Source organism: Heptranchias perlo, chromosome 10 (genome assembly GCF_035084215.1).
Source record: "Heptranchias perlo isolate sHepPer1 chromosome 10, sHepPer1.hap1, whole genome shotgun sequence".
In the NCBI taxonomy this organism is placed as follows: domain Eukaryota; kingdom Metazoa; phylum Chordata; class Chondrichthyes; order Hexanchiformes; family Hexanchidae; genus Heptranchias; species Heptranchias perlo.
This window is the reverse complement of record NC_090334.1, coordinates 61,900,241-62,044,419: the sequence shown is the minus strand read 5'-3', so window position 1 is coordinate 62,044,419 and position 144,179 is coordinate 61,900,241. Positions and strand designations below refer to the sequence as shown.

Here is a 144,179-nt window from a genome sequence, read left to right as displayed (position 1 = left end):
AACTAAAACTACTTGGTAAACAGTATTATACAGAAGATAAAATCGCTATGGATGCAATACAGTCTTACACTTAATGGGGTGGAAGAAACGGACACAGAGGGAAAATTCTAAAATCACAATTTTAGCAATACCCCTTTAACTCCCACCCTTACACCTAGCTAGGTTGTCTTGTGACAGCCAGAAAAAAAATAATGCTCACCGATGAAACAGATGAAAAGGCCTGGCCCCTGTGTCCTGCTGCTGCCGTCGTCATGTGGTTGCGATGTTTACTGGACGGCCTTCCTTCTTGGTTGCTAGCAGGACACTGGACCGAGGCAAAGAGAAAGAGGGAGAGAGGTTCTGGGACGCCCCAGTTATACCCTCCCGGTAATAGGTTATTTTCGCGCCTCATTAGTTTGCTCCATTGTCCGATTTGGGCTCGAAAACGCAAGACAACAGGGCCCCGATCTTGGCCCATTTACATTAATGGCCGGTACCTGTGCTGATCTGTTCCATAACTGCTTTCCATTGTTCCGAATGTTCCTTAATGGTTTACCTTAGTCCTGGGATTATTCCTGCTCGAATTCTGATTGTGTAGGCTGGCAACGTTGATGGCTTGCCTCAGGGCGTGAATGCAACTGCATTGTTCAAAGAGCACTGTCTGAAACACGGAGCCTGCCAAGCTGTCAGAGAATCCAATTTCAAATGCTGCAGGCCCTTAGTCATGTGTCTGACCGCAGCCATTTTGAAAGACCCTGGATTTTTTAAAACACAGTCACACCAGGGTTTCTTTAATAACTCCAATAAATCTTCGGGGGGTGGGGGGGGGCGGGGACATGTGAAATTTTGTGAATCCCTTCAGCCTACATATTTGTTCTTCTATCTCCCTTTCACTATTCGGGGGTCTATAGTACACTCCTAGACTGCCCCTTTTTTATTTCTTAGCTCAACCCATATGGCCTCGATTGATGATCCATTTAGCATATCATCCCTTCTCACAACTGTAATTGATTCTTTAACCAATAATGCTACCACCCTCCTTTTTTTAATCACCCACTCTATCCTGCCTGAAAACTCTATATCCAGGGATATTGAGCTGCCAATTATCCCCCTCTTTAAGCCAGGTTTCCATTATAGCAATGATATCATGCTGCCATGTGTTTATCTGTGCCCTTAGCTCATCTGCTTTGTTTGTAATACTTCTTGCATTGAAGTATATACCCTTTAACCCCATCAAATTCCTGTGCTGAGCAATATTTAACCGTTGCTTCTTTTGCCTTTCTGAGTCGCTAACTACGTCACTAACTGCTTTTCTGCTTCCCGTTTCCTGGTCTGAATTTGTCCTATCTGTACCTGCCCTTTGATTCCCATCCCCCTGCAATACTAGTTTGAACCCTCCCCAACAGAACTAGCAAATTCCCCGGCGAGGATATTGGTCACGGTTCTGCTTGGGTGCAACCCGTCCCGCTTGTACAGGTCCCGCCTTTCCCAGAATCGGTCCCAATGCCTCAGGAATTTAAACCCCTCCCTCCTACTCCATTTCTCAAGCCACGCATTCATCTGGTCCATTCTCCGATTTCTGCTCTCGCTAGCACGTGGCACTCGGAGTAATCCTGAGATTACTACCTTACACATCCTGCTTTTTAATTTATTTCCTAACTCCCTATATTCTGCTTGCAGGACCTCATCCCTCTTTTTTACCGATGTCGTTGGTACCGATATGGACCACGATCTCTGGCTGTTCACCCTCCCCCTTCAGAATTTCCTGCAGCCGCTCTGTGACATCCTTGACCCTAGCACCAGGGAGGCAACATACCATCCTGGAGTCACGTCTGCGGCCGCAGAAATGCCTATCTGTACCCCTTACGATGGTATCCCCTATCACTATTGCTCTCCCATTCTTTTTTCTCCACTCCTGTGCAACTGAGTCACTCGTGGTGCCACGGTCTTGGCTCGTGCTGCATTCCCCTGATAAGCCATCTCCCCCAACAATATCCAAAGCGGAATATCTGTTTGAGAGGGAGATGGCCCCAGGGGACCCCTGCTCTTTTTTTTATTCGTTCATGGCATGTGGGCGTCGCTGTCAAGGCCAGCATTTATTGCCCATCCCTAATTGCCCTTGAGAAGGTGGCGATGAGCCGCCTTCTTGAACCACTGCAGTCTCCGTGTGGTGAAGGTTCTGCCTAGTCCTTTTACTCTGCCTAGCAGTCACCCATTTCCTTTCTGCCTGCGTAATCCTTACCTGCGGTGTGACCACCTCACTGAACGTGCTATCCACGATAATCTCAGCATCGCGGATGCTCCACAGTGAATCCACCCGCAGCTCCAGTTCCGAAATGCGGTTAGTCAGTAGCTGCATCTGGACACACTTCCTGCACACCGGTAGTATCCATGACTTCCTACATAGCGCAGGAGGAGCATATTACAGGTACGAGCTCTGCTGCCATAACTTGCCTTAGATTAAGCTGATTAGTTACTCTCTTTAGGAGTTTAGTCCTTTACATTACTCTTAATTTAGAGAATGTGAACTACACTAGGGACTTGGATTCACTAAAAAACGCTACTTACTATAAGACCTGCAGACCTTCCCTTTCTTTTTACTTTAGTTACTGCACTGTAGAATGGTAGAAATACTCACCTGAAACTACTCACCAATCAACTGCCTCCTCTGCGCCGCAGTACTTTTTCACTGGCGACGTCACCTCTGGAACTCCGCCGCTGGTCTCAGCTTATCCGCCTCCGATCTCGCTTAGCTCAGCTCTCCCGCTCTCGGGCCCTCCTTTATCCCCCCTCCGATCTCGCTTAGCTCAGCTCTCCCGCTCTCGGGCCCTCCTTTATCCGCCTCCGATCTCACTTAGCTCAGCTCTCCCGCTCTCGGGCCCTCCTTTATCCGCCTCCGATCTCGCTTGGCTCAGCTCTCCCGCTCTCGGGCCCTCCTTTATCCACTTTCCGATCTTGCTCAGCTCAGCTCTCCCGCTCTCGGGCCCTCCTTTATCCGCCTCCGATCTCGCTTGGCTCAGCTCTCCCGCTCTCGGGCCCTCCTTTATCCACTTTCCGATCTCACTTAGCTCAGCTCTCCCGCTCTCGGGCCCTCCTTTATCCGCCTCCGATCTCACTTAGCTCAGCTCTCCCGCTCTCGGGCCCTCCTTTATCCGCCTCCGATCTCGCTCAGCTCAGCTCTCCCGCTCTCGGGCCCTCCTTTATCCGCCTCCGATCTCGCTTGGCTCAGCTCTCCCGCTCTCGGGCCCTCCTTTATCCGCCTCCGATCTCACTTAGCTCAGCTCTCCCGCTCTCGGGCCCTCCTTTATCCGCCTCCGATCTCGCTCAGCTCAGCTCTCCCACTCTCGGGCCCTCCTTTATCCGCCTCCGATCTCGCTTGGCTCAGCTCTCCCGCTCTCGGGCCCTCCTTTATCCGCCTCCGATCTCCCTTACCTCAGCTCTCCCGCTCTTGGGCCCTCCTTTATCCACCTCCGATCTCGCTTGGCTCAGCTCTCCCGCTCTCGGGCCCTCCTTTATCCGCCTCCGATCTCGCTTGGCTCAGCTCTCCCGCTCTCGGGCCCTCCTTTATCCGCCTCCGATCTCCCTTACCTCAGCTCTCCCGCTCTTGGGCCCTCCTTTATCCACCTCCGATCTCGCTTGGCTCAGCTCTCCCGCTCTCGGGCCCTCCTTTATCCGCCTCCCCCGGGCCCTGCAAGAATACCTTGGGCCTCCCCTCCCAACTGTGATCATTTCCGATCCACCTCCTTCCTCACTTTACTTGCTGGGAACCGTTTCCATAGGTCCCCAGTGGCATCCTGATCCTCTGTGACTTTCCACTCTTGCTCGCTGGCGTTGATGTCATTCCCGACATCTTCAGGTGGCAATTTGTTTCGGGTTATCCAAATGAGACCTATGAGTTAAAATCTTCTCGGCCTCACACCCAGGGCGGCCAGGCAAATCGCCGCCCACTTTACCACCCCCCCCCCCGATTCATACCCCAAGTTAAAATTGACCCCCATAAATCCATGGCTAACACATAATCTGACCTTAGAATTTAAATACTCATTAGTGCAATCGAATTTATGAAACAACGTAAATTTTCTATGATTCTATTGGCTACGGACCAGTGCTAGAAAGTGGGATTAGACTGGATGGCTCATTATCGAACACGCGGACACAATGGGCTGAATGACCTCCTTCTGTGCTGTAAATTTTCGATGATTCTATAATCAGGGAGGAATCATCTAAACTTCTGATATCATAGGTACAAGAATGGATCTTTGGATAGATCTGAAAATCCATAACTCCATCATATTCTCCAGTGTTTCACTGCAGTAGTAATTATTTATGATGGGATATTTATGATGGTATATTGTGTATTTTGTTTTAGGTTTAGATATTTTCATTGTACTAAAAGTGCAACCTCACTCCAATTATTAAAATGTCTACCAACATTTTGGATATTTTACAGTTACAGTATTTTGAGGCATAATGTTGTAATATTACACATGTAAAGTTTCTAACAGAATCAAAAATGCATTTGGAATATTAAAGTTCATCTTTGACCTTGAAAAAGTCTGACATTTGAATTGTAGTAATCCTACTTTTAAATTTACATTGATGGAAGGTGTCGTCGACAGTGCTATCAAGCGGCACTTACTCACCAATAACCTGCTCACCGATGCTCAGTTTGGGTTCTGCCAAGACCACTCAGCTCCAGACCTCATTACAGCCTTGGTCCAAACATGGACAAAAGAGCTGAATTTCAAAGGTGAGGTGAGAGTGACTATCCTTGACATCAAGGCAGCATTTGACCAAGTGTGGCACCAAGGAGCCCAAGTAAAATTGAAGTCAATGGGAATCAGGGGGAAAACTCTCCAGTGGCTGGAGTCATACCTAGCACAAAGGAAGATGGTAGTGGTTGTTGGAGGCCAATCATCTCAGCCCCAGGTCATAGTTGCAGGAGTTCCTCAGGGCAGTGTCCTAGGCCTAACCATCTTCAGCTGCTTCATCAATGACATTCCCTCCATCATAAGGTCAGAAATGGGGATGTTCGCTGATGATTGCACAGTGTTCAGTTGCAACCCCTCAGATAACGAAGCAGTCCGTGCCCGCATGCAGCAAGACCTGGACAACTTCCAGGCTTGGGCTGATAAGTGACAAGTAACATTCGCGCCAGACAAATGCCAGGCAATGACCATCTCCAACAAGAGAGAGTCTAACCACCTCCCCTTGACATTCAATGGCATTACCATTGCTGAATCCCCCACCATCAACATCCTGGGGGTCACCATTGACCAGAAACTTAACTGGACCAGCCACATAAATACTGTGGCTACAAGAGCAGGTCAGAGGCTGGGTATTCTGTGGCGAATGACTCACCTTCTGACTCCCCAAAGCCTTTCCACCATCGACACGGCACAAGTCAGGAGTGTGATGGAATACTCTCCACTTGCCTGGATGAATGCAGTTCCAACAACACTCAAGAAACTCGACACCATCCAGGACAAAGCAGCCCGCTTGATTGGCACCCCATCCACCACCCTAAACATTCACTCCCTTCACCACAGGCGCACAGTGGCTGCAATGTGTACCATCCACAGGATGTACTGCAGCAAGGCTTCTTCAACAGCACCTCCCAAACCAGCGACCTCTACCACCTAAAAGGACAAGGGCAGCAGGCACATGGGAACACCACCTGCACGTTCCCCTCCAAATCATACACCAGCCCGTCCTGGGTGTTACCTATATTGAATTTCAGAGCAACAAACAGCACACATTATATTGACACCACCACTGCCATGTCTCCGCGAATCCTGTCCGTTGTGTCCAATAATGCCCGCTCCTGGGTATCACTATGAGGACCCACCACTGATGCCACCCATCGTGTTACTGCAGAGTAGGTGCAGGTGTATTTGCAGGGCTCTTCCGCGCAGACGACTGAGAGACATCGGCGGTGTAGCCGGCTGCACCCTGGAAGGATGCAGAGGAGAAGTTGTGGAGGGCAGTGGTGACTTTGACAGCGACAGGTAAGCAGTTGGTGCTGGGGCCAGCCAGGAGCAGCTCGGCATGAAAGAGCCTGCAGATCTCCACGACTACATGTCGAGCGAATCTGCGCCTCCCTGTGCACTGCTGCTCGGAGAGGTCCGGGGAGCTGCGCCTCGGTCTGTGGACCCTGCGGCGAGGGTAGTGCCCTCTGCGATGCGTCTCTCCCTGCGGTAGCCCTCCCTCCTGCTGTGCAGGTGGGCGTGCAACAACACCGTGTTGGGGGGCTCCACGTCTCTGCGGCGGACGGCGTGGACTGCGAGGCTGCTGGGGCTGGTCATGCTGTTCGTCCTCCGAGGGTGTCCACGCACCACCCATCTGGCAGGTGTTGGTCTGAGGGGTTGTGCAGGGTAGGTGGGTGGTTCCTCGCACTAGGGCTGCGGTTTCGTGTCGGTCTGTCCTCTGGCTTGGCGGGGGGTGGTGGAGGGCAGGGGTTGCCCTATGTGACGCGGTGGCCTCCTGCGTGGGTGAGGGCTCTCCCCCGTGGAGTGCACCTTGGCACCTGCCACAGGCTGCTGGCTGCAACACACCTGGTTGGAGAGAGACTGTTTCCCCCAGTGTGGGAAACTCACTGCCTTGAACCCAAAATCCCACACTTCCTCTTTTGACAGCTGCTTCAGCTCATTAACTGACCTCAACAAGCAAGGTAAGTACTCTCAAGTGGAACCCCGCTGGCTTTAATTGCCTGCGGGATTCCCACCAGCGGGGCTTGCGCACGCAGCCCCGCATGTCAGCGCGGTACCCGGAAGTGGGCGGGATTTCGGCGCGATCCGGTCACGTGACCGGATATCGGGATTTTCGGGGCCCCCCCGCTGGAAACCCACAGGTAACCCGACGCGAAAATCGAGCCCAAGGGCTCAGCATCCACAGCCCTCTGGGGTGGAGAATTCCAAAGATTCACAACCCTCTGAGTGAAGAAATTCCTCCTCAATAATAAAGGCAGGAAGTCTGCCATATACATTTAGATAAATTTGACAATCTTCAGCCAACATTCCCTGAATCAGAGTAAAGAAGCATTTTGAATGAACTAATTTTGATTTCAGCATCAATACGGTCAAAAGGATCTGCACAATATTAAGCACATAAACAGATGGAATTTAATACGTTAAAAGGTAAGTTAATCCACAATGCCAAAGGAAACATAGGTATAGTGATGGGCCCCATTTTGTAGCCCACTGTCAAAAATGGAATGAGAAAATGGTATAGACATGATTCAATCACTGAAACTGCTCAAAGCTATTGTCATAAGAGCAATTAACATCAGTTAATTACTAGTGAAAACAAGTTTTAACCCTTTATAACTTATTTTAAGACATTTTAGTACTGGGTTTCATTTTTAAAAAACTGTACTGGAAATTATACGGTAAGTCTTCGACATCTGTAAACAGAAAACAAGTGAATGTTTCAGATGCAACCTTTTGTCAGAAATCCTGCATTTTAATTTTCGATACTCTACCTTTACTAGGATATCGGCTCATTAGGGTGTTAAGCAAAAAATAGGCTGATTCTGCCGCCTATTTAGTTATGAGAATAGGTTGGCATTCGCATTGGAGGGGAGGTCCCCACAGACAGCCTTAGGCCAGTGAACTTTACACCTGAACAGTAGGGGGCGCTCTTCTTAGCCTTTAACTGAGTTTAGGGAATCATGAGTGAATGATGTAGCTCATCATCTGTGTCAAGAAATAGACAGAAGCAATGTAAGAAGATGGGAGATGGAAAACCTGGGAGTCGAGAATGAAATTGAAATAGGTTTGAAAATTAGGATAACTATATCCCTCCTCCCCCTTTTTTGATTTACTATGTCTGCCCCTTATGTCTTGTTCTGAAGGGTCTACAATTGAAATGTAAACTTGTCTGTTCGCTCCACAAATGCTGATTTACCTGCTGTGTGTTTCCAGCGTTTTCTGTTTTGAAGAGCTCTAATCTCCATTTAAAATCACAGCATAAATAACAAAATATTAATTGCTTTAATAAACTGTAATTCATTCTTCATGCACATTTTCATTTTTGTATCAATGCTACAAGTTCTATTTTAATAACTTTTCCAATTCTCTAAAAGTTCCACATTAGTTAATGAAAATTTGAAAGAATGCACAAAGCAAGTCCAGTAGGTATTACGGAATGGACACATCAATGGGAATTCTCCCTGATGCCTGGAACATTCCATTACTTAAAAGTTGTATTATATTTGGGCCAGTTACTTAATAATAATTAATTTGAACCAAGAAGTATAGATATTTAATAAAAAGCTGCTTTAAGACTTTATTCAATGAGCTTGACAGTAGTTTCACTGTTCACAGGACTGATATTTTCAATATGTGACCATCAAAAATGATGAAACTAAATACAAGTAAAGTTCTTCCATGCACAGCTGATAATTCATACATGCAGTGGACTGCAATATTTGGATGTGTTTAAAGATATGCTTCATCACTCCCCTAATGGCTTAAGTGGCTAAATACACATGATGGGGAACTAAGCCATGTAGACCAAGACAGACCTAATTTCAATCCCTTGTCTGCACTGAGCTGGGTGATCTCAGCCAGGGCAATTGTTGAGGTGCCACAATTGGCCTTAATGTTCACGAGCTAAGGAGAGGGAAAAGATGTCAATGTTCTTTCCCTAATCACTTTACAGTGACTCCTGTGGGGAAATTGAGTGAGGACAGGATCTGGCTAGCTGTGATTTCTCCCCTCCTATCCAATAGCCTGCTAACATCCATGAAGATTACCAATTTAAAAAGGTACAAAAGGACTTCCGTACTCCACCATGAGTCACTATCTACAGAAGAGAATTGGGGAGAAAAATATGTTTAATCTATCAGGCAGAGAAGCCAGCTTTGACAGTCTTTCAGTTTCCCGGTCCTCAGTGGGGGAAATTTGCTGGTCATCTTGGCTTCTAGATTAAGCACAGGATGGTAATGGAAGAGCCAGGCAAGGTATGAGGGGGGAGTGGGGGGAGCTAACCCATCTCACCATACAGCCTGTCAGATACCAAGAATCAGCAGTATAAACCATTTTGAGGATCTGAAAAAAAAGACACCCATAGAACATTTTGCAGTGACAGGTATTTTTCTTTCTTGATCAAAAAGGTCATCAAATCTCACATAGCAGGTGTGGGCTTTCATCTGAGAGATATCATCTGGAACAATAGATACTTTTACTAAAGCTAGAAATAAAGAACTTTAAATAGTTAATGCTTGGTAACTTTCATTATAGAAATGGTGTTGGTCAGCAGTCTTAAAGCATCTATCAATTATTTATAATTCTGATTTGGGCATTATTCTAAAGCTTGAGTTGTTTTCCCTATATCAGGGAATCTTTGTGAAAATAAAAACTGAATAAAAAGCTAAATTCAAATATTATGGTACAATAAATATTCTACTAATCTACATGTACCTTAAATCAAATCTGAGAGGCTGGAGCAGTGCGAAAGACTCCCTCTCCAGTGAGTTGCACCAGAGTCAGGGTATGAATTTTATATTGGTAACTGTTCAACTGGTATTTTCCCAGTTTCGGCCATATTATCACAAAGCAACCCAATACTGCAAAGAGAAAGGAAAATAAAACAAGTTCCTTGGGGTACAAACATCAAAGTGTTTCTTTTCCAACCAGAAAATTTGACATGGCAGGTTTTCTACAGAGTGTTTTTATACTCTCTTCTCAGATTGCAGACCTTCCCAACTTTTTTTTTTAAAAACGGGGAAGGGGAATGTTTTAAATTGATAGCAGTTCTCACCAGAGTACTGCTCTCTTTTCAACATTTTACATGATATAGATTTGTTACAAGAAAACTAGATTACCAACTCACAGAATAGAAGAATGCTTTTGCTCCTTATGTTTATTCCAATAGGATTTCATCCCAATAATATGTTAATATGGCTGCAATACATTTACATGCAAATTGAAAATTAGACTCGTCAGTGCATCTTAAATGATCACAGCCATGGTGGGTGGTAGGGATACCACAATTAGTCTCAGCATCACTGAATTCCAAGGGGAAATTTTGCCAGGGTTCTCATTACTGAATGTTATCCAATGATACCTACTGATAGTACATATGTTTAGACATAGGGTGAGAGTAGGGTGGGATACCTCTCACAGTCAAATAATCTCCCAACACTCACTGTCAAGGATTGCTTGAATGAGCTACCGGAGGGCTCCCAGCACCAGTAAAACCTGATCCCAAAGGAGACAACACCTGCAGGATGAGGAGGGGAGAAAATAGGCAAGAAAAATAAATACTGTAAAACTGTAAGGATGTTCAGTTTGAAGAATAACAGGGGGACGGGTGAATTTACAACAAGGAAATTTAAAAGAAGAATTTGATAAACCATTTAATTATTTTTGCTTAGGTTTCAAAACTAAGTTACAACTTATTTGTAAACACAACTCAAAGTAACAATTTTAGCCTTTATAAACATGACGTTAGCTATTTACTAAACCTGTTCACAACACTATGTTGATGAGTTCTGCATCTATAACTTTACTAAAAACTGAATTTTATAATACTGTATAAAGCGAGTGAATAACCCAATATCTCACACCAAAATACATCCTTTACTATCAAAAAAAATCAAAAATTTAAAACTGTTTCTAGCTCGTATCTGTTGAAAAACTATTCATTCTGCTTTGTCATTTTTTTTTTCCCTATACGAGACTAAGCTAGCTTTTCACAGTCTAATGACTTGAGCTTTGAGATGCTTTTATTTGTCTTGCAAACCCATTTTGTTGTAACTTGGCTTTGCAAACCAACGAAGTGCATTGTAGGTACCAAAAAAATTTCGCAGAGTGCAAACTGGTGAACAGAGAACGTATTCTTATGTTTAACAAAACAGTTGAACAGAAGTAAAATACACAGCAGCCATTTGGCTAACATTTTCAAATTTCTTCCAGTAGAGTTGAAAAAGGAAACCAAATAAGATATGAACAAATGCTACTCTAGAAAAAGTTGTCCAGACTTTTTACATGTCACAAATGATTTCCAGCAGTCACTGGCGATCTAGGAAACTCCTGTAGAGTAGAATCCATTGTTTCTCAAGAGTATTCCAAGTACTATTACACAATTGCATACTGTTCATATAAAAGGTCCCGTATTTTATAATAATCTTCACACAAACATCCTTCCAGTCCGATGCGCCCTGTCTCAGTCTGAAAATAAAATAGAAAGAGCCACAAGAATTTAATGGTAGATCCACCCCCTTCTCAGAAGTGATGTTATCAATAGGTGGTAGTGGGATTTGGAAGTTAAACACAGGTCTATATTTACTGCAATCACTATTTAGAAAGAAAGTTAGGTGAAACAATTCATAATGCTCACCAATTGAAGATTACTTACTAAATCTCCTGAACGAATAAAATATTGGGTATGTAATATAGCTGTTCTGGTTTTGTTGTAAATTAGCAAACCAAATTGAACAAATGTACTTTCTAAAAATTATTCTACAAGTTGGTAATATGTTTTTTTTATTTTATGGTGTTTGCAGACATAAAATTCATACAGAAAAAGCATTTATCATTCATGTCAGTCTGTGACTGAAAGGCAACCCAAAAGCACAAAGCTCAAAATTAAATATTTACACCTGGATTTTGTACTTTGTAAATGATGCCATAAAACAGAACTGCATAGAAATGGGAAAGGGGCACGAGGAACCTTTGTTTTGTTTATCATTTAAAAGCAGCATGCCTTCTAAACAGATGATCTGGTCGTTACCTCATTGCTATTTGTGGGACCTTGCTGTGCGCAAATTGGCTGCCACGTTTCCTACATTACGACAGTGGCTACACTTCAAAAATACTAAATTGGCTGTAAAGCACTTTGGGACATCCTGAGGTCGTGAAAGGCGCAATATAAATGCAAGTTCTTTCTTAAATATTTTTTTACCTGAGACGCAAGAAACTGCAGGAACAGATAGTAACATCACCTTAATAGACAAAAATGCTAATCTTGCTGCACAACTGACTGCGACAATGGGCTTTTACATTCTCCAACAAAGGAAATATATGACCAAAAAAAAGTGCTTAAATGATTTTTTTTGCTTGTAACTCATTTTGTTCAACAATGGTACCACAAAGATAAACCCGGGAGTTGTCTTCCTGACTTTGCTCAGATTTTGATAAGCAAAGGGAAATAATTTTCAACTCAAATATAGGAACGTGTATTATTAATTAAATCTTGCTTCTGTTGTATGTCCAGACGCAGTAACGCACCACCTCTAACTAAAATACTTACTCTTCGAACAGCCACCAAATTGTTGCAGACCAGCACACCTCCAACAAACTCTGCCTGAATACCTTCCCGCAAAAGAACTTGTTTAAAATCGGATAACCGTGGTTCATTAATGAAGACTGCTTGATGGCCAGGAACCTAAAAAATGAAAGCATTAAAAATTCAATTATTAAACACTAAGTGCAGTTTTGCATTTTTATGATTATCCTACTCGATAAATGAGAACTTCATCCACCACCCTAAACATTGACTCCCTTCACCACTGGCGTGCAGCGGCTGCAGTGTGTACCATCCACAGGATGCACTGCAGCAACTCGCCAAGGCTTCTTCGACAGCACATCCCAAACCCGCGACCTCTACCACCTAGAAGGACAAGTGCAGCAGGCACATGGAAACAACACCACCTGCACGTTCCCCTCCAAGTCACACACCATCCCGACTTGGAAATATATCGCTGTTCCTTCATCGTCGCTGGGTCAAAATCCTGGAACTCCCTTCCTAACAGCACTGTGGGAGAACCTTCACCACACGGACTGCAGCGGTTCAAGAAGGCGGCTCACCACCACCTTCTCAAGGGCAATTAGGGATGGGCAATAAATGCTGGCCTCGCCAGCGATGCCCACATCCCATGAACAAATAAAAAAAAAATTAGCACAGCAAACGTGATTGATGGTTTAAAGGGCAACGACAGAAATAATTTGGAAAGCACACATATCTCCAGGACAGATGCCGGGAAACAATAGTTTGTTCAAATTAAATCTGTAGTTGAATGATATGGAGCACACATAGTGTTCCTATAGATAGAAATCCTACTTCTTGACAGTTATATTACTGACCACTGTGGCATTGTGTGTTTTACTGGCATTACCGGAGCAGATTTTGCCAATTTATAATATTTCTTACATATTAAATGCAGCATATTGCTGTGTAACAGTAACCAGCAGACATGGAGCTAGAGCAGCTTGGAATGTTAACAAAGAAACAATGGGAAATCATTCGCTAACTGGTCACATCATGGCGATAGAATGCTTCCCGAGTGAAACACCAGGCAGGCCGGTCAGGAGTTCTGACAAAAGATCATCGACCTGAAATGTTAACCCTATGTTTCTCTCTCTCCGCAGATGCTGTCTGATCGCTGAGTGTTTCCAACATTTTATTTTTATTTCAGAGGATCAGTTACTTTAACTTTGGGACAATGGGGTGAATTCTAAGCAATTCTAGTCACTTCTTTATTTTTTATATTTATTCTCGGGATGTGGGCATAGCAGGCAGGACCGCATTTATTGTCCATCCTTAGCTGCCCTGAGGTAATAGTAATGGACAGTCCTTATTGTGACGCTGCACCCACTATGACATTAAGTAGGGAAATCAAAGATTTTGACCCAGTGACAATGAATGGCAGTGGCATGTGTCCAAGTTAGGATAGTGTGTGACTTGGAAGGGAATTTGCAGGTGATGGTGTTCTCATGGCATTGATGCTTTTTTCCTTCTACGTGGTAGAGGTGACGAGGCTGGGAGTTGCTGTTGAAGTAAGCTTTGCAAATTGCTGCAATACATTCTGTAGATAGTACATACTAGCCACAGTGCTCTGACGGTGGACATGGTTGATAATGAGTTCGGTGATACGGGGCTGATCAAACAGACTGCTTTGTCCTAGATGATGTTGAGCTTGAGTGTTGTTGAGGCTGCACCCATCTAGGTAAGTAGTCAGTATTCCATCACATCTTTGACTTGAGCTCTATAGCCACTGCGTTGATTTGGTTGATCCAGTTAAACTTCTGGTCCCTGGTAAGCTCCAGGATGGTGCGTGGCATCGAAGGCCAGGGAGGTGGTTGGGCCTTTTCTTGTTGAAGACGGTCATTGCATGCCATTTATGTGGCGCGAATATTACCAGGACTTGTCAGATCCTGCTGTAGCTAGCATGGCTGTTCCATTATCAGAGTAGTTGTGGATGGAGTTGAACACAGTAGATTCATCAGAAAACAGCCCCACTTGACGTTGTGGCACAGAGAAGTTCATTGATGATGCAGCTGAATATGGTTATGCCAAAGATGCTGCCGAGGAACTATCACAGCGATGCCCTGAGGCCGCAATGATTAGCTTTTAACAACCACAACGATCTTCCTGTGTGTCAGGTATGACTCCAGCCACTGCAGAGTTTCCCAGTGGCCTCAGTTTTGCTGGGGTTCCTTGGTACCATAGGCAGTCGAGAGTTGCCTCAATGTTGAGTGTAGTTACTCTCAGTTCTCCCCCAGCATTCAGCTTTTCCGTCCATGTCTGGATCAAGGCTGTGACAATGTCAGGAGCCAGAATGTTCCAGCAGAATCAGAACTGAGCATCGGCAAGAAGATACTGGTGACAAGTGTTGCTTGATTATTGTTGCATTATTATTACTTCTTCCATCACTTTGCTGATGTTTGGGAGAAGGCTGATTGGCTGGGTTAAAATAGTCTTTACAGCCTATAAATACAGCCATTAACAGAGGAAAACACACCCAGTTAACTTAGAAATAGCTCGCTTGAAAGTGAGTTTCCACCTAGAACAGTAGTTGAGTTGCACTTTTATCATTTTTAAATGGTGCGAGCAGCAATAGGAAATAGACAAATCTCACTGCGAAAACTGATTTCGGTTCATTCATGTATTTTATGTAGAATAAATCAGTTTGTTGGTTTACAACAGTGCCTCATTTTACTGGAGTACTATTCAGTTCACCTTCCATAAAGGTAGGAAATGTACATGGCTGCACCTGCTAAATCATAGTATCCAGTACACTCGACAATGGCTCTATGTTACAGCCCCAAAGTTAAGCTATCGTTTAACTAAATATTCAACAGTAAATGTGCACATTGGATCATATAGGACATGGGGTCCATTTACATGGGCGAACGGCAACACTGACCTGGGAGAATATCGAATAAAAAAAACTATAAAATTTATAAAACCATTCTAGTAATTCTCCCCTTTTTTTTTGGAAGAAGTATGAATGATTACAACTCTACTAGCCCCAGCTATATTGTTGGTCCCGATGGCAAGACAGGCAGTTATTAATAACCCTGAATTATTTAAAAAATGCATCCTTATATAGTCACTAACCATCTTTGGATATTTACTTTTAAAAATGATTAAGAAATTTAGAAATCATTCTTTGATTCTCAGGGAATATGAAAATAAAACACTGAATCCAACAATTTAGAAACAAAGTATATTTCACAACAGCGGTTGGAACCAACACCAAAGCACTTTCATAGAATCAGGTCCTATCATTTACTGACTCCAACACAAGGAACATGATGTTTTATTTTTGAGAACGGGTCATACTAAGTTGCATACTTTTTATTATTAAAAGGAGTCTTTCCGTATATCAATAAATTAGTTTGTTGGAGTTTTACAGTTAAAGTAAACTGGTACCAAAATATATTAAGTACTTAATTGAAACACAAATTAAATACAAGTAAGGAATAATTGCTGTACACGACATGGTTTGAAGAGAAGGATGATAAAAACCAGACTAATACTTTGACTTCATCAGGAGTTTTTTTTCCATAGTTTCAGGCAAGGGCAAAGGCTGAATAATAATTAGACTTGTAAATTTTAATTAAATTTAGGTTTCAGTCACACCATCAACTATCAAATTTCACAGACTCTGTTTACAAGCTTTAATTTATTGTGCCTAGTGACTCAACTCAATTACACGCTAAAGAGGGGAAAAAACACAGATAAGCCATTAACAAAATGTTCTTGACATCAAAGTCTTTCTAAAAGTAACACATGTCTTGACATTTAATTTTAAATACACAAGTCATTCTCTGTCAAGTCAGGCAACTGAAGTGCATTGCCAAATCATATTTTTTTCCACTTCAGGTATTTTTATCTATATATGAAATCCCCGAATATTTCAATTCCTAGCTTATTGGTATCAATTGGTACTTGTAACGGTCAAGTGTGAAAAACCTAAATTTGGCCTATAATGAAATCTGTGATTTCCAAAGTTTAAAAACCTATAGATGTGTATACTGAGGAGATAAATTTGGCTAATTTAAAATAAGTTATACTTCTTCAGCCCTATTATTCTTTCTGTCATGTACTTGTTCCCAGACTTGTGTTGACTGGTAGGTACTATTACAGTCTGCACAAGAGGAAGCAAGAACATAGCTTGCAATCCAGAATAACAATAATGCAACATTTATCTTAAAATAGAAGCTGGATGAATAAAGGAACGACTGTGTCACTTAAATGTCCGTATACAATGCTTATATAAAAAAACATTAATACTTGTTTTTAACCACAAAGACTCATTAACATTATAAGACTTCAATAATTCCCATTATTTGCAAAGACAAATTAACCTTTGAAATTACAGAGAGGTGCAAGAACTATAGAGCAGTGATAATGGGGGACTTCAACTATCCTAATATAGACTAGGATAGCAATAGGGTAAAGGGCAAAGAGGGGGAGGAATTTCTGAAGTGTGTTCAGGAGAACTTTCTCGATCAGTATGTTTCCAACCCAACGAGGAAGGAGACATTGCTGGATCTGGTTCTGGGGAATGAGGTGGGTCAAGTGGAGCAAGTGTCAATGAGCGAATATTTAAGGAACAGTGATCATAGTATCATAAGGTTTAGATTAGTTATGGAAGAGGACAAGGAGCGATCTAGAGTAAAAATACTTAAATGGAGGAGGGCCAATTTCAGTGGGTTGAGAACGGATCTGGCCAGGGTGAATTGGAATCAAAGACCGGCAGGCAAACTGTAATCGAACAATAGGCAGCCTTTAAAGTGGAGATGGTTCGAGTACGGTTTAGTATATTCCCACAAGGGGAAAAGGTAGGGCAACCAAATCCAAATCTCCCTGGATGATGAAAGAGATAGAGAGTAAAATGAAGCAAAAAAGGGGGCATATGACAGATTTCAAGTTGATAATACAAGTGGGAACCAGGCTGAATATAGAAAGTACAGAGAAGTGAAAAAGGAAATAAAAGGGGCAAAGAGAGTATGAGACTAGACTGGCGGCTAACATAAAAGGGAATCCAAAAGTCTTCTATAGGCATATAAATAGTAAACGGGTAGTAAGAGGAGGGGTGGGGACGATTCGGGACCAGAAAGGTCTACACATGGAGGCAGAGGGCATGGCTAAGGTACTAAATGAGTACTTTGCATTTGTCTTTACCAAGGAAGAAGATGCTGCCAAAGTCACAGTAAAAGAGGAGGTAGTTGAGATACTGAATGGGCTAAAAATTGATAAAGAGGAGGCACTAGAAAGGCTGGCTCCACTTAAAGTAGATAAGTCACCCGGTCCGGATTGGATGCATCCTAGGTTGCTGAGGGAAGGAGGGAAATTGCAGAGGTGCTGGCCATAATCTTCCTTCTTAGATATGGGGATGGTACCAGAGGACTGGAGAAATGCAAATGTTACACCCTTATTCAAAAAAGGGTGTAAGGATAAACCTAGCAATTACAGGCCAGTCAGTTTAATCTCGGTGATGGGGAAGCTTTTAAAAACGATAATTGGGGACAAAATTAATAGTCACTTGGACAAGTGTGAATTAATAAAGGAAAGCCAGCACGGATTTGTTAAAGGCAAATTGTGGTTAACTAACTTGATTGAATATTTTGATGAAGTAACAGAAAGGATTGATGAGGGTAATGTGGTTGATGTTGTGTTTATGGACTTTGAAAAGACATTTGATAAAGAGCGACATAATAGGCTTGTCAACAAAATTGAAGCCCATGAAATAAAAAGGGCAGTGGCAGCATGGATACGAAATTGGCTAAGTGACAGGAAACAGAGAGTAGTGGTAAACGTTTGTTTTTTGGACTGGAGGAAGGTATACAGTGATGTTCCCTAGGGATCGATACTAGGGACACTACTTTTTTTGATATATATTAATGACTTGGACTTGGATGTACTGGGCAATTTCAAAATTTGCAGATGACACAAAACTTGGAATTGTAGTAAACAGTGAGGAGGATAGTGATAGACTTCAAGAGGACATAGACAGGCTGGAGGAATGGGCAGACACATGGCAGATGAAATTTAACACAAAGAAGTGCAAAGTGATACATTTTGACAGGAAGAATGAGGAGAGGCAATATAAATTAAATGGTACAATTTTAAAGGGGGTGCAGGAAAAGAGAGACCTGGGGTATATGTGCACAAATCTTTGAAGGTGGCAGGACAGGTTGAGAAAGCGGTTACAAAAGCATACGGGATCCTGGGCTTTATAAATAGAGGTATAGAGTACAAAAGCAAGGAAGTTCTGTTGAACCTTTATAAAACACTGCTTCGGCCACAACTGGAGCATTGTGTCCAATTCTGGGCATCGCACTTTAGGAAGGATGTGAAGGCCTTAGAGAGGGTGCAGAAAAGATTTACTAGAATGATTCCAGGGATGAGGGACTTCAGTTATGTGGATAGACTGAGGAAGCTGGGGCTGTCCTCCTTAGAGCAGAGAAAGTTGAGAGGGGATTTGATACAATTGTTCAAAATCATGAAGGGTCGAGATAAGGTAAATAAAGAGAAACTGTTTCCATTGGCAGAAGGGTCGAGAACCAGAGGTCACAGATTTAAGGTGATTGGCAAAAGAACCAAAGGCGACATGAGGAAAAACTTTTTTTTACACAGCGAGTGGTTTTGATCTGGAATGCGCTGCCTGAAGGGGTGGTGTAAGCAGATTCAATTGTGGCTTTCAAAAAGGAATTGGATAAATACTTGAAGGGAAAAAATTTGCAGGGCTATGGGGAAAGAGCAGGGGAATGGGACTAACTGGATTGCTCTTGCAAAGAGCCGGCACAGGCTCTGTGGGCCGAATGGCCTCCTTCTGTGCTGTAACCATTCTATGAAAACCTTGGTTATGGCCTGATCTGCAGGGAAATAAATCTTTTTCAATATTATTTCCATACCTCATTCGGTGACAATGGTTCCAGCGTAGGAATTACATCAAGGTCTTCATTGGTCTCTTTTTCATCATCATCGAAGAGACTCTTGATGGTTTTTTGCTGAGCTGCAACTTGGTCAGAGCTATGTGTGGACGAGGGAGCATCAACCTGCATTTCCCCTTCTTCATCTTCTCTTAACTCCCCCTCTTCCAGAATGACCCCAGTATCTACCTTTGACACCCTCATGTCCAAGACACCATCTATCCAGGCTAACTCTGCATCCTTTGCTTTACAGAACTGAAGAGAACTGACTAAAGAATCCTTTAGTCTAACCTGTGAGAATGAAATATGCAACCGTTAGGGAATTCAAAGATAAATAGAGCTGTTTAGCAATAAGCAACTAGGTACAGGAAACTATAATATTTTGATACACAATATAAAATCTACAAACTAAATATGTATTCAACATTTTTTAAAACACGATCGAAATATATTACTGGAATTTAAATTAATCAGAAACATGTAAGTTTTCAAAATTGTTTTACTGAAGTTCTTTTAGAATTTATTTCCAATGTATTTTGGAATGCTTTTCTCATTGATCAGAATTTAAAACAAAGATTTTATAATATAACAAAGTACTGAGCAATAATTCAGTGGTTTCTCTGTTTATTTTATACTTTCGGCTATGGTTATTGTTTCCTTCACTTTAGCACAACTTTAATCTTTGAATAAATCTGATTGCAGTGCCATCTCCCTGAAGGATTTAATTTCCTCAGCCGCTAAGCACCTTATTATTTGTGTTGCTATAACTGCATTAATTTGCTTTGGAAAATATCAAACTTTGGCTTCACAGAAAATCAATCTGTAGAAATATGTAGGGCTTCCGGCAGACTTCCAAAGAATTGGGGCTGCTGCGATAACAGGATGTTAAATTCATAAACCCTGTTCACTCAGGGCAGATGTGTTGCTGTTTGAAACTGCAAATTAGTAGTGACTCCTCATAGAGTCATAGAGTTATACAGCACGGATAGAGGCCCTTCGGCCCATCGTGTCCGCGCCGGCCGTCAAGCCCTGTCTACTCTAATCCCATATTCCAGCATTTGGTCCATAGCCTTGTATGCAATGGCATTTCAAGTGCTCATCCAAATGCTTCTTGAATGTTGTGAGGGTTCCTGCCTCCACAACCCTTTCAGGCAGTGAGTTCCAGACTCCAACCACCCTCTGGGTGAAAAAGTTCTTTCTCAAATCCCCTCTAAACCTCCCGCCTTTTACCTTGAATCTATGCCCCCTTGTTATAGAACCCTCAACGAAGGGAAAAAGCTCCTTAGTATCCATCCTATCTGTGCCCCTCATAATTTTGTATACCTCAATCATGTCCCCCCTCAGCCTCCTCTGCTCCAAGGAAAACAAACCCAATCTTCCCAGTCTCTCTTCATAGCTCCTATCTCTTCTAACTCCTATCTCATTACAGAATCTTATATACAAGTTATCTTTCGAAAAGAATGAAGATACAATCAACCACTCAGGATTACTTACTTTGGATCCAATGTTTTAAGCAGCTGTATGCTGAAAAAGTTGTGGCGCATTATAGTTCTGGCTTTTGGGAAACTACAGCAGAACTCAAGAAATTGTATTGTTACTCCTAATTTTTAAAAAATATTTATGAAAAAACAAACTTGTGTTTATTTAGCCCCTTTGACATTCTCGGAATGTTCCAAGGCACTTCATAGCCAAAGAACTTACTTTTTAAAGTGTAGCCACTGTTGTTATGTAGGCAAGTGTGGCAGCCAATTCACACACAAGGTCCCACAAACAGTAAATAAATGAATGACTAATTAAGCTATTTTTGGTGGTGTTGGTCGAGAGAAAAATATTGGCCAGGACACCTGGAGAACTCCCCGCTCTTCTTTGAGTAACACCATGGGATCTTTCAATCCCACCTAAACAGGCAAACAGGACCTTGGTTTAACATGTCATCTGAAAGACAGCACCTTTAGCAATGCAGCACTCATTCAGTTCTGCCATGTAGTGTCAGCCTAGATTATGCACTGAAGTCCTGGAATAGGGATTGAACCCACAACCTACTGACTCAAAATTGCTACCAACCAAGCTAAATTGACACTTAAAAGTTATTATTCAGCCTACAATATCATTTGAAATTAGGTTAAAGGCAGAAACGTGAGTAACAAGCAATTATTATCCCCAACGAATATCCACGTACTATATTACTCTTCAAGTTGTATTACCTGGTAGATATGAGTCTCACTAGTAGCATCTATTGTTTCTTGAAGCTTTGGTGTGTAAACTTTAATGTCCTTTCCACCAAATCCTTTGCAAGATTCAGCAAGATCTTGGCTGGACTCTGGGGGTCCGTGAACAATAATCAACTGCCGCGGTTTCATCTGATTAATAATTTTTTTAATAGAGTCACCATCTGAGCGACCTTCATAATCAATATATGTCACTCTAGCTCTGTAAGAAAAAGGCAATTTACTTGATGAACATTTCATCTTAGGCTTGAATCAAATTACAAGTGTATACCACTGATGGTATCGAACATTTGCAGTGAGACATAAATTCTGTCCCAGAACACCTCAGATACTTTGGTCAGACTATGTGTTATGTGCTGCTGAGTGCAGGAGAGGGCTTTGTTAAGGGAAGAAAAACACTCTCGGATGTCTTCCAGGCAGAGGTCAGGAACAGAGCAACAGGCTGCCCACCCATTTATGCACTGCCCTCTCTGCATGCACGTTTTACTTTGTAAACATTTTCAATCTTCCTCAAGGCTTCCGGCTGGCCGGATAAGAACAGGCAAAGCTCATCCTTTATATGGCAGGCAACCCTAATTGATGACACACGGACAATTCAGAAATATGTATTCATCAACTTACAAGACAAAGGTTTTCCTTCAAAATATACCATCTACAGGTAAACTATGAATCTCATTCCCCACTTTTGCAGCATGGTCAAGAAATAGCATACAGTTCTCTGATGTATTGTTATACCATCGTAATGCACCCTATTTCAAAATGTTTGAAAAATGTTGAGTGTAGAGGAAGTACTCTGAATGTAAAGCATTTCCAACTCTGAAAGCAAGACTGAAAATAATGGAATAAAAAAACCCTACATGGCAAAAGTATGTACAATTTTAGTTCATTTTGCCTGCACGACAAAGACGGACAATCAGCAGGGAGGTGCACAATTAACAGCCCATCAACGAGCTGCTTTGTACTCAGCCAGCCTTCAAAGATACCAGTCGGCTTTGCTTGCTATAGAGCTGTTGACTCAGTGGCTCCCTGCAGAGTGTGGAGGCCCAAACTGTAATTGCAAATACTACTGCCACCTCACACCTACACTCTCTTTTCCTGAAGATCACTTAAAATTGAAAATTAGTACATATTTTTTTTATAGTACTGTAATGGAAGAAAAATAAGCAGCTTTTCTGTATACCACTTTCAAACATTAGGACATGATCTTACTAACCTGATTTCTATGGTTTCTGATGTTGAGACACACTTTGTAGGAACATCAGACAGATCCTGATCCATGGGCTCCTCACCATTACTCAGCCCAGAATCAAGTTTACTCTTTTCTTCTTCTGCTGCCTGAAGTTCAGGAACCAAGAAATCCTCAGCTCTGAAATAAAACAGCATCAATAAACACCAATGAGGAAGCACAGAAAGAAGCTCAATTTTGGATTTCACATCTGCTTATACATGTACCAAACAGAATGTCAAAATTCCATTTTTTTAAAAGTTTCTACAGGGGACGAGAAGTCAGTTGTCTATAAACAATGAGAAATTTGCCAAATTTCAATAAATCGTTCCCTTTCCTCAGGTACGGTCCCCTCTCTTTCAAAACTGCCGTTATCACCTACTCAAAATCCCATCCTTGACCCCTCTTGTCCTTGAAAATTACAGTCCCAACTCCAATCTCCATTTCCTCTCCAAGTCCTTGAACACGTTGCCTCCCAAACCTGCACCCATCTTCCCCGCAACTCCATTTTCAATGAAGTTCAAGCATTCAACGACATTGGACAAAACCAATATTTGTTCAGATCCCAAGAGGCTACCATTTCTTCAAAATGCTTTTCAAGCAGGAGTTTTCATTCTCCGGTCAATCCAGAGAGGCATTAAACAGCTTTATTGCTCCATGTGTAAAAGATCACCACATAAAAGAGAAATAAAGGGCCAAAGCTCAGTTGTCTTAAAATGTGTTCTCCCCTTTTCCACTTTTTTTAGGTCTCCCTACGCCACACAATGTATTTAGCCAAGTAAGCTTTTTACAAAGCAGCTCTGAAACCAGCCAACAACAACTTGCATTTATATAGCACCTTTAATGTAGAAAAAAATCCCATGGCACTTCACAGAAGCATAATTAGATAAAAATGGACACAGAGACAAAGGAGCTATTAGGAAGGCTAACTAAAATCTTGGTCAAAGAGGTTGGAGGAGGCTGGTGTGGTTGGCCGTGTCAAAGGCTGCACACAGGTCGAGAAGGAGGAGAGATAGTTCACCATGACCAGAGGATGTATAATTTGTGACTTTTATTAAGGTCATTTCAGTGCTATGGCAGGAGCGTAAACCTGATTGGAGAGTTTCAAACATGGAGTTGCGGGGAAGATGGGTGCAGGTTCGGGAGGCAATGTGTTCAAGGACTTTGGAGAGGAAACGGAGATTGGAGATGGGACTGTAATTTGCAAGGACAAAAGGGGTCAAGGATGGGATTTTGAGTAGGGGTGATAATGGCAGTTTTGAAAGAGAGGGAACTGTACCCGAGGAAAGGGAATGATTTACATTGTCAGCTAGCACTGGGGCCAGAAAGGGAAGTTCAATGGTCAGCAATTTAGTCAGAATGGGTCAAGAGAGCAAGAGTGGGTCTCATGGACAAGATGAATTCGAAGAGAGCATGATCAGAAAAGAAACTAGAGAAAGGCACATATTCATGCTGAGGGCAGGGGGGAAACTTGGGGAAGCATAGCTTGGTAGGTAAGGGGAAAGGGGGATGCGGCAGAGGCAGCTGAACGGTTGGTCTCAATCGCAATGATTAAATGAACTTTACAATACAAATACTATAATGATATAGATGATAAAGGAGCCAAGTCACCTTACAGAAATTTATAAAACTATAGCAGAAACAGCACGTTTCTCATGTAAGAAAACTTGACATTAGTTGTTTCACCCAATGAAAAAAACCCACACCACCTATCTGCCAAATACAGAGTACAACTTGCTAGTAAGGTTCAGTGCCTCACGTATCTAGAACTACTGGCTTTTCAACAAATTTAGTAGATGAGAGAATTACGTTAGTCTGTCCAACCCATTCATTTAATTTTAAAATGCTTATCAATTTAAAAAATATAAAACATTCCATCGCCCAACAGCTGGCCTCTAAATTATAGCACTCCACCCCAACCGCACCCCCCCCCCCCACCTCCTTATGCCATTTCTTTGGCTAGACTGAAAGTCGCACTTGACCTTAGCTACTAGTAGCCCTATAAAGACCATTGCTTTGAGAGGAGCAATACGAGGGGAGGGAGATAATGGCAAAGCAGGGAGATGAGACCGAGTGCTGAAGCATCATGTTTCTGCACCCAGCTTCTGTGATAGTATAAAGGTAAACACTCAAGGATAAGGTGGAAGCCAGCCAAATTCTGCTTGTTTAAAAAAAAATACACAAACCATAACTCTACTGATGAAATTTTGCATTCTTCAGCATATAATAGAACAGTTTGCTTTCCATGAAGTATATTTATAGAGCTTTTCTTGAAAAAACTGTAGACCCATAACGTTGCTGAAACAGAACGTTAAGGGCATTCAGGACAGCCATGAGTGCTGAAGGGATTTCAAGCTGTGTGCACTTGCTACACTGTCAATTTTCTGTTGCTGAGTGCAAGAAAGAAAAGTTCAAATTTTGCAACATAAAGCTGAATATCTTGAATATATTTAGGGAGAAGAGTTTCATTTTGCTTGTTAAGAGTTTCCTGCTGTAATTGAACATGTTTCAAGAAATATATAGAACAGCTGAAAAGCACATAGGATCAGTAATGTAATATGGGAGGGAGAAAGGAAAAGGTATAAAATCAGGATACATTTTTGAGGTTGCAGTTATAATTCCTAATTTTTTGGTTTTGACGACTGATATCTCAGGGAGACGACTGTAAGAATAAACTGCCCAAACGTTAACATGAAGACATAATCAAAGTAGCTCATTCTGGACATCAATGGTGAAATGACCTGTAGACACCGAACAGATAAAAATAAATAGCACCATGTCCCAGCATAGATGATCTGTCCACGAAGAGCTAATGGATCATGTACACAGCATTTAAAGTAATGCTGGAAGAATAATTATACACAAGGTATCTCCGATCATTTGAACATTCATGACAAGGTCTTATTTTTTGAAAGTTGTCCTCAAACAAAGCAGCTAATCCAAGGTTGAAGCTGTCTGTCTGTATGTATGGCATTTGTAAAGCCTAATGTTTTATCACATTCATGTTTGACATGTTGTTGCTAGTGCACTAGCCCAGGAAACCATTATTCAGGCCAGATTTACTTGAAAGGAGTATGTCATCCAAAACACAAAACATGACACAGATGAATGGATGATGCCAGCTAAGCTCCCCACTCATGTCTGAAATTAAAAGGAAGCAAAGCAAGTTAATACAGCTGCGATCTTTACACAGATTTCTGGCAACACTGCACTGAAGATTTGCCCTCAAGATCACGAGGGAGATCCAGCACTGTATGCTCATTGACTTTATGCTTCCTAACTACTTACGTGTCCAGATTTGGAGTTACCAGGGAACAAAAAAGTTTTCAGTCACAGTGTAAAAAATTATACAACGTTGGAAGGTAGTACTAAAATTACTATTCAAATTTCCACAAAGTACCAATTTGAGGCCAGCGACTGTGAGGAGGACGCAAAGAATCTGCAAAGGGATATAGACAGGTTAAGTGAGTGGACGAGAAGGTGGCAGATGGAGTATAATGTGGGGAAATGTGAAATTATTCACATTCGTAGGAAGAGCAGAAAAGCAGAATATTTTTTAAAAGGTGAGAGACTAAGAAATGTTGGTAGTCAAGAGAGATTTGGGTGTCCTTGTACACGAATTGCAGAAAGTTAATATGCAGGTACAGTAAGCAATTAGGAAGACAAATGGTATGTTAACCTTTATTGCAGGGGGGTTGGAGTATAAAAGTAAGGAGGTCTTGCTGTAATTATATGGGACTCTGGTGAGACCACACCTGGAGTAGTGTGTAGAGTTTTGGACTCCTTACTTAAGGAAGGATATACTAGCCTTAGTGGCAGTGCAACAAAGGTTCACTAGATTGCTTCATGGGTTGAGAGGGTTGTCCTATGAGGAGAATGGGCCTATATTCTATGGAGTTTAGAAGAATGCGAGGTGATCGCAATGAAACATATAACATTCTTAGAGGGCTTGACAGAGCCTGAGAGGCTGTTTCCCCTGGCTGGAGAATCTTGAACTAGGGGTCATAGTCTCAAGATAAGGGGTCAGCCATTTAGGACTGAGGTGAGGATAAATTTCTTCACTCAGAGGGTTGTGAATCTTTGGAATTCTCTACCCCAGAGGGCTGTGAATGCTCAATTGTTGAGTATATTCAAGGCTGAGTTAGATAGATTTTTGGATACTAAGGAAGTCAAGGGATATGGGAATAGGCAGGAAAGTGGAGTTAAGGTAGAAGATCAGCCATAATCTTACTGAATGGCAGAGCAGGCTCGAGGGGTCGTATGGCCTACTCCTGCTCCTATTTCTTATGTTCTTAGTGAATAATAGGAATATATGAAGGTGCAGGTCCATCTCTATTTAAATGCTTAATTTTGGCAGTCAGCAAAATCTCTGCAGCCGGATACTGCTTCCATATTTCTGTAGTTCAGGAATAATCTGCACTCACAGAACTTCCACAAATAGAATCTTTATGAAAAGATGCTGAAAGCACTAAATTTGTGAATGAAGAGCTATTTTGTGAAACAAACTGGGATGTAGTGCCATCTTGTGGTTAAAAGTGACATAACGCTTCATAGCACTAAAACTAAAACTAGAACCTGGCAAGGAAATCCTACAGGCCAATACTAGCAGTTATATATATATAAAAAAGGTTTGCAGCACAAGTATGTTATTTTATTGGTGCAAGTATTGTATGACTATACGGTAGATACTAGAGCCTTTTCTACAGCAATTTCATCATCTAAAAGTCATTGTTTTTAATGTAAAAGTGTTTGGCAAACCTTGGAAATTTTTAGCACAGGAGGAAGCCATTCAGTCCATCATGTCCGTGACAGTTCTTTGCTGGAGCATCTAAAACTAATCCCACTGACCTGCTCTCTCTCCCTGAATCTTCATCTGCTTCAAACATCTATCCAATTTCCCCTTAAAAGATGGAACTTCTTCTGTGCTCAACAAACTGTTTCCTGTGTTCCCAAACAAAACCACTTAACTTGCATAAACTTATGTCACTTGTCTCAAGCACTATGTTTCTTCTTGTGACCTCCAGTCCACTGTGGAGATTTTGAGAGTGCAGATTATTCTTGAACTACAGAACTGCCTCCTGTACCTTCCTCTGCTCCATCACAGGTGACAGAGCCTTCAGCCGTCTCAGTTTTATAGTCTGGAATTTCCTACGTAAATCCCATCATCTTTATCTCACTCTGTTCCTTTAAAAACCTTCTCAAAACCCACCTCTCTACCAAGCTTTTTGTCACCTCTCCTAATTCTCTCATCAAGGCAGTGCATATATGCCTATCAATCCATTCCTTTCTTTATGAAAGTAGCACAGGTACGGTGGTGTAGTAGTTATGTTACTTGATTAATAATCCAAACCCTTGGATTAATAATCCAGAGAATATAAATTCAAATCCCACCATGGCAGTTTGAGAATTTGAATTCAGTTAAAAAAAAATCTGGAAATAAAAAGCTGGTATCAGTAAAAGTGACCACGAAGCTGCCGGATTGCCGTAAAAACCCAACTGGTCCTTGAGGGAAGGAAACTTGCTGTCCGCATCCCGAGAATGAATAAACAAAAAAGTACCTCAAGATGTTTCTCTACTTTAAAGGTTCTGTATAAATACAAGTTGTTTTTGACTCTCAAAATTCAATATTACATTCCACCCGTGGCTTTCAGGCACTGTGACTCAATGCATGGTTGTTTGCAAACACATTAAATGGTTTACCGACTTTGAACAAAAGTTTGCCAAAAGCTTTCTATGGAGAGAATGCCCCTTTTAAGGGTTAGATCTGTCTGATTTACCTTATTATTTCTCCGTATTCGTCCCATTTCACTCTCTCTTCAGTAGCCGGGAACATGGGATATGATTTTTTAGCCTGTTTGAAGAAGCTTCCTTTACGACTGCTCTCACTTTTCATCATGAGATCGTGTTTGGTTTTTCCAGTCAGTGGTTGGTCCAGGTCTTCTTCAACATCACTCTCATCGCTGGAGTCAACATCTCGCCTGCAAGGAACACACAATCAAGGACACCATCAATTTAGTTCCAAACAAAGAAATGTACTCTAGCAAATGCAACTCAAACTAACATTACACTGATACAATGGTATTTTGTTCAAACATTGAAATTTAAAGAATTTCCGTTATGCAGTCATCCTATGCAACGTCTTACTTTCTATCAAAGCTCTGCCAGTGTATATGTCTATAATAATTAGCACTAAATAACTTCAACTTGTGTATTATATAAAGAATAGTTTGAAAATATTTCTTACTTTGGGTAATACACAAAATAATTATAATGCTAGGTAGCACCCCATTGTGTTCAAATTGTTATGTAATGTTACATTACGGTGACAGCATCACCTACTGGTGCATTACCTTTGGAATCCTGATTATTACTCACGATTTTTTTTTAGATATAACAAATGGTTTTTGTACTTTTAGAATCATGCGAAGATCATGAATGGAAGGCCGGACTTTAATAATAGAGGTGTAATTGGATAGATATTGCAGTTTTACTTGGCCAACTTGGGGAGCAGGGAGCAATTTGCAGAACTTTCTCTGAAGTGATTAAATGAGGTAGCGTCCATAATAGGGTCTGTGAAAGCAATCGATTTGATGACGCAAGTGGATTTTTCTCATTCACACTCGATCTTCGTATCACAAAGCTCAGTCATGTAACCAAGAGAATTTGAAATTTAAGTATGTAATAAATGTAATTACACATCCAAAGTTTGATGATTAGTTTCTGAGTAACTTTCAGTGTCACATTCAATTAAACTTTTAAACTATTAAAGAGGAATTGTCATCATTTGAGGAGTGAAAGGGCCCAGAAGGCATGTCATGCTTAATACATGAAAGCTAATCAAGGACTTTTTAATGTGAATTATATAATCAGGTCACGTGTTTACAAATTACTAGGACAAAAATTTGCCAAACAACTTTTCAGGGACAATGATGCCCTTTTAAAGGTGTAAAATGATCTTTGTGTCAAAGCTGGCTACCAATTATAAGCCATATTAAAACAGAACTTTACAAGGGGATTATTTGGTCAGGGTGATTCAAAAAGTACTATCATTCCAAAATTCAGAAGTAGAAGTACAGTATCTAGTACAGTATCAGCATTTTTAAACTATGAATCTTAGTTTGCAGTTGCTCACAGTATTGGACAGAGTACACTTGTTTAAGAAAGGTGAGAGACAGAAACCAGAAAATGATAGACCTCCTGGTCTAATATCTGTTGTGGGGAAGTTATTGGAATCTATAATTAAGGACAGAGTGACAGAGCACTTAGAGAAATTTGAGCTGATTACAGAGAGCCAACATGGATTTGTAAAGGGTAGGTCATGTCTAATGAAACTAGTTGAATTTTTTGAGGAAGTAACTAAAGTAGTAGACAGGGGAATGTCTATGGATGTAGCTCATATGGACTTCCAGCAGGCATTCGGTAAGGTTCCACATAAGAAGTTAGCTAAAATTAAAGCTCATGGAATTGAAGGCAAAATATTGACCTGGTTAGGAGATTGGTTAGGTGGATGAAGACAGAGAGTAGGGATAATGAGTACGTACTTGAATTGGAAGGAAGTGACTAGTGGTGTCCCACAAGGATCTGTGCTGGAGCCTCAACTATTCACTATATTTATTAATGACTTAAATAACACAATAGAGAGCCATACATCCAAGCTTGCTGATGACACAAAGGTTGGTGGAAGTAGAGTAGACGGGAGCATAAAATTACAAAGAGACATTGATAGATTAAGTGAGTGAGCAAAACTGTGCCAGATGGATTTCAACGCAGGTAAGTGTGAGGTCATCCATTTGGGACCAAAAAAAGATAGATCCGAGTATTTATTAAATGGTGAAAAGCTAGGGACAGTGAAGGTCCAAAGAGATTTAGGGGTCCATGTACACAGATAACTAAAATGTGGTAGTCAGCTACAAAAAATATTCAAAAAGGCTAACAGCTAACAGTTCTGGGCACCGCACCTTAGAAAGAATATACTGGCCATGGAAGGAGTGCAGCACAGATTCACCAGGATATTATCAGGGCTCCAAGGGTTAAACTATGAGGGGAGATTACATAAACTAGGCTTGCATTCCCTGGAATGTAGAAGGTTAAGGGACGATTGGATTGAAGTTTTTAGGATTCTTAAAGGAATTGATAGATAGAGAGAAACTGTTTCCATTGGTGGGGGGGGGTCTATGACAAGGGGACATAACCTTAAAATCAGAACCAGGCCATTCAGGAGAGAAGTTAGGAAACACTTCTTCACGAAAAAGGGTGGTAGAAGTTGGAATTCTCTTCCACAAAAAGCAGTAGATGTAGCTCAATTAATAATTTTAAATCTGAGATCAATAGATTTTCGCTAGCCAAGGGTATTAAGGGATATGGAGCCAAGGTGTGAGGATGGAGTTAGGATACAGATCAGCCGTGATCTCACTGAATGGCGGAACAGGCTCATGGGGCTGAATGGTCTACTCTTGTTCCTATGTTTCAAAAGTTGATTTTAACATTTTTAAAATCTGGTCCTGCTGCAGAACTACTGTTCTTTTCAAAATTTCATGGGTTGGGAATGGATCTAGCCCGGGTAAATTGGAATCAAAGATTGGCAGGCAAAATTGTAATTGAACAATGGGCGACCTCTAAAGAGAAGTTGATTCGGGTACAGTCTAGGTACATTCCCACAGGGGGGAAAGGTAGGGCAACCAAAGCCGGAGCTCTCTGGATGAAAAAAGAGATAGAGACTAAGATGAAGCAAAAAAAGGGGGCGTATGACAGATGTCAGGTTGATATTCCAAGTGAGAACCAGGCTTAGTATAGTAACCACAGAGGGGAAGTGAAAAAGGAAGTAAGAGGGGCAAAGAGAGAGTATGACAATAGACAGGTGGCTAACATTAAAGAGAATCCAAAAGTCTTCTATAAGTATATAAATAGTAAAAGGGTAGTAAGAGGAGGGGTGGGGACAATTCGGGACCAAAAAGGAGATCTATGCATGGAGGCAAAGGGCATGGCTGAGGTACTAAATGAGTACTTTGCATCTGTCTTTACCAAGGAAGAAGATGCTGCCAAAGTCACAGTAAAAGAGGTAGTTGAGATATTGAATGGGCTGAAAATTGATAAAAAGGAGGTACTAGAAAGGCTGGCTCTACTTAAAGTAGGTAAGTCACCCAGTCCGGATGGGATGCATCCTAGGTTGCTGAGGGAAGAAAGGGTGAAAATTACAGAGGTGCTGGCCATAATCTTCCAATCCTCATTAGATATAGGGATGGTGCCATGGGACTGGAGAATTGCAATTGTTTTCCCCTTGTTCAAAAAAGGGTGTAAGGATAAACCCAGCAATTACAGGCCAGTCAGTTTAACCTCGGTGGTGGGGAAGCTTTTAAAAACGATAATCCGGGACAAAATTAATAGTCACTTGAACAAGTGTGGATTAATAAAGGAAAGGCAGTGTGGAAAACCATAAAGAGATGCCTGACCATATTAACTTTCTAATACACCTAAACCATAAAGAGATGCCTGACCATATTAATTTTCTAATACCCTGGTTTAGCCAAATCTGGAATATTGTGTCCAATTCTGGGCACTGCACTTTAGAAAGGATGCGAAGGCCTTAGACAGGGTGCATAAAAGGTTTACTAGAATGGTTCCAGGGATGAGGGATTTCAGTTACGTGGATAAACTGGAGAAGTTGGGGTTGTTTTCCTTAGAGCAGAGAAGGTTGAGAGGAGATGTGATAGAAGTGTTCAAAATCATGAAGGGTTTAGATAAAGTAAACAAGGAGAAACCGTTCCCGTTGGCGGAAGGGTCGAGAACCAGAGGATACAGATTTAAGGTGATTGGCAAAAGAACCAATGGCGACATGAGGAAAATCTTTTTAATGCAGCGAGTAGTTATGATCTGGAATGCGCTGCCTGAAAGGATGGTGGAAGCAGATTCAATCGTGGCTTTCAAAAAGGAATTGGATAAATATTTGAAGGGAAAAAATTTGCAGGGCTACGGGGAAAGAGCGGGGGGAATGGGACTAACTGGATTACTCTTACAAAGAGCCGGCTCAATGGGCCCAATGGCCTCCTTCTGTGCTGCAACCATTCTATGATGTTATGATTCTACCTACAGAGTAAAGAAATTTGAAGTGGAATTTTCTCTTCCAATGCATTTAATCACAGAATTGAAATTGTGTAAATTTTACAACATTTGCTTTGTTTACATCACCACAGATCTTGGATGGCAGCACAGCGATCTTACCTGCAACTTTAAGGGCCACAAAGACAGACCGAAATCTGTCTCGATATACTTTGAGCCTCGCTATAAGGTGCAAAATGTTTAACTCCCAAGAAAAACACTGTAGCAATAACAGAGTGTATTTTTGTATTTTGTGGCTGGAATTTTACATGAATTCCACTTTTTGGATTAACACAAGTCCAAAGGTCTATGTTGAGTCCACTGACTACTGAAATGACACGAACATACCATTCAGAAAATGGGTCCATATTGCATCCCCAGAAAGCAATGAAAATTAAAATGAATCCAAACCACAACTTTGTCAGGTTATACATTCTTTCTACTTACTCCTTTTCTTGTTCCTGCTTTTTAGCTGCCTCTTTCTTGAGCTTCTCCTTCTCTAGATACTCTTCCAACTCTTTCCCTTCCAATTTTACACGGCGTCTAATCTATTGACGGAAAATTATGAATGTCACAGAATAAGGTGACACAGAAATTGTCGCAGATTTCAAGCTTTACTATAAAAAAAACAAATCGGAGGATCAAATATGTGGCGAGCCAGACATAATAGGGGTCACGGTGAAAATAAGTTAAAAGCTGGATTCTCATTGATGACTGAACTGAAAATTCAGTTTGAGTGCCCACATATAACAGACAAATTCTCTCTCTTTACAATTTATAAGAGTTGCACTTAATTCTTCAAAAACAAAACATGTGAGTTTGATAGAATATATATTGTTCAAAGCTTCCCTCATCACAGTACCAAATACCCTCTTTAATGGTTCTTGTTCAGTGCTCAAATAGTTACGGTGCTATAAGAAACATCAACTGTACTTAGGCATTTAAATATAAAATGGAGTACAGTACAGCAAATACAGAATGACTGCTGAGAGCTGTGGCAAATTCTACCACTAGATGGCACAAGGCTCAATACTCCAGAACACTGACTCACAACAGGATGTAGATTGTGGCAGCATTTCTCCACACACTGAATTCCCAGCATCAGGTGGACCATTAAAAGGCAACACAGAGTACAGGAAAGTCATTTCCCCCATAGGAAAAGAAAGCACTTGTTCTTGTGCAACTATTCAGGACCATCTCCAATGAATCATAGGTGGAAGCCTGGGAGCTGATTGCCTTCCTGTCCTCAGACAGCAGATGGTGCATGCACCAGGAGATCCAAAGAGAGGCATCCATTCCCATCCGTGTGTCATTTTTTGAAGCTATATTTCATCATTAGCTGAAAATGCCTTCACTCATTTACAGTCTGGCCCCATTACGCTTAAGAATTTTTCATCAATACATGTAAAATAACACCATCTCCAATTTTAAGCTATTGCCTTTTTCAGTTGCATCCTTACCTCGATATCCATTTTTTTGGTGATAGGGTTGTCTATCAAATATCTGGCCAGTGTTCCTGGTGTTGTCCTGTAAGTGAGGATCACAGAATTCTTTGGGTCCTGACACCATTGTATGAAAAGGTCACGTGAAAACCCACATTCCATATCAGATTGACTGGCCAGTACAACCTTTGGACTAGGCACTCGAGCCAGATCCGAAAGGCTGTGGCACAAAGAAAGGTGACGAAATTGAAAGGGATTGTTTCGTTTGTCTTCAAAACATCTCATTAGCTTGTCGCTCATCCACTCTACCTAAAATTAAAGGAATAACTGAGACAATATTTTATCACATTGTCCTAATTCTAGTTCAATAAATTATGTAAGAGGTGAGGGTTGCTAACAGCATAAATTAAGTAAAAAAGATTGGCTATTGAGGGGGAAGTGATATTAACATTTCAACAACAGAATGTTTAGACATATACATGAATGTTCCCAAAATACTTTTTTTGAAAAATAAGCCAAAATGCTAGCTAATGGTAGCCTTTCAAAATAAGGTTACTGATTAGAATTCAGATTTTCATAACTGTAACAAACTGGTCACTGCATGCAAATATTAAATCGAAACATAATATTTAAGAGGAAGCCACTGTCATTTTATTAAAATTTAGTAGAGTGGGCTGAAATCAGCTTATAAGCAAAGGCTGAGTGGCTGAGGAAAGACTTCCATATATCCAATTGCAATTCTATTTAAAGCGTGAAGGCAATAGATTATTTTTTTAATATTTGTTTATCTTCAGTCACGAACAATAATTGAGTATTGGTAGCAATTCGTTTTTCACATTCCATACTAATCAAGTAATGTACTCAGCTGGTACTGAATTTCAAAATCCTCCAATTGGTATTTAGAGCTAGAAAGTACCCGTTATTGCTTACTTTATGGATATAGTCACTGAAAGACTTGCTGCTGAAGTCAGCTGAATGACTCATTCCTGAATTTCAGACTCTAAATGTTGAGTTTTCATAAAGCTAGTGGTAGATTAGACTTCTCTTACTAGATACAAAAGTATTTTGAGTGTGTGATAACTAAAAGGGGGAAAAGAGTATTTTATATTAAAATTTGCCAATGACCTGTATATTTCCCTTTCTAAAAATATGCTCACCGTTTTATTTCATTGTGACAAATATTTTTTTTAAAATATTGTGAAGAGGGGGCAGAAACTGAACTTTGATCCAATAAGGTTTTTAATCAATGAAACTTTAATTAATTAATTTGTGAAATCACCATAGGCTGGCTAGAAACAGGGTGAAATAAAAGCTTCCAGACAAACCTGTGATTTAGAAAACTCCACCACATTATAGCTAACGTTATTGAGTAAAGCAAGAGAGTAAACGCTCAGCCCAGCATCCTTGGTCCTCCAGATCTGGTCCAGAAGCTGAGCTAGCTCCAGCACTCTGCCAGCAGTGTCCAGGGCAATCAGCACATTGCCATCACCACGCAAAGTCTCCAGGACATTGGCTGCAAGGCAAAACAAATGGAGATAAGAGAAACATTGATAATGGCACAAACCAGCGGTCAATCTTATAACTTACAGAAATAAAACAAGGTTACATTTGCGCTAAATGTATATGTCCAATGTAGGGGTTCCCAATTATACTCAGATGTGGCCCATTTATCCCATTCATCAATTCTACTGAGGACCAAAGGAACTCTACTTCCATATTGGCTTTTATGGGATCAATAGAACTCTCTCTAACACTCCCCCTCTGCTTGTTACTCTCCCCTTTCACCCAGTATCCCCCTTGTTTTGCTCTTCCCCTTTCTTCTCTGCCACCAATCTACTTGGAAAATAAAAGATACACTTTCAAAGATTTAACTAGTTTTACTCATTTGATGTCTACACCTTGTTTCCCACACAAGTACAGCCACATTTTGTATCATCAAGTTTAATCTTTTAGAATGTGGACTTCTAGAAATGGCACAAGGAAGTGGGGGGGGGGTGGAAATCGGGAAAGCTTTAAATCCAGCTCAATATTGGCATTTATCCTGAAGAATTCTGCAAAAGCTTGCCAGAATATTTAAATTCTAATTCTGGCCGCCTTAAAAATTCACTTTCTACCAACATTTTAGCACAATGGTGCATAGTGATAACAGCCCCTTCCTCAAAGTGTGTTTATGATTGTGTCAGATGTCCTATATGAAGGATTAGCCAATTAAAAGAATTCCATATGCATAGATACAGCTATATAACCTCCACCCTTACTTACAAAAGTGAAATAATGTCAGTTCCAGTTCTGTTGGCTAATTTGAACATAAGTATATGATGAGACTCTATAAAGGGTTGGCTGAAAACCAGTACTGAATTTGGCTCAAATTATACTTTTTTTTGGCACGTTTAAGCAAATTATAGCTAAAAAATGTTAAGATCCCCATTTAGCACTGCTAATTCCCCTTTACTTTGAATTGTAAAATCAAACATGATGGTGCAAAGAAACTATAATAGCAATTGTAAAATCAAGTCAAGCCATGGTTACAGTTTTGCTCAAGTAAATCACAAATGTGGTAGAACCTGGCTATTTTGAAGGTTGCCAGAGATAGACAAGATTCCAGTTGTCCTCCTGTCCATTGCTTCAAAAAATCTCTCCTTTGCCTTGGGAATTCCTCCTGCCCATCTGTCTGTCTCTAAACTTGGAATGCTCAGGCCCTGCTTCCCAGTTAAGCTAAAAACTCTGGGAATTACGCACCCCACAACTCCGGGAATTACCCACGCCACGACTCCGGGAATTACGCACACCACTGTACTTTCTCCTACTGGAAGGCTACAAACCAGCCCCTATAGAAGTATATGGCTGGAATAACAACCAGCAACCTGAGGAGAGACGCTGATCAGAAATGGGTGCTGGTGAGAGGCGGGTAAGGGTTTTCCAAATTCGCAACAATCAGAAGGGTGAACATGAAGGAGGGACTCGGAATCACTGGTGCCAATAATGGTGGCCACAAATACTAGGTTTTCTTGGAGTGGGAAAGAGAGAATAGAACTAGATTGCCCACCGTACATTGCACATGTAAAAATGGACTGGACAGTCTTCAATTTTACAGTGAACAAAATAGCATGTTTTGATGCAAGCGAAAGGGTTTTTCATGAAGTGAATGTTCATGAAGAACCCTGTTAGCTTGCATCAAGACGTGATTCAGAAATGCGACAGAATAAGTAGAAAACTTAAACCTTGAAATTATCCCTTCCATCCTGTTTAAAAGCACAGAAAGACAAAATCTATTCTAAAACACTGTACTGATGTTACTTGGATGTGACAATGGTACTGGGTCTGTGTTTGGTGAAAGCCCGTCTAGTTCTGGTTTTCAATATTATCAATTGTTGAAATACATACTGAGCAATTGTTCATCTCGTTGCTTTCTTCGGGGCTGAACATAGGTGGCATTGAAAGAATCTGTGATGAGTAATGAGGGCCTGCTAATCATTTCCAGTGAACATCCATTCAGATGGCTAAAAAATAAAGCACACAATTAGCTTGTGAGTGGTGCCCTTAGAAAGTGGTTTCACCCAGGGTCCATGCACATATTTGGTTATAAAGTTATTAGCAACATGCCTTACTTAAGTCAAAGTGCAAAGATTTCAGATTTTGTGCTGGAGGCCTATATCATTCATCTGAAGAAGATCCATGCCTATTGAAACAGCATAGCACATAGTCCGTGCAGCGCAAAAAAAAGAACATATATGTGGAGGAAAAGATCAGGTCAGACATGTAACTAAATAGAAAATTCTAGTGCTTGATGAGTATAGATAGATGTGTGTGTGTGTGTGTGTGTGTGTAGATATATATATGCACAAACACACACACACACACACACACACACGTTAGGATTTAATGTAGTTTCCTAAACTCTGCACATTACTTATTATTGCACCTTTGTCCTGAGCAATTTGTTTTTTTTCTCCTAAACTCTCTTCTTGCTTCTAATATTTTAAATTTCAACAGTGTCAAAAGATAAATGGGTATATAAGGCAAGATTGGAAAGTTCTGGAGAAGAAGAAGTGGTCTGACTTGTACCACAGATACTGTTCATTATTAAAAACACACTGTTCCATGTACAGCTGTGTCTGGGTTTCTTCAGAAGACAATAAAGATTTTATTATCTGGTGATGTACATGGATTTTCACAAGAAGTAAATGTTACACACTGCTGCTAAGCTGATACTACCAATGTTACTCACATTTCTCTCTTATGGTTAAAATCAACTCCATACACAATCTCCTCTTCTCCATCTTTCACAATCTTCCAAATTGTTCCTCCAATCATGTGACCTGCAGGCAAGGGAGTTATGGATAGACCGTGTCCTTTACCTAGATACAAGACAGAAAGGAAAAAAGTCAACAACTGCATATGAAAGATAATAATTTGCATTTTGGATTTTTGAACGCTCAGTGGACCAGAAACTCGTTATGGCCCGTTTTCAAGTGCATAACTAAAGGGCGTGGCCGAATCTGCTAGAGGGGTCTTGAAACAGGCATTAGACACCTCATTTACATATGCAAGGGGCCTCGTGGCTGTTTCAGGCAGGCACCACAGATGTCTGGAAAGCCGCCTTCACCAGTATGCCTGTGCCCATAACTCAGGCACAGATCACGCGCTAGACACATCGCCCCAAAATTGGTTCTCGTTGTTCCCGTTTTGTGCCCAGACATAACGAGGAAAATTTTCCCCCTATAAAGTTTTATTACCTAATCTGAAATTCTGTTTAGATTATTTTTTCAGTTATTTTCTACTTTTTTAGGGGTGGAAGGAGGGCAAGTGAAGGAGTCTTTAGTGATCTGCACCATTCCCCAGCCAAGAAAGAAACCAGCCCCAGATCTATGACAATACTACAGTGTAACTCAACAATAGATGTTGTGCAGACTGAATAGGCTGAACTGACTTTCCCTCCCTCCCTCCTTCAGGTGAAGCACCTGGTCTCCATATGACATATCTTCAACCAACCCAGCTGAGATTGAAAACTCAAAACTCACGAGACCTGGGTGTCCTTGTACACCAGTCGCTGAAAGCGAGCATGCAGGTGCAGCAAGCAGTTAGGAAGGCGAATGGTATGTTGGCCTTCATTGCAAGAGGATGTGAGTACAGGAGCAGGGATGTCTTTCTGCAGTTGTACGGGGCCTTGGTGAGACCACAACTGGAGTATTGTGTGCAGTTTTGGTCTCCTTATCTGAGGAAGGATGTCCTTGCCATGGAGGGAGTGCAACAAAGGTTTACCAGACTGCTTCCTGGGATGGCAGGACTGACGTATGAGGAGAGATTGGGTCGACTAGGCCTATATTCACTAGAGTTTAGAAGAATGAGAGATGATCTCATCGAAACATATAAAATTCTAACAGGATTAGACAGCCTATATGCAGGGAGGATGTTCCCGATGGCTGCGGAGTCCAGAACTAGGGATCACAGTCTCAGGATACGGGGCATGCCATTTAGAACAGAGATGAGGAGAAATTTCTTCACTCAGAGGGTGGTGAACCTGTGGAATTCTCTACCACAGAAGGCAGTGGAGGCCAAGTCATTAGATGTATTCAAGGAGATAGATCTATTCCTTAATGCTAAAGGGATCAAGGAATATGGGGAAAAAGCGGGAACAGGGTACTGAGTTAGACAATCAGCCATGATCATTTTGAATGGCGGAGCAGGCCCAAAGGGCCAAATGGCCTACTCTTGCTCCTATTTTCTATGTTTCTATGTAAGTAGGAACATGACACGGAGGCACAAATCCATCAGTTATTAACCTAATGCAGCACACTGATGTCAACTCATACTATCACTGTAAATTTCCCATTATTTAATGGATCTATGCTAACAAATTCAACTTATGAATCTCTATCCACATTCGGTTTATGGTCGTACCTTTTAAGTTGACAATCTGGGAATATTTCAGTTGCTGAATCTTGTCAAATGCTGCATCCACATCATCCAAAGTAAATAAGGAGAACTCTTCAGTGTTGTGCCGAGACTTGTAAGAAGAAACGAAAGCAATTTACAATTTTCCAGTAGCAAATTAAATCATTATGAGCTTAATTTTTTTATGTATAAAAATGAACAAGAATAAACATGTCTTACTTTCTTAGGATTTTAATTATTTTTAAATCAATGCAATGCACAAAAACAATGATACATCACGCTGAATTGTAAAGACTTGCTGCAGCTGGCAGCTCCTGTGATCATTACAGGAATGCCACTGGCTGTTACTACCAAAGTTGAGATGTCCAGGCGTTGGTGAACATCGACAACATTCTTAGTGAAATAACTGAAAGCACAGATTTCTTTCAATTAACTCACCTGATAGAGGTCGTACATAAACATCTGCCCCATCTTATAAACTGGAATGGTGGCATAAATCGCGCAGTTTAAACCCAGCCTCCCAACAGCATAAGGGAGAGCTCCCAGGTGTAAGGGATCAGGATGAGAAAGTAGGATTGCATCAACCAAATGAACATATCTGCAATAAAAATGACAATTCATTGTAAATTGGCCACAAATAATTGTCTTCAAATCTAATCAATCCTTTTACTCAAATGAGTAAAGACAAGAATTAATTATGATCAAAGCATGTATTTAATTCAACAAAATGGCTGTAGCAAATTTAAGCAACTGCAGATTTGAAATTTAGGTCATATACAAAACTAATCTGCAAGAGCAGTGAAATTATAAACCGGCAATTGGTTTGTTCCTTCAACAAAACTTTTAATCAGGTAATTTTTGAACCAAGATTTCTCTAAATTTCTGATGAAAGTAACTGATTTAAGTTTTACCATGGCTCAATGTACCACGTGATATTATACTGAACAATACAGATCACTGGGAAATTCCATGTTTGATCCCTGGAGATAAGTTATGAGGAAGTATTAGAGAAGTTTAAGATTTAGTCTGCAAAGGCAATATGGGTTGCATTAAAGTATATAAAATATTAAATGATGTAGATAAGATAAACCCAGACTATGACTTCAAATTAAACCAAGAAAATAGGACCCAAGGACATAAATGGAAATCAGTGAAAAGCAACTTTAAAACAGATGCAAGAAAAAAAGTCTTTACTTAAAATTTATAAATGGTTACAATAGTCTACAAAGCAAGGTCATAAATGCAAAAACATTGGTGTTATTGAAAGTACAAGTAGATGTTGACATTGATGGGACATTTTAATACACAAGGGGGATGAACTTCAATGGACTGAATGGTCTTTGCTTATGTTCAATGACCTCTAATAGAAAATTTGTTTGTGTGGAAAATAGACAACAACTGGAATCAGTCTCAACTGTGATGCCTCCCATGGATGAACCACTGCTTGTAACCTCAGCGTCTTATTCAACCCTGAGCTGAGCTTCCAATCCCATATCCTCCCCAGCACCAAGACCACCTACCACCTCCGTAAAACGTCCATCCACGCCCCTGCCTCAGCCCATTTGCAGCTGAAACCCTCATCGATGCCTTTGTTACCTCCAGACCCGACTATTCCAATGCTCTCCTGGCCGGCCGCCCATCTTCCACACTCCATAAACTTGAGCTCTTCCAAAACTCTGCTGCACATATCCTAACTCGCACCAAGCCCTGTTCACCACTGTGCTCACCGATGTACATTGGCGCCCGGTCCAGCAATGCCTCGAATTTTAAATTCTCATTCTTATGTTCAAATCCCTCCATGGCCTCACTCATCCCTATCTCTGTAACCTCCTCCAACCCTCCGAGATCTCAGTGTGCCTCCAATTCTGGCCTTTTATGCATCCCTGATTTCCTTCACCTCACCAATAGCGGCTGTGCCTTCAACTATCTAGCTATGAAGCAAGTCATTATAAATAATATTTTGCTTACTTTTTCAGTGCATCAATTATATCCATGGAGAAACTTTCATCCCAGCCACAGTCAAGCAGAAAGCGGAATTCATCCACCTGCAGCAAATAGCAGAGGGCAGATTCCTCCTGAACTCCAGAAATGGCAGTCAGTTTGATGATAGACGTCATTGTTGGTTTTCAAATAAACAAACACCACTGGCAAAATTGAGAAAGATATCAATATACAAAAATCGAATTTATATAGGATAAAATAGAAATAAAATAATGTCACTAATGAAGTGACATCACATTTGGAGATCAGTGTAAAAAAAATTAATATCTATTTTTGCATTCAGCAGCTGAATTTTAATGTATTTTATTCCTAATTAGCACAAGAGGGCAGAAATCAAAGGTTTCTGGACTGGAAAAGGGGGAGACGAGAAAAGGGCCTGAGAGGGGCCAAGAGAAAAAAAGGAAAATAGAAGAAATGGGCTTGGGTCCAGGGCAACAGCCAAATGTGCACACAAATGGAATTCAGGTTTTTTTTATTCGATCATGGGATGTGGGCATCGCTGGCGAGGCCAGCATTTATTGCCCATCCCTAATTGCCCTTGAGAAGATGGTGGTGAGCCGCCTTCTTGAACCGCTGCAGTCCGTGTGGTGAAGGTTCTCCCACAGTGCTGTTAGGAAGGGATTTCCAGGATTTTGACCCAGCGACGATGAAGGAATGGCGGTATATTTCCAAGTCGGGATGGTGTGTGACTTGGAGGGGAACGTGCAGGTGTGTTGTTCCCACGTGCCTGCTGCCCTTGTCCTTCTAGGTGGTAGAGGTCGTGGGTTTGGGAGGTGCTGTCAAAGAAGCCTTGGCGAGTTGCTGCAGTGCATCCTGAGGATGGTACACACTGCAGCCACTGTGCGTTGGTGGTGAAGGGAGTAAATGTTTAGGGTGGTGGATGGGGTGCCAACCAAGCGGGCTGCTTTGTCCTGGATGGTGTCGAGCTTCTTGAGTGTTATTGGAGCTGCACTCATCCAGGCAAATGGAGGGTATTCCATCATACTCCAGACTTGTGCCTTGTAGATGGTGGAAAGGCTTTGGGGAGTCAGGAGGTGAGTCACTCACCACAGAATACCCAGCCCATGACCTGCTCTTGTAGCCACTGTATTTACGTGGCTGGTCCAGTTAAGTTTCTGGTCAATGGTGACCCCCAGGATGTTGATTGTGGGGGATTCGGCAATGGTAATGCCGTTGAATGTCAAGGGCAGGTGGTTAGACTCTCTCTTATTGGAGATGGTCATTGCCTGGCACTTGTCTGGCGAGAATGTTACTTGCCGCTTATCAGCCCAAGCCTGGATGTCATCCAGGTCTTGCTGCATGCGGGCATGGACTGCTTCATTATCTGAGGGGTAATGGCAGAGATTAGGAGACACATATCCTGGTCATAAATAGAGGACAGGGAGGAGACACAATGACAGTCCAAAGTTAAACTCTAAAATCCAGTGGTAGGATAAACAGTCAGAACATTACAATACTGTATGTTATATATCTCACTTCAGACCACAGTGCACATGGTCTCACCTGTGAACACCTTAGTGTGGAATTTCCTGCCTAAAGAAAAACATTGCATGTAAAATTTAATTAAAGCAAATATGGATCATGAGTAAAAATAATGGCTCACTGTAGCATAAAAAACATGGCAAAAAAAACATGGCTCATGCGTTGCTGAACCTTAAAACTCAAAATTAGTGCTTTCCATCCCTGGTAACATCCTAGGGAATTTAGATTGTACTTTTTCCATTTCTTTACATCATTCCTACAATGGGGTGCCCACACTACATATAAGCTCTTGTAGAGGTTCAACATTCTCTCCTTTCTTTTGTATTCTGTTCCTCGAGATACAAAAGCAAGGATTCTGTTTGCCGTTTTTATAGCCATATCTACTTGTGCTATAACCTTTAGTGACCCATGCAAAGTTCCACCACTCCTCTATTCAAATCTTACCATTTGAAGTGTATTTCCCTTTTCTTACTTCCAAAATGTATTGCTGCACATTTTTCTACATTAAACTGCATCTGCCACCTATCTATCCATCTCGCTAACCTATCTATGTCCTCCTGCAGACTTTCACAATCCTCGTCACTATTTGCCATATCCTCCAATTTAGTGTCACTGGCAAATTTTATTTTTTTCCCCAATTTCTTAGTTCAGATCATTTATGCATATTGTAAATTGGAGTGGCCCCAATACAGACCCAAGTTTATTAAATACCATTATAATTTACATTGGTTATATATATATATATATATATATACACACAACATAATATAACTTTATTGTAAGCCATAGGCTTCTCATTCACACAAAATTCCACATTACTATTGTCAGTTATAAATATTAGCGTGTAACAAAAAAAAATCTAAAAACCAGATTGTCCGCCAGCACTGTTAGAATATTTTCCCACCAGCACCAGCCATCTGTTGCCACTGTGCACCCTCAAGCTCTTCGTGTTCATTGTCCCACCTCCCTTCCCTAAGCTTTTACCTCTCACTGTCATTGTTCTCACAGAATCACAGAATGGTTACAGCACAGGAGGCCATTCGGCCCATCGAGTCCATGCTGGCTCTCTGCAAGAGCAATCCAGCTAGGCCCACTCCTCCACCCTTTCCCCCTAGCCCGGCAATTTTTTTCCCTTCGAGTACTTATCCAATTCCCTTTTGAAAGCCATGACTGAATATGCCTCCACCACCCCCTCAGGTAGTGCATTCCAGATCATAACCACTTGCTGTGTAAAAAAGTTCTTCCTCATGTCGCCTTTGGTTCTTTTACCAATCACCTTAAATCTACGTCATCTGGTTCTCGACCCTTCCGCCAATGGGAACAGTTTCTCTCTATCTACTCTATTTAGACCCTTCGTGATTTTGAATACCTCGATCAAATCTCCTCTCAACCTTCTCTGCTCTAAGGAGAACAACCCCAGTTTCTCCAGTCTATCCACGTAACTGAAGTCCCTCATCCCTGGAACCATTCTAGTAAACCTCTTCTGAATTAAGTATAAATTTGTTCAATCAATCTGTATTAGTATTTACCCTTCACACATGCAGTAATCCTAAACCCATGTGCCCACCTTATCGCCACATGCTTTTACCTCCCTTTCCTTCAACCACCTGTCCAACCTATTCTTAAGTGTTGACATGCAATCATCAACTCTGGTAGTGTATTCCACAACTTCACAAACCTGTGTATAAAAAGGTTTTTCCTGTATCCTCCCCTAAATCTCTTACATTTAATCTTAATCTATATCCCCTCAGTCTGTTTCTATCTATTCTGATCTTTCCCTTCATAATTTTAAACACTTGTACCAAATTATTCTGTAATCTCTATGTTCTAATAAAAACAGTCTCAATTTTCATGTCTTTCTTCGTATTTCTATTTCCTCATACCAGGCAGCATTCAAGTGAATCTGCACACGTTATTCCTATAGTGGAGCATATAACACGCCAACTGTGGTCTTGCCAAGGTACTATATAGAATTACCATAGGAACATTCAGCCCCTCGTGCCTGCTCTGCCATTTGATAAGATCATGGCTGATCTGTGATCTAACTCCATATACCTGCCTTTGGCCCATATCCCTTAATACCTTTGGTTGCCATAAAGTTATCGATCTCACATTTAAATTTAGCAATTGAGCTAGTATCAATTGCCGTTTGCGGAAGAGTTCCAAACTTCTACAACCCTTTGTGTGTAGAAATGTTTTCTAATCTCGCTCCTGAAAGGTCTGGCTCTAATTTTTAGACTGTGCCCCCTACTCCTAGAATCCCCAACCAGTGGAAATAGATTCTCTCTAACCACCCTATCTGTTCCCCTTAATATCTTATAAACTTCGATCAGATCACCCCTTAATCTTCGAAACGCCAGAGACTACAACCCCAATTTGTGTAATCTATCCACGTAACTTAACCCTTGAAGTCCTGGTATCATTCTAGTAAACCTACGCTGCACTCCCTCCAAGGCCAATATGTCCTTCCGAAGGTGCGGTGCCCAGAACTGCTCACACTACTCCAGGTGCGGTCTAACCAGGGTTTTGTATAGCTGCAGCATAACTTCTGCCCCCTTGTACTCTAGTCCTCTAGATATAAAGGCCAGCATTCCATTTGCCTTCTTGATTATTTTCTGCACCTGTTCATGACACTTCAATGATCTATGTACCTGAACCCCTAAGTCCCTTTGGACATCCACTGTTTTTAACTTTTTACCATTTAGAAAGTACCCTGTTCTATCCTTTTTTGATCCAAAGTGGATGACCTCACATTTGTCTACATTGCATTCCATTTGCCACAGTTTTGCCCATTCACCTAATCTATCAATATCGCTTTGTAATTTTATGTTTTCATCTACACTGCTTACAATGCCACCAATCTTTGTGTCAGCGGCAAACTTAGATATGAGACTTTCTATGCCTTCATCTAAGTCGTTAATAAATATTGTGAATAATCAATTGAGGCCCCAAGACAGATCCCTGCGGGACTCCACTAGTCACATCCTGCCAATGTGAGCACCTACCCATTATCCCTTCTCTCTGTCGCCTATCGCTCAGCCAACTTCCTAACCAAGTCCGTACTTTTCCCTCGATTCCATGGGCTTCTATCTTAGCTAACAGTCTCTTTTTTGGGACCTTATCAAATGCCTTCTGGAATTCCATATAAATAACTTCCATTGACATTCCCCTGTCCACTACTTTAGTCACCTCTTCAAAAAATTCAATTAGGTTTGTCAGGCACGACCATTAAATCTTAACTTTTATACTCTTATACCACTTGCCACAAAACGCAGTATTCTATTAGATTTTTACAGCCTTATGCACTAAAGGTGCTGCTTTTAGCCTAGCCCCTCACCCCAAATCCCTTTGCTCTTCCATATCCCAATCTTCCCCCAAAGTATAATCATTACATTTTTTACCAAAATGTACCACCTGACATTGAATTTCACTTTTTGCCCCTTCTGCCATCTTACCAATTTCCCCCTACAGCTTTCTTTGGTCCTCGGAATTATTTACTATGCCACCTATTTTAGTATTGTCCGCAAATTTGGACACTACACTCTTTAGCCCTATATCCAAAGTATCCTGCATGGTATTTTGTCCATGTACACCATATCCACTGCATGTTCCCCATACACCATATCTGTCCCCTCCTCAAAGAACTGTTAGCAGGTTTGTCAAGCAAAATCTTCCTTTCTGAAATCTGTGTTGGCTGCTTCTAATTATTTTCTCTCCTTCTATAATTCATAGAGAAATAGCAAATTATAGCTGCTCCTTTTTTGTCTTTTCCTCTCTCCCTTTTGGTCTTCCTTTTCATCTTAGTCTCATAAACAAGTAACCAAGGCTCAAAATCCAGCACATGTCAGTGACTCCTCCCAATTTCACACCTCCACTAATGTATACATAATGCTCTTCTGCCACAAAAATTAACATTTTCTCATATTACTGCATTTTTTTACAGCAAACAAAGACTAAGAATGGGACCTAGCAGTTGACAGCAAATTACACCATCAGCAACTTAAGCTTTATGGGGATGAATTTAACATCAGTCAGTATACTACCAAGTCCCATTGTAAAACATGCATCAATTTGAGGGGGAAATTAGAATTCTATGTTTAACAACTCAACTGGTGTGAATTTTGCTTTATATACATAATACGGATTGTGTTTTCCAAGGATATTGTATTAGAATCATAGAAGTTTGTAACATGGAAACAGGCCCTTCGGCCCAACATGTCCATGTCACCCAGTTTATACCACTAAGCTAGTCCCAACTCCTGTATTCAATTTCTGACCAATGAAACCAAGCATGCTGAATGCCTTCTTCACCACCCTATCCACCTATGACTCCACTTTCAAGGAGCTAGGAACCTGTACTCCTAGATCTCTTTGTTCTATAACTCTCCCCAACGCCCTACCATTAACGGAGTAGGTCCTGGCCCGATTCGATCTACCAAAATGCATCACCTCACATTTATCTAAATTAAACTCCATCTGCCATTCATCGGCCCACTGGCCCAATTTATCAAGATCCCGTTGCAATCCTAGATAACCTTCTTCACTGTCCACAATGCCACCAGTGTCATCTGCAAACTTACTAACCATGCCTCCTAAATTCTCATCCAAATCATTAATACAAATAACAAATAACAGCGGACCCAGCACCGATCCCTGAGGCACACCGCTGGTCACAGGCCTCCAGTTTGAAAAACAACCCTCTACAACCACCCTCTGTCTTCTGTCGTCAATCCAATTTTGTATCCAATTGGCTACCTCACCTTGGATCCAGTGAGATTTAACCTTATGTAACAACCTACCATGCGGTACCTTGTCAAAGGCTTTGCTAAAGTTCATGTCGACCACGTCTACTGCACAGCCCTCATCTATCTTCTTGGTTACCCCTTCAAAAAACTCAATCAAATTCGTGAGACATGATTTTCCTCTCACAAGACCATGCTGACTGTTCCTAATCAGTCCCTGCCTCTCCAAATGCCTGTAGATCCTGTCTCTCAGAATACCCTCTAACAACTTACCCACTACAGATGTCAGGCTCACCGGTCTGTAGTTCCCAGGCTTTTCCCTGCCGCCCTCCTTAAACAAAGGCACAACATTTGCTACCCTCCAATCTTCAGGCACAGTAGCTGTCGATGATTCAAATATCTCTGCTAGGGGACCCGCAATTTCCTCCCTAACCTCCCATAACGTCCTGGTCTGGACGTTCTTGCATTCTACTTAAGACGTTATCATTTTAGCCATGGTAAAGAAATAACAAAGTATAGCACTTTATGGTTACTGTAATACACTAAAAAAGATCACACATCAACTGCAGCAGTTGGATTAGAAGTTTTACTGTAAAACGTAGCTTGTAAAACTAAAGGAGAACTGCTGTTTTGCTTCAGCCCCTGCTCATTTGAAAGGTTTCTGGACGGGGAATATCCCTGAAGAGGAACATCCAAACGGATTATATCCAGCGGGACTCTGTGGCCTTCTGATGTCTCTGCATTTTAATCTTTAAACTCCAGACCCTCTCCTCTCCTCTCCTCCCCTCCCCCGTGTGTTAAACCGGGGCCGGCGGCGGCGGCGGCGGCGCGGTGACCCGCTCAGGCCCCAAAACACATTTTTTTAATTACGTGAAACCTTACAGTAAACATACCGAGTTAAATTTAAGCGCCGAGGCCGTTTGTTTCACCAGCCCATGGGCGCCGCCGCCGGCCGGGCTCCTCTCTCTCTCTCTCTCTGTCCAAACACTTGTAACTTTACAGCGACAACCCGGCACCCGCTACCCGAGCCGCCATCTTCCACTGCGTCCTCGGGTCAGAGGTTAACGGACTCTACCATTCTCCTCGCCCACTCTCATAAAACTCGCGCTATTTTGAATCTGTTCTTCGGATGAATTGTGTTTGAGAAGTGAATTTGAAAATAATTAACTTGTTGATGAAAGCGGTGGTGTGGAGGTAGTCCCAGGGTGAGGTGTTCTGGATGCACCCCCCCCGCCGTGGTGAGGCGGTGTGTGGACGAGCCCGGTGCCCTTCGCTCCTGTTCCTGACGCTGACTGGAAGCGGCCGAAGGCAGTCAGACCGCGCGTCCCGGTTGAGTGGGAGGCCTGCGGCAGGTGAGTGTGGCCGAGGCCAGGGATCCGGGGTGGGGTGTCACCAGCGGGAGATGAGCTCAGGCTGAACCCTAGCCCATTCCTCCCGAGTTGCCAAGACCCGGTGAACGTGTCCTTGTCTCCTGCGGCCTAAACAATGATTTGCATCGGTTTGGTATTGCCTCTCAAGGTCAGTGTTCGGACCACTGCTTCTAGGACACACCAGGGACCTGGATTTAGGTCAAGGAGACGGTCATAGAAATGTGCGGACAACACAAAAATAAGGAGCTTAGTTAACTGTGAGGAGGGTTGTAAGCGACTTTAGGAGAACAAGTTTATAGATTGGGCAGGTAAGTGTTGGATGAAATTTAATGCAAACACACGAATTAAGAGCAGGAGTAGGCTATTCGGTCCCTCAAGCCTGCTCTACCATTTGATAAGATCATGGCTGATCTGATTGTAACCTCAACCCTACTTTCCCGTCTACCTACGATAACCTTTGACTCCCTTGTTAATCAGGAATCTATCCAACTCAGCCTTAAAAATATTCAGTGACCCTGCCTCCACCTCTCTCTGGGGAAGGGAGTTCCACAAACTCACCACCCTCAGAGAGAAAATTTCTCCTCATCTGTCTTAAATGGGAGACCCCTTATTTTTAAACTGTGGCCCCTAGTTCTAGTCTCTCCCACAAGGGGAAACAGCCTCTTTGCACCGACCCCTTCTAGTCCCCTCAGGATCTTATATGTTTCAATAAGATCACCTCTCATTCTTGTAAACTCCAGTGTACACAGGCCCAACTTGTCCAACCTTTCCTCATAAAATAACCCCCTCATCCCAGGAATCAGTCGAGTGAACCTTCTCTGAACCGCCTCCAAAGCAATTATATCCTTTCTTGAATAAGGACACAGTATTCTAGATGTGTCTCACCACTGCTCTATGTTAATGTGAAGTGATCCATTTTGGGAGGAACAATTAAGAGAGAAAATATAAAACAATGGTAAAACTTTAAAAGTAGAGGACCAGAGAGAGAGCAGATAAATGAGTGGATAAATTGATGCTGTTTTTAGGGGGGAAAAAACATGGGATTGTATGTTTTATAAATAGCCACAACTGTTTACATCCCTCCTGTGAAAAATATCCATCAACCATTGTTCTCTGTTTATATATAGAAGTTACAACTCTGTGTCCCTCCATGCAAGCAAATAGACCTAATCACATTTACCTACTGGTGTCCCATATCCTTCATCCCCTTTTCCTTCATCCATGTATCCAATCTAACCTTGAATGTTAAGAGAGTTTCTGTCTCAACCATTAACCCTGGAAATTCCACAACCTCACAACTCTTTTTGTAAAGAAATTTCTCTTGTCCTGGCCAATATTTATCCCTCAACCAACATCACTAAAAACAGATTATCTGGCTATTATTTCATTGCTGTTTGTGGGAATTTGCTGTGTACAAATTGGCTACTGTGTTTCCTACATTACAACAATAACTACACTTAGAAAGTACTTAAATGTGTGGCCATTTGTTCAGATAATACAATTATAGGCTAAAATACTTAGGTTTATATTATTGTAATGTTGCCAACAGTGTCAGTCTAGCCAGTTGAAGTACATTTCGCTGGCAAACCACACCAAACAGCCAAGGTTCCTGAAGGTTGATGTTTGAATTCACAATGTTGCAAGATGCATGCAGTTGCCATTAAAAATGTTCTTCAGATGAGAAGACCAAGGAGTTCTTCTAAAATTTCTTCCTCAACTAGTCCCACCAAAAGACAGATTAACTGGTCATTCATTTCACTGCTGTGTGGGGGATCTTTCTATGTCGAAAATGGCTTCCACAGTTACCTAATATAAGGTTCTTACAACTCACCAACCTGGGGACTGCCAGGTCTCTTTTGCCACATGTTTACTTGGAGTAAAAATCATATATATATAATTTTTAGACCAGTGTATCAGGATCTCCATTCCAGCCAAGGTGAACAGGTGGCCATGTCTCTGTAGGTCGGAATACAGCACCTTTTCATCAGGAATTTGTTTTGTATACTTCAGTCATTTTTTTTTGTTTTACTTTCCTCTTCTCAGCATGGTGAATCTGGTTAGCATCATACGTGAGCAATGGACCAATATCCTTGTCCCTCTGGGTTTTGTATTGGGATGTTATTTTGATAGAAGAAATGATGAAAAACTTACTGCATTCAGAAACAAAAGTATATTGTACAAACGGTGAGTATGAGATTTACATTTTGATTCCATATTGCCTTATTCGCAGATTAATTTGGGTGGCTACAATACTCATTATAGAGAATTTATTATTTTAATACAATACTGTATTGGTCATGATTGTCATTTATTTCATGACTGAAAACTTTTAACAAAATAAAAAAGTAATTTTTCAATGTCCATGATTTGCCTATAATCTCATTGTTTATGGTTGGCTTATTACACGCTCTTGCTAAATGTTCTCTTGCAGGAAGGAATGTGAAAAAGAGAAAAGGTATGCCAACCTAAGCTGTTCTGCTGCAGGTCTTGGCAATCAGTTACAAAGTAGCATTTTCAGAGACCTTCTATGTAGTTTGCCAGCCTTCTTAACCATGGAATCATTGGGTAGCAGGGGAAAGAAAACCTTAAGCTATTGAGTACAATAGCTCATACCTATTTTCCCCCTTTTGCTCCCCTGTGAAATCATCACATTCACTGTTCAGACATAAACTCAACAACAAAATTACCTTTGTAGACTGCTAATCCCAAATCTTTGTAACTGGATATTGCTGTTTTGGTATTTTGTTTCTCTTGGGTAATGAGTCTTGAAGTGCTTCTTTCATTTCTGTAGGGTGGAAGACCACACTTGTGATGCCCTTGATGTTAAAAATGTTCAAATGGAAAGTCTAAGCTGATGGTGCTGAGCTTATCATGCTGTTAAATCTGTATCTCCCTGTGATGTAATTGCTTCTAATTCTCACAGTTTATTTTCCACCACGTATTGCAATATATGCACTTTTTTGTTCATATTTAATATACTTTTTCCTTTTATTTTGATTTTGCCCAAGGTAACACCTTTCCTTTATCTATCTACTTCCTGCTTATAACTGGTTTATAGAATAAAAGGACTAAAGGAGGAAAATTATATCTGCGTGCTATCCTTTCTGCTAAATTATTTTCTATTAGTATATTTGCCTCATCTAATTCTACTTTCTCTACTTGCTGTTTCTGATTTATTTTCATTGCCCCTTTCCTTCCTAGTTTAAATGATTCTAGCACCTGAGAGACCATATGTCAAAACTACCAATTTTATTAAGACTCACAGATAAGAGAATAATGATTTAATCAGCGCTAGGAGTACAGTAATACAATACTTGATTTCTCATCAGTACTTTAAAATAGTTCCAAGACAAGGGTCAAGACATCTTTACAGTTCTCTGCAGTAACCTGGACCACGTGTCCTTTCACCCAAGCAGTGGCAAATGATGAATATCAATGCACACAAATTCAAAAAAATCTTGATGGGCTCAATCATTGTTGAAGTGGCAGATGCAATTTAATACAAGGAAATGTTATGTTTTGAGATTTGGCAGAGGGAAGATTGGTGTGGATTATGTACTAAATGGGAATGTACTTGAGGTATTAAAGCAGGAGAGGGATCTTAGGATGTTAGTGGGAAGGCCACTAAAACTATCAGCACAATGTTCCCAGGCTGCTTAACAAAAAAGCAAATAGAATGTTGGATGCATAGCCAGGGGTATAACATATAAATACAGATAGTTCATTTTAAAATGCTATTTGGCCCTGGTTGGACCACATCTGGAGGAGTTTTGGTCGCCCTATTTTAAAAAGGATATTCAATTATTAGAGGGGGTATAGAGAAGGGCTACATGGTTGACCCCAGAACTTAACGGAATGAATGACGTATGAGGAAAGATTGACTACCCTTGGTCTTACCTCTCTTGAAAAGAGAAGACTGAGATGGGATTTGATAGGAGTGTTCAAAATTATAAAAAGTTTGGACAAATTGGATCCAAGTAAACTTTTCTTGCCTCATACAGAATTTAAGCACAAGGGGATCATATTTATAAGTTAAGGACAACAAAATATAGGAAGTGCAGAAGGAACTTCTTTACTAAAAGGATGGTAAGTATGTGGAACAGATTACCAACACAGGTGGTGGAACCAGAAACCTTAATAGGTTTCAAGACAGAACTAGATAATACTTGTCAACAAATGGGATTCAGGGTTATTAGAAATGCACAAAGGGAATATTGTGGATAAGTGGGCTAAATGTGCCAACGGTCGTCTTCTGCCTGAAACTGTTACTATCTTAAAGGATCCTTCATTAGCTTGTGGCTCATGCAGCAGTGCAGTGAGATAGGGATAAGCCAACTATGACTCCAGTCCCAATTGTGCATATCTCTTTGATCCAGGCTAGTGCCAAGGAAGATGGACAGATGTAATTCACAAACCATTAAAGCTAACCCACTGCGAAAAATTTCTTGCATGAAAGTTAGATTTTCAAAGTTAACAAGATAGCCTCTCAGATCTTCACCTGCATGTTGAGACACGGATCGTAGATAATAGTCCTGAGCCTTTTTTGCAGTAGCCAACTCACATTTGGTCTAAAGAAGCAAACTATTTGCCCTGACTGAAGGCTGCCTATAAATACTGTACATATTGGACAGGAATGTGGATTTCTCCAACTTCCTTCTCTTCCCCACCCCCTTTCTCCACCCATACCATATAGAGAAAAACAAAGACAAACTATCCCAAGATGCAATTGCTGAAGTTACTTTAAAGTTTCTACAATATTGGCAATCTACCAATTCCTATAAATAAGCATAATGTAAAGTTCTATGAGCTGAAATGGGTCATCAGGTCTGTTTCAAGCTTCATAACATGCTGAAAAAAGATTCAGAAGAAAATGTGGCTGTTGTGGCCAGATTTAGAAAATAAAGTTTCAGAAGATGCATTTTTCATAAATATTGCAGGTAGCTTGCATTGTTTTAGTATGTTCACGTTGCTGGTGAGCAGGGGCATGTTAAAGCCAATTTAAACTGTTGTTACCTGGATGATGAAATGGGGAGGGAAATTTTATACTGTGTGAATTGCCAGTATGCAATGAAAAAAGTTGCCCAGAATCAGAATATTTGAGTAAAAAGCTACAGAGGAATTTCTGTCTTAACTTTGAATAGCAAGGAAAATGAGTAATGTGATAATAGGGTTTAATACCTATTTAGCTACTTCGGTAGTTGAACTGTTGTATATTTTAATTAATCATATTATCTTTCCTTTTAGGGAATTGAAACCAGGTGAAGAAACTACATGGAAATGAAGAGCCAAAAGCTATGCTGAGAAACAAGAAACTGTTTTGCAAAAAACCAGGCCCAAAGGCCCCAATTAGGGGCAGTGAAAATTTATTTGAATATTGCTGGTTTAGTTCCATTAAATTTTGACCTATTACAAGAAATGCTTATATCCATGCAGCAGATACTGGGTTAATATCCTACTAAAATTTGCCAAGATTTTCCCCTTCCCATCACTGAAGTATACAATTTTAAAATGTATGACAAATTGTTCATTGTATTTACTGTTTCACTAACTTGAATGTATACAAGTTGTATGTCAGACTTAATAAACCTTATACGATAGTACTAAATTTTTGTTTGAATCTTTTCATTCAACTTTTAAATTTAAAATTGTAAAATGTTAAGAGAAATGGTAGGACATGGGTTTGTGGTCGCAGGCCAATGTAACATTTCAATCAATTCCAAGTGGTCACTATGCTTGTAATGATGTGTAATATTGTTTCATTAGTGTCTCTACCACTTTTGAGCTGTCGATAATCCTACTGAACTTGATATCCTTGTGAATCCTGGATGTTGGAACGGAATTTATGTTCCAGTATTTCAGTAGCTTAAATGCTTTGCCAGAGTGTTAGCAAGCTTTGAAGCACCTTTGGTTCATTTAATTTTTCAAATATATATATATATATATATAGCGGATCTCCTGTGGCATTGTTTACAGTTAAGTTGGATATTCTGTTTTAAAGGACAGGGGTTTAATACATGTAATGCACGATGTACTGTTTGGCTACAGTGAAGATATGTCCCTCTAAGTAAACACAAGCTAAGGTCACTCAAGTTTAATTGTTTGCTGATGAAACCTTGCAACTTGTAAAAGGTTAATTTCAGGTCAGAAGCACACAGGCAACTGGCTGTTTTCTCTTTTAAAACTTGTTTTGCAGCTGTAACAAATTTGATTTTTGCATGTGCTGGTGTACTGTTTTTAACACACAAGCCTTGAAAACAGGTGACATCATTTTATTGTGATTTTATTTATGTTTACACTAGTTGATTTATTGTGTTTAGTGCTGTCAAGTCTTTTCTATCACTGGATTGTAGAGGAGGGATCAGGGTTTATAAACAGCAAGTCTTGGCATGTTCTGTAAATGACCAGTCTTAATTTAAAAAAATACTAGTATGTTATGTGCTTCCCAGCCCTGTGTCAAAAATGGTCATATTCATTAGACTCAAAAGGACATCATCTGCCTTCCAAGAGTTGTAGTCTGCTACCTGGTTAAGGCTCTTCATTAAAGGAAGTCCCATGAACTCAACATGATTTTTAAAAATATTTTTGAGCCACTCAAAAAATGTGATGTGATAAACACGAAATTGTACTATTGCAATCATGCCCATAGCTCTTCCGTGGCAATGGATCACAGTAAGTCAGATACTTTTTTACATAGTAACTATATTATATCTTGCAATGCAACAGGTAGCTTCACTTTAGCAGCAGAATACAATTTCCCTTTATTGACAGTCTGTTAAATAAACAGTGGGTGAAGTCAGTTTAATTGCTCTTGCAGCAGGTGATGTTCCCTGGCTATCATCCCTGACTTTTTTTTGAGTCCACTCAGTTTAGACATACTAGCTCCTGTGTCAAATTGTTTCTTTATGCAAAAATTGGAGTGTGACAGAATAATGTGCAGTTCAGGAAATATGCTCTAGACATAGCTTATATAATATAATTTGCTGTAGGAGTGAATCTAATGGCGTCTGCTGTTAGTTAGTTAGACTTGCCCATGCCTGCTTAATCTCGACAATATTTTGCGCTGCAAGTTGCTGAATGTGTGAGCTGATAATGTCGCAGCGAGGGAAACAGAGCCTCTGGGACCTGAGTGAACAGGGCAAGCAACTGTGTATCTCCTTAACCAATCAGATTGAAGGACTGTGAAATAAACAGCACAAGGATGTGTAAATTAGAGTGGGTGAATTCAATGCCAGATCAGGTAGAGAAAGAGAGGGAAAAGAAAGATTGGATTGAGAGAGAAAATAGAGAATGGAAAAGTAAAAATAAAAATAAAAATTCACATTTTTAAAATATCCAACAATTAAAACCTGAAGGATTGAGACTTGTAATAATTAATTTTCAGTGCCAGAGAGGTTCATTAGCAGTAATTAACACTTAGTACATTATTAAAAGAATCTCTGACAATGAATCCAGGCTTAATTAAATATGCACAGACCTTAAATGGCTCCAAAACAGGCTCCTTGCGTCACTTCGGACCAACTCTAACTTGCTGTGGTGAGTTTAGTTCGTATCTACCGTGCAAGTACAGCAACTTCACGCCATTCAATGCATTTCAATGGTGAGGCAGACAGCGAGATGCCGTTTTCTCGAAGCTATCAGCGGTAGCGGCGCATCTCGGACAACGACTTTTGGATTTCCGCATTTAACCATGCGTCTGCCCTCGCCTAAAGTTGTTGTAGCATTTCAGCATAAATAACGACGAGTACTAAGAATCAAAAGTGAGGAAGGCTAGAAAACTGCCAATAAGAACCACTAAGGACTTAGGAAAGAAACAACTTGCATTTAAAAAGCGCTTTTCACAACTTCAGGATGTCTCAAAGCGCTTAACAGCCTATGAAGTACTTTTGAAGTGTAGTCACTTGTACTTTAGGAAAGGTGGTAGCCAATTTGCACACAGCAAGGTCCCACAAACAGCAATGTGATAATGATTAGATAATCATTTTTTTTTTAGTGATGTTGGTTGAAGGATAAATATTGACCAGGACACCGGGGAGAACTCCCCTGCTGTTCTTCGAGATAGTTCTATGGGATTTTACGTCCACTTCGAAGGGGCCTCGGTTTAACATCTCATCCAAAAGACGACAACTCCAACAACTCAGTACTGCACTGAAGTGTCAGTCTAGATTTTGTGCTCAACCCAAAACCTTTTGACTCAAGAGGTGAGAATGTTACTACTGACCCATGGCTGACAATTAAAAATATATACTTCTTTGAAAAATCAAAAAAATGTTTTATCTTCATCTCAGGTGATTAATGCTTTCCAAGTTAATTGATGGAAGTGATTGACAGAAAGACTATCCATTTATGAAGGACATTGGTTGTAAACCCTACCCCTTTCCAACCACTTAGCAGGAAATGAAAAACTTGCTGACTAAATTTTGCTACCAAAACCTAGGAGTGCACCCAGTGTGGCCAAACTGCATGATTCTGTCCTCTTGTACTTTTCTAATCAGGGGATCTATCTCTAACATTGTTATATCTTACACACCATCTTACTGGATATCTTCAGCTTTAAAAAAGTTTGGGACAAAATTTAAATACATAGGTAAAGGAATATCAATAATCAAAACCACTGATTTAGTTTTCACAGAAAAATGAACAGTTACAAAATTCAATCCCTTAAACACATAAAAATTCAAAATACCATATAATTAGAATAGAATTTGACTTATTCAGTCATTGTAAATCAGTGGCTCGAAGCACATTATGCATTATATGGCATAGCACATCAGTATAAAACACCCACAGGAGATCAATGTATTTATATATATGTGTATACTTTTTTTAAGTTGTTTTGTTCTTGTGATGTGGGCAACACTTGTATTTTTATTGCCCATCCCTAGAAGGTGGCGGTGGGCCTTCTTGAACTGTTGCATTCCTTGTGCTGATGATGTTCCCATTACTGTGTTATATAGAGAATTTCCGGATCTTGACCCAGTGACGATGAAGGTACAGTGGTATATGCCCAAGTCAGGATGGTGTAAGACTTGAAGGGAATCTTGTTCCCATTGTCTTACTGCCCTTGTCCTCCTTGGTGATAGAGATCACAGGGCTGGGAGGTGCTGCCAAAGTAAGCTTGGATGAGTTGCTGTGGTGCATTTCCTGTGTCACGACTTTGGAGTAACATTAAAATAGGAAAACCTAATGTCAACATTTGACTGTCACGCTTTAAAACAATCACGCAAAAGATATGGCACGTCAATGCACAACATCTGGGAAGCTGCCACAACGCTTTTATCCTGTGCCATTCAGCCATCACACAGCTACTCGGGGAACAGAGTCAAATTGATGGGTCGATCCTGGGGAACATGGCCTATCCCCTGTACCATGGCTAATGATACTATTCTGTGTGACCTGCGATGAAGAAGAGGAGCGTTACAATTGAGCCCATGCAGCAACCAGGTAGGTGGTGCAGAGGATCATGGAGGTTCTGAGAGGCAAGTCAGGGTGTGTCCTGGAGCATATGCCAGAGAGTATGGCAAAAATAATTGTGGCCTGTTATGCACTTCAGAATTCCGCCTTATGGGAAGGGCTCAGTCCAGACTACCTAGCGAGGAGCCCGTGGCACCAGCTGATCCTGAGCCAAAAGACCTGGAGCCATGGATGCTGCCCGCTCAGATGTGTCGCCGCTTTGAGCTGCTGGGACTGTCAGAGGGCAGTTTGTTACAGAGATGTTCAGCACCTGATTGCCTCCACCACTAGAACACAGCTTGCCCACCTTCTCCCTCTCAGACAAAAAAGATTGTGTGAAAACAATGTCAACCCGAGCAGATGACAATGCATCAGCACTGATATTCCCCACATGACTATGCCAACTTTCATCTGCTGAGTGAACAACTCAGAACCGCTGTGTGGACCATTCCCTGTGTGACTGATCTCAATGATTAATGAACCAGAGAATGAAGGCGATAATTCAACTTTAATACAATGAACAGAACACAAACAGGCTAACATGAATGACAAGGCACAAAACTTTCAACCTGGATAGAGAAATTGCAAGATCTAGAGCGTTCTCCATAGAACTGCATTAATGACTCAGAAAAAAAGTGCACAATCTACATAAATTCACTGCAAGATATAAAACAATCTCCACAGAACTGTATTATTGCACATTGAACCTTAATAGCAGGCTTGAGGAGCCATATGGCCTACTCCTGCTCCTATTTCTTACATAAAGAAATGTCCAAAGACAAACAGGCCCGCATTAACATACAACAGAGGGTGGTTGTAGAGGGTTGTTTTTCAAACTGGAGGCCTGTGACCAGCGGTGTGCCTCAGGGATCGGTGCTGGGTCCGCTGTTAATTTGTTATTTATATTAATGATTTGGATGAGAATTTAGGAGGCATGGTTAGTAAGTTTGCAGATGACACCAAGATTGGTGGCATTGTGGACAGTGAAGAAGGTTATCTAGGATTGCAACGGGATCTTGATAAATTGGGCCAGTGGGACGATGAATGGCAGATGGAGTTTAATTTAGATAAATGTGAGGTGATGCATTTTGGTAGATCGAATCGGGCCAGGACCTACTCCGTTAATGGTAGGGCGTTGGGGAGAGTTATAGAACAAAGAGATCTAGGAGTACAGGTTCATAGCTCCTTGAAAGTGGAGTCACAGGTGGATAGGGTGGTGAAGAAGGTATTCAGCATGCTTGGTTTCATTGGTCAGAACATTGAATACAGGAGTTGGGATGTCTTGTTGAAGTTGTACAAGACATTAGTAAGGCCACACTTGGAATACTGTGTACAGTTCTGGTCACCCTATTATAGAAAGGATATTATTAAACTAGAAAGAGTGCAGAAAAGATTTACTAGGATGCTACCGGGACTTGATGGTTTGACTTATAGGGAGAGGTTGGATAGACTGAGACTTTTTTCCCTGGAGAGTAGGAGGTTAAGGGGTGATCTTATAGAAGTCTATAAAATAATGAGGGGCATAGATAAGGTAGATAGTCAAAATCTTTTCCCAAAGGCAGGGGAGTCTATAACGAGGGGGCATAGATTTAAGGTGAGAGGGGAGAGATACAAAAGGGTCCAGAGGGGCAATTTTTTCACTCAAAGGGTGGTGAGTGTCTGGAACGAGCTGCCAGAGGCAGTAGTGGAGGCGGGTACAATTTTGTCTTTTAAAAAGCATTTGGACAGTTACATGGGTAAGATGGGTATAGAGGGATATGGGCCAAGTGCAGGCAATTGGGACTAGCTTAGTGGTATAAACTGGGCGACATGATTCTATGATTAATGACTCAGAACAAAATAAGCGCACTGTAAAGCTGCATACATTAATTGCAAGATGATAAACATGCTCCATAGAATTGTAATAGTGCACATTGAACCTTAATACAGAAATGGCCAAAGACAAACAGGCCAACTTCAGTAATTCAGAACCGAAACAGTGCAGAGTCAACTGCCATGTAATTATGGCATTGTACAAAGCAGGAACGATCAAAGTAAGTGCACTTTGAACTGGACATGATAAATGGCCAGATGCAACCCTACTCTTTCGAGACACCGTGCATCCCTCTGGTGCCGAGACGTGCCTTTCTGACAAATATTCTACTGCTGCGTCTGACAGTGCCCTTAGGACCAGTAAGGTGAGAAGTGGTGGGTTCCAGATGCTGGACTGAAGGATCATGCTCTTTACTCAAGGCAGCTGAATCCTGGCGTGGAGCTGCGGCTGGCTGCATCTCGAGAGGGGGTTCCTGTGTAGCCTGGTCGCGTCTGCCATGTTCCACTGGCATGGTGGTTTGAGGGTGAAGGTCGGAGTCCTGAGAGTCAGCAGCATCAGGCTCTTGGACTGCAACCACCGCCCTTCCACTTGGCCCTGGAATTGCGGCCCAGTCTTCAGCTGGATGGCTAATCTGATGGCAACCACCAAATCCTGGAAGCCCTGAGTCACTGCATTAGTCAGAAACTGAAAGCCACGATTCAAGGTGCCCTCCAATCTGTCCCCCAATGCCACCAGAGCTGCAGTATGAGCTTTCATGAAGGCTGCTTCCTGCCTGTCTCTAACCTGGGGATCTACTATGTGCCCCAATGCAGCTGCAACTTGTTGCATCGGTTCATGCAAAGCGGACATCGCCTCCATGATGTTGCCATTTATCAGAGTGTACCTTTCATGTTCCTGGAGCATGTGTCTCTTAAGGCGATAACTCATGAGGTCCGGGTCCCATGACTCTTCAGTCCTTGGCCGCTTTCTACACTGCATCTGTGGAGAAGTGGCCACATCCTTCCCCACTTCCCACTCTTCCTGGTCCCTCGAATTATCAGCCTCAGCTGGTAAGCTTACCTGGCTCCGCCTAAATAGCTGCCCCCGGGGGCCTGTCTCTGCGCTGGTGCCTGGAACAGGTGAGATAAGTGACGCTGCTGTTGAGGCGGAGGGCCTTAGAGGTGGCAAGGATGGTGTGCTCTCAGACGAGGATAGAAGGATAGAACCCTGGTTTTCTGCTACCGCCTCATCACCCACCTCATGAAGGGCTACAGGAACGTGAAGGCCCAGGCCTTCTTCATTAATTTCCTCCTGCAGCTGCTCCCCATGCTCCTCCACAGTTAGCTGCTACGACTTTGGTGGATCTGTAGGAAGAAGAGGCACAAGGTAGCTGGAAAGCATTCTTTTCATGGGGGGTTAGGGTTCTGAGGATGGAGATCCGCTCCACAGTGATCTTCCTCTCTCTGGCATTGTACGCCAACTTATCCTGAAAAGAAAAAAAAGAGACTGTAGGTTAGGCTTGCAGTTGATCAATGTGCATCAAATATTATTCTAGAGATGGGAGTGCAAGGAGTGGAGGGTGCCAAATTGGTGTACCATATTTGGGGGTTGTGCTAGTCAGTTCTTGTGTGTTTAGGGAGCTGTACAGTCATGTGTACTGCAGGATTGGTAGAGGTGCTATTAAGCTGAGTGCAGACTGAAGTATCAGTTGTGTGAGTGCTACATAGAATTACATAGAATCTACAGCATAAAAACAGGCCATTTGGCCAAACTGGTCTTTTCCGGTATTTATACTCCACATCAGTCTTTTCCCACTCTAATTATCTCTTCCCATCCTGCCCCCATATCCCTCCATTACCTTCTCCCTCATGCATGCATCAAGCCTCCCCTTGAATGCATCAGTGCAATCTGCTTCAACCACTCCATGTAGCAGCAAGTTCCACATTCTTACGATTATATATAAAGAAATTCCTCCTTAATTCTTTGCTTATCTATTAATGACTATTAACATAGAAAATAGGAGCAAGAGTAGGCCATTCGGCCCTTCGGGCCAGCTCCGCCATTCAAAATGATCATGGCTGATTGTCTAACTCAGTGTCCTGTTCCTGCTTTTTCCCCATATCCCTTGATCCCTTTAGCATTAAGAAATAGATCTATCTCCTTCTTGAATATATTTAATGACTTGGCCTCCACTGCCTTCTGTGGTAGAGAATTCCACAGGTTCACCACCCTCTGAGTGAAGAAATTTGTCCTCATCTCGGTTCTAAATGGCATACCTCGTATCCTGAGACTGTGACCCCTTGTTCTGGACTGCCCAGCCATCGGGAACATCCTCCCTGCATCTAGTCTGTCTAGTCCGTTAGAATTTTATATGTTTCGATGAGATCACCTCTCATTCTTCTCAACTCTAGTGAATATAGGCATAGTTGACCCAATCTCTCCTCATACGTCAGTCCTGCCATCCCAGGAATCAGTCTGGTAAACCTTCGTTGCACTCCCTCCATGGCAAGGACATCCTTCCTCAGATAAGGAGACCAAAACTGCACACAATACTCCAGATATGGTCTCACCAAGGCCCAGTACAACTGCAGTAAGACATCCCTGCTCCTGTACTCAAATCCTCTTGCAATGAAGGCCAACATACCATTCGCCTTCCTAACTGCTTGCTGCACCTGAATGCTCACTTTCAGCGACTGGTGTACAAGGACACCCAGGTTTCGCTGCACCTCCCCTTTTCCCAATCTATCACCATTCAGACAATAATCTGCCTTTCTGTTTTTACAACTAAAGTGGATAACCTCGCATTTATCAACGTTATACTGCATCTGCCATGTTCTTGCCCACTCACCCAACTTGTCTAAATCACAATGGAGCCTCTTTGCATCCTCCTCATTGCTCACATTCCACCCCAGCTTGTTATCGTCTGCAAACTTGGAAATGTTACATTTAGTTCCCTCATCCAAATCATTGATATATATTGTGAATAGCTGGGGCCCAAGCACTGATCCCTGCGGTACCCCACTAGTCACTGCCTGCCACCTGGAAAAAGACCCGTTTATTCCTACTCTGTTTCCTGTCTGTCAACCAATTCTCAATCCATGCCAGTATATTCCCCCCCATCCCATGTACTTTAATTTTGCACACTAACCTCTTGTGTGGGACCTTATCAAAAGCCTTCTGAAAATCCAAATACACCACATCCACTGGTTCTCCCCTATCTATTCTTCTAGTTACATCCTCAAAAAACTCCAGTAGATTTGTTAAGCATGATTTCCCTTTCATAAACCCATGCTGACTTTGTCCAATCCCGTTAATGTTCTGTTATCACATCTTTTATAATAGACGCTAGCATTTTCCCCACTACTGATGTTAGGCTAACTGGTCTGTAATTCCCTGTTTTTTCTCTCCCTCCTTTTTTAAATAGTGGGGTTACATTTGCCACCCTCCAATCTGTAGAAACTGTTCCAGAGTCTACAGAATTTTGGAAGATGACCACCAATCCACTATTTCCAGGGCCACTTCCTTTAGTACTCTGGGATGTAGATTATCAGGTCCTGGGGATTTGTCAGCCTTTAGCCCCATTGATTTCCCTAGCACTATTTTTTTTACTAATACTGGTTGCCTTCAGTTCCTCCCTCTCACTAGACCCTTGGTTCCGTAACATTTCTGGGAGGTTATTTGTGTCCTCCTTTGTGAAGACAGAACCAAAGTATGTGTTTAATTGTTCTGCCATTTTTTTGTTCCCCATTATAATTTGCCCAATTTCTGACTGTAAGGGACCTACATTTGTCTTCACTAATCTTTTTCTCTTGACATATTGATAGAAGCTTTTACAGTCAGTTTTTATGTTCCCTGCTAGTTTACTCTCATACTCTATTTTTCCCCTCTTAATCAATCTCTCTGTCCTCCTTTGCTGAATTCCAAACTGCTCCCAATCCTCAGGCTTGCTGCTTTTTCTGGCAATTTTATATGTCTCCTCTTTGGATCTAATACTATCCCTAATTTCTTTTGTAAGCCACGGTTGAGCCAACTTTCCTGTTTTATTTTTGCAACAGAGAGGAATGAATAATTGTTGTAATTCCTGCACACGTTCTTTAAATATTAGCCATTGCCTATCCACCGTCATCCCTTTTAGTAAAGTTCCCCAATCTATCGTAGCCAACTCGCACCTCAGACTTTCGTAATTTCCTTTATTTAGATTCAGGGCCCTGGTTTCGGATTCGACTACTTCACTCTCCAACTTAATGAGGAATTCTATCATGTTATGATTGCTCTTCCCTAAGGGACCCCGCACAACAAGATTGTTAATTAATCCTTTCTCATTGCACAATACCCAGTCTAGGATCACCTGTTCTCTAGTTGGTTCCTCAATGTATTGGTCTAGAAAACAATCACGTACACACTCCAGGAATTCCTCCCCCCACAGTGTTATTGCTAATTTGGTTTGACCAATCTATATGTAGATTAAAGTCACCCATGATTATAGTTGTACTCTTCTTGCATGCGTCTCTAAATTCCTGTTTAATGCCCTCCCCTACATCTCCACTATCGTTTGGGGGCCTATAGACAAACCCCCACCAACGTTTTCTGTCCCTTGGTGTTTCTTAGCTCCACCCATACAGATTCCACATTGTGATTTTCTAAGCCAATATCCTTCCTCACTATTGCATTGATTTCCTCCTTTACTAACAATGCTACCCCACCTCCTTTCCCTTTTTGCCTGTCCTTTCTAAATACTGAATAACCCTGGATGTTCAGTTCCCATCCTTGGTCACCCTGCAGCCATGTCTCCGTAATCGCAACTATATCATAACCGTTAATATCTATCTGCGCTGTTAATTCATCTACCTTATTGCGACTGCTCCGCGCATTAAGACACAATGCCTTTAGACTTGTCTTTTTAAGATTGCTAGTCATCTTAGTTTTATTTTGCACTATGGCCCTATTTGTTTTTCGCCTTTGTTTTCTCTGCCTTCCACTATTGCTTCTTCCCTTTTTGTCTTTTGTTTCTATCCTTGTTTCCCCCTCCTCTGTCTCCCTGCTCAGGTTCCCATCCCCCTGCCATTCTAGTTTAAACCTTCCCCAACAGCACTAGCAAACACCCCCACGAGGACATCGTTCCCAGTCCTGCTCAGGTGTAACCCATCCAGTTTGTACAGGTCCCACCTTTCCCAGAACCGGTCCCAATGTCCCACGAATCTAAATCCCTCCCTCCTACATCATCCCTGCAGCCACGTATTCATCCGGTCTATTCTCCTGTTCCTATACTCACTAGCACCTGGCACTGGTAGTAATCCTGAGATCACTACCTTTGAGGTCCTGCTTTTTAATTTCTCTCCTAACTCCTTAAATTCACCTTGCAGGACCTCATCCCTTTTTTTAAACCTATGTCATTGCTACCAATATGGACCACAACTATTGGCTGTTCACCCTCCCCCTCCAGAATGCCCTGCAGCGGCTCCGTGACATCCTACACCCTAGCACCAAGGAGGCAACATACCATCCTGGAGTCATGTTTGCGGTCGCAGAAACGCCTATCTGTTCCCCTTACAATTGAATCCCCTATCACTATAGCCCTGCCACTCTTATTCCTCCCCTCCTGTGCAGCAGAGCCACCCATGGTGCCACGAACTTGGCTCTTGCTGCTTTCCCCTGATAAGCCATCTCCCCCAACAATATCCAAAGCAGAATATCTGTTTGAGAGGGAGATGGCCCCAGGGGACTCCTGCACTACCTGCTCAGTCCTTCTACTCTTCCTGGCGGTCCTCCATTTCTTTTCTTCCTGCTTAATCTTTACCTGCGGTGTGACCACCTCACTGAACTTGCCATCCACGATAATCTCAGCATCGCAGATGCTCCACAGTGAATCCACCCGCAGCTCCAGCTCCGAAATACGATTAGTCAGTAGCTGCAGGTGGACACACTTCCTGCACATGTAGTCGCCAGGGACACCATGACTTCCCACGTAGCGCAGGAGGAGCATATCACGGGTGTGAGCTCTGCTGCCATGACTTGCCTTAGATTAAGCTTGTTAGTTACTCCCTTTAAAGAGTTTACTCCTTTAAATTACTCTTAATTTAGAGAATGTTAACTACACCGGGGACCTTAATTCACTAAAAAACACTACTTGCTATAAGAGCTGCAGACCGTACCTTTCCTTTTACTTTAGTTACTGTAGAATAGTAGAAATACTCACCTGAACCTACTTACCAATCAGGTGCCTCCCCTGTGTCGCGTCACTTTCTGATTCCTGACGTCATTTCGAACTCCGTCGCTGCTGTCGCCTGAAGGCCGCTGCTCCCTCTGCTCTGTTCCGCTGCTCTCATTTGTTTTCGGCGCTCCAAAATCCTGCCTTTTTATGGGACGCTCCCTATGCTCTGTTCCACTCCTCTCAGCTGTTTTTGGTGCTCCGAAATCTCGCCTTTTTATGGGACGCTCCCTCTGCTCTGTTCCGCTCCTCTCAGCTGTTTTTGGTGCTCCGAAATCCCGCCTTTTTATGGGACGCTCCCTCTGCTCTGTTCCGCTCCTCAGCTGTTTTCGGTGCTCCGAAATCCCGCCTTTTTATGGGACGCTCCCTCTGCTCTGTTCCGCTCCTCTCAGCTGTTTTCGGCGCTCCGAAATCCCGCCTTTTTATGGGACGCTCCCTCTGCTCTGTTCCGCTCCTCTCAGCTGTTTTCGGCGCTCTGAAATCCTGCCTTTTTTTGGGACACTCCCTCTGCTCTGTTCCGCTCCTCTATTATATTTATGCCCCCTTGTTCTGGACTCACCTACAAGTGGAAACAGTTTCTCCACATCCACACTATTGAACACCTTCATGATTTTAAAGATCTCTATCAGGTCTCCTCTTAATATTCTCTTCTCTTTTCCAGAGAAAAAAGCCCCTGCCTGCTCAATCTTTCCTGTTGCATTCTTTCAATTCTGATAACATTCTTGTAAATCTTTTCTGCACTTTCTCAAGTGAATCAATATCCTTTTTGTAATATGGAGACGAGAATTGCACACAATGCTCTAAGGGTTGTCTCACCAAGGTTCCAAATAAATTTAACATTACCTCCTTCTAGAGGTATTCTATTCCTCTAGAAATGAACCCCAGTATTTTATTTGCACCCTGTCTTGGCCTCATCAACTTGTATTGCTACTGTTAGCGATTTATGTATCTCTACTCCCAGATCTCTTCGCTCTTCTACCCCATTTAGTTTCCTACCTTCCAAGGAATAAGTGGCCTCCTTTTTCCTCCTATCAAAATGAATCACCTAACCCTTCGCTATATTGAATTTCATTTTCCATTTATTCACCCACTCTGCAAGTTTATTTATGTCTTCCTGTGTTTGGTGCAGTCCTCCACATTGTTAGCTATTCCCCCAATTTGGTATCATCTGTAAATTTTGACACCGTACCTCCTGAGCCAAAATCATTTATGTAAAGTGGTCCCAGTTCAGATTCCTGCAGGACGCCACTTCCCACTTTCTGCCAATCTGAGAAACTCCCTTAACTCCTACCCTCTGTTTTCTGTTTTGCAATCATCTTTCAGTCCATTCTGTTACCTGGCCCATAACTCCGCATGCCTTGACCGTTGTCATGAATCTCTTATGTGGCACCTTATCGAAGGCCTTCTGAAAGTCCATTAATATCACATCAACTGCATTGCCCTTGTTTACTTCTTCAAAGAATTCAATAAGGTTGGTTATCGGCGACATCATCCGAAAACACGTCATCTACATGTACACCCAGCTCTCTTGACCCCTCCATTGCCTCTGTCAGACTGCTTGTCCAACATCCAGTCCTGGATGAGCCACAATTTCCTCCAATTAAACAATGCCCCGACTGTGGCTCCGGCCTCAGAACCTAGCCCCAGAGACAGGCCCCGGCCTCAGAACCCGTCCCCATCCCTGAAACCCAGCCTTGGAGACCAGACTCGGCCTCGAAACTCGGCCCCGGATCTCGGCCTCGAAACTCAGCCCTGGCACCCGTCCCTGGCTGCACCCCTGCCTCAGAACCCAGACACGGCCTCGGAACCCGGATCTGGCATCAGAACGCGACTCCGGAGACCGGTCCAGCCCTGTAGCCCAGCCATGGCCTTCGAACCTGGCCTCGGATCCCAGTCTCAGCGTCCATCCCCGGCCACTGCCTCAGAACCCAGCCCCAGCCTCGGAGAACGGCCCCGGCGAACAGCCCCGGCCTCGGAGCACGGCCACTTACAACACCCAGGTCTACCTCACCACCACCTCTCTTGACCCCCCCCCCCCCCCCACACTGCCCCTCTGTTGTCAGACTTCTTGTCCAACATCCAGTCCTGGATGAGCCACAATTTCTAATTAAACATTGGGAACACTGAAGCCATTATCATCACTCCCCGCCACAAAATCTGTCCCCTAGCCATCGATTCTGTTCCCTTCCCTGGCCACTGTCTCAGGCTAAACCAGACCATTCGCAACCTCACCGTCCTATCTGACCCTGAGCTGAGCTCCCTATGACACATCCTCTCCATCACAAAGACCGCCTTGTTCCACCTCCGTGACGTTGCCCATCTCCGCCGCTGCCTCAGCCCACCACCTGCTGAAACCCTCATTTATGCTTTTGTTACCTCCAGACTCAACTATTGTAATGCTCTTCTGGCCGGCCTCCTATCTTCCACCCTCCATAAGTTTAAGCTCATCCAAAATTCTGCTGCCCGTATCCCATCTCACACCAAGTCCCATTCACCCATCACCTCTGTGCTCAATAATCTACATTGGCTCCCGGTCCAATGACTTGACTTTAGAATTCTCATTCTCATGTTCAAATCCCTCCATGGCTTCGCTCCTCCCTATATCTGTAAACTCCTCCAGTCTTACCTCAAGAACTCTGCATTCCCCCAACTCTGGCCTCTTGTGCATCTGCCACCATTGGCGGCCGTGCCTAGCAGTGACATTAAGCTATTGAACTATAGTTCCATCTCCCTTTTTGAAGATAGAAATTACTGTACATTTGCTATCTGCCAGTTCTCTGGCACTACTCCTTTTTCTATTTAATTTTTCCTATAAGGATACTATTGTCTTGGCTAGCTCCTCTACAGTTTCTTTGAGTAGCCTCAGTTGCAATCCATATAGACCCGGGGCTTTGCCCTCCTTACGTTAGTCTAGTATCTCCTTTCTTTCTATCTTAACTGTTGTAATATCTCTTGACTTTTTCTACTATTATCATTTCTTCTATGTTAGCCTTTTCAGTGAAAATTGAGGCAAAGTATTTAATCAGTATCCCTGCCATTTCAATATCATCTCCTGTGGGTTTATCTTGCTCATCCCTTAGTGGCCCTATCCATATCTTAATTCTTCTTTTGTTATTTATGTGCCTGTAGACTACCTTACCATTTCTTTTGATATTTTCATTTCATATTTCCTCTTTGCCTTCCTAATTGTCTTTTTTACCTCTTTCCTAACACCTTCATATTATCTTTCATTACCTTCTCCTTTATTCTTTATGTACTGTTACACGACCCTACGGTCTCATAACCTTCTTCCTATGACACACAATAGTTCGTGAACCATTTGTATTTTAAATACTTTTCTTTTAATTCACACCACACAAAGTTACACTACACAGTACATTTGGAAACGCCCAGTACACTTTCCCACTCCCAGGCTCTTTCAGCTGTCTTCAGGGTCGGGACTGGGCTCCAAGGTCTAAGGCCGGGGTCCGAGGCCTGGGCTGGACCCCAGTCTCAGACCCCGACTATGGCTCCAGCCTTAGAACAAGGTCCCGTCCTCAGAACCCGATCCCGGACTTGGACCCGGGCCTCGAAGTTCAGCCTTGACGCCCGTCCCCGACTGCAGCCCCTGCCTCAGAATGTGGACCCGGCCTCAGAACCCGGCCCCAGTAAGTCGGCCCCGGCCCCAGAACCTGACCCCAGCCTCGGATCCCAGACCTGGAGACCGGGCCAGGCTTCGGAGACTGGTCCCGGCCTCAGATCCCGGCCCCGGCGCCCATCCCCAGCTGTGGGCCCTGCCTCAGAACCCAGCCCTGGCCTCGGAACCAGGCCCAAATCCTCGGAACACAGCCCCAGAGATTGGCCCGGGCCTCAGAACAAGGACTCAATACCCTGCTTCCTTTGACCTTCAGTCACCTCTTGCTTCATTTGAAGAGCTGCAGGTGACTCCTCAGGTGAATGTCTGAATGAGGAGTCAATCTCTGAAACCCACAAGTAGCCCATGTTAAATAGGCAGACTGGAGGTTTTGAGAGGTCAGCTCTGCAACCTCAATGTCCAACTCTTACACCTTCTTCACTAGCTTGTTCCTCTCTCTCTCTAGGTCTTCAATGCTCAGCTGATTATCTTCCAAAGCCTGAATCTGTTTACTGAGCATCTCTAGTTCAGCCTCCTTCTCAACTTCCAATGTCTCGTACTGCAGGACAACAGACACCTTCTCATTGCCCATCCTTTCTGACTTTTCCTTCAGCGCGGCCACTTGCTGCAACTTGCTCTCTGTTTCGGCTTCCATCTCTTTCTCAAAAGTGAGGAACGCGTCCTCTTCGACCTTCAGGGCTTCCTCAAGGGTCTCCAACTTCACACAGAGATCGAGAACAGCATGCTGGGCCATCCGTTCTTTACTTTGTGAGTTTTTGCACCAGCTGGCGCCTCAGTTTCCTCTCCTCCTTCAGCTCCACATCCTTTTGCATCAGGGAGTTGTGGAGCTTCACGATCCCCACATTCAACATGTTGAGCTGTCCGGTCAGCCTTTCCTCCCGAAACTTTGCAGCTTGCTCGAGCAGCTCCCTCTGATCAACCATCTCATCGACTGACTGCTGGAGGCTAGCGACAGTTGCAGTTAGCTGGCTTTTCTCATGAAGCGCTCTCTCTTGCTCCAGTAGCTGGTCATCCAGTTGCTGCTCCTTCAACTTCTCACCCGACAGCCGTCTCTGCCAGAACTCAGCCCGAAGCTAGTGGTACTTGGTTTCTACCTCCAACAGCTCCCTTCATTTTCTGGCCAGTCTCCCCACTCTGACTTAATTCAGTCTGGGCTCTTTGCATCAATGCCTCGGTGACCGACCGCTTCACCTGAAGCTTCTTGTAATCCATCTCCTTCTCCTGCAGGCTAATCTGTAAACTCTTCTTACTGAAAGACTCCTCATTCAGGCGATCTTGCAGTTGCTGGAACTCGACTTCTTTCTTGGATACTTTTTCTGACAGTTTCTGGTTTTACTTCTTCTTCACATCTGCCAACTGAGCCTGCAGGGAGACCTCAAGGTGGAGCTTGGCATCCTCGGTATCCTGCAGCTCGTCTGCTGCTCCTCCAGCTGGGTCCTCATCTCCTCCACCTGTTGGATTTGCCTTATCCAGCTCGTGCATGCTTTTGCCCACATTGTCCTTGGAGATCATCAGGTCCTCCAGCTCTGCCCGGTGATGCTTGTTGAGGCGCTTGAGCTCCTCTTGTAGTTCACAGACCTGTCTAACCAGCACCCGCCAACTAAGCCTGGAGGGAGACCACCTGCCGCCCCAGCTTCAGCTTCTTCTCCTTTTGGAGCAGCTCCTGGGTGTCCTATAGGTGGGACTCCAGACTTGACACCTCCTTGGCCAGTTTGATGGCTTTGGACTCGGTCCTCCCCAGAGCTCCAGAGGTGTCTTCCAGCTCGGCCTGCAATTTGAGGACCCGATCAATGCCACTTTCCTCCTGACGGTTACAAGTCTGACTGTGTCCTGACTGTGTCGCGGATCTCTTTCTCCGCCTTGTAGGAGCCCTTTACAGGTCTCTTCCTTTTTTCTTAGAGACTCAATATCCCTCTTCTGGCACCATGTGTTACAAGGTCCTACCGTCTCCTAACCTTCATATGACACAATAGTCCGTGAACCATTCGTACTTTAAATACATTTCTTTTCATTCATCCCACACAAAGTTACACTACACAGTACCTTTGGCAACGCCTAGTATACTTTCCCACTCCCAGGCTCTTTCAGCTATCCTCAACTGCCTTGCAACTCCTCAGCTTCTTTCAAGTCTCAGGTCTCAGAGCCCAGCCCCAGGCCCAGGCCCTCAGTCACCCCGCTACAGTACGTTGTGTACACTTTTTTGTTTGGATTCAATTTTATCCACACCTCTTTATTTACCCATAGTGTTTCATTCTTTTGTTTGTTATTATTTTTATCAGAATATATTTCTCCTGAACTCTTGATTTCTCTTTTAAATATTGCCCACTGTTGTTCTACCTCTTTGTCTGTTAATATTTATCTCCAGTTTACCTCCCCCTCATTCATTCATTGTTGGCTTTTTTCCAAACTGTCACTTCAATTCATGTACTATCTATCTATATGTCTCACAATCATTAAGAGAGTTTAGAGTATGACGGTGCCCAGGAGGAAAGGAAGCGCATGGTGAATGTCTTACCTTCCCAGATCTGGTCAGGTCATTGAACTTTTTCCGGCACTGCTCCGAGATCCTGGGGTCACAGAATTGTCACTCAGAGCCAGTGCCACCTCATTCCAGGCGCCACAACTAATGATTAGGACCGGCTTGGCTTTCCTGCTCCCAAGGAGTCGGGTTCTTCTCATCTCTATTTCCTCCAGGAGAGCCTGCAGGTCGTCCTCAGAGAAACTGCAAGTCCGCCTCCTAGTTGCCTTGCCTCTCTTGGATATCACTGCGGTGGTCATCTCTCTGTGAAAATGGAGATGCTGTTGAGAAACTGGAGACACACTGAATTAAGAAATTTTCCACAAAAACAAATTAAAGCGAGAAGCAGTGCAACACGTACGTCCAAATTCCAAGTCTCACTCTGAAGAACGAGGCGCACGCTCAGTGCTTTAGTAGTGCACCGTCCGAGTTTCCTCGGGAGCTCTATTGGTCACGCTGAATTTGCCTGGTTTTTTTTAACCTTCCGGCATAGGCAGATGAGAGCCGCAGGAAGCTCGTACTTAAATTTCCGTCGGCACGATCGGCGTAGAACACGGCGTGACTTCGATGTAAATAAGATTGGGGAAATTCCGGGCCTGCGTTATTTTTTTTTTAAAAAGCAATCTTCATAAAGGAGTGGCACTCTGTTTCACCCTTTATATAAATGTCACTAACAGCCCAGCAGTTCCCTCAATACAGGCCTTGGTCCCCCCCATCACTTCGCCCAGTGCAGGCCTTGGTCCCCCCATCACTTCGCCCAGTGCAGGCCTTGGTCCCCCCATCACTTCGCCCAGTGCAGGCCTTGGTCCCCCCCCATCACTTCGCCCAGTGCAGGCCTTGGTCCCCCCATCACTTCGCCCAGTGCAGGCCTTGGTTCCCCCCCCATCACTTCGCCCAGTGCAGGCCTTGGTCCCCCCATCACTTCGCCCAGTGCAGGCCTTGGTCCCCCCATCACTTCGCCCAGTGCAGGCCTTGGTCCCCCCCCCCCATCACTTCGCCCAGTGCAGGCCTTGGTCCCCCCATCACTTCGCCCAGTGCAGGCCTTGGTCCCCCCATCACTTCACCCAGTGCAGGCCTTGGTCTCCCCCCCATCACTTCGCCCAGTGCAGGCCTTGGTCCCCCCCATCACTTCACCCACTGCAGGCCTTGGTCCCCCCATCACTTCGCCCAGTGCAGGCCTTGGTCCCCCCATCACTTCACCCAGTGCAGGCCTTGGTCCCCCCATCACTTCACCCAGTGCAGGCCTTGGTCTCCCCCCCATCACTTCGCCCAGTGCAGGCCTTGGTCCCCCCCATCACTTCACCCAGTGCAGGCCTTGGTCCCCCCATCACTTCGCCCAGTGCAGGCCTTGGTCCCCCCATCACTTCGCCCAGTGCAGGCCTTGGTCCCCCCCATCACTTCGCCCAGTGCAGGCCTTGGTCCCCCCCCCCCCATCACTTCGCCCAGTGCAGGCCTTGGTCCCCCCATCACTTCGCCCAGTGCAGGCCTTGGTCCCCCCCCCATCACTTCACCCAGTGCAGGCCTTGGTCCCCCCCCATCACTTCACCCAGTGCAGGCCTTGGTCTCCCCCCCCCATCACTTCGCCCAGTGCAGGCCTTGGTCCCCCCATCACTTCGCCCAGTGCAGGCCTTGGTCCCCCCCATCACTTCTCCCAGTGCAGGCCTTGGTCTCCCCATCACTTCGCCCAGTGCAGGCCTTGGTCCCCCCCCATCACTTCACCCAGTGCAGGCCTTGGTCCCCCCATCACTTCGCCCAGTGCAGGCCTTGGTCCCCCCCATCACTTCTCCCAGTGCAGGCCTTGGTCCCCCCCATCACTTCGCCCAGTGCAGGCCTTGGTCCCCCCATCATTTCGCCCAGTGCAGGCCTTGGTCCCCCCATCACTTCGCCCAGTGCAGGCCTTGGTCCCCCCATCACTTCGCCCAGTGCAGGCCTTGGTCCCCCCCATCACTTCGCCCAGTGCAGGCCTTGGTCCCCCCATCATTTCGCCCAGTGCAGGCCTTGGTCCCCCCATCACTTCGCCCAGTGCAGGCCTTGGTCCCCCCCCATCACTTCGCCCAGTGCAGGCCTTGGTCCCCCCCATCACTTCGCCCAGTGCAGGCCTTGGTCCCCCCATCATTTCGCCCAGTGCAGGCCTTGGTCCCCCCATCATTTCGCCCAGTGCAGGCCTTGGTCCCCCCATCACTTCGCCCAGTGCAGGCCTTGGTCCCCCCATCATTTCGCCCAGTGCAGGCCTTGGTCCCCCCATCACTTCGCCCAGTGCAGGCCTTGGTCCCCCCCCATCACTTCGCCCAGTGCAGGCCTTGGTCCCCCCATCACTTCGCCCAGTGCAGGCCTTGGTCTCCCCATCACTTCGCCCAGTGCAGGCCTTGGTCCCCCCATCACTTCACCCAGTGCAGGCCTTGGTCCCCCCATCACTTCGTCCAGTGCAGGCCTTGGTCCCCCCCCATCACTTCGTCCAGTGCAGGCCTTGGTCCCCCCCCATCACTTCGCCCAGTGCAGGCCTTGGTCCCCCCATCACTTCACCCAGTGCAGGCCTTGGTCCCCCCATCACTTCGCCCAGTGCAGGCCTTGGTCCCCCCCCATCACTTCGCCCAGTGCAGGCCTTGGTCCCCCCATCACTTCACCCAGTGCAGGCCTTGGTCCCCCCCCATCACTTCGCCCAGTGCAGGCCTTGGTCCCCCCCCATCACTTCGCCCAGTGCAGGCCTTGGTCCCCCCCATCACTTCGCCCAGTGCAGGCCTTGGTCCCCCCCATCACTTCGCCCAGTGCAGGCCTTGGTCCCCCCCCATCACTTCGCCCAGTGCAGGCCTTGGTCCCCCCATCACTTCACCCAGTGCAGGCCTTGGTCCCCCCCCATCACTTCGCCCAGTGCAGGCCTTGGTCCCCCCATCACTTCTCCCAGTGCAGACCTTGGTCTCCCCCCCATCACTTCACCCAGTGCAGGCCTTGGTCCCCCCCCATCACTTCTCCCAGTGCAGGCCTTGGTCCCCCCATCACTTCTCCCAGTGCAGACCTTGGTCTCCCCCCCATCACTTCACCCAGTGCAGGCCTTGGTCCCCCCCCATCACTTCGCCCAGTGCAGGCCTTGGTCCCCCCATCACTTCGCCCAGTGCAGGCTTTGGTCCCCCCCATCACTTCGCCCAGTGCAGGCCTTGGTCCCCCCATCACTTCTCCCAGTGCAGACCTTGGTCTCCCCCCCATCACTTCACCCAGTGCAGGCCTTGGTCCCCCCCCATCACTTCTCCCAGTGCAGGCCTTGGTCCCCCCATCACTTCGCCCAGTGCAGGCTTTGGTCCCCCCCATCACTTCGCCCAGTGCAGGCCTTGGTCCCCCCATCACTTCTCCCAGTGCAGACCTTGGTCTCCCCCCCATCACTTCACCCAGTGCAGGCCTTGGTCCCCCCATCACTTCTCCCAGTGCAGACCTTGGTCTCCCCCCCATCACTTCACCCAGTGCAGGCCTTGGTCCCCCCCCATCACTTCTCCCAGTGCAGACCTTGGTCTCCCCCCCATCACTTCACCCAGTGCAGGCCTTGGTCCCCCCCCATCACTTCTCCCAGTGCAGGCCTTGGTCCCCCCCCATCACTTCACCCAGTGCAGGCCTTGGTCCCCCCCCATCACTTCTCCCAGTGCAGGCCTTGGTCCCCCCATCACTTCTCCCAGTTGCTCAAACTGTTTACGTCGTTTGGACGGTAGCGCGTGTCTGTGTGTCCCGGGCGTTGATTGGTTCGTGGCGTTTGACCCGGCGGGGTCACGCCGCACAGGATGCTGGTCCATTATCCATCATGGAGGCGATATTTCACGAGAAAGTAAGTTGGTGCGGAAATGATTTTTTTTAAATGTCAGTGGCGGCGGTGGCTCGTCGCCCGAGGAGCAACGCCCGCAAAGTAGCGGCAGGAGTGGCGTTGACGTTCAGTTGAAAAAGGGCCCCTTGGGCTGTAATGAAACGGCCGGGGGGCTGTGGGCTCCGCAGAACCGTTGCCAGGCTCGGGCGAACGGGCTGGTTCGCTCCTTGAGGCCAGGATTCGGGGCAAGCAGAGGCCTGGTGTTGGCTGTTCAAGGCTCGGTGTTGTGGGTGAGCTGGGTGCCAATACGACAATTACATTTAATTCAGCTTTAGAGGGCTGCACGCGAAATGGTGCTAGGGCATTTTTAAAGAGACTTTTAAATCTGTGGTGTTAGGGCTTGGGAGGCGGAATCAATATCCCAGCCCAAAATATAAAGCAAAAGGGAAAGCTGCAGGTCCTGCTATTCAACAGGAGATGGGTGCAAAATGTTATCGAGTTTTGTGTAAATCCTCTGAAATTGATCTTTTCAGCTGGTTGAAAAGTTCAATAAATTGTGTCTGTCAGTTGCGCATTTGTCACAGTCTCTGACCTTCCGTTTCTGACACAACACAATTTTTATGATTCTTGTAAAATACGGACAGGAAAACAGTTTGCATAGGACACCCCTGATCGGTCCACCTTCTGTGACTGTCAAAGTCGACATGCAGGGATCATCTGCACATGGAGAAGTTGGATGTTTAGCCTGAAAGACTGTTGCTGCACTATATAAAATTACAATTGGAGTATTATGGTTTTGTTCCAATGGTTCGTAAAGTTGCTGGAAATAAAGCAGTGTTCGTACAGTTTTATTTTAGTTTGAATGATAATTATTCATTGAATACTGTGTGGCGGTTCAGCTGCCTTTCATTGAATGATCTAGTACAAACGGTGGCCATTCGGCCTATCGTGCAGGTGTGTGAGGTTGTTGAATAGGTAGAATTATTGCTCGTTTAGAGTGAAATGTTGGGTATAATTACAATGTGACAAATTTACATGTGTAGTTTCCCTTACAAATATGGACATTGGAATTGTGATGGAAATACAACATAAGGACAGAATGTATGATTTTAAAATGGGGACTGAATTACGACTGTGTCCCTTGGGCCAATGATCCCATAACCTGTAACCCTGCTTGATTTGAAGGCAACACTTTGTCTTGACTCCCCATGTGCAATGCCACGGGAAGTCCACTAGTATATAGTAGTTGGACTGATTATACAGTGCAGTTATTATATTTGGACTTAGTGTGTGTGTTTATATTATGTATGTATGTATGTTCATGTAAGCCTCCGATGTATGCACAGCAATACAGTATTAGATAAACTGGTTATGTTGACAATGAATCTGCTGTACAATTTTCTTAATGCGATGAATTGTTATGATCTCGAATGCACTACCTACAAGGGTGATGGAAGCAGATTTAAAAGTCCCTTTTTAAAAAAGGGTATTAAATATTTACATGAAAGGGGGAAAATTTGCTGGGCAATGGGGAAAGAGCGGAGGAGTGGGACTAATTGGATAGCTCTTTCAAAAAGCTGACACTGGTATGGTGAGCCAAATGGCCGCCTTCTGTGCTGTAAGATTCTATGATTCTAACAGCTCTAATTTTGGACAAATTCTAACAGTTGTAACTTTGAACAAATTCCATAAATGATCTTTTTTGAGATCAAACATTTGAATTTGGAAATGCTGCAAATATTGTCTTTCCGAGGCAAATGATCTGGAACGTTAATTGCTGAATGCATGTACACAGTATCGTTCGAGATGATTGTTCAAAACTCTCTTGAAATAGTAAAGGCAGCGAAGGAATGCTCTCCCATGCAAGCTCAAATGACCACTGTGGCCCTATTTATAAGAATGTGACCATCCAGTAGGGAAGTTGGCAAAATAATCAGCTAACTACAAATTCTTTGAACTAAAATGTTATCATTCTTTTACATTTTTTTTTACAATGTCCTGATCAAGAAAGTGGGAAGGCAGACCTCTTGACAGGTACTGCCCTTCCCATTCTTAAACCAGCCAGTAGCAGAATTGGGGTTGCTACACTCCAATTTTCCCTCCTTGAATTAGTACTTTGTCCCAGCTAGAGAACTTGTCCCCATACCTGGTCCCCATTCCATGGACCTAGCTAAAGATTGAGCCTGCAACCTACCAAACATAGAGGCCATACTAAAGCACCAATGTACTGAGCAACCTCCTTAGATTCAAATAAATATATTTAGTTGTGTTTATGCATATAACAATTTTAGATGTTTGTGTTAAATAAAACCACATGATGGAGTCTCCCCAGTAGATAAATACACAACCCAGTGTGGTACCAATCGATTTATAGATTTAAAAAGGGCCCAAATGTCATGCTTGGTCTGTGCTGAGTTGACTGATTTTGGCTTGGGCAGACTGGAGGCACTACTATTGCACTTTGTGTTTCAAAGCCAAAGAGAGAATCAGATCAGTTCCATCTCCAGTGACCACTATTGGAAAATGCAGATGTGATGACAGGGTCGAGCATAGCTGTGGTGCCACCCATGATGAATGTTGATTGACGATTATTGTTTAGACTTGTACAGGAGGAATGGCCATTTGCGTGAGGTACCAGAAACCTACCTGGATCCGTGGAACTGTATCTTGTCATGTGTCATCAGCTTCAGGAAAGGCAGCAAGAAAATTGGTGGGGAAAAAAATGCCTTGTTGGTTCTGTCGATAAATGCACCAAGTGGTGAGCATTGAGCCATAGAGACTAGGAAGTCCCATGTTCAGCTGCTGGTCTCCACTGAGTTAGCTGATCTCAGTGAAGGCAGTGGTGGGAACACAAAATTGACCTTAGTCTTGCTTCAAAAAGATGGGGGAAATTGGCCACGGCAAATGGAAGTGTGGTTCTGTTGAAGGAAGGATCAGACTTGTTTATAATGCTGTTGACCGTACATGGTCCAAAATCATACAACTTGGATTTATATAGTGCTTTTAACATAGTTAATGTCCCAAGGTCCTTCACAAAGGAATAGCAGATGGTGAGCAGTAGTTGGAGGTGATCAAGTGTATGGTTGAAGAGGTAGGTTTTTGAAGATGGTCGAGAAAGTTCCAGAGTTGGGATGCCTGGCCAAATGAAGGGGAGGACCAGAGTAATTAAAGTGTAGGGCACACGCAGAATGTAGAGCTGGAGGAGGTTAGATCGGTAGGGTGGGGTAATCCATGGACGAGTTTGTAATTTGAGGATTTTGAATTCAATCTCTGGGGATAGGGAGTTAATGGAGATTGGTGAAGGCAGCAGTGATGGAGAGCAGGCAACAGAGTTTCGAATAAATAGAATTTCAGGATGGAGAGCATTGGAAGAAGTTGCACCTTGTGATAAGCGTAGAGGGAGGCAATGGTGGAAATAGGTTGCCTTGGTGATAGATGGGATATGGGGTTTGATGCTTCGCTAAGTGAAACAGGATACCTAGGTTGCACGCTGTTGGTTTGAACCTGAGCAAACAGCTGAGCAAGAAGATGTAGTTGAAGAGGACTAGGGTGCAGAGTTTTTGGTAGGAGCAGAACAGCATGTGAATTGGCTTGCTCATATTCTGAAAGTTCTTCTCCATGACAGCGTTGGCTCAGTGATAACACTTGCATCTCTTCGTGGGTTCAAGCCCCACTCCAGAGACTTAAGCACAGTATCCAGGCTGACTTCAGTGCCGTCTGCAGGGAGTGCTGCACTGTCGGAGCTGCCTTCTCTTGAATGAGATGTTAAAACCGAGATCTTGTCTGCCCTCTCGAGTGGCATAAAAGATCCTGTGGCACTATTCGAAGAAAAGCGAGGGAGTTCTCCCGTGTCCTGGCCAATATATATATCCCTCAACTAACGGCACTAAAATGGATTATCTGCTGTTTGTGGGATTTTACTGCTCACATTGGTTGCTGCATTTGTCTACATTACAACAGTGACTGCATTTCAAAATTACTTCATTAGCTGTGAAGCGCTTTGCGGCGTCTTGAGGTTATGAAAGGTGCTATATGGAATGCACTGCCCGAGGGGGTGGTGGAGGCAGATTTAATCATGGCCTTCAAAAGTGAACTGGATACGTACTTGAAAGGAAAAAATTTGCAGGGCTACGGGGATAGGGAAGGGGAGTGGAACCAGCTGGATTGCTTTTGCATTGCGCTGGCGTGGACTCGATGGGCCGAATGGCCTCCTTCCGTGCTGTAACCTTTCTCTGATTCTATGATATAAATGTAATTCTTTGATGTCAGACAGCACAGTGGTGTTCATGGAGTCAAGGGTAGTTCTGGAGATGTAGAGCTGGATATTTTCAACATGCGTTTGGACTATGGATAAGCTGTTGCTGAGGAGCAGTATTTGAATAAGGAATCATGAGAAGTAAAGTTTATATAGCATTCAACAAAATGCTGATGTATTTCAGTACATTGAAGGATCACTTAACGCTTTGAGGACTGTAATATGATCTGTACATCAGTATCTGTATTAAAACTAGTAGGTCTTTAGTTTTTTGAAGAACACAATGAATATCAATGTTCTATATCTGGCTTATCAGGGGAAAGCAGCAAGAGCCAAGTTCAGGGCACCACGGGTGGCTCTGCTGCACAGGAGGGGAGGAAGAAGAGTGGCAGGGCTACAGTGATGGGGGATTCAATTGTAAGGGGAACAGATAGGCGTTTCTGCGGCCACAAACGTGACTCCAGGATGGTATGTTGCCTCCCTGGTGCTAGGGTCAAGGATGTCACGGAGCGGCTGCACGGCATTCTGGAGGGGGAGGGTGAACAGCCAGTAGTCGTGGTCCATATTGGTACCAACGACATAGGTTTAAAAAAAAAAGGGATGAGGTCCTGCAAGGTGAATTTAAGGAGTTAGGAGATAAATTAAAAAGCAGGACTTCAAAGGTAGTGATCTCAGGATTACTACCAGTGCCAGGTGCTAGTGAGTATAGGAACAGGAGAATAGACAGGATGAATGCGTGGCTGCAGGGATGGTGTAGGAGGGAGGGATTTAGATTCCTGGGACATTGGGACTGGTTCTGGGGAAGGTGGGACCTGTACAAACGGGACGGGTTACACCCGAGCAGGACCGGGACCAATGACCTCGCGGGGGTGTTTGCTAGTGCTGTTGGGGAAGGTTTAAACTAGAGTGGCAGGGAACCTGAGCGGGGAGTCAGAAGGGAATAAAGTTGAGAGCAGCAAGAGAGGGGAAGACCCAGGGGAAATCTACAATACAAATAGTACAAACAGTTGTTCAAGATCAAGTGAAAGGGAAAAACGTAGAGCAGCGGAAAGAAAGTGTACTTTAGGCACGACAGATAAAATAAAAACTCGAAGGCGTAAGGTCATTAAACCAGCATCAAAGCTGAAGTTCAGGCTAGGGTGTGTGGCCCAACTAAAAGTTCTATATACAAATGCACGGAGTATAAGGAATAAATTAAATGAACTACAGGTTCATATTCAAATTGGAGGGTATGACATGATGGCTCTTACTGAGACTTGGCTGCAGGATGGTCAGGATTGGGAACTAATTATACCGGGTTATAAGGTCGACAGGAGAGATAGGGAAAATGGAAGAGGGGGAGGAGTAGCCTTAATGATTAGAGATGAAATCACTTCAATGATAAAGGGGGATATAACGAGAAGTAAGCAGCCAACAGAGACCTTATGGGTTGAATTGAGAAATAGGAAAGGATCTAAGACGATAGTGGGAGTTGTATATAGGAGCCCTGGCAGCAGCTCTGAAGTGCTAGATTGTATAAATGCAGAGATTAGACAAGCATGTAACAAAGGCATAGTGGTCTTAATAGGGGACTTCAACCTTCACATAGATTGGGAAAAGCAGACTCGCAACTGTCAGAAAGGTAGTGAATTTCTTGAGTGTGTCCGGGATAGTTTTCTGCAGCAGTATGTCCTAGAGGCAACAAGGGGGCAAGCCATACTAGATTTAGTAATGAGTAATGAACTAGATTTAGTTAACGGCTCAACTGTGTGTGAACATCTATCCAATAGTGATCATAACATGATCGAGTTCAATATAGTGTTTGAAAGGGAAAAAAGTGAATCAGCTGCTAAGATTCTAGACTTGGGCAAGGCCGACTTCAATGGGTTGAGACAGAGACTGTCCACAGTAAACTGGAAAAATCTGTTCATGGGTAAAACGACTGATGATCAGTGGGAAATGTTTAAAGAAACATTTAACGTGATACAGAATCGGTTTATACCCCTGAGGGGCAAGAACTCTACTTGCCAAAAAAAACAGCCATGGACAACTAAAGAGGTAAGGGACAGTATAAGACATAAGGAAAGGGCATACTAAAAGGCAAAAAAGGCACAGATCCTGGCGAATGGGAAAGATGCAAAGATCAACTAAGGGTCACAAAACAGATAGTAAGAGCTACAAAAAGAGAGTATGAAAAGAAACTCGCAAGGGATATCAAAACCAATACGAAGAACTTTTATAGTTATATTAGGAAAAAGAGGGTGGTCAGGAGCAGTGTTGGCCCCTTAAAAACTGAAAGTGGGGATATTGTCATTGACAATGGGGAAATGGCAGACATGTTGAACAATTACTTTGCGTCAGTATCTACAGTCGAAAAAGAGGATAGCATGCTGGAAATCCTAAGAAAACTTATATTGAATCGGGGACAGGGACTCGATAAAATTAACATAAGTAAAGCAACAGTAATGAAGAAAATAATAACACTAAAGAGTGACAAATCCCCAGGACCAGATGGTTTCCATCCCAGGGTTTTAAAGGAAGTAGGTGAGCACATTGCAGAGCCCCTAACTATAATCTTTCAAAGTTCTCTAGATTCAGGAACTGTCCCTCTAGATTGGAAAATTGCACATGTCACTCTGCTTTTGAAGAAAGGAGAGAGAGGGAAACCAGGGAATTATAGACCAGTTAGCTTAACATCTGTTGTGGGGAAAATGCTGGAATCTATAATTAAGGATAGGGTGACTGAACACCTCGAATTTTCAGTTAATCAGAGAGAGCCAGCATGGATTTGTGAAAGGTAGGTCGTGCCTGACAAACCTGATTGAATTTTTTGAAGAGGTGACTAAAGTAGTGGTCAGGGGAATGTCAATGGATGTTATTTATATGGGCTTCCAGAAGGCATTTGATAAGGTCCCACATAAGAGGCTGTTCGTTAAGATAGAAGCCCATGGAATCGAGGGAAAAGTACGGGCTTGGTTAGGAAGTTGGCTGAGCGAAAGGCGACAGAGAGTAGGGATAATGGGAAGGTACTCACATTGGCAGGATGTGACTAGTGGAGTCCCGCAGGGATCTGTCTTGGGGCCTCAATTATTCACAATATTTATTAACGACTTAGATGAAGGCATAGAAAGTCTCATATCTACGTTTGCCGATGACACAAAGATTGGTGGCATTGTGGATGAAAACATAAAATTACAAAGCGATATTGATATGATTAGGTGAATGGGCAAAACTGTGGCAAATGGAATTCAATGTAGACAAATGTGAGGTCATCCACTTTGGATCAAAAAAGGATAGAACAGGGTACTTTCTAAATGGTAAAAAGTTTAAAAACAGTGGATGTCCAGGGACTTAGGGGTTCAGGTACATAGATCATTGAAGTGTCATGAACAGGTGCAGAAAATAATCAAGAAGGCAAATGGAATGTTTGCCTTTATATCTAGAGGACAAGAGTACAAGGGGGCAGAAGTTATGCTGCAGCTATACAAAACCCTGGTTAGACCGCACCTGGAGTACTGTGAGCAGTTCTGGGCACTGCACCTTCGGAAGGACATATTGGCCTTGGAGGGAGTGCAGCGTAGGTTTACTAGAATGATACCCGGACTTCAAGGGTTAAGTTACAAGGATAGATTACACAAATTGGGGTTGTATTCTCTAGAGTTTCGAAGATTAAGGGGTGATCTGATCGAAGTTTATAAGATATTAAGGGGAACAGATAGGGTGGATAGAGAGAAACTATTTCCGCTGGTTGGGGATTCTAGGAGTAGGGGGCACAGTCTAAAGATTAGAGCCAGACCTTTCAGGAGCTAGATTAGAAAACATTTCTACACACAAAGGGTTGTAGAAGTTTGGAACTCTCTTCCGCAAATGGCAATTGATACTAGCTCAATTGCTAAATTTAAATCTGAGATAGATAGCTTTTTGGCAACCAAAGGTATTCAGGGATATGGGCCAAAGGCAGGTATATGGAGTTCGATCACAGATCAGCCATGATCTTATCAAATGTAAAGAATCTTACAACACCAGGTTATAGTCCAACGATTTTATTTGAAAATCACAAGCTTTCGGAGATTATCTCCTTCGTCAGGTGAGCGTGGGACTCCTTGAACGTTTTGCATTTATAGTCAGAGAACAATACCTGGTGATTACAGAGAATCTTTCCAACTGCCCGTTGTCAAGGCAATCAAAGTGTTCAGACAGAGAGGTGTTACCTACAGGGCCACCGAATATACAAACGGCCAGAACACAAGACAGAGAGAGAGAGAGGGAGAAACATCCGAAAGGAAGAGAAAGACCGAGAATGACCCGTTTGTATTAAAAACAGATAACCTTTATTCGCTGGTGGGGTTATGTGTAGCGTGACATGAACCCAAGATCCTGGCCTCAACCGGGATCTTGGGTTCATGTCACACTACACGTAACCCCACCAGCGAATAAAGGTTATCTGTTTTTAATACAACGGGTCATTCTCTGTCTTTCTCTTCCTTTCAGATGTTTCTCCCTCTCTCGCTCTCTGTCTTGTGTTCTGGCCGTTTGTATATTCGGTGGTCCTGTCGGTAACACCTCTCTGTCTGAACACTTTGATTACCTTGACAACGGGCAGTTGGAAAGATTATCTGTAATCACCAGGTATTGTTCTCTGACTATAAATGCAAAACGTTCAAGGAGTCCCACGCTCACCTGACGAAGGAGATAATCTCCGAAAGCTTGTGATTTTCAAATAAAATTGTTGGACTATAACCTGGTGTTGTAAGATTCTTTACATTTGTCAACCCCAATCCATCACCGGCATCTCCACATCATGATCTTATCAAATGGCGGAGTAGGCACGAGGGGCTGAATGGCCTACTCCTGTCCCTATGTTCCTATATAATTAGAAGAGAAAATAATGTTTCTTGCTCCCTCTGCCACCCCCCCCCCCCCCCCCCCGATCTAATTTCCAAGTCATTGACCTGGATATTATAAACCAAGAAAAGTGTTCACTTGAGGCTGCCTGTGTTAGTGCATATTTTATCTGAATTTATAATTGGCCGAGTGGTGTAACAAATTAAAACTGGGCTTGTCTTAGCAACAATCTTGACAAGAATTTTTGTCTTGTGTGTAGGGGAAATGAAGAATACACAAACCCTGTCTCGAGTGTAGGAGGCAGATTTGAAGGGAGATAACTGATAATAGCCTCCTGCTGGGATAAAATGGTTTGATTGCTTCCTCAAACAGTATCTGTAAGTTTACCACTGCGAAAAAAAAAGTCAGAACGGTTATCTGTGATGACTGTCCCACTAACAAGACTCTTGCCTGTTGATGAAGATTTGCTTTGACCTGGAAGTGTAAGAATCTGTTTGAATTTGGGTGGTGTGATTGCAAGTTCTGTCTCCAGAGGCAGCACAGGCTGGGAGAGAGATGACAGCTGCTGACTGTTGCTTCAGTTCACTTGATACATTTATTCAGCTCCAAGTCGCAATGGTGAGCTGGAACTGTATGGTGCTTAGAGCCCATGTGAGATGCAACCTCAGTTGAAGAATTGTGATAAAAGGACTTTAAGAATCTCAGAATAATTGTTATGTTGGGTTCAGAGAGCAGATTCATGTACCTATTAAAGTTAAGTACTGTATTGTAATCTTGTGGCTGATTTATTCTTATATATAATTTTACTTATCACAGTAACAATGAATTAGTAGCCTGAACTATATAGTCCATCAATGTGGTGTTTTTCTGCCAATATGGAGAGAGCAGGAGTATATGGTGGAATCCCGTACTATTTCTGATACATACCCCAATAGTATAAGGAGTCATTGTTCACCAGGCAGTCTGCTATTCCAGATATTTTGTGCATAGTCAAAGTTTAGTCTATAGGAAGTGCAAGCTTGTCTATGGAAGTTGAGCTTTAATCCGTTTCAGTAAGAAGCCCAAATTGCAATGTACATGTTTTAATCTCCATTGCTGGATTTTAAAATTTTGAAGATTAGTTTTTTTTGTCACTAAACAATTGAGTATGCTTGTGCAATATCGACAGATTTATACAACAGTGGGAGAGAGCTCTGTCAGAGCTCTGTCTCCAGCAGTTCATGTGAAAATTTGATGGGCTTTGCTCTGCTTCATTCCACAGCAAGAAGGGTCCCTATGTGCTCAACATTGCCTCAACAATTTGCTGCAGGGAGAATACTTCAGCCCCATAGACCTCTCTACAATTGCGCAGCAGTTGGATGAAGAGGAGCGAGCAAGAATGGCAGAGGGAGGAACTACCACAGAGGAATACAAAATATTTTTACAGGTAAAAACTGCAACTTAAACCAACGTTAATTTTAGCGATGCTGCTCCCCATAGACCACTTCTGTGAGAACTTCAATCTTTAGGTGTTAGCCATGGCTCAGTGGTAGCGCACTCGCTTCTGAGTCAGATGGTTGTGGGTTCAAGCCCCACTGCAGAGACTTGAGCACGTAATCTAGACTGACACTTCTGTGCGGTACTGAGAGAGTGCTGCACTGTTGGAGGTGCTGCCTTTCAGATGATATGTTAAACCAAGGCCTTATCTGCCCACTCAGATGTAAAAGATCCCAAGACACTATTCAAAGATGACCAGGGGAGTTTTTCTGGTGTCCTGGTCAATGTTTATCCCTCAACTCTAAAACAGATGATCTGGTCATTTGTTTCATTGCTGTTTGTGGTACCTTGCTGTGCGCAAATTGGCTGCCATGTTTCCTACATTATAACAGTGACTACATTTCAAAAAGTACTTCATTGGTTGTGAAAGGTGCAAGTTCTTCCTATATATTGACTGGGAGGATTTCAAATGCAGATATTACATTTCAATATTGGGAGCCCAATTAAGACAATAACATGTAGTTCCACAAGACTCATCTCATCAAGTCAACTTCATTAAGAGAAGAGGAAAGAAAATCAGTAACAAGACAGTCAGATACTTAAACAGTTCAGGCACTTATTTAAATTTTTCCCTTCCTCCATAAGGAAGCAAATTCACTTCATTTCAAACTGAGGTGAGAGTATGGCCTCAGGAGATCTCTAAGATTTTGGATTGGATGGCAGCTCGCTCCATTTGTAACAAATCCAAATTTATGCAATTAGAGATAATTGACTGATGCTATTGGATCCCTTTAGAGCTGATCTAAGTGGGACAAAAAGTGATGCAGTTTTGCGGCTTGCTGTAAACTGCAGAGGATGTGGAAAGAAGTCCTTTCCATTTTGTACCTCCCTTTCTGTAGTCACCCCGCACCATCCTGACATGAGGGCAGGTGAGCAACCTGTTCCTGGGCTATTCCCGTGCTACCCTATGTGAGTTCCTTGAGTGACTTTCACTCTTATGCTTCCCTGGTGTCCACACTGTAGTGTGGCTGAGACCAGGAATACACTGTGTGGGGATCGTAGATGCAGAGTATGTCCCTACCACTTTACAGTGCAGAGTGTTGCAGCTCCCATGTGCCATTCTAGCTGATGATTGAGATTACTAAATCATTTGATTAGAAACTCTAGTTTGACTCTAATTCATTGAACCACACTAGAAAGCCCACACAAAATATGCTAATTATTGGTTGATGTTATATTATTCCTTCCACCAGATATAGCAGTCTAAAGACTCCTCCCTTCCAAAAAGAAATGCATGCATTTTCTTTCCACTTGCTTCCAGGCCCTTAAGGAAAATTTCAACCCTTAGACTACAGAGAATTTCAAGCTCCCTGGATTACCTCTTTCTTTTAAAAAAAAAAGTTTTAATTCATGTGCCATGATGCTGAAACAGATTCTAAAATTACGGTAGTAAATTAACTGATGTCACGAGCAGCTTTATAACCGTAATGTTAATCCTGTATATTACTAAAACACCATCCCTGCCTCGGTGCTTTTAGTTGTGTCTGATGAACATATTCACATACTTTGACCACCAATCAACAGTAGGCACCTTTGGCCATTTAGTCTGTGTACCATGAATGTTTACATTCACCCATCTTTACATTTTTTCTCTCTCTCAATATAGCAACCTTCAGGGAACATGGATGATAGTGGATTCTTTTCAATTCAAGTAAGTTTCTGACTTTAAGCCCTGTAACCTATTGCCTTTAAACTAATTTGTTTTATTTATTTCCCCCCAGCCTTTTCTCCACACTGTATTCAAAAGTGATGAGAAACAATAATTATCATTTTTTTTGCCCCCTTGTAGTTGATAAATAAGATTATTAAATAGTCATAGTGGACAGGGCTAGCAAGCTGAATTTAACTAGATGTCTTGTTTTGTCCTTTTTCCATTGCTTGCTTACATTGTCCTTCTCATCCTTTGCTTTTTCCTTTTCTCATTTTAACTTCAGATTTGTTTTTCTAAATCATTTTCTTCATGCATTTCTGTTAGTGCTGTTTGTAAGTCAGTTCTGTGATCACTGTTTCATCTATAAACTAGCAGTGTGCACTGTTTTTGCTACAGAAAAATATGTATCACTGGAGTTTGCAGAATTTGAGTTCCTGTCCCTAGCTATCATTTACAAACACTGCACATGGCAAATCTGTAGTTGAAATAACCATCAAAGAACTGAAAGGGGGGGAAATACAGCAACCGGAAATTGGAGTGCTTACAAATGGGCAATGTTTTAGTTATTGGCAGGTAAGAGGCTGCCCTTGGTTTTTACCATTACCTTGACACCACAAGAAGTCATAAATTTAACTGGTGAAGGGGGTAAGAAGTGATGGCAATGAATAAATAAATACCAATTTTGGTAGTTCCAGTTAAGGGCCTCATTGCCCTGCAGGTTATATTCATCACTGCAAACACATTGATCTCAAATGTACTTTAATGTACACTTATATGGAGGGAAATATTAGTCATATTTAGATATGACCCAGATAGGAATGCTTTGTAGCCAATATTTATTTCCGTAGCAGTTACATGTTAGCATTTTATATTTGTCAATAAAGAAAACAAAATATGTTCCTGAGGGGGAAAAGTATTCAGATTGTGTAATAACTGTAATAATCCTTGTTTTGCCATCTAATCTAACTTCATCTGACAATGAAATAGCTTAATATAATCAGGAACACATAGATTTCTGCCCTCATAAATAAGAAGGTGCATTGTTGGAATAACATCAAGGTGATGCATTAATGTCCTCCTCTTGTGTAGGTGTGCAGTGCATCACTGGAGCTGTTGAGTAAACACTTGTTTCAGCTCCTCGTGGTTTTATTTCAATCTGAATTTGGCAGCATTGTACTATTTTTATCTGTTGACGTGGGCAGGAATCTGTTTTGGTCAGTATGTTTAGGTGAAGAAATAAGAAAATAAAAAGGATAACATGTTTATATGGCAATTATGAATAAACATTTCTATTCTAATGGGACATTCAACAGTGTTAGTGAGGTTTGCTGAACTGTTTCTATCATTTAATGGCAATTGAAGAGGAAAGTAGCTCAGTTTTGAGCAATGACAAAACAAATGCAAAATTCTGAAAGCTAATTGCAAGAATGTCTAAAATTGCCCTCACCCTTACTGATCTGTTTCTTTTGGCATTGTAAATTCACTAACATGAATAATTCAGTATAAAACTGAAAGTGCCAACAAGTCTCGTTATTGCCAAAGTATGTTGAAGTGCTGTGTTAGAAAAGTAAAGTTTTTAACTGCAAGTATTTATGGTGAAGATTTACATGAGCTATGATGAAACTGGCCAGCTGTTTTTATTCTGATAACTTAGAGATTTAAAATGATTTAGTGGCTCTGACGGGGTAATCTGACTACGCAACGAATCAAAGCAAACTGCAATATCCCATTTTGTTCGCTTGTGTAGATTGACTTTTAAAAAAAAACTCCGAATAACCTGACACAAAGCAATTGAGGCATTTAAAATGCATTCATAACTGGTTTCAAAATAATGCAAAATTTGACCTGTATCTTTAAGTAAAACTTCAAGATGTTGTAAAAAGTTGTTTTTGTTCAGTTGTTTACGTTACTAGCCCACCACCTCCCTCAGTGTGCATTTTACAGTTTTATCTCTTTCCTGTCATAATCTGGTTATTTCATGTTAAGTGCAGCAGTGCATGAACAGTCTAGTGACTCCTCCATGGCCTCTGACACTACCACTCCCCTGTTTCAACCAGGCAGGAATGTGTTTTGCTTTGGCCGCATAGTTGGGTTTTTCTGAAAGAGTTTCTAGTCCTCTATACCAATCCTTTTTCCTCCCCCCACCTCCTCCGACTGCTGAAACTTTTCACATTCAATCGTGGCCGGAGCCTTCAGTTGCTGCTACCAAGCCCTTTCAGGAAAAGTTTAAAATTCAATATTCAATCAACAGTTTAAAAATTCTAAACATATAGAAAGGGTGAAAAAAGAATATAAGGCCCATCAAGCCTACCCCCCCCCCCACCCCAATCCAATCAAAGATGAAACATCTTATACCGTTCATCCACCCTTTAACCACGCTATCTCCAGAGAGAAGCAAAAATAAAAGCCAAGCAGAAAACCTGCTGTCAATGCAAGAAAAACTCCCCTGGAAATTTCTCTCCCAATTTTCTGGGGCAATCAAGCAAAGCTCCAGGAGAACGTGATTCACATGGCCCATTATAATCACAACTAATTAGCATCTTGGCCCCAATAACTACAAATTACCTCTTCTCTCAGGAACTTGTCAAGTTCCTTTTTAAAGGCCTATAACATGGAAAGAAATACTTCCTGGCATCCAATCTAACTTTTCCTATAGATTTTACAGGCATGACCTCCAGTCTACCTCCCTTATGCATTTCAGATAACCTATCTAATCGGGATGTATCCAATCCTTTCATCATTTTAAAACCTTCAAAAGCCTCTCTTTCTCTAAAGTAAATATCCCTTACCCTTGGAGCCTTTCCTCATAACTAGGTTTGGTGTCCTCCTGGTCACCCACCTCTGCACCTTCTCCAAATTCTCTTGATCAGAATCAGTAGGATCCTGCCATGTTAATGTTCTTTTGGTGAATATGGCATTCACCAAAGATTTGAAGGTCAAATGGAAGAGGACTTTGTTTTACATGTTTTGAAGTTCACCCTAAAATGATAAAAGGATTAGATAGGGTAGATACAGAGAAGCTATTTCCTCTGGTGAGGGAATCCAGAACAAGGAGGCACAATTTTAAAATTAGAGCTCCGCCATTCAGGAGCGAAATGAGGAAGCACTTTTTCACAACGAGTAGAGAAAATGTAGAACTCTTCTTCCCTTCCCCGTGCCTCCCCCCACCCCCCAAGTGCTGTGTCAATTGAAATTTCAAGATTGAGATCGACAGATTTTTATTGGGTAATGGTATTAAAGGTGGGTAATTGAAGTTGACATACAGATCAGCCAAGTTCTAATTGAATGGCAGAACAGACTCCATGGGTTGAATGGCCTACTCCTATTCCTATGTTCCTATGCAAGCCTACAAAAGGGGATGTTGCAGAAGTATTGTGAAAGTAGTTGAAAATTGCATAGCACTTTGAGAGACTGTGTTAAACACATACTGTTTACACAAAGCAATTTTAAAAATAAGTAATTTCCCCGTTCACCCAACTATCTACAACGTGTTTTTAGAATGGGAACCCCAGATGATAAAATGAGGTTCAGCCCAAGTAGAAACAATCAGTTTCACTCTAGTTCTTTCCATTGGAAAAATAACTGCAAACACTGTACACAGACAATAGTCCTAAATTTTAGGTGGGGGCAGGGAGGGATAAATGCATCGGGCTCCAAGAAAATAGAAGCAATAGCTCCAGTCGAAGCATGTCTTATAATTAGTGCATAGATTTTTGCATGTGTTAAAATCAGATGTTGCTTTTAGAATTATGTATTTTAAATGGGTTCCACTGTTTTGATGTAAAATCCAAAGAGCTTTCAAAGCAATTTTATTTCTGCAGGTGATTAGTAGTGCCTTGAGAGTCTGGGGTTTAGAGATTACCCTCTTCAACAGCCCAGAATATCAGCGATTAAGGATTGATCCAGTGTAAGACACATTATATATAAATACAGTGTGTTCTCAGTATTTTAAGATTGAAATTATAAATACTTTTTTTTATTGTGGATCTTAATTTTAATTTTCAGACTTTGGATTCAGTTTTTCAAACTATGTTCTTAAAAACAGTCACAAATATACAATAGCTATTTTGATTGGAATTAGGCATTTTGAAAATTTATATTGATTCTTTCAACATGTTCCTTGTGGATAGACTGTAAACCATTTCATGTTTGTTGTTTCCACAGAATTGAAAGGGCATTTATATGCAACTACAAAGAACATTGGTTTACAGTACGAAAATTAGGCAATCAGGTAGTTTGCTCTTTAACATTAAAAAAACTGTTGTAGAATTTTGAATCGCATCTCCACAATATCAGAAGAATTAGAGCATTCCCGTTGCAAAATATTTCCAATATTTCCCACGATTGTTTCACCTCTTTTGATATTCAACCTAAAGATTTTTAAAAATATATTCCACAGATTCAGTTTGTTAGATTTACTGCACCGCCCCATAGTTGCAATTTCTTGGACTTCAGGAACCCTCATTACTTTTATTTTACAAACAAAAACATTTCACTGGGGGCGGGGTAGGAAGAGAAGACGTTCCAACAGATTTAATTTGCTTTTGAAGACACAAGATTTTAAAATATTGCTTCACAATTGCATATTATTGTGGATCAGTAGGTCATGCCTTTTCCTGCCTGAATCAGGTTTCTGTCCTCCCACATCACCGAAACGGCCCTAACCTATGTCACAAATGATATTCTCTGACTGTGACCATGGTGCAATATCCCTGCTTGACCTTTCTGCAGCCTTTGAGACGGTCAACCACACCATCATCTTCCAGCACTTCTCCTCTGTTGTCCAGCCTAGTGGGACTGCCCTCGCTTGGTTCCATTCATACTTATCCGATTGTAGCCAGAGCATCTCCAGCAATGGCTTCTTTTCCAGCCCTTGCACCATTAGCTCTGGAGTCCCCCCAACTATCCATCCTTACCCTCCTCTTCCTCATCTACATACTATCCCTTGGCGAGATCATCTGCAAACATAGGATTAGCTTCCACATGTATGCTGATGACACCCAGTTCGACTTTTCCATCACCTGTTTCAGCCCCTCCACTGCCTCAGTGCTGTCAGACTGCTTGTCTGACATTTAGTTTTGAATGAGCTGCAGTTTCTTCCAGCTAAACATTGGGAGGACCAAAGCTATTGTTTTTGGTTCTCACCACAAATACCATACCCTTGCCAATGACTCCATCCCCCTCCCCGATCACTGTTTCAGGTCTAGACTGTTTGCATCGTCAACAGCCTATTTGATCTCGAGCCGAGCCTCCGACCCCATATCCTCTCCATCACAAAGATCGCCTGCTGCCACCTCCATAACGTTGCCAGCTTCCACCTCCATAACATTGCCAGCCTCCACCCTGACCTCAGCCCATCAGCCACTGAAAGCCTCATCCATGTTTTCTGCACCTCCAGATTTGACTATTCCAATGCTTTCCTGGCTAACCTTCTAAACTTCAGCTGATCCAAAACTCTGCTGCCTGTATTCTAACCTGTACCAAGTTTCACTCGCCCATTATCCCTGTCCTTACTGACCTACATTGACTCCCAGTCCCCCTACACCTCGAATTCAAAATTCTCATCCTTTTTGTTTAAATCCTTTCATGGCCTCGCCCCTCCCTATTTCTGTGACCGCCTTCAGCCATACATCATCTGCCCTCTCCTCTCTTATTGTGCATTCCCTCTCTCCCTTCGTCCCACCATTGACAGCTATGCCTTCAGCTGCATAAGCCCTGCAAACTGGAATTCCCTCCCTAAACCTGTCCACCTCACTCTCCTTTTAAGACCCCCCCTTAAAACCCACCTCTTTGACCAAGCTTTTGGTCACCCCTCCTAATATCTCCTTCTTTGGCTCAGCATTTATATTTTTTGATTATTCCTCTGTGAAGCAGCATGGGATGTTTTTCTGTGTTAAAGGCACTATATAAATAAAGTTGTTAAATGCAAGAATGTCTAACTTTACGCCATGATTCTAATTTTAAGCTGTTTGAAGGGGTGCATTTATCCATTAGAGAATTGCCCTTTACCCAAAAACATAATCAATGCAAGAAGTCTGATGGGCAAGGCAGATGAACTCAGGGCATGGATGGGTACATGGGACTGGGATGTTATAGCTATTACTGAAACATGGATAAGGGAGGGGCAGGACTGGCAGCTCAATGTTCCAGGGTACAGATGCTATAGGAAAGATAGAGCAGGAGGTAAGAGAGGAGGGGGAGTTGCGTTCTTGATTAGGGAGAACATCACGGCAGTAGTGAGAGGGGATATATCCGAGGGTTCGCCCACTGAGTCTATATGGGTAGAACTGAAAAATAAGAAGGGAGAGATCACTTTGATAGGATTGTACTACAGACCCCCAAATAGTCAACGGGAAATTGAGGAGCAAATATGTAAGGAGATTACAGACAGCTGCAAGAAAAATAGGGTGGTAATAGTAGGGGACTTTAACTTTCCCAACATTGACTGGGACAGCCATAGCATTAGGGGCTTGGATGGAGAGAAATTTGTTGAGTGTATTCAGGAGGAATTTCTCATTCAGTATGTGGATGGCCCGACAAGAGAGGGGGCAAAACTTGACCTCCTCTTGGGAAATAAGGAAGGGCAGGTGACAGAAGTGTTGGTGAGGGATCACTTTGGGACAAGTGATCATAATTCCATTAGTTTTAAGATAGCTATGGAGAAGGATAGGTCTGGCCCAAAAGTTAAAATTCTAAATTGGGGAAAGGCCAATTTTGATGGTATTAGACAGGAACTTTCAGAAGTTGATTGGGAGAGTCTGTTGGCAGGCAAAGGGACGTCTGGTAAGTGGGAGGCTTTCAAAAGTGTGTTAACCAGGGTTCAGGGTAAGCACATTCCTTATAAAGTGAAGGGCAAGGTTGGTAGAAGTAGGGAACCTTGGATGACTCGGGAGATTGAGGCACTAGTCAAAAAGAAGAAGGAGGCAAATGACATGCATAGGCAGCTGGGATCAAGTGGATCCCTTGAAGAGTATAGAGATTGCCGGAGTAGAGTTAAGAGAGAAATCAGGAGGGCAAAAAGGGGATATGAGATTGCTTTGGCAGATCAGGCAAAGGTGAATCCAAAGAGCTTCTACAAATACATAAAGGGTAACTAGGGAGAGAGTAGGGCCTCTTAAGGATCAACAAGGTCATCTATGTGCGGAACCACAAGAAATGGGTGAGATCCTGAATGAATATTTCACATCGGTATTTACGGTTGAGAAAGGCATGGATGTTAGGGAACTTGGGGAAATAAATAGTGATGTCTTGAGGAGTGTACATATTACAGAGAGGGAGGTGCTGGAAGTCTTAACGCGCATCAAGGTAGATAAATCTCCGGGACCTGATGAAATGTATCCCAGGGCGTTATGGGAGGTTAGGGAGGAAATTGCGGGTCCCCTAGCAGAGATATTTGAATCATCCACCGCTACAGGTGAGGTGCCTGAAGATTGGAGGGTGGCAAATGTTGTGCCTTTGTTTAAGAAGGGCGGCAGGGAAAAGCCTGGGAACTACAGACCAGTGAGCCTGACATCTGTAGTGGGTAAGTTGTTAGAGGGTATTCTGAGGGACAGGATCTACAGGCATTTGGAGAGGCAGGGACTAATTAGGAACAGTCAGCATGGTTTTGTGAGAGGAAAATCATGTCTCACGAATTTGATTGAGTTTTTTGAAGGGGTAACCAAGAAGATAGATGAGGGCTGTGCAGTAGACGTGGTCTACATGGACTTCAGCAAAGCATTTGACAAGGTACCGCATGGTAGGTTGTTACATAAGGTTAAATCTCATGGGATCCAAGGTGAGGTAGCCAATTGGATACAAAATTGGCTTGACGACAGAAGACAGAGGGTGGTTGTAGAGGGTTGTTTTTCAAACTGGATGCCTGTGTCCAGCGGTGTGCCTCAGGGATCGGTGCTGGGTCCGCTGTTATTTGTTATTTATATTAATGATTTGGATGAGAATTTAGGAGGCATGGTTAGTAAGTTTGCAGATGACACCAAGATTGGTGGCATTGTGGACAGTGAAGAAGGTTATCTGGGATTGCAACGGGATCTTGATCAATTGGGCCAGTGGGCCGATGAATGGCAGATGGAGTTTAATTTAGATAAATGTGAGGTGATGCATTTTGGTAGATCGAATCGGGCCAGGACCTACTCCGTTAATGGTAGGGCGTTGGGGAGAGTTATAGAACAAAGAGATCTAGGAGTACAGATTCATAGCTCCTTGAAAGTGGAGTCACAGGTGGATAGGGTGGTGAAGAAGGCATTCGGCATGCTTGGTTTCATTGGTCAGAACATTGAATGCAGGAGTTGGGATGTCTTGTTGAAGTTGTACAGGGCATTGGTGAGGCCACACTTGGAGTACTGTGTACAGTTCTGGTCACCCTATTATAGAAAGGATATTATTAAACTAGAAAGAGTGCAGAAAAGATTTACTAGGATGCTACCGGGACTTGATGGTTTGACTTACAGGGAGAGGTTGGACAGACTGGGACTTTTTTCCCTGGAGAGTAGGAGGTTAAGGGGTGATCTTATAGAAGTCTATAAAATAATGAGGGGCATAGATAAGGTCGATAGTCAAAATCTTTTCCCAAAGGTAGGGGAGTCTATCACGAGGGGGCATAGATTTAAGGTGAGAGGGGAGAGATACAAAAGGGTCCAGAGGGGCAATTTTTTCACTCAAAGGGTGGTGAGTGTGTGGAACGAGCTGCCAGAGGCAGTAGTAGAGGCGGGTACAATTTTGTCTTTTAAAAAGCATTTGGACAGTTACATGGGGAAGATGGGTATCGAGGGATATGGGCCAAGTGCAGGCAATTGGGACTAGCTTAGTGGTATAAACTGGGCGACATGGACATGTTGGACCGAAGGGCCTGTTTCCATGTTGTAACTTCTATGATTCTATGATTCTATGATTCTAATCATTGGATAAAGTCAAATTTCCTGCTCCACTGTCTCAACTAGTAAATTGTAAACAATTTTACAACACCAAGTTATAGTCCAGCAATTTTATTTTAAATTCACAAGCTTTCGGAGATTTTCTCCTTCCTCAGGTAAATGTACTGCATAGTGGAACATTGAGCCATTCAGATCAGGAACATTTCAGGTTCAATCTCAATCTGCTGAGTTGGCCAATCTCAGCCTGGATAGCTGTGGGTGTACTGTGTTTCCCATATTGTTTCCAGACTTTGGAAGTCTATTTAGCTACAAACTGTTTAACCAAACGTTTACCACTAGGTGGCTCTATTATTAATGATGTATTTTCCAATGGATGACGGGGGGTGGTGGGGGGAAAAAAACAAGTGGAGAAAACTTAGATGCACTTGAAAATAAGTTAATGTGAAGGGTACAAATCTTTCTAATGAATATGTTATAGATGTAAGGAATAACTGATGCTTTCTTTTCTGGCCAGTGGTTTAACCTGAATTCTTTATTGACGGGTCCAGAGTTGATCTCCGACACTTACCTCGCCCTCTTCTTGGCTCAATTACAGCAAGAAGGTATCCCTTGTTCAATATCCCAGAAATTGCTTTCATTATTAATAAAAGTAGAATTCTAGTTAGAAAAATAATATAAATGGGAAAACAGTATTTCTGATTATTTTGAGGTGCAATTACCATTTGTAGACAGTATAACTAATAATGCAAAGTTTCTGTGTGTTATTTCAGAGTTGATGCAAATTATTAGTAGCTCACAGGTTTTACATTGCTTTCATAAATGAGGACAGAAAAGGCACACGTGCACCAAGGAAATGCTTTGATATATATGATTATAATATCTTTAGTTGTAGAAAAAGACCTGTTGTTCAAGTTAAATTGTAGAAGTTATCTAAGTGTAAAAATCCACCATGATGCCTTCATGGTCAAATAACCTGCCAATACTTATCATTTAGGCTCCCATGTGGAGAATGGCCACTTAAGTAAGGTACTGGACAGTGACTGGTAGCTGTGGAACCATAACCCAGCAAGGATTTAACCCCTTCATAAATGGGGAGGAAATTGGACAGAAAAATAAATATATGTAGAAATGTACAGCAGTAACAATGTACAGTTTAATGGTAATCTGAGTAAGAGCTTCTTACTCCCAGTTTGCTGGATAGAGTTCAATAATCTTGTAATAAAACATCAGAAATCACTTCTCTGATTCTTCAAGAACAATCATAATTCCCCAACGTAAGTTAAAATCTCCCTCAATAAAAAGTTATGCAAGTAAAATCCATTCTTTTCTATCTTTACTCCATTATTTTTTTCCTGTGAATTCAGTGCTCATTGTGATGAAGGATGTTTATGTTGAGGTATGGAACACCTTCCATTTCAGGTACTCAGTGTCAGTATCAAGCAATTCCAGGGCAGGCAGAGCATATTTGGGTATACAGTAAAGCTTCTTTTACTCTGTCCCAACAACATGCTTTAGCCTCAACCTCAAGAGTGCAGCAGTGTGACATTTTCCATTTCCCATTTCTTTTCACTTATTAATATATGCAGCATAATTTTACAAAATGATTCTCACAGCAGGCAATGTCATGGAAAATATCTTTATAATAATACCTTGGTATCTTATCACATCAAAATATCCCAACAAGCAGTGACTGTTTTTGTTATGTGCCAGCAACATTCCACAAACTGTAGTGAGCTGAATGATCAGTTAATCTTCGTTAGTGGTATTGATTGAGGGAGGAGTGTTGGTCAGACAACTTGGTATCTCCCTGCTGTTCCTCAAAAAAGTGCAACAGGATCTTTTAAGGTCAACCTGAACAGGCAGACCTTAGTTTAATGTCCCATCTAAAGAATGGCACCTCTCATAATGCAACACTCCCTCAGGACTGCATTACAGTATCATGTAGATTATAACCTCAAAACCTGGTGTGTGGTTCAGACCCACAACCTTCTGATCCAGAGGCGATAGTGTTTTGAACTGAGCCAAGCTGGCACTCTGGTATGCTTTGTTTGTTGCACATTTTTATCATACGGGAATAGATTGTTTGCATCCTGGAGGCTTGGATTTTTATTGATAGGGGTTCTGAATTTTAGTGCCAAGGAGGTCCTTGGATTTTTAGTATATGGGGCTTGGTTTTTCAATAAATGTGCAAATGTTTAAGCATAACAGAAAGTGGTTGTGTTTAATTATGATTCTGCTTGACACAAAAGTGTTTTAATAAAATGTGTGGCCCCCTTTAGTTGTTATGCCATGTGGATCCAACCCACTGTTCCAAGGTTGGAGACCTTGACTAATTAGGTATTTTACGAGGTGCTATGGCATAGACAGTATAGTAAAATGTGACTAAATCTGGGATGCTCACCTGAAGAGAGGCTTGTGTTTATGTCAGAATGAGCTCATTTAAGATGGTTGAGTATGGGTCTGTTTGTAGTAAAAAGAGTAAATGCTGTTCAATTTCTCCAGGTTATTCGATATTTGTAGTAAGAGGAGAGCTGCCAGAGTGCGAAGCTGATGAGCTACTAAAAAGGATGAGAGTTGTGCAACAAGAGAGGCCGAGGCTATTTGGAGAGGAGGCAAATCAGCGAACAGAAATTGCTCAGAGGTACTGAGGAATAAAATTGCTCATTTTTAAAAAATGTTTCCCATTATGTTGTATACCAGGGTTTTCATCTTATTTTTGAAAACTATGAATAATAATCGGTTATCTACTACAAGACTGAAGTGACATAATAGCCATGGAGCTTGAGAACTTAAACAATAAATCAATAAATAATGCCATGCTTTATATCTTATTTAGAGATGTATTCTTGCAAAACCTTGGCTTTAAAATTACACCGTGGGACACTGGTGTTTGAACACTTAATGTTTTTGTCTGAAATTCCTCCTTCCATTATTTTAGTGGAGACATTAACATTAACCTGTCTGATTTTGTACAATAATTTCAGGGCCTTTGTATTTTTTAAAAAAGCAAAATATTGAGCCATTTAATATTTTAGAATTGTTCATCATTTATTAATATGTTTTGCATGTGATACATTCAATGCATCAGAGGTAACCTGAGTCAGACGGTTGTGGGTTCAAGTTCCACTCCAAAGACTTGAGCACGTATTCTAAGCTGATACTCCAGTGTAGTACTGTTGGATGAGATGTTAAACCAAGATGGCTGTCCTCTCCGATGCACGTAAAAGATCCCATTGCACAATTCGAAGAAGAGCAGGGAAGTTCTAATGGTGTCCTGGCCAACATTTATCCCTCAACCAGCATCACTTAAAGCAGATTGTCCGGTCCATTTATCTGATTGCTGTTTGTGGGACCTTGCTATGTGTAAATTGTCTGCTGCATCTCCCTGCATTACAACAGTGACTACACTTCAAACTTACTTAATTTACTCTGAAGTGCTTTGGGATGTCTTGAGGTCATGAAAGGCAGTATATAAATGCAAGTTTTTTTCTTTTCTCTGTAAAATAATCTACACCAGATATGCCTAATTTCTAGGCCTGTTGTGCCATGTAAATTTCTGATTAGGAGTGGCAGCATTCCCCGTGCTACTCTGTTAGAAGCCTGGATGTTTGGTTGACTTAATTCTGTTATTTCCTAAATTTCCTCTAGGGGGCCATTTCCCGAGACTAAGATCATGAATGTTCCAGAAAACAAAATGTAGTTGTTTATAGCTTACAGTGGATAATAACATGCACCAGAAAAGATTCTTTTAATGGAGAAAAATATCAGTATATGGAATGTGATTAGAAGTTAGTATGAATGAAACAACTAGGAGGTTTTTGCACGTGTATTCATTAAAAGCATATTCTGGCCATTATTTTATTTTTAAAAATTGTGTTTTATAGGATACAGAACAGTGACTGGGAACAAGCAGTTGATGTGAGTAAATCGATTACAAATGTTTTAGATGAAGATGATGAAAATCTGCAGCGGGCATTAACGCTAAGCCGCCAGCACATGGAGACAGAAGATGAAGAAGCAGATCTAAGAAGAGCAATTCACCTCAGCATGCAAGGTGAGGGTTGGTGCCCAATGGCGATAGTACTGCCCTGTCAAAAGTACCATCCTTGAAATTACAAAATAAAATCAAGGCCCTGTCCATCCATTCAGGTGGACATTGAAGCTCCTTCAGCACTTTTTTAAAAAAAAAGAGCTAGAGTCCACTATTGTCCTGCCCAACATTCCTCCATCAACCAGTACCACAGAAGATAACCAGATTAACTGGTCATTAATCTTGTTGCTGTTTGTGGGATTTTGCTGTACATAAAATAACTGCTGCACTTGCTTACAATATTACACTTACTGCACTTCAAATTAATTCATATGAAGCGCTTAAGACGTTTGAGGGACACGAAAAGGCGCTATTCATGTGCAAGTTTTTCTTTTAACTGATGGTCAGAAATTCAGGTTACAGCCAACTATATAACCCTGTAACATCTTCACTTGACAGTAAATCTCCCATCAACCATGCATAAATCTAGGTGCTGTTTGTATATCTTCATACACTTAACTGTGGGAGGCAAGCATGCACAAAAGGCAATTCATAATAAATATTTTATACTGTTAAATATAATCCAGTGCATTGCAAAAAGCATGGGTGCAACAACAATTTAACAGGAAAAAAAGAGACTTTTTAAATCTTTTGCTTTCACCATTATTATGTCTTTAAATTGTGTATTGATGTTGACCTGGAAATCCTCAAAACTCTTAATGCAAAGTGCTAAATTTGAAAACAAAGTGAGTGCAATTCTGACATATGGTTATTTGTGGCATTGCCCTAATGCATGTAGAATGTTCCCAAGTCTTAAGTAATGGTGAAGTCAGTTCTGTTACACATGGACAAAGCAGTATTTCTATTTATCCCAACTTACTGCATGGAATTTTATTTTGTTATATACATCCACAAAATGTGAATTCAATAAACTGTTCTTAAAGATTAATTTTTTGGAGATTATTAGAGATGCTTCTCAGCAGTAAGTTTCTCAGAGCAAATGACAATCTGGGGGGCTTATATTTCAGATCCTTACTTTCAGAGTAAGGCCCTACCGGCCGCTGCAGGTTTTAGCTTATGTAATGATGGCTGAACCACTCATTTATTATTGTTGAAACAGTAATAGATAAAATTTAGAATGACATTGAATACTGTAAATAGCCAAAAGTAGTCAAAATAACAACCTATTAATCTTGCTATGATCTAGCCAAGAAAGCTGTCTGACCCAACATAGTTTGGTGGCCATAAAAATTATGGTAGCTTTTTGTGATCATGTTGCTTTCAGAAAAAAAATTGCCTAGAATGCTTTGAGTATATGCACTTTATACCCTCAGACTTAAAGGTGAAATCTCGGTCTGAGCAATATGTTGCATTGTTTGCTCTGATCATGAAACCACTGTACTTGTACACTGGAGTTGTTCTGTAAACCAAGCAGGAAAAATGCAATGCCATCCCCTAGACTCCTTCCTGCCCTCAGTGGTTTTCCTGGAATTTAACTGGGCTGTTCCCACCAATTTCAAATTAAACTTCAAGTATTGGTGATCTTTCCTTAGGAGCTGATAGATAATGTAACATTTTCTCTTGCAGTACCGTTGACTAAGTTTGATAATTTAATCTGTCAGCTGTTCTACATATCAGGATTGATGCAGATTTTTTTCATTCATGCAGTGGTTTTCACACACACAACATGCTGTGCCTATTGCTGGTTTCAGCTCTTGCCAACTTCAGTACCAGCTCACAATAATATTTTATTGTAGAAGTATACTGCCTACCCAGAAAATACACTTAGAGTTAACATGAAATGTTAGATGTAGAACTACTGCCCACTTGAAGGGCCGTGTACTTCTAAAAGCACTTTCTTGCATTGGGAAGTGGCACTCGGTTTAACGTTGAAGCGATTAAAAGCTGGAACCAGGGTCAGGCACAGCTAGGTCATTGTGCATCAGTTTGGAGCAATTGACATGTAAACTGGGCAGTGGCCATCCAAATATGGAGAATGCACTGGATTATTAAAACACCAAATAACTTACAAAAAAGTAAGCATTTTATATTACTTTGTGTCAGTTCATAAAAGAAGGCTCATATGGTGAACCTCCTATACCCTTACACTCCATACAATGGCCAGTGGCATAATAGCACAAGCCTATCAAGCTCAACACATTGCACAAAGGAATTGGAAAACATAGGTTCCGATCTCAGATTCCCACATGTTTAATTCCTGATCTCGACTGTTCCCACTGTGGGGAAGTAGGGGTAAATCACTTCACCAGAGGGTCAGAAAGAAAGTCATTGGGCCTGACACTGTAGGCTACTCTCTCATATCCACCAACAACTGGCAACAATAACAACATTGATGTAGTAGCCTTATTTTGCAGGGAAGGTACACCGAAAGATACAAGACTGGAAGTGGGGGCCGGGGAACCTAGGGAAACAGCGGTAAAATATTTTCAAATTCTCAGCCTGCAGAGTAATTTTCTACCCTTTATAGGTGTCAGTCGTAGCTCAGTAGTAGCATTCTCACCTCTGAGTCAGCAGATTGTGGTTCAAGTCTCATTCCAGAGACTTGAGCACATAATCTGGACTGGCACTTCTGTGCCATCTTTCAGTAGAGACGTTAAACCAAAGCCCTTTCTGCCCTTTCAGGTGGACGTAAAAGATCCCATAGCACTATTCAAAAAAGAGTAGGGGAGTTCTTCCAGTATACTGGCCAATATTTATCACTCAACCATCACCTAAAACAGATGATATGGTCATTTATTTCATTGCTGTTTGTGGGAGCTTGCTGTGCGCAAATTGACTGTTGCGTTTCCTACATTACAACAGTGACTACACTTCAAAAGTATTTCATTGGCCGTAAAGCGCTTTGAGAATCCTGAGATCGTGAAAGGTGCTATATAAATGCAAGATTCTTTTTTTTTCTTGTCTTAGCTGCAATATGTTCAGCCCAAAATATACAGAGGGAAAACTGCTGAGGCGGTGTGGAGCATTCATATTTTGCCCCATTTTTCCCTCCACCCATTTGATCATCAACAATTTGGAGCTTTGGAGTTTGCCAAGTTTAGTTTACAGCCTCAGATTTGTCTAAATTGCTGATGAATTTGATGCCCTTTCTGTAAAAAGCAAGATATAGTAAATCACCACAGGTCCTAACATGCAATCAGTTCTGTTTCCTTTCATATCAGTGACAAATTTAGATTACTATATTTCTACAGTTACTAATATGTGTTATTTGGACAGACAGAAGATTAAAATAGTTTTTATCCTTTTGAAACAGAAAGGTACAAAAGAAGGTGATAGACTTCACACCCCTGCATGGCTGGAAAGAGAGCAAAGCTGTACTGTATACTGTATGTACATACAGTCTCGAGAGGGAGAGGTTTCAATACTGTTCTGTTCTATAACTGATTCAGAAATAAAACATGAAAACTATGTTTTTATGTTTATCTTTTGTAGTTTAAAAAAATCTAAGCTAACTGCAGATATGTATAGTTTTTTTTTATAAAATTAGATTTTGTATAATTGCACTGTTGAAGTGTAATTGTGTCTATATAAGGAAATATTTCTCAGGGTTCCTTCAATGAAATCAACCCATTAAGGGAATCATTTAGGTATATCTCAATGATTCCCTTAGGAATAATCTATAATTGTAAAGTAGAATTAGATACCTAGTTGAATGCTGATAATTAACATAGTGGGTAAAATTTCTCTTTTGACATGCCTCTATCTCCATAATTAACAATTCAGAAACATAATTGCATTCTCAGAAGTTTCAAAGCCAGAGGATTTGTTAGTAGGGAGTTAGAATCATAGAATTCTGCAGCACAGAAGGAGGCCATTCGGCCTATCATGCCTGTGCTGGCTCTCAAACAGCTATCCACTTAGTCCCCTTTCCCCATACCCTTTTAAATGTTTTTTCAAATATTTACCCACTTCCCTTTTAAAAATAATTATAGATTCTCTTTCCACCACTCTTTCTGTTAAGGCATTACATGTTCTGGCAACCTTATGTGTTTTTTAAAAAAAATTCTCCTAATCTCTTCATTCTTTTGTTAATCTTAATTTTTCCCCTCCAGTTATTGACTCACTAACCAGTGGAAATAGTTTTTCCCTTATCAAAACCCCTCATAATTTTGAACACCACTGTCAGATCTCCTCTTACCCTTGTCTGTTCTAATGAAAAATGTCCCAATTTCTCTAGTCTCTCTTCCTAACTAAAGTAAGTTAATTACAAAATCAGCCATTCTACAATTTTAAAGAAAAATTTCACTCCATAAATTTGACAAGAATGTTTTGGCTTATAAATCGCTGATAAAAATTATTCTTTTAATTTACATATGCAACTACCCATTTAAACATTCGCCAAATTATGGAGTATTGGAGCTGTAGCATATGATGTTAGGATACATTCAAGAAGCCTTACATGAGCTTCCAATATCAGCCGTGCAGGAATGGGTAGGTAGGTGCCAGGCGGAAACCAAGTACTTTCCTACGAGACAAATTCGAATGCCAGTTGTCCCAGCCCACTGTTGTAGTAATCAACAACAGCAGGGAAAGGCGTAAAATGGAAAAATTGATAAGTAAAGTAGTGCTATCTATTATATATTAAATTCAGTAAGTGGGACCTGCTTTTCATTTAAATATCCACGTGCCTGCAGTACCTGTTATCCCTGTAGGTGGCGATATGCTAGGCCTTTTTAATGTTAATAATTTCACATTACATGACACACAATAGCTGTTATTTAATAGTTAGAGCATGTCTCCCTGTAATTGTGCAATCTGGCCAATGGATTTTCATAAATTACTCATGTTTTTTGAATTTTTTCTTAATCAGTAATTAAATTTCTAATGTGTAAAATAAGGGTTTAAACAAAGTAAAACAAATTTTAAAATTATATATTTCAGAATAACATTAAATTTATCCAGTGAATTGTCCTTTAATGCCTTCCATAAAGTTTTCATTTGAAGACCACAGCATCTCCCAGGAGGGAAGGAGAAACCCAAGTAACGACAGACCGGTCAGTTTAATATCAGTTGTGGGAGAGCCACTAGAATCTATCATCAGAGACAATGACTGAGCATTTGGACAAATATGAGCTGATCTGAGAGTCAGCATGGATTTGTGATGGGTACGTCATGTTTGACTAATCTAATGTTTTGAAGAGGTCACTAGCATTGTAGATAGGGGAGTGCCAATGGATGTCTGTACGGACTTCCAGATGGCATTTAATGAGATTCTGCACAAGATATTATCAGCAAAAATGAAAGTGCACGGAATTGGAGGTAACCTTGTGACATGGGTTGGTAATTGTTTGGGAGTAGGAGACAAAGGGTATGGATAAAGGGAACGTACTCTGATTGGCGGAATGTGATAAGTGATGTTCCCTGGGGATCTGTATTGGGGCCACATCTTTTCACCATCTATGTTAACAGCTTAGATGAAGGAATAGAGAGTTCTATATTCAAGTTTGCAGATAAGACTAAGTTAGGAGGTACAGTAGGTTGTGTAGCTGGGAGCAGGAAGTTACAAAGTTGTGTAGATGGAAACAGGACAGATTAAATGAGTGGGCAAAACTATGGCAGATGGAGTTCAATGTGGGGAAGTGTGAGGTCATCCATTTCAGAGAGAGACAAATCTGAATATTTTCTAAATGGCGAGAGACTAGGAGCAGAAGTAGAGCAAAGGGATTTGGGTGTCCATGTATACAAATCACTAAAAACTAGTGCACAGGTACAAAATGTAATCAAAAAGGCTAATGGAATGTTGGCCTTTATCTCAAGGGGATTGGAATACAAAAGTGAGGAAGTGATGCTTCAGTTGTACAGAACCTTGATCAGACCCCATCTGGAGCACTGCATTCAGTTTTGGGCACCGAATCTCTGCAAAGATAAATTGGCCTCGGAGCGGGTACAGTGCAGATTACCAGAAAGATACCAGGGCTTGAAGGATTAAATTATGAAGACAGATTGCATAAACTTGGTTTGTATTCCCTTGAGTTTACAAGGTTGAGGGGTAATCTAATCGAGGTATTTAAAATGATTAAGGGATTCAAGGGTAGATACAGAAAAACGATTTCCTTTGGTGGGGAAATCCAGAACAAGAGGGCATAATCTTAAAATTAGAGCTAGCCCATTTAGGAGTGAAAACCAACAGCAATTTTCACAATGGTTAGTGGAAATCTGGAGCTCTCTTCCCCCAAAAGGCTGTGACTGCTGGGTCAATTGAAAATTTTGAACATTGAAATCAATAGATTTTTGTTAGATAAGGGTATCGAGGGATATGGAGCAAAGGCGGGTAAATGGAGTTGAGGTACAGATCTTACATAATCTGATTGAATGGCAGAACAGGTTTGAGGGGCATGAATGATTGGGAGAAGGGATGGGAAAGGGGGAGTTGCTGAGGACTACATTTACCTCACAATATCCACCCGTAAAATGCAGATTTCAGATGTTAGTGGCTTCTCTCCTCGCCATACCATTCTATCTGAAAGGAAGGAAGAAAAAGACAGAAGATGATAATGACAGAGAGAAGCAAAAGCAAGGCTTAAGAGGGAGAAATGCAGAAGAGAAGAAAACAAAAGATAGATGAGGAAAGAAAAACAGCTACACAAAGACAGCAGAAGCTAGCAAGAGTGTGATCATGTTCTCTGACTTACCATATACAATGCCATGGGAAATCGAATGGTTACTCCAAACAAAAACAAAACTTCGTGGATTAGCACAGTGTTATTTTCTAACTGCTTTTTTTTCAATTTTGGTTTACAAAGAAAAATGTTTGTTTTATAATTAGAATCAAGGGGGTCTAATTTTGTTGTTGGATTTCCTGGTGATCCATTATAGTATGTTTGGCTTGGTTTTCTCAGTGTCAACACACCAAATGAAAAAGGTAATCACAATCACAAAGGGATTAGCTATGTAGCAGTAGATTGGAGGAGTTCTTAAATTTGGAAGTTCATTAAGAGTGACAGCTTAAGGAAGGAGAATCAGAAGTGCAACAGCAGACATCAGTGCTTCACAGCAGAAGAGAAGAAGTGATTAGGAGTTGCAGGGAGGCATGTTTCATGCTGAGGATTGCCACTGGAGTAATGTAGTATCGAATAAAATGTATTTGAATCACTCATGGGATTTAAGTTACTAAATGTAAACAAGAAATGTTGTTTTTGCTCCTCAAAGTACAGCTTATTCTCTTTGTTTATATAAAGTGGTTTAAATGTTTTACACTTTTGAAAATTATTTTATTTTGTAATTTATGACTGGTTGGTTTGTTTTTCATTATTTTGGATAATGCTGATTTTCTTATTGGTGACTTGTGGGAAGTTATGAAGAGTAGCCTCAAAAGGGGATCTTAGATGTACAAAAGAGTACATATATATATAATGTTAAAATCTGCAATTTATGGTTGTAGTGCAATCCTGTAATAGCGAAGTAACATTTTTTTCTTAATACTATAGACCCTTTAAATAATGTTTACAGATGCGAGGGTTAAGATAGTACGGTTGAATTCTAAAATTATTTTTCTGTCGTTTTCCCTGGAAGATGTTGCTAATATTCCCAATTGAGTAACGCATGGCAGTGGATGCACCTGAGGTGGTGGAGACCATAGTGGTCAGTGATGAAATGGCCGATGAGGTATTGGAATATTTAAAGATTCACTGGAACCAGCTAATTTTTTTGTTTCATCGAGTTACATCGAAACTACAGCGCGGAAACAGGCCATTCGGCTCAACTGGCCTATGCCGACATTTATGCTCTACACGATCCTCCTCCCTCCCTACTTCATCTAACCCTATCAGCATATCCTTCTATTCCTTTTTCCCTCGTGTGCTTATCCAGCTTCCCCTTAAATGCATCTATGTTATTTGCCTCAACTACTCCCTGTGGTAGCACGTTCCACATTCTTACCACTCTTTAGATAAAGAAGTTTCTCTTGAATTCCCTATTGAATTTATTAGCAACTGTTATATTTATGACCTCGAGTTTTGGACAGCCCACAAGTGGAAACATTTTCTCCATGTCTACCCTATCAAACCCTTTCATTATCATAAAGGTTTCTATCAGGTCACCCCCTCAGCCTTCTCTTTTCTAGAGAAAAGAGCTCCCAGCCTGTTCAGCCTTTCCGGATAAGTATATCCTCTCAGTTCTGGTATCATCCTTGTGACTCTTTTTTGCACCCTCCCCAATGCCTCTATATCCTTTCTATAGTATGGAGATCAGAACTATGCACAGTACTCCAAGTGTAGTCTAACCAAAGTACTATACAAGTTTAGCATAACTTATCTGCTTTTCAATTATATCCCTCTAGAAATGAATCCCAGTGCTTGATTTGCCTTTTTTATGGTCTTATTAACCTTCGTCGCTACTTTTAGTGATTTGTGTATCTGTTCCCCCAGATCCCTTTGCTCCTCTATCCCATTCTGACTTATTATTCAAGCAGTATTTGACTAGTTTATCGATTATCTCCCCCCTTTCTACCTTAAATGTTTTTATATATCTCTCCTGATCTCTTAAGGAGGACAGTTATCTCATTATTATTAAAGCACAAAAAGTGGCCCATAGTCTAAAGTGTGTTCCAGCAATTCTGGATCTTAAATGGTTAAAGTAAATGTGAGGGATGCTATAATGGAAAATTGCAACACTCAGACAACTCGGGGCCGTAATGGATGATTTGTAAAAACCTCTTGATATTCCAGTCTTTTTTTTAATTGTTAGAAACATGATTAGACATAAAAAAAAATTTTAAACACAAAATTATAAGTATTTAGCAAGAATGAAAACAGTAAATCCAAGCCAAGGTGAATTTATGAAAAAAAATTGTACATATTGTGCAATTTTTGATGTCATTATGTTGTTCCTGAATGTGTTAATGTGTTTGCTATTTATTATCTTGACTTTTGGAAAACAATTGATGAGGCCACTCACAAGTCATTTAACTAAACGTTTGAGGTTTTGGAAAAAGTTATGAATTAGATAAACATTTAACCAGGTAATAGGGAACAAAGAGAAGGTATTAATGGTAATGATGCAAATCTGGTGCCCACCCATCCTTCTACAAGTTTTTCATCTGCACGTCTGAGATGTCAGTTACAAATCAGTACAGTCATTTTCTAGCTAACCAGTAAAGTTGTATTTTATTGCAATGCAACCAATACTAGACTTTTCAATGGTTCTTCCTGAGCTGCTGTAAATAATGGACACCAGCTTCTGCTCATAATGTTTATTTGCGTTTTCAGAGTATTTTAAATAGAACGTCTGCATTTCCAGATGGCAAGTTGTCTCAAAGTTGAATATTCCAAAGAAGGGGATATTGTTCTGGGCAATATGCAAAGGCTTAGTAACTGGGCAGAGGTAATTTAACATTGGGAAATGAATAGTAATGAATATTGGTGCTGACCTGGGGGAGTATGCTAACATAATAAATGGTATATATTGTTCAGTAGATGGAGCGCAGAAGGAGAGTTGACAAAACATTTATATGCTGTAAAGTAGAAATTGTGAGGCGAATAGAATATTTGAATGTACAAATTGACCTGCAGAATACATCCAAGGAAATTGCACTGACACTGTAAAGTATTGGTAAAATCACGCAAGAGTATTTGGTTTTTGGAAAGGTAACAAGAATTGTTCCAGTTTTTCATCATTGAGCTGTGAAGAGCTGCTGTAAGAACTCAACTTGCTCTTATTGGAAAATGACTAAGGGAAATATAATCTCAACAAAATCGATACGCTGTTGTGTGGAATTTTGTTATGGAAAACCAGGCGACACGATTTCAAAATGAAGGAAACTGAAATCTATATATTTATTCAAAATAAAAATGCTGCGGATGCTGGAAATCTGAAATAAAAACAGAAAATGCTGGTAATACTCAGCAAGTCAGGGAGCATCCTGAATAATAAAAGTTTAGAAAGTGGATTGAATGATCAGGGAATGCATGTTAGTGAGCCCTGTTAATTAGATTAATTGCTGTCATCAGAGGAGGGTATTCAATGATCTGGTTGGCATGACGATGTAAGCAACAGGTGCTGGAGGGAGATGAAAATGATCCTAAATGACTGGGTAAGTCATATGGGCTAACTGGCCTTTACTGTTTCGCATTTCTGTAGTTATTTAATTACTTTGTCATGACCGCAGAACGGACTATCTTGGCCTGATTCCAACAATTATACAAATGATAGGAAAAAAACTGCAAATGCTGGAAATGCACAGCAGGTTCATCAACATTTTAAAGGAGAAAAAAACATTTTCCATTTTCCACTAGAATACAGTTTGCAGTTTAACTTTAGGTAAATTGGAGAGTTTTTGTGTAGAACAAATTATGGCAAAAAATGGAAATATGACATAAAAAATTAAATTGTATGTAGAAATGGTCTGTCTTTTATATTCCACAAAAATAAGTGGATTTTGCTTTTAAAAGGTGTTAATCAGGCATTCCACTGAGTTGAGATTTTTCCACACTTAAAATCGAAGTTATTTCCCTGTACATGTTAGTGTCTCATTTTTGAAAGTGTACATATATTTCTCAAGAACAGTGCCATGGTGGGGACTCCTTTTTAATAATGTGGATTCCCTGTACATGATTCATAGTTGTACACTAGTAATTTGTTAAATACTACATTTCTGAATTCCCTGATTGCTCATTGGGTAAATGTCATAGTGTGCTACTTAACTACACAAACCAGAAAGGTTCCAGTTTCATTCCCTCACTTAGTTACCTGATCTGTGCTGGGGCAGCAGTTGGATTGCCGCATTGACCTCTGAGTTAAGAAGGAGAGAAAGCAGTCGGGTTACAATCCACTGGCCCCTGCTGGAAGTGCATGTGTGTGAATATTGGGTGGGTACAGGATTTGACTGTGATGCTCTGCCTGTGTTTGACACTTACTGCCAGGCTTGTGCATGAATACTAGGTTCAGTCACAGCCTTCAGGAAGGAAGAGTAAAACGGGGGTGGAGGGGTTGGATGGAATGCATCTTTGTGTATGCTGATTAGCAAATAATAAACTTTGTAATAAACTAATACAAAATAAGAAACCTGCTGTTCCATGAGATACTGGATATCACATATATCCTGATTGTAAAATCTTGCTGTTCCACCATTTCAGTCACTTAAATTATAATTTTAACCAACAATGATCAGATGCAAAAGTATCAGTAGACTAGTATGACCCCACCGTGGCTCCTAATCTGGATTGCTGTGGCCTTTTCAGCAAAGCACTGGTACCATGGTTTACCAGTGTGTTGTGCCATACAATGGTAAGTTTTGTACCATGATTTCCCACATGGCAAGTTCCCATACTTGGTCAATGGATATGATGTGAAGTGCAATACTCTTTCCACCAAAGGGAAAGAATATTTTGATCTGCGCACACAGTGACATGTCATGACAATGGCAGAAGTGTTGACATATGTCACCTACCCACCCTTTCAAGCTAGGAATGTTGCAGCGGAACCTAGAGAGGTAGAGAACATCTTAAATAAAACAGAACAGAATTAATAATAGGAAGAAAATAAAGCACTTGTGGTTTGATTGATCCTCAAATGTCACAATTGAAATGTAGCATTTTAAACATTCAGATATATGCTGTTTTTAATAACATTGTTAATGAATCTCCTAGGTTTTGGACAAGGAACAGAACATTCAGAAGTGACCTCATCCCAGAATGATGTTGCACAATTTTCAGGGACAAATCAAACTGAAACGCCTACCGCAGAGGAGCTACGAAGACGTAGACAAGCATACTTTGAGAGGTAAGCAGACCATAGATCTGTACTACTACAACACTTGGTTTAATGTCCATGATACAATACATTTGACTTGGACCCTTTAAGGACTGAGTTTCTTTGCATTTTTCACAGTATTGATATTTGTTATTGCCAGTTTTTCTGAATTTTTTTTATTCTTTAAAATAGACTTTGCAAATATTTTTCTTTTGATTGACTTTCGTGCTCTTCAAGGCAAGAGATATTGAAGTGAGAACTGGAAATTTTCCTGTTTGAGTCACCAGTGTCAGTATTGAGCACTTCTGGATCAGATATACTAGTCAGAGTGAAATGTGCTTGCTTGCTTGCTCCCTATCTCTCTAGTCTCAGCCATTTCTTAGCTTCAGCCTCAAAAGAATACACCATACTTCTATAAGTTTGATTTATTTTAAATTTCCTCTACTAGCCATCTAAGTGAAATTATGTAGGATCAAGAGTAGGTCATTGTGCTTGCTCTGCCACTTTGTCAGCTGTGGTAGCTCGATCAATTCAATCCCAATTCCCTGCCTTCTCTGTATTCCTTAATACTTCATCTTCCCAAATAAAAACCCACCTCCATTTTAAATATCTCAATTGGTTCTACATCTGTGGCCTTCGAGGGCTTTGGATTCACACAGTTCTTGTGTGTGAAGAAACGTTTTCTGGATTTGCTTTTAATCAACTTAGTTTGAATTCTAAGATTATGTCCTGTTATAAGTTCCCCTACTACATTCATTCCCTATCCAACCTGTCAATTCCCTTCATTATTTTAAATACTTCAATTAGATAATCCCTTATCTTCCTCATTACCGGGGAATAGTATCCAATATCTAGTCTCTCAAAGTTAAGACCATTCACCCCAGCTATCATCCTTTGAATTGTGCTGGACTCCTTCCAAGGTCAGTTTATCTTAGGGTGGAATGCCTAAAATCGAACACGCTATTCCAGACAGTAATACTTTATTACTTCAATATTTTATACCTCTTGTGATGAAGCATCCTGCTGGCCTTTTTCATCACTTTTTGCACTTGCAAGTATGCTTTAATGACTTGTATGCCTGTATCCCTAAATCTCTTTGTCCATCTATTCCTGCTTTCCACCCCCACCAACCCCAACACCTCCCCATTTGGATTGTATTCCTGTCTGCCATTCTTGTGTCCAAAGTTTGTTGCATTGAACTGCATCTACCATCATTCTGTCTACTTGCTTAAACTATCTGTCCTTAAACTATCTGTCCTTTAGGGAAGGAAACCTGCCGTCCTTACCCGGTCTGGCCTATACGTGACTCCAGACCCACAGCAATGTGGTTGATTCTTAATTGCCCTCTGAAATGGCCTAGCAAGCCACTCAGTTGTAAAATCTCGCTACGAAAAGTCATAATAAGAATAAAACCGGACGGACCGCCCGGCATCGGACCACTAGGCACCAGACATGACAACGGCAAAACACCAAGCCCAGTCGACCCTGCAAGGTCCTCCTTACTAACATCTGGGGACTTGTGCCAAAATTGGGAGAGCTGTCCCACAGACGAGTCAAGCAACAGCCTGACGTAGCCATACTCACAGAATCATACCTTTCAGCCAACGTCCCAGACTCTTCCATCACCATCCCTGGGTATGTCCTGTCCCACCGGCAGGACAGACCCACCAGAGGTGGCGGTACAGTGATATACAGTCAGGAGGGAGTGGCCCTGGGAGTCCTCAACATTGACTCTGGACCCCATGAAATCTCATGGCATCAGGTCAAACATGGGCAAGGAAACCTCCTGCTGATTACCACCGACCGTCCTCCCTCAGCTGATGAATCAGTCCTCCTCCATGTTGAGCACCACTTGGAGGAAGCACTGAGGGTAGCAAGGGCACAAAATGTACTCTGGGTGGGGGACTTCAATGTCCATCACCAAGAGTGGCTCGGTAGCACCACCACTGACCGAGCTGGCCGAGTCCTGAAGGACATAGCTGCGAGACTGGGCCTGCGGCAGGTAAAAAATTTTTTTTTTTTTCAAAAAATATACTTTATTCATAAAATTTGCAGCAGTACATACAATACAGTTGTCATATCACTTTCCAAACGTACACAATACAGATTATACAATTTGCAGGTTACGTTAAGTGCAGTACAATGAACACATTGGACATCATTGCAGTTCATGACACTCTAGGGTGTCTCATTGCATCATACTCAACACGGATTATTGCTTACAGATTCATTTCTGGTCCATTTCAGATTCATTACAGGTACATTACAGCAATTTGAATTTTTCATTCTGCCCGAGGGGGTTTTTCCCTGATTGCAGCCCCTCGGTTTACAATGGCGGGAAGGCTCCAAACGGTTGCCTTTCCCCACAGAGCCTTTGCGGCGGCCGCACCCATCCTCAGTGCATCCCTCAGCACGTAGTCCTGGACCTTGGAATGTGCCAGTCTGCAACACTCGGTCGAGGACAGCTCCTTGTGCTGGAAGACCAGCAAGTTTCAGGCAGACCAAAGGGCGTCTTTCACAGAGTTGATGGTCTTCCAGCAGCAGCTGATGTCCGTCTCAGTGTGCGTCCCCGGGAACAGCCCGTAGAGCACAGAAACCTGTGTTACGGAACTGCTCGGGACGAACCTAGACAGATACCACTGCATCTCTCTCCAGACCTTCTTTGCAAAGGCACATTCCATAAGGAGATGGGTGACGGTCTCGTCTCCACCGCAGCCTCCTCTGGGACAGCGCGCGGTGGCGCTGAGAGTCCGGGAGTGCATGAAGGATCTGACGGGAAGGGCCCTTCTCACCACCAGCCAAGCTAGGTCTTGGTGCTTGTTTGAAAGCTCTGGCGATGAGGCGTTCTGCCAAATGACATTGACAGTCTGCTCGGGGAACCAACCGACAGGATCCACCATCTCCTTTTCCCGCAGGGTCTCGAGGACGTTACGTGCGGACCACTTGCTGATCGCCTTGTGGTCAAAGGTGTTTTCCTGCACAAACCTTTCCACGAAGGACAGGTAGGGCGGAACGGTCCAACTGGACGGAGCGTTCCGTGGCAGCGTGGCCAGGCCCATCCTTCTCAACACCGGGGACAGGTAGAACCTCAGCACGTAGTGACACTTTGTGTTTGCGTACTGAGGGTCTATGCACAGCTTGATGCAGCCGCACACAAAGGTGGCCATCAGGATGAGGGCCACGTTGGGCACGCCTTTCCCCCCTTTCTCTGGAGATTTGTACATCGTGACCCTGCGGACACGGTCCATTTTTGATCTCCAGACAAAGTGGAAGATGGCTCGGGTGACTGTCGTGGCGCAGGAGCGAGGTATGGGCCAGACCTGCGCCACGTACAGCAACACCGAGAGCACCTCGCACCTGATGACCAGGTTCTTGCCCACGATCGAGAGGGATCGTTGATCCCACAGTCCCAGTTTCTGCTTAACCTTGGAGATACGCTCCTCCCAGTTTTTGGTGCACGCCCCGGCCCCCCCGAACCAGATCCCCAGCACCTTCAGGTAATCCGACCTGACGGTGAAGGGGACAAAGGATCGGTCGGTCCAGTTCCCAAAGAACATGGCCTCGCTCTTGCTACGATTTACCCTGGCCCCCGAGGCCAGTTCGAACTGGTCGCAGATGCTCATCAATCTGCGGACCGACAGCTGATCCGAGCAAAAGACGGCGACGTCATCCATGTACAGGGAGGCCTTGACCTGAGTGCCTCCGCTGCCTGGGATCGTCACCCCTCTTATGCCCGCATCCCTCCTGATGGACTCGGCAAAGGGTTCGATGCAACACACGAACAAGACGGAGGAGAGAGGACAGCCCTGCCTGACTCCAGATTTGATCGGAAAGCTTTCTGATTCCCACCCGTTGATTGAAACTGCGCTACTGATGTTTGTGTAGAGCAGTTGGATCCAATTGCAGATTCCCTCCCCAAACCCCATTTTGGAGAGCACGTCCATCATGTATGTGTGGGATATTCTGTCAAAGGCCTTCTCCTGGTCCAGGCTGATCAGGCAGGTGTTCACCCCCCTGTCCTGTACGTAGGCAATCGTATCCCTGAGTAGCGCCAGGCTATCAGATCTTCCTGCCGGGTACGGTGCAGGTCTGATCGGGGTGGATCACCACCTCCAGGGCTGACTTGACCCGATTGGCGATGACCTTGGACAGAATTTTGTAGTCCACGTTAAGTAGTGAGATGGGTCGCCAATTTTTGATTTCTTCCCTCTCCCCCTTCCGTTTGTAGATGAGGGTGATGATGCCTTTCCTCATGGAGTCTGACATGCTGCCTGCCAGAAGCATACCCCCGTACACTTCCAGCAGGTCTGGGCCTATCCAGTCCCACAGAGCCGAGTACAACTCCATCGGTAAGCCGTCGCTTCCGGGAGTCTTACTCTTCTCGAATGATCGGACGGCCTTTGTCAGTTCGTCCAGAGTTAGCGGGTGATCCAGACTCTCCCGCTTGCTGTCGTCCAGAACCTCCATGATAGACGACAAGAAGGAGTGGGAGGCCGCGCTGTCTGTGGACTTCGCGTCGTACAGTCCGGCATAAAAGGATTTGCAGATCCTCAGTATGTCGGGCTGCGAGGACGTGACTGAGCCGTTCTCTTCCTTCAGGCTGCTGATCACAGAGCTCTCTCTCTGCACCTTTTGGAAGAAGAAGCGCGAGCAAGTCTCGTCCTGCTCCACGGAGCGGACTCTGGACCGGAAGATGATCTTGGAGGCCTCGGAGGCAAAGAGCGAGGCTTGCTGGTCCTTCACCTCTCTGAGTTCCTCCCCGACATCGATCCCCATCGACTGCAGCAGGAGAAGATTCTGCATGCTTTTCTGGAGTCGGGACGTTTCCCTCTGCCTCTCTCTCGCCTTCTGAACACCTTTGAGGATGAAGAAGCTCTTGATGTTCGCCTTGATGGCTTCCCACCAGTGCACTGGGGAATCAAAGAGGGGCTTTACGGTTCTCCAACCTTTGTAATCCCTCGTCAGTTCCTCAATGTTTCCCGGGGTCAACAGTTTCACGTTCAGCTTCCATGTCCCCCTGCCCACTCTCTGATCGTCCTGTAGGTGACAGTCGGCCAGGAGGAGGCAGTGGTCAGAGAAGAACACCGGTGTGACCTTGGTGGATCTGACCTTGAGCTTCGGGGATACAAACAGGAAGTCTATCCTGGAACGGACGGACCCGTCTGGTCTGGACCAGGTGTATTGACGCGCCGCTCCGTCTGCAGGGTTGCTGAAGACGTCGCACAGCTTGGCGTCTTTCACCGCTTCCATCAGGAGTTTGGACGTGGCGTCCAGTTTGCTGTCGGCTCTGCCGGATCGTCCAGCCGCATCGATGATGCAGTTGAAGTCACCGCCGAGAATGACCGGCTTGGACGTCGCCAGCAGCAGTGGGAGCTGCTGGAAGACGGCCAGCCGCTCGTCCTTCAGAGCCGGGGCGTACACGTTGATCAGCCGGAGCGGAGCGTTTTTGTACATTACGTCTGCTACGAGGAGACAGCCCCCCACCACCTCCTTTACTTCGGTGATGGTGAAGTTGCCCCCCCGCAGCAGAATCCCCAGGCCGGAGGCACGGTTATCGTTGCCTCCCGACCAGATAGACGGCCCGTGGGCCCAGCGCTGCGACCATTGCCTGTAATTGCTGAGATGCGGCAGGCCGCACTCCTGTAAGAACAGCAGGTCGCTCTTGACCTTGGCCAGGTAGTCCAAGGTCGACACACATCACGTAGTGCATTTAACGCTACGCACGTTAATGGATGCGACTTTCAGACCCATTTTAACAACTGTTTAAAGTCTCACCCGTCAGTCCGTTTGCTGTTTCCAGCTCTTGGCCGTGTCTCTGCATCCCGGTGACCTGTGTAAAGTGTTCCACGATCCCTGAGCTGAGGTACGAGTTCTGTTCTGCCTCAGAGAGGGGGTCGTCGTTCTGCCGGGGTGACATCGGCGGCGTGGTGTCGGGTGAAGAGTCCGTGCGATCCTCGATCGGTTGGGGCTCCTCGTTGTCGCTTCTCCCGGTTTCCCGGAGCTGGTCTTCGCTCTCTGCGGTGCTGCTCCCGGTGTCCCAGAGCTGGTGTGTGCTGGGCACTACGATGCTGCCGGCTTCCCGGAGCTGGAGGGCACTGGAGGCGTTGTCGCTCCCAGTGTTCTGGAGATGGGGGCTGCCGATCGTGTCGGGGTCACCTTGGGTATTTTGCCGCTTTCGGTGGGACGTCTGACCACTTCGCTCCTGTCGTCCCTCCTCGTCAGACTCGGGGTAGTCGCTGCAGTCCGACTGCGACTCGAGTGCTCTTTTAACCCCTGGTGTAGTGTCGGCAGGGGCTCGTTTCCTTTCCTCTGGCTTCTTTTTGGTTTTTTTGACCACCAGCTGCCATCCTCCCTCTGCTGCCTCCTCGTCCATGGACTCTGTCGTCTGGTGGGGAGGCTCGGAGCTGGGTGTCGGGGTCTGGCAGTTTTCGGCTTGACCCTTTCCTCGTTCATTGTTTTCCTGGGCTAGGGGCTTCTTGGAGGAGGTCGCGGCCGGGCGCTGACTCTTGGCCTTCTTTGGGGCATCCTTGCTTGTTGCCCCCTCCTCCTCCGCTGTGTTGTTCTTGGCCGCCTGGGCGTAGCTGAGGTTGCGTTCGGGGCAGACCCTGTAGAGATGGCCTTCCAGCCCGCACAGGTTGCAGCGCTTGCTCTCCTTGCAGTCCTTAGTCTGGTGTCCTTCCTGCTTGCAGTTCTTGCAGACGGTTGCAGTGCAGGTGTTCGCCAAATGGCCGGATTTGCCGCAGGTGCGACAGACTCTGGGTTGCCCCACGTACGTGATGTATCCTCGACTTCCTCCGATGGCGAAGCTGGAGGGAGGGTGGACGATGTTGCCGTGGGCGTCCAGTCTCAACGTTGCCGTGACCTCCCTCTTGCTGGTCCAGATCCCAAACTGGTCGGTGACGTCGACGCTGTTCTGCGCCCCGTGGACGTATCTGGCGAGGAACGTCAGCACATCGGCGACCGGGACGTGTGGGTTGTACATGTGTACAATCAGCTTGCGATTCCTCTGCGTTGGGAGGGTGAAGAGCGGCTCCGCAGCGAGCATGGCCAGCGGTCCTTCGCTCCCCTTCTCCTTGAAGACTTGAAGAAGCTTCTGGCATCCAGCGACGGTCTTGAAGGTGACGTCAAAATGTCCGCTTCGAGGGAAATCCTGGAGGCAGAAGATGTCCGTCGCTTTGAATCCACAGCAGTCGAGCAAAACGCGTTTGACGAAAACCTCCCGATCCACCGGCGAAACACATTCGACTGTCGTTACCGTCACCCTGACGGTGTTTGGCACACCATGGCCGACTGCCCGGGTGCCCTTCCCTGCCATTGCAGTGTTGATGTGGTCCTGATGCAAATTTAGGGGCGGAGCCAGCACACAAACGACCAATCACAGCAAAGTCCGCACTTTGCGAGCGCATGAGGTCGCGGCCAGCGTTCCAGTCCGCTCAGATCCAAATAAGCCCGAAAAGGAACACACTTGATCTTAGCCAAAAGGCCGAGAAGCGAGACTGGGCCTGCGGCAGGTGGTGAGCGAACCAACACGAGGGAAAAACTTACTTGACCTCGTCCTCACCAATCTACCTGTCGCAAATGCATCTGTCCATGACAGTATTGGTAGGAGTGACCAACGCACAGTCCTCGTGGAGATGAAGTCCCATCTTCGCACTGAGGACACCATCCAACGTGTTGTGTGGCACTACCACCGTGCTAAATGGGATAGATTCAGAACAGATCTTGCAGCTCAAAACTGGGCATCCATGAGGCATTGTGGGCCATCAGCAGCAGAATTGTATTCCATCACAATCTGTAACCTCATGGCCCAGCATATTCCTCACTCTACCATTACCAAGAAGCCAGGGGATCAACCCTGGTTCAATGAGGAGTGTAGAAGAGCATGCCAGGAGCAGCACCAGGCCTAAAAATGAGGTGCCAACCTGGTGAAGCTACAACTCAGGACTACATGCATGCTAAACAGCGGAAGCAACATGCTATAGACAGAGCTAAGCGATTCCACAACCAACGGATCAGATCAAAGCTCTGCAGTCCTGCCACATCCAGTCATGAATGGTGGTGGACAATTAAACAACTAACGGGAGGAGGAGGCTCTGCAAACATCCCCATCCTCAATGATGGCGGAGTCCAGCACGTGAGTGCAAAAGACAAGGCTGAAGCATTTGCAACCATCTTCAGCCAGAAGTGCCGAGTGGATGATCCATCTTGGCCTCCTCCCGATATCCCCACCATCACGGAAGCCAGCCTTCGGCCAATTCGATTCACTCCACGTGATATCAAGAAACGGCTGAGTGCACTGGATACAGCAAAGGCCATAGGCCCCGACAACATCCCAGCTGTAGTGCTGAAGACTTGTGCTCCAGAACTAGCTGCGCCTCTAGCCAAGCTGTTCCAGTACAGCTACAACACTGGCATCTACCCGACAATGTGGAAAATTGCCCAGGTATGTCCTGTCCACAAAAAGCAGGACAAATCCAATCCGGCCAATTACTGCCCCATCAGTCTACTCTCAATCATCAGCAAAGTGATGGAAGGTGTCGTCGACAGTGCTATCAAGCGGCACTTACTCACCAATAACCTGCTCACCGATGCTCAGTTTGGGTTCTGCCAGGACCACTCTGCTCCAGACCTCATTTCAGCCCTGGTCCAAACATGGACAAAAGAGCTGAATTCCAGAGGTGAGGTGAGAGTGACTGCCCTTGACATCAAGGCAGCATTTGACCGAGTGTGGCACCAAGGAGCCCTAGTAAAATTGAAGTCAATGGGAATCAGGGGGAAAACTCTCCAGTGGCTGGAGTCATACCTAGCACAAAGGAAGATGGTAGTGGTTGTTGGAGGCCAATCATCTCAGCCCCAGGACATTGCTGCAGGAGTTCCTCAGGGCAGTGTCCTAGGCCCAACCATCTTCAGCTGCTTCATCAATGACCTTCCCTCCATCATGTGGTCAGAAATGGGGATGTTCGCTGATGACTGCACAGTGTTCAGTTCCATTCGCAACCCCTCAAATAATGAAGCAGTCCGAGCCCGCATGCAGCAAGACCTGGACAACATCCAGGCTTGGGCTCATAAGTGGCAAGTAACATTCGCGCCAGATAAGTGCCAGGCAATGACCATCTCCAACAAGAGAGTCTAACCACCTCCCCTTGACATTCAACGGCATTACCATCGCCGAATCCCCCACAATCAACATCCTGGGGGTCACCATTGACCAGAAACTTAACTGGACCAGCCATATAAATACTGTGGCTACGAGAGCAGGTCAGAGGCTGGGTATTCTGCGGCGAGTGACTCACCTTCTGACTCCCCAAAGCCTTTCCACCATCTACAAGGCACAAGTCAGGAGTGTGATGGAATACTCTCCACTTGCCTGGATGAGTGCAGCTCAAACAACACTCAAGAAGCTCGACACCATCCAAGATAAAGCAGCCCGCTTGATTGGCACCCCATCCACCACCCTAAACAGTCACTCCCTTCACCACCGGCGCACTGTGGCTGCAGTGTGTACCATCCACAGGATGCACTGCAGCAACTCGCCAAGGCTTCTTCGACAGCACCTCCCAAACCTGCGACCTCTACCACCTAGAAGGACAAGAGCAGCAGGTACATGGGAACAACACCACCTGCACGTTCCCCTCCAAGCCACACACCATCCCGACTTGGAAATATATCGCCGTTCCTTCATTGTCGCTGGGTCAAAATCCTGGAACTTCCTTCCTAACAGCACTGTGGGAGAACCGTCACCACACGGACTGCAGCGGTTCAAGAAGGCGGCTCATCACCACCTTCTCAAAGGCAATTAGGGATGGGCAATAAATGCTGGCCTCGCCAGCGACGCCCACATCCCGTGAACGAATAAAAAAAAAAAAAAATTTTTGCTCTCCTTCACAATTCACTTTCCTTTTTAATTTAGTCGCGTCTGTGAAAGTTGCCAATTAGTGCCAAAGTAGGAGCATTTTTATGCTGTGGACCAACATCTGTTAGGAACTGAGTTTACATTGTGCAAACTAATTTCATGGAATCCTGATAGGCAACAGAGGGGGGAGATGGTCATTTCATCAGTCTGGCTTGAATTGAACCCAGGCCCTTTAAGTAAATACAGTGTGATAATCTAGTGCACCCAATGGATTTTAAAGGCCCAATGGGAACTCTGTTACAAAGAATAAGCAGTAATCCCAGTATCCTGACCACAAGGCAAAACTCTCCCAACAGCCTACTAGTAAGAGTTAAAATCATAATTTTAAACTTTTTTTTGTGTTCAACATTTACATACACCACTTCTTGTATGTTAAAATAGTAATCAGCGTAGTTCCCAATTTATCAAAGTACAGAATGCCTGGCTACATTTAGGAGCAGCAGAGAAACTACACATTGCAAGTACTGCTAGGTATATTACAGAATGCATTATGTCTCCATCCATACATTTTGATTCTACCAGGAGGCAACAAGTACAACCCCATAATTCAGATCGACCAGAAAAACAAAGCTGTGTGGCACTGAAGACAATTTCAGGTATGCTTCCTCTTCTGTTAATCCTATTGAATAAACAGTACTACCTTTAAAGTAAGCATTAGTTTCTTTATACAGTGTCAAACCATTAAGCTTTGCCTTTTGTGATGATTGTAATCCTATTTAATAAAATCCTGCATGCAAGGATTAGATTAATTGAACTTTATTTTTTGTTTCCTGTTGAGGGTGGGACGATTATTAGGATTATTCCCTTCCCAAAGAGTTTTTCATCTATGGCATATTGCAGTGGCTTTCTGGATAAAAGCTGATCCCAAAGATATAGAGAGATTTGCTGTTGCTTTTATTGATTTTAGTTTGCATGTATGTGTGTGCATGAAGATTTTAATATTTTTCACTGAATGCAGTATGCCCATAAGGAATTCACGAGCAGCAGAGATGCAGGTTTATGATGTGTTAGTTTTTATGTGAAATGTCTGTAGAATTGGTATTGATCCATCTTCTGATAAAAATGTTTTAAGATAGTACATGCCATATACCGCAAATATTGCAGGTGTTGTTAACGGCATAAACCTAAAAATGAGAAATAATACATTCCACACTTTTGAGGGCAGGGATGAGGGCATCCTTTCTTCACCTGACTTATAAAAGTTGTGATCTTTAGAACCAATGTGTTTTCTTTTATTTCCTATCTATAGTTAGCGTGACTGAACGAGAACTGCCTCAAGCAGATGTGTCAAAATCACTAGAAGCTGGTGCCAATGATAATTCAAAAGGGGAAGGAAGTTAATAAGAAAACTAATGTACCAGCAACAACTGTACTCCCATTGCTGATTCGCATGAACTGCACTCCCCTTGTACTTCAGCCACAAAGAGAAATATACATATGTTTTCAGAGAGAGCAAAGATTATGTACACTCTTGATGCAAATAGCATTTGCGGCTGTTTTATGGGATCATTTGTGGTACAAAACTACACTGTTTCCTGTTTCTGGTCTTCAATTGTAGCACCTTACCTTCTGAAAAGCCCTCTTCATGCACAACCTAGTTGAGTAAATTACAGGGAAGAGATGAAAGATTTTGCACCCATATAAACCTTGTGTTTTGACAAAAGGTTACTGGTCAGGCATTTCAAGGTAATTGTATAACCAATGATGGGACCTAGGAGGACAAAAATACTGAACGGTTATGTTCTATACTTTTGGAAAACCAATATACTTGTTTTAAATCCCTTACCTGTTGCATATGTGAAAATCAGGTTCATTGAAATTTTGGAGGTATCAAGGGAGATGATATGCAACAAGCACTTGAGCTTTGCGGGGTATTTTTGACACTCGAAAGTTTACAGAATTGTTTTTGTTCGGATGTTGACTTTGTATTGGTGTTTAAATGCTATTAGTTGCTGTAACACATATAGTCCACATGTTTAATGTGTAGTACAGAATTATGCAGGTTCTTTTTTTACATCCTTGAATCTGCGCTTTAATCTGTTAATTTCACTTTGAGAAGATCATACCAGGGACCATAAACACACACAATGGAATTACATGAACTAAAGCAAACTGCATTTGAATAATCAATGTGAGGTCAGCTCAGTCTTTTTAAAAGAGAAAATGTGGTTTCTTATCAAGTTTTTCACTGATTGGGAAGTAGAAGGGAGTAGATGCTGGCTGTGTGTATTTTACTGATTGTATGCTATTTTCCTATGATTGAATGATATAAACTCAGTCAAAATTGCTGTATTTTGAGATTTCTTGATGCTTACACTACATATTAATATCTGTTTAAAGTTTGTGTTTGATTGTATGGACCAGGATAAAATTGTATAACCTGTTGCCGTCTGTATCCTTCCTTCTGCATGCTCGAAACTTCTTAACTTTAGGCAGATGAGAGTGGTTATTTGTCCATAGCTCAAATTTAGGTCTTCTGAATAATACTGTAGCTACGATGGCTTATTGGCTATAGTACTGGACCTAGAGGTCAGGGGTTCAATTCCGTTATGGCAAGTTGTGAAATTGAATTCAATAAATCTGATAACAAGTGAGCTAAAACCAGGAAAAATTGACCATGAAAGCTGCTGGATTGTCATTTTTAAAAAACCCAACCGGTGCACCAGTGACCTTCGGGAACATGAGACTATCACCAGTCTGATCTACATGTGACTCCAGTCCCACACTATGTGCTGAACTCTCAATGCCCTCAGCCACTAAGGATGAGCAATAAATGCTGCCTTGCCATTGTCGCCCACATTCCAAGAACAATTTTTTTTTAAATTGTAAGATGTATCTTTTTAAAAAAAAAAACTCAATGCAAATTTGAGGAAAGAATAACTGCTTTTGTATTACTTTCCCTCATTTCTCTGCCCTTGCCTGAAGGTTTTGACTCATCCTGGAGTACAGTTTTGCAGGTACCAGCAACCTTCTAGTACCATGTTGTCAGTGGCACATGGAGGGGGCAGGGTGGCACAGCGGAATCATGGCTGAGCTGTATTATCTGCACAGAAGGAAGCACGCATCTATGACTAGAAGTACATGATCGTGATCAGGAGCGGTGATTTTGTTTTCACCTCCTCACCCTTCTGCCATCCTCCGTCACCTAGCCTGGGAACACTGAGGCAAATTGTAGCAGCCCCAATGCCATCCTGATTGAGATGAATTAACTCATCAAAAGCCAGGAATTGAACTTGAAAACTTCCTGCTTTGTGGCATAGTACTATACCATGCACTGTATTTAGCCATTGACTCATCAGGCAGCTTAGTACTTTCACTTTTAGCAAGAAACAAAAATTTGTCAGAAAATATTCTGTCAAATAGTGTCTTGACCAAATTCAGTCCTTGGCCTGGGAAAAGTTACCTATTCTCAGTCGGTTTGACAGTGGGCACGATCATTGGCTTCCACGTACCTAGGGTAACAGAAGGAAAAATCAAACAGGGTTTCTGCTTCTGATTGCTGTCCAGTCATCCTTGCCGGATGGCCTCTATGGAGGAACAGCCTGTTGACACTCAGTGTCCAGGTTCATGGGAAGAATAGCCTCTTGTGTAAGGAACAAGAGGGCGACTGATGCCTGGTAGAAGCTTACCTCAGTTAGAGTCAGTGCTTTCAGGCGAGGAGGGGGTGGTGGGCGAAGAATAGAAAATAAAAACCAGACCTTTCTTCTTTTTGCAGCTTTCGGTGTGTTTTTAACAGTGCCGCCTTTGAATGATAGCATAATTTGAAACTACTATAATCTCTGGCTGCTTTCTTCATTTCCTTTTTAAATGTGGCAACAGTGCATTACATTGTTTTAAGTGTTTCCTGAAACAGCTGCAATACTTTTATGTTGGTTGTATTTACTGAAGTTTGGATTTTAATTTCTCTATGTATTAAAAGTTGCTTGCAGAAACACATACTGCAATTTGAACTCAGCTTCTCTTAAGTTAAAAGACCAAGACAGTAAAGAATGTTGGAAGAAATAAGAGTCCCTTACTATCTTGTTTCACTTTACCAAGGAGGCAGATGACGTAACGAATGATTAATTGTGCTTTGCTACGCTTTTTGCGTGTGCACACCAGAGACAAGATGTGTTGGTCTCTAAAATAGTATCCATGTCGCTATCTGTCAAATAAAGTTGCATTTTTGGAATTGGAAGTATGTGTTTTATTTGACACTGTGGAGTGAGATACTGAATGAGTCATTTCCCGTTCAGTCAAGAGGTGAGATGACGTAACGAGATGATAAGGACTTCTGGCAATGTTATTCCGTCTGGTATGTTATTCCGTCTTTTAGAGATAATGAGTCGTCTGTAACTCAACAGGAGTACTGAGACAGCCTGCAACTGTAAATAGTATTAGGTAACAGAAAACCGGGAAATTCAAATTAAAAAATATCTATTGACAACACACGACAGATGTTAAATATGCAGCATACCAGGTAATTATTTCAAGCAGTAAGTAAGCCAAAGAAGAAATATTGAATAAAGTGTTTGAAAACATTTTCTCACAACTTTTTTTTAAAAATTGGCAATATTTTAATAAATTACAATATTTTGCAGATCCTAAATCATAGGAACAGGAATAGGCCATTCAGCCCCTCAAGCCTTTTTCACCATTCAGTGGATCATGGCTGATCTGTAATCAGCCATGATCTAATTGAATAATCCCTGTATAATGTTTAATTTCATTATCTAGTATATTACTCACCGACAAAAATATAGTTTGTGAATTCAGTAACAACACCAGGTTGCAGTTAACATCTGCTTATTTCTAGTGTATTTATGATTTTGCAATTATAGAAAACATTGACGGCAATGATAATTTGACTTTGCAAGTCCTGATTCTTATAATACTCCTTTTTGTAGTTTTCTCTTTCCATATTCAGAGGTCCCTATGGAAACTTTCTTCTAAACATCCTAGGTAATCAGATCCAATGGTTTACTCAAAGTTCTTAACACCAAACATTTTTAATATTTTCTTTACACAGGTTATTTGGTGATGAGCTCACAATCATGGACTGAGTCATGGCCTCATTCTGTACAGATATTTTGTTTCTACATGTTTGTACATGACATCTGCTTGTCTTGTATCCACTTAATGCAGAATATCCTGCAACAAATTATACGCTGTAAATCAGTTTGGCACCATAAATCACACAAATAAGATGATCTTTCAGAATTTTTTGCTGCCTTTTCCTGGTCCAACTGCTGCTTCACACTCCTGACATTTCTATTTGTGCAAATGAAGTAACTGATATTCTAGCTGGCATACAAGGTTTTTACTTGCTTTTCCTCTTCTGTCAGGTTCTGTAGCTACATCTTGGTTCAATCAGACCTGTTCTGATATCTGAAAAATTCTGCCTATTGCATCTGGTATATCAATTAGTCTAAAACATCCCAAGTCAGCTTTATCTCTGCTAGTTACCTTTGTAAATCCACTATAACGCCTGCTAAATACAACTTAATTCGAAAAGAAATGTAAACTACTGTCTTTCTGTTCTTTGCTCCTTCTGGTCTCTTGCCAAAGATATCATCATATTAGGTACAGCATAGCAGGAGGCCATTCAGCTCTATCCAAATACTCCCATTCCCCTGCTCTTTCCCCATAGCCCTGTAAATTTTTTCCCTTCAAATATTTATCCAATTTCCTTTTGAAAGTTACTATTGAATCTGTTTCCAACACCTTTTTAGGCAGTGCATGCTACGTATTACAACTCGCTGCGTTTAAAAAAAAAAAATGTTACCTCTGGTCACCTCGGGCTCTTTTGCTGATCACCTTAAATCTGTGTCCTCTGGTTACCAACCCTTCTGCCACTGGAAACAGTTTCTCATTTACTCTATCAAAACTGTTCATGATTTTAAACACCTCCTATCAAATCTCCCCTTCTCTGTTCTAAGGAAAACAACCCCAACTTCTCCAATCTTTTCACATAACTGAAGTCCCTCATCCCCGGTACCATTCTAGTAAATCTCTTCTGCAACCTCTCTAAGGCCTTGACATTCTTCCTAAAGTGTGGTGCCCAGAATTGAACACACAACTCCAGCTGAGGCCTAACCAGTGTTTTATAAAGGTTTAGCATAACTTCTTTGCTTTTGTACTCTGTCACTCTATTAATAAAGCCCAGGATCCCATATGCTTTTTTAACAGCCTTCTCAACTTTTCCTGCCACCTTTAAAGATTTGTGTATATACATGCCCCAGGTCTCTGTTTCTGCACCCCTTTTGAAATTGTACCATTTAGTTTATATTGCCTCTCCTCATTCTTCCTGCCAGAATGTATCACTTCACACGTCTCTGCGTTAAATTTCACCTGCCATGTATCTGCCTATTTCACCAGTCTGTTTATGTCCTCCTGAAGTCTGTTACTATCTTCCACACTCTTTGCTACATTTCCAAGTTTGTGTCATCTGCAAACTTTGAAATTATACCCTGTATATCCAAGTCCAGGTCATTAATATATATCAAAAAGAGCAGTGGTCCTAATACCGACCCCTGGGGAACACCACTGTATACTTCCCTCCAGTCTGAAAAACAAACGTTCACCACTACCCTCTGCTTTCTGTCCCTTAGCCAATTTTGTATCCACACTGCCACTGTCCCTTTAATCCCATGGGCTTTAATTTTGCTAACAAGTCTATGGCAGGAAGAATGAGGAGAGGTACTTTATCGAATGCCTTTTGAAAGTCCACATACATATCAACGCACTACCCTCATCAACCCTCTCCATTACTTCATCAAAGAACTCAATCAAGTTAATCAAACACGATTTTTCTTTAACAAATCCGTGCTGACTTTCATTTATTACCCCATACTTTTCCAAGTGCCAATTAATTTTGTCCCAGATAATTGCGTCTCAAGGTTTCCCCACCACCGACGTTAGATTGACTGGCCTGTAATTGCCAGGTTTATCTTTCTCCCCTTTTTTGAACAGGGGTATAACATTTGCAATCCTTCAGTCCTCTGGCACTGTCCCCATATCTAAGGAGGATTGGACGATTGTGGCCAGAGCCTTCGCAATTTTTACCCTTCCCTCAGTAACCTAGGATGCATCCCATCTGGACCGGGTGACTTTTCTACTTTGAGTACTGCCAATATCACTCGTAATTTCAGTGCATCCTCTTTTCTACCTAATTGTACAGAGAAGTGAATTTCCTTTGGCTTGGTTTTCTTCTCCACTGTTACTTTCCATGATCTTGGTAAAGATTCTTTCACCTTTTGCTCCAATCTGTTCAACCAATATATTGATATTAATTTTTATCCCCACCAAATCTGTCAGATATTCCAATAAGAGCTCTGATTCTGATGGTATTTCCCTATCGTCCACAAGATAAGTGCCTCTGAAATGACCATGCTGCCTCTTCAATCTCTCTTACTCCCAATCCACCTTTCCTTTTCCTTGGAAATTTGCTAGTGTGGACTCTATCCCTCTTACCCTTCCAATTACTGGCCTGTTGTCTTTATATCCTTACTTTCTAACATTATGGAAGGTGCTGTTAACTTTTAATTACTTTGAAAGATCTGTTCTAAGCTGTGATTGTCAGTATCATTTCTGGTATGGCTGGTGATCTTTCTGTCATCCAACTTTAGAATTCCAATCTTGACCATTTTCATGAATTATATGTTGTTGTATTTGTCATCTCTAAAGCATTTGAAAGAGTTCTGGAACTGTGCACTTTTAAGCAAGTTAAATCATAGGGCCTCCCACCAAAGCTATGGATCTAGTTTCTTTTGAAATCACTCCATTTGTGCTATGGTTGATTGCTCATCCTCTGACTCTTTTCAATCCCTATTTATTCAAGGGTTCCTCAAGAATCTGTACTCTTGTCCACTCCTTCCTCATATCAATTACCTCCTCCACTCATTCGACCCCATCTGCTCTTTTGTTGATGACTGTACCCTACGTTCATGAATTTCCTTCCGATCGCATGCCCTTGCTGCTCATGACTTTCAATCCTCCTGCAGTGCAATGGCTAAATCACCGTATCTTGATTTGTTTCATGCCCTGCAATAGGGGTGGCCCAAAGCTTCCTTGCGGGGCCGAGAGGAGCACTCCTGCTTCTCGGCCCACAGGGAAACCTAAAAATTTTTAAAACAAATTCCATTGTTGGGCCTCTTCTGGTCCTCCATATAGCTTCCAGCAGGTTTGGCCTACCGGGTAAGGACCACCACTCACCCGCTCAGACCTCAGGTTAAAATTGCCATCAGGTCCCAATGACTTCGGCTCGTGGGGTTAAAATTTCCCCCATTTTCCTTCGTTTTTGCCCCCTATGATCTTCTGGCTTTTAAAACCTCAAGCTTAGCTTCACTGATCATTACTTTCTAATTTACCTCTTGTTCTCTTTTATTCTTTTCAACCTTAGTGCAGGATGTCACAATGGGCTTTGTCCAATTCAGAGAGGAATTTTACTGCCGAGTTAATCACTAGGAATGGTAAAAACTTATTCTAGATATACAAGTCCCAGGTACCTAATTGCTGTTTTGCTCCCATTTGTTCAGGTTCTTTTTGAAAAATTAAATTTCTCCTAATTCTAAAATGAGATACTATAATTTCAATGTGTTGGCATGAGTAGACCAACCAGTTTGTGAGCCTTCAACCACCCCATATGTGGTATTCTGTACGTGTCACTTTTAGAATTGGATCTATATTGTCAATTCAAGTTACTCCACTCGGTAAAAATATACTGGGGTCATTTTGACTTTTGGCGTTAGTGTAAAACGGGTAATATCGGATTAGCCGCCCATTATACATCTCTCGTTTTTAAATCAGGAGAGATGTGAAACGGGCGGCTGATCAGATATATTGCTTTACAATATCGTCCCAAAGTCAAAATTATCCCCATTCTGCTTATGGACCTGTTTCATCAAATTTCATGGTCTCCTTAGGCCACACACTACATGCAGCTGAGAAGTTGAGTTACTCCTATCAATGCTGCTCTGAGCTGGCTCTTACAAAGTTTATAGTACTGGCCTGGAGACTGCTTCTCTGACCTTATCCTCTCATCCTACAAGGAGGCAGCTGGCCTGTTGGCATCTGCACACCACAGCACTGATGAAATATAAAGTATGATAATGATGGGCGATCACATTTCCAAAAAATTGATAGAGACAAAATAGAATATGAGAGTAAACTAGCAAGAAATATAAAAACAGATTGTAAAAGTTTCTACAAGTATGTGAAAAGGAAGAGAGTAGTGAAAATAAATGTGGGTCCCTTAGATCCTGAAAAAGGCAGAATTATAATGGGGAATAAGGAAATGGCAGGGATGTAAAACAAATATTTTGTATTTGTCTTCAGAGTAGTAGACACAAAAAACATATCGGAAATAGTGGGGAACCAAGGATCTAATGAGAGTGAGGATCTTAAAGTAATTAATATTAGTAAAGAAAAAGTACTGGAGAAATTAATGGGACTAATAGGTGAAGAATCCCCTGGACCTGATGGCCTACATCCTAGGGTTCTAAAAGAGGTGGCTGCAACGATAGTTCATGCATTGGTTGTGATCTTCCAAAATTCCCTAGATTTCAGAATGGTCCCAGTGGATTGGAAAGTAGCAAATGTAACACCGTTATTCAAGAAAGGAGGGAGAGAGAAAACAGGGAACTACAGGCCAGTTAGCCTGACATCAATAGTCGGGAAAATCTCTTATTATGGACGTGATAACGGGATATGTAGAAAATCATAATACGATTAGGCAGAGTCAACATGGTTTTATGAAAGGGAAATAGTGTTTGACAAATCTTCTGGTGTTTTTTGAGGATGTAACTAGCAGGGTAGATAAAAGGGAACCAGTGGATGTGGTATATTTGGATTTTCAAAAGGTATTCGATAAGGTGCCACACAAAAGGTTGTTACACAAGATATGGGCTCATGGGATTCAGGGTAACATATTAGCATAGATAGAGAATTGGTTAACAGACAGAAAACAGAGTAGGGATAAACGGGTCATTTTCAGGTTGGCAGGCTGTAACTAGTGGGGTGCCGCAAGGATCAGTGTTTGGGCCTCAGCTATTTACAATCTATATTAATGATTTAGATGAAGGGACCGAGTGTAATGTATCCAAGTTTGCTGACGATACAAAGCTAGGTGGGAAAGTAAGCTGTGAGGAGGACACAAAGAGTCTGCACAGGGATACAGACAGGTTAAGTGAATGGGCAAGAAGGTGGCAGATGGAGTATAAAGTGGGGAAATGTGAGGTTATTCACTTTGGTAGGAAGAATAGAAAAACAGAATATTTTTTAAGTGGTGAGAAACTATTAAATGTTGGTGTTCAGAGGGATTTGTGTGTCCTTGTACAAGAAACACAGAAAGTTGACATACAGGTACAGCAAACAATTAGGAAAGCAAATGGTACGTTGGCCTTTATTGCAAGGGGGTTGGAGTACAAGACTAAGGAAGTCTTGCTGCAATTGTACAGGGCTTTGGTGAGACCACACCTGGAGTACTGTGTACAGTTTTGGTCTCCTTACCTAAGGAAGTATATACTTGCCTTGGAGACGGTGCATTAAAGGTTCACTAAATTGATTCCTGGGATGAGAGGGTTGTCCTATGAGGAGAGATTGAGTAGAATGGGCCTATACTCTCTGGAGTTTAGAAGAATGAGAGGTGATCTCATTGAAACATATAAGATTCTGAGAGGCTGTTTCCCCTGGCTGGAGAATCTAGAACTAGGGGACATGATCTCAGGATAAGGGGTCGGCCATTTAGGACTGAGGTGAGGAGAAATTTCTTCACTCAGATGGTTGTGAATCTTTGGAATTTTCTACCCCAGGGGGCTGTGGATGCTCAGTCGTTGAGTATATTCAAGGCTGAGATCGCTAGATTTTTGGTCACTAAGGGAATCAAGGGATATGGGGATCGAGCGGGAAAGTGGAGTTGAGGTCGAAGATCAGCCATGATCTTATTGAATGGCGGCGCAGGCTCGAGGGGCCATATGGCCTATTCCTGCTGCTATTTCTTATGTTCCCCCACTGCCTTGGTTCAGCATACTGGTGTGATTAATCCTCTGTTTTTAGTTTGAGACTACTGATTCTTTAATTTGTACGTTGCCTTATTTTGACCGACTTAAAACATAAATCAAAGGATTTGCCGAAATCCAAGTAAAAATTTGTTAATTGCAATGCAGAAGTAGATGTAAATCACATTTTGACAGACCCACCAGTGTGACAGTTTAATTGGATATGAGCAGGCTCTGTTAGCACAAACCACAATCCAAATCATTAATGCTTACGAGACTCCTGCAGCACTTTTTTTAACTGATAAATGTTTTTGGTGTTAAATAATGAAAAGGACAAAAGAAGTGCTTGCTGTTCCATTTAATTCCTGGACCTGTGGCGGTTGAAATGATGGGGACAGCTGGCATTGAAAGAACTGCAAACTAATGTTCTTCATGACTCAACTGGAAATAATTGAGTAGATTGGTGAATGTACAAAGCAGAGGTAGGAAAAAATGAATTTACAATGCTTCCTATTTTAAAGTAAAGTCAAGGGATTCTCAGTCCTTCCTCTTAATTTCTCAATCCTTAAATCTCATTGGTTAAGGAGATGCACTGTTTATCCCGTTGTTCACCAAGGTCCCAGATGCCCCATTGCCCTCGCTGTTATCAGCTCACACTTTCAGCAACTTTGTGGACAGAAAATGTTTGAGCTGAGGGATGTAGGAACAAGTCTATCTAACAGGGCACACTGTGAAATGCCCCGCTCCAGCAAATTCTGGGCCTTCGTGTCGTTATAAATTTCCCTATTACATTCATCCCCTATCTACCCTGTCAATTCCCTTCATTATTTTAAATACTTCAATTAGATAACCCCTCAACTTCCTCATTACCAGGGAATATTATTCGTTCTTGGGTCTTTGAAAGAGCTATCCAATTAGTCCCCATCCCCTGCTCTTTCCCCGTAGCCCTGTAAATTTTTTCTCTTCAAGTACTTATCCAATTCCCTTTTGAAAGTTATTACTGAATCTGCTTCCACCAGTCAGGCAGTGCATTCCAAATCATTAACAACTCTGCATAAAAAAATGTTTCCTCATGATGTCTCTGGTTCTTTTGCCAATCACCTTAACTCTGTGTCCTCTGGTTACCGACCCTTCTGCCACTGGAAACAGTTTCTCCTAATTTAATCTATCAAAACAGTTTATAATTTTGAACACCTCTATCAAATCTACTCTTAAGCTTCTCTAAAGACAAATGTTTCCTCATCCGTTAATCCTGTTGAATAAACAGTACTATCTTTGAAATAGATATTAATTTCCTTATAAGATGTCTAACCATTAAGCTTTGCTTTTTATGATAATTGTAATCTGATTTATTAAAACCCTGCATGCAAAGATTAGATTAATTGAACTTTATTTTTTATGTCCTGTTGAGGGTGGGACGATTGTCAGGATTATTTCCTGTCCGAAGAGTTTTTTATCTATGGCGTATTGCAGTGGCTTTCTGCATAAAAACTGATCCCAAAAATCGAAAAAGATCTTCTGTTGCCTTTGTTGAATTTTAGTTTGCATGTATTTTCTTTTTATTCGTTCATGGGATGTGGGCGTCGCTGGCAAGGCCAGCATTTATTGCCCATCCCTAATTGCCCTTGAGAAGATGGTGGTGAGCCGCCTTCTTGAACCACTGCAGTCCGTGTGGTGAAGGTTCTCCCACAGTGCTGTTAGGAAGGGAGTTCCAGGATTTTGACCCAGCGACGATGAAGGAATGGCGATATATTTCCAAGTTGGGATGGTGTGTGACTTGGAGGGGAACGTGCAGGTGGTGTTGTTCCCATGTGCCTGCTACCCTTGTCCTTCTAGGTGGTAGAGGTTGTGGGTTTGGGAGGTGCTGTTGAAGAAGCCTTGGTGAGTTGCTGCAGTGCATCCTGTAGATGGTACAGACTGCAGCCACGGTACGCTGGTGGTGAAGGGAGTGAATGTTTAGGGTGGTGGATGGGGTGCCAATCAAGCAGGTTGCTTTGTCCTGGGTGGTGTTGAGCTTCTTGAGTGTTGTTGGAGCTGCACTCATCCAGGCAAGTGGAGAATATTCCATCACACTCCTGACTTGTGCCTTGTAGATGGTGGAAAGGCTTTGGGGAGTCAGGAGGTGAGTCACTCGCCGCAGCCTCTTATCTGGTCTTGTAGCCACATTGTTTATGTTGCTGGTCCAGTTAAGTTTCTGGTCAATGCTGACCCCCAGGATGTTGATGGTAATGCCGCTGAATGTTAATGTTAATGTGCGTGCATGAAGATTTTAATATTTTTCACTGAATGCAGTATGCCCATAAGGAATACATGAGCAGCAGAGATGCAGATTTATGATGTATTAGTTTTTATGTGAAGAGTCTGTAGAGTTGGCATTGATCAATCTTCTGATAAAATTTTTTTAGGGTAGTACATGCCATATACCACAAATATCCCAAGTGATGTTACTAACAAAAAAACTAAAAATGAGAAATAATACATTCCACATATTTGAGGGCAGGGATGAGGGCATCCTTTCTTCACCTGATTTATAACAGTTGTGATATTTAGAACAAATGAGTTTTCTTTTATTTCCTATCTATAGTTAGCGTGACTGAACGAGAACTGCCTCAAGCAAATGTGTCAAAATCACTAGAAGCTGGTGCCAATGATAATTCAAAAGGGGAAGGAAGTTAATAAGAAAACTAATGTACCAGCAACAACTGTACTCCCATTGCTGATTTGCATGAACTGCACTCCCCTTGTACTTCAGCCACAAAGAGAAATATACATATGTTTTCAGAGAGAGCAAAGATTATGTACACTCTTGATGCAAATAGCATTTGCAGCTGTTTCATGGGATCATTTGTGGTATAATCGTACCACACTTGACGTCAGATACAAGCCATTCCTGGGCTTTCAGGTTATCTCATAAAAAGATCTGGGGAATGCCTGGAGGTCTTTGTTTATCTCCCGTCGCATGGTCTTGATGTTTCGCGTAGTGGCCAGGCTATCAAATGCATTTTCTTATTGTTCAGTATAGGCAAGGACACAAACATCTCCAAGAGAAAGCTATCAATTAACTACTCTCACCTACACTTTCCTGACTTTCACTAGAATGAACTTGTGGGTGCACTCACACATCTTTCAATCACCTAGGGCAATAACCCTAGACCCATTTGGTGGTGCACTTTCTCTGCTGCCATCACATACCTTCAGTCACTTCCTCATACCATTTTACACATCCCATTAATTACCATTTTATCTCATTCATGAGCTCTGGAGGAACTTTACTGTCCAAAACAATATCATCATTAACCCTTAAAATATAGACTAAACGTTCCTAACTTGGTCCAAGTTATCAACACATTTTTGTTTATTTTACTAAAACTTTTCTTGGACCTTTTATTTCCAAAAATATCCTGCTATATTGTGCTATTTTGTCATTTCATAATTATCCCAATTCTAGATGTCAGTATTGTTGGACTGACAGGACTTGTAAACGTTCAATTTTATTTCCCCAAAAAACTTTCTTCCTTGATACGCAGCATTGGGTAGGAACCACTTAGACTGGACTGTTCATTAAAAAAAATAAAATTTGGTTATCCCCTTGAACTGCAGGTAAATTTTCCCTTTTCGAGTGCTTGAACAGCAACTCATATCAATTTATCTTATCAATTCTAATTTCAGAATCAAATTATGCCCAGGCTTGACGGTTTTACAGTAGAGACAGAAGTGCTCGTAATTACTTTTGGAGGTAACTCCCATATCTCCCCCACCCCCGAGCACGTTGTCTTAAAAAATAACAAATGACCCTGAATGGGTTTAGGCCGAGCCTTTGAGAAGCAAATTCTTAGTCCAAATTGTCACCACCCTGTGACATTTGATATCTGCCGACATCTGCAGATAAGGCCTTAAATTCTTAACACCATTTTATCTCTTCCTGCACCAACACTTTTCCATGAAAGGTTGCTCCGTAACTTTGTGAAGCCACCTTTATGTCAAAGAACTTCTCTTGGTAATCCTGCACCATCAAAACTCATGTGGTCCCGAAAACCATGGTCCCCTGTTTAAAAGAAAAGAAAAACATAAAATCCATTATGGTTCTTCTTGAGAGCCCAAGGGGTTAATTTGTCAATTAATGATTTCCTTCCGTCACCGTGGGAAAATATCCACTCAAATTAAAAAACTTAAAATTTAATAATGCCCAATATATGTTTACATTCAGCAATACAAAAGTTGTTGCTTGGTGAATTTAAAACAGCTGTCTGTGGAAGGGGTTAACTTTGCAGTAAAGAGACGGAGCCAGATATCGTCAGACTCATGCAGCTTTCACGTTAATTTTTTAAAAAACTTTGTGGAATGAAAAAGAACCAAAGACAGCATTTCAGTTCGTTCATCTCATTTTTTAAAATTGTAGGTTGCTCCCAGCCTTGTACCTACAATTTAGATTAAACCCTGATTTCTTTTGTTAAACCATTTCTCATTTATTTAAGAGGTGTCCAAAGTTTATTAAATGTTGAGCAATTAGTAGTCCAAGCACAAGATTTTTCCAGATTATTGCCATAGAGAAAGCAGGAGATCCTTTAATCATTCTTTTGTTTCTTTGGTCACTTTTTTTTAACCACAGTTAATCACGAGATCAAAGGGTGCTGTCAGTTTGCTAACAGCTATCACATTCCAGTACACCCAAGATGATTAAACAAGCAGAATCACCTCAATTGCCCCAAAATTTTAATAACAGTATTCACGCTCTCCGATACTCAACACAACTCCAAACATATCAATTCATGCTCTCCGACTTCAAACACATCAATTACAATCAACGTTAACTCCTTATTCACTTCAAATCATCAAGCATTTAAGAAATTTTAAAATGCCAATCTTTTTTATATGTGATTATCTCATTTCCAGAATTAGAGATTCCCACATCATTTACAATAACCAGAATTTCACGTGGTCACAATAAAAGTCTGGTTTCCACAATTTAAGAAGTTAGTTAACCTCAATAACTCTAATTTTAATTCAGCAGTATCTTAAACACAATAAGCATATGCTTACAAAAATCCTGTAAATTACGTCATCCTTCTTCTTTCTCTTTCTTCAGGCGCCAGGCGCCTTTCCAAATGACTGTAAAAAAAATACTGAATATAACTGACGAAAAAGTTAGCCTTCACAGCTGATCAAAATCTTTGTAACATTCTTACACAAAGGGGAAAAACACAAAACAAGCATTGAAAGGGGTGCATAGCCAACCACAGAGAAAAGAGAGCAATCACACAGGTTTTTAAAGAGATAGTATGCTGAAAACAAAAGAACTTCTGTAGCTTGTAACTAGAAAAAGGACAGAATCTCGCCCTCATTCTTCCATGGTTGCTGGCGATCAGCAGTCCCTTGCACCATACTGAATTTCTCCTTTTTAGTGGGGCAGGAATGGGACATATGTCCTTTTCCTCCACACTTCCAACATTCTATTCTCCATCCTTGCCCTCTAATGTTCCCTTCATCTTTCATCCTACCCTTCAGAACTTCAACTTCCTCTCTCAACCTCCTTAACTCATGTAATTGAAACAAGACTCCCGCTTTCCAATCACCCTCTTTAATTTTCCTCTCCTTTACCTGTTCCTTCATCTTGTGCTCAACTTCACACAAAGTCTGACAGTTTTTAACTAATAAAGCACAATTTCCTAGTTTCTCATGGATATTCTTTTTTGGTTTATCCACTGGCATTCCAACCATCTTCCCACAACTATCCACCTCATCTGCCATGGCTAAACATACTCCTCTTTTAAAAAAAAGTGTTTTCTTTTGCAAAATCGTGAGTTTGTGCAAGGATATAATCTCTCACACGTTAAACAACCCACTCATCAAACTCACCTGGGTGCTACGCCTGGACACAGATCTCTCACGACCAAAAAGGTGTAATTACACAGGTCTTTCACGACCAAAAATGCGTAATGCTCATTCTGCCCATTAACAGGTATGGTAATCCAAATGCTTGTACCTCGTACAAAACTTCATCTCACAGCCCCACATTGGAGGGTGAAATGGAAGTAATTTGTTTAATGGTTCGGTCTCTTGTACTAAGAGGCTGTGAATATGTTTTGTTCCAAAGTATGAAGGTTTTATTAATAAGCTATGATACAAGAAGTAAAGATGTTAAATTCAATAGTACAATTATAGCATACTAAATAAAACATCACGATACAACCTGGCAAACCTTAACATCGATCAGTCCCGAAGGCTCTTGTGATAACCATCGAGCAGTCCAGTCTTCGCTCCGAGAATATTCTAACTAGTACGCTTTAAGTCTCGAATTATGTACGTTACAACCACTCATTAGTTCTTACAGGACCTTGAGCCCCCCCCACTCCTCCCTTTTTGGGTTGGCACCTCATTCTTTCTGTCACATTCCACAAGAAGGCAGAAACAGGCAACTAACGGTTTCCCATGCCATCAGCTTATAAACATTAGATGATAATAAAGACATGGGGAGGATGTTAACTGTTAAAAATGGGTGAGTTGGGGGCAGGGAGGCATTGAAAATGACAACAATTTCAGACCCGGCCCCAAACTGTCTCTAACCCACCCATTTCCAGTTTTCACCGGGGTGGGATGAGGGACTGGTGACCAACCCACTCCCAGGAGGCAGGTTGGTCACTATAACCTTTCAAGAAGGCTGCAGGCCTCCATTTTGAGAGGTTTTGCGATTTTTGCCTCTGGGGGCCGAGATTCCCAGGCCTTCTCCTTCACACCACGTGAGAGAAGGCGAGAAGGCCCGAAACTCCAGGTAAATGCCTTTCTGGCACAGCGGCCCCCCCCAACAATTGCAGACCCCCACGATGACCCCCAATACCAAACCACCTCCCCCAACCCGTGACTGACATCCGATCGCCTCCCCATGACCCCCAATCCCCCGCCCCCTCATTACCGATTTCCCGGTGACTGACCTCCGCTGAATCCCCCCCATGCCCCCCTGTGGCCCACCCCCCCAATCCATTCATACAATCATAGACTTACCTTTTCTTGTCCTCTTCCTTGCTCTGCTCCCATCCAACCAAGACCAGCCTGTCAATCAGGCCGGTCAGTTGGATGGCAAAGGACAAAAAAAAAGACATCCTTATGTCAAAATCGTACGGACGTCCGGGAAACCCGTACGACCGGGTTTCCTGTCCGCAATTCGACCCCCTGCCCCCTTCCCGGCTCCGGGTCAAAATCTTGGCCCTGGTGTGGACATATCGAGGATGCACTATTATAATAAGATTTAAGCAATCTTTATCTGAAGGTTGACAATATTCTGTAGGAAGCCTGAAAACTGCTTTTCTTAGACCTATTGCCTTCCTGATTGAGATGAGCCAACTCATCAAAGGCCAGGAATCGAACTCGACAGCTTCCCGCTTTGTGGCATAGTACTATATCACGCACTGTATTTAGCCATTGACTCATCAAGAGGCTTAGTACTTTCACTTCTAGCAAGAAACAAAAAATGTCAGAAAAAATTCTGTCAAATAGTGTCTTGACCAGATTCAGTCCTTGGCCTGGGAAAAGTTACCTGATCTCAGTTGGTTTGACAGTGGGCACGATCATTGGCTTCCACGTACTTAAGGTAACAGAAGGAAAAATCAAACATGGTTTCTGCTTCTGATTGCTGTCCAGTCATCCTTGCCGGATGGCCTCTATGGAGGAACAGCCTGTTGACACTCAGTGTCCAGGTTCATGGGAAGAATAGCCTCTTGTGTAAGGAACAAGAGGGTGACTGCTGCCTAGTAGAAGCTTACCTCAGTTAGAGTCAGTGCTTTCAGGCGAGGAGGGGGGGAGGTGGTGGGCGAAGAATAGAAAATGAAAACCAGACTTTGCTTCTTTTTGCAGCTTTCAGTGTGTTTTAACAGTGCTGCCTTCGAACATAATTTGAAACTACTATAATCTCCGGCTACTTTCTTCATTTCCTTTTAAATGTGGCAACAATGCATTACATTGTTTTAAGTTTTTCCTTAAACAGTTGCAATACTGTTATGTTGGTTGTATTTCTCTATGTATTAAAAGTTGTCTGCAGAAACACATACTGCAATTTGAACTCAGCTTCTCTTAAGTTAAAAGACCAAGACAGTAAAGAATGTTGGAAGAAATAAGATCCCCTTAATATCTTGTTTCACTTTACCAAGGAGGCAGATGACGTAAAGAATGATTAACTCTGCTTTGCAACGCTTTTTGCATGTGTACACTGTAGATAAGACGTGTTGGTCTCTAAAATAGTACCTATGTTGCTATGTATCAAATAAAGTTGCATTTTTGGAATTGGAAGTATGTATTTTATTTGACACTATGGAGTGAGATACTGAATGAGTCATTTCCTGTTCAGTCAAGAGGTGAGATGACGTAACGAGGTGATAAGGACGTCTGGCTAGTGTACATGGTTTTACAGATTAAATATATAATTCTGTCTTTTAGAGATAAAATGAGTCTTCTGTAACTCAACTGTCTGGAATACTGAAACAGTCTGCAGTGCAGCTGTAAATAGGATTAGGTAACAGAAAACCGGGAAATCCAGATTAAGAAATGCTCATTGACAACACATTATAGATGCTAAATATGCAGCAAACCAGCGAATTATTTCAAGCAGTAGGTAAGACAAAGAAATATTGAATTAAGACAGGAGTATTTGAAAACCATTTTCTCACACCAATTTTTTTTAAATAAATGACTATATTTTAATAAATGTCAATATTTTGCAGATCCTAAATCTTCGTATAATGTTTAATTTCATTATCTAGTATAGTATTCACCAATAAAAATATAGCTTGTGAATTCAGTAACAACACCAGGTTGCAGTTAATGTCTGCTTATTTCTGGTATAGTATTTATGATTTTGCAATTGTAGAAAACAATGATGGCAATGATAATTTGACTTTGCAAGACCTAATTCTTATAATACTCCTTTTTGTAGTTTTCTCTTTCCATATTCAGAGGTCCCTATGGAAACTTTCTTCTAATCATCTAGGTAATCAGATCCAACAATTTACTACAAGTTCTTAACTCCAAACATTTTTAGTATTTTCTTAACACAAGATATTTGGTGATGAGCTCACAATCATGGACTGAGTCATGGCCTCCTTTTGTACAGATATTTTGTTTCTACATGTTTGTATATGACATATGCTCATCTTGTATCCACCTAATGCAGAATATCCTGCAACAAATTATACACTGTAAATCAGTTTGGCACCATAAATCACACAAATAAGATGATTTTTCAGAATTTTTTGCTGCCTTTTCCTGGTCCAACTGCTGCTTCACACTCCTGACCCTTCTATTTGTGCAAATGACGTAACTGATATTCTAGCTGGCATACAAGGTTTTTACTTGCTTTTCCCCTTCTGTCAGATTTTGTAACTACATCTGGGTTCAAACAGACCTGTTTT

The 144,179-nt window shown here is 42.5% G+C and overlaps 3 protein-coding genes and 2 long non-coding RNA genes across 7 annotated transcripts in view; 3 read left to right on the top strand and 2 right to left on the bottom strand.

The window, feature by feature from the left end:
* LOC137326638 (uncharacterized) overlaps nucleotides 1-22,028 on the top strand; it is a 41,887-nt gene extending 19,859 nt beyond the window's left edge. The window contains exon 3 of the long non-coding RNA XR_010964252.1: nucleotides 21,892-22,028. This is a non-coding gene — a long non-coding RNA (uncharacterized lncRNA). The remainder of the gene's footprint in view (nucleotides 1-21,891) is intronic.
* cpsf2 (cleavage and polyadenylation specific factor 2) lies at nucleotides 8,237-49,313 on the bottom strand. Its single transcript, XM_067991928.1, has 15 exons — nucleotides 49,152-49,313; nucleotides 42,002-42,177; nucleotides 40,472-40,631; nucleotides 40,040-40,145; nucleotides 38,367-38,496; nucleotides 37,523-37,638; nucleotides 35,464-35,651; nucleotides 34,157-34,447; nucleotides 33,144-33,244; nucleotides 28,379-28,579; nucleotides 22,590-22,742; nucleotides 21,353-21,578; nucleotides 19,131-19,439; nucleotides 12,235-12,369; nucleotides 8,237-11,153 (listed from the first exon to the last, which is right to left on the bottom strand). Exons 2-15 carry the CDS (start codon nucleotides 42,148-42,150, stop codon nucleotides 11,061-11,063), a joined length of 2,358 nt encoding a protein of 785 aa, XP_067848029.1. The 5' UTR covers nucleotides 42,151-42,177; nucleotides 49,152-49,313; the 3' UTR covers nucleotides 8,237-11,060.
* A 187-nt stretch (nucleotides 49,314-49,500) lies between these two features.
* Nucleotides 49,501-55,233, top strand: LOC137326637 (NADH dehydrogenase [ubiquinone] 1 beta subcomplex subunit 1-like). The gene is made up of 3 exons (XM_067991929.1): nucleotides 49,501-49,610; nucleotides 51,672-51,812; nucleotides 54,873-55,233. Exons 2-3 carry the CDS (start codon nucleotides 51,673-51,675, stop codon nucleotides 54,907-54,909), a joined length of 177 nt encoding a protein of 58 aa, XP_067848030.1. The 5' UTR covers nucleotides 49,501-49,610; nucleotide 51,672; the 3' UTR covers nucleotides 54,910-55,233.
* Nucleotides 55,234-61,739: 6,506 nt separating this feature from the next.
* LOC137326172 (uncharacterized) lies at nucleotides 61,740-73,836 on the bottom strand. Its single transcript, XR_010964129.1, has 3 exons — nucleotides 73,592-73,836; nucleotides 73,228-73,494; nucleotides 61,740-62,356 (listed from the first exon to the last, which is right to left on the bottom strand). It is a non-coding gene; the product is annotated as an uncharacterized lncRNA (long non-coding RNA).
* Nucleotides 73,837-76,979: 3,143 nt separating this feature from the next.
* On the top strand, nucleotides 76,980-127,976 carry atxn3 (ataxin 3). 3 transcript variants are annotated; one of them, XM_067991926.1, is made up of 11 exons: nucleotides 76,980-77,038; nucleotides 87,355-87,519; nucleotides 89,236-89,280; nucleotides 93,102-93,187; nucleotides 93,445-93,511; nucleotides 98,668-98,755; nucleotides 100,656-100,794; nucleotides 102,038-102,207; nucleotides 113,790-113,922; nucleotides 124,328-124,401; nucleotides 127,725-127,976. In XM_067991926.1, the coding sequence occupies exons 1-11, from the start codon at nucleotides 77,015-77,017 to the stop codon at nucleotides 127,808-127,810; spliced, it is 1,077 nt and encodes a 358-aa protein (XP_067848027.1). In that variant the 5' UTR covers nucleotides 76,980-77,014; the 3' UTR covers nucleotides 127,811-127,976. The 3 variants fall into 3 exon arrangements, with proteins under 3 accessions (XP_067848027.1, XP_067848026.1, XP_067848028.1); XM_067991925.1 differs by having other exon boundaries at nucleotides 125,055-127,749; XM_067991927.1 differs by lacking the exons at nucleotides 76,980-77,038; nucleotides 93,102-93,187 and having other exon boundaries at nucleotides 87,361-87,519; nucleotides 125,055-127,749.
* The last annotated feature ends 16,203 nt before the right edge of the window (nucleotides 127,977-144,179 follow it).

Excerpts from the sequence above, each read along its gene's own strand:
- cpsf2 (XM_067991928.1), bottom strand. The coding sequence starts at position 42,150 with ATGACGTCTATCATCAAACTGACTGCCATTTCTGGAGTTCAGGAGGAA. Across the intron at positions 35,652-37,522 it reads ACGAGATGAACAATTGCTCA|CCAATGTCCTGGAGACTTTG; the intron begins GTATGTATTTCA and ends TTTGCCTTGCAG. Across the intron at positions 22,743-28,378 it reads GAATACGGAGAAATAATAAG|AGCTGAGGATTTCTTGGTTC; the intron begins GTAAATCAGACA and ends GTTTTATTTCAG.
- LOC137326637 (XM_067991929.1), top strand. The coding sequence starts at position 51,673 with ATGGTGAATCTGGTTAGCATCATACGTGAGCAATGGACCAATATCCTT. Across the intron at positions 51,813-54,872 it reads AAAAGTATATTGTACAAACG|GGAATTGAAACCAGGTGAAG; the intron begins GTGAGTATGAGA and ends CTTTCCTTTTAG.
- atxn3 (XM_067991925.1), top strand. The coding sequence starts at position 77,015 with ATGGAGGCGATATTTCACGAGAAA. Across the intron at positions 77,039-87,354 it reads AGGCGATATTTCACGAGAAA|CAAGAAGGGTCCCTATGTGC; the intron begins GTAAGTTGGTGC and ends TTCATTCCACAG. Across the intron at positions 100,795-102,037 it reads CGAACAGAAATTGCTCAGAG|GATACAGAACAGTGACTGGG; the intron begins GTACTGAGGAAT and ends TGTGTTTTATAG.